A 124,453-nucleotide genomic window follows, 5' to 3' on the forward strand; every position below is an offset into this window, starting at 1 on the left:
TAGAAAAACAAGACAAAAGCATATAAAAGTGACTTTGTTAAGAGTGTGGGCTGACAAAAGGGGAAGGAAAGGCTGCTGGGGTCAGATCTGAAGTTAACTTTTCCAGAATGTGTACTTCTAGTTGCTTACACTTCTAACAAACCCCAAAAAAACTCTTGACAGAAGTTTTATTATTTTTTTTTTCCCCAGCTCAAAGGTGAGAGTGAATAAACTGAAGGAATGGAGGTGATGTGTAAGTGTTGGTCCTGAGGAGATTTTGGGCTTTAGAGCTCTGCTCTGCCCCTGATTAGAAGCAGGAACCCTTGGCTTCCACCAGCAAATGGTGAAGTTCTCAAATACTCCAGTCCAGCCCCTGCAGCTACATTAGCAGAGGCTCATTTGAGGCATGAAATGAGCTGAGTGTTACCAGATTCTGCTGGAAGCTCCTGTGAAGGAAGAGGATGAGATCAGAGTTCTGACTTTTCCTACAGCCTCTGTCTACCCCACAAGTGGTGAAGTGCTTGAAACTTGTGCCTGTGCTGTTGATGTAGTGTTAGAACTGGAGGTGTGACCTCCACCTGCAGGTTCTGGACATCACATGGGCAGGATTTTACCTGGGGATTTGTATTTATAACCTTTTTACCCCCTGCTGGTGCACAACTGATTTAAGTCTTAGTACTGTGTAGAACCCCTTGCTAGATCTGGAAATTGTGGAATGGTTTGGGTTGGAATGGACCTTAAAGATCCATTAAAGATCATCCCATTCCACCCCTATCCATGGGCAGGGACACCTTCCACTAGCCCAGGGTGCTCCAAGCCCTGTCCAACCTGGCCTTGGACACTTCCAGGGATGGGAACACTTCCAGGTTGCTTCTCTGGGCAACTTCACACCCTCACAGGGAAGGATTTGTTCCCAATATCCCACCCAACCCTTCCCTCTGGCAGTGGGAATCCACCTTCCCTTCTCCTGTCACCCTAGGTCCATGTAAATAACCTCTCTCCATCTTTCTTGGAACCCCTTCAGGTCCACAATTAGCTCACCCCAAAGCTTTATCTTCTCCAGGCTGGACAATCCCAATTCTCTCAGCCTTCCCTCACAGCAGAGGTGATCCAGCCCTCAAATCAAGTTGGTGACCAATCCAACAGGAAATCTCTGGAGCAGTTTATTCCTGGGGTGGCAGAACCATCTGCTGTCACCTGCACCATGTTCCAAAGCACAGAGGAAAATGGGATAATCCTCAGATCCAAGGTTAGACAAATGTTGGAAAAACTCTACAAACCCCACAGCTTTGGATCCCTCTCCCTCAAGCACAAGACCCAACACCCAGCTTGGTGCCAGGTGGTTGAAGGCCACCAAAGCAGCACTGGGGAGCCCAGAGGAATGGAACTGAAGCTGGATGTTTTATGGGGCAATAATCAAACACTGACTGGTGCTCTCTCACTCCCCAAATCAGAAAAAAAACTTGCTAATTCCTGCCTGCTACTGGGAAAGTGCTTCTCTGAGGCCAGGGCTGCCCAGCAGCAGGTTTGTGTTTGCAGCAATGCTGGGCAGATCCTGCTCCTTAAAACAACCTCCAGCCTCTGACTGCAAAGGGCTTTTCCAGAGCTGAATGTGACACAAAACAGATTTTGCTAAGTGGCTCTTGTGACTGCTGGAGAAAGGGTGAAATGAGGATCCACACATCCTACAGAATGTTGGACAGGGCTGGAGAAACCTGGTTTGGTGGGAGGTGTCCCTGCTGATGGCAGGGGCTTGGAAACAGATGATCTTTAAGGTGCCCTCCAACCCAAACCATTCCATGATTTTGTGCTTTATGTTGGAGCCAGTGGAGGATTTCTTGGCATCTTTGCTTTGATGTTGTCCCTTTGTCTTTCCAACTTGCTGCTCTGGCTCTGTTGCCTTCAAACCTGGATTTTGAATCTCCTCCAGTCACCAATTTCTCCTGCTGTTGCACATTTCCTTGACTTTTTTTCACTGCCTCCTGTTCATTGCCTCCTGCCTGCCCCATACCTGCTTCCAATTTTCCTCAGCAAAGCCAAAACCCTCGAGTTTTAAATCCTGAACTCTAAGGGCTGTTGAGCATATGCAATTTAGTTGCTTTTTCTCCTCCTCTCAAAAGGCTTATAATTTGCCTGGATTTTTGGCGATGACAAAAATGAAATTTGACACAAAAAGCTTGTCCCTCGCTCATTAAAGCCCTTGTTCTAAATCATGGGTCCAAGGCTTTAAGGAAAAAAAATGGAAAAAGCCACCAGAAATTGAACAAAACAATGTGTTTATTCCCATGCTGCTTTCTGAGAAGCAGTTGGATTCACATGTTCCAAGAGAACTGTGCCCCAGGCAGACCCAGCCTAGCATGCAAACTCCTACCCTGAACAGCCAGGGCTTGATGGATTTATAACCAACTGAAAGCAGAGCTGGGGAGAGTCAGGCAGCCTTGATAACCCTGCCTGGAGATGCACTCTTAAAAGGAAGGTTATCTCTTAAAAAAAAAAAAAAAAAAAATTAAAAAATAATTCAAGTCCTGCTGAGCTCCCAGGATGATGTGAAGGATGGAATTCAGGCTTGCCACTCTCCAGACCTCCCCAGACCCTACAAAATCCCATCTAAACATCCCAGTTGTTCTTGACTCCACCACAACAGCACAAAGGATGAATGGAAGTGATTCTGTGCTTTTCAGGGGTCATGGCCATGTGGCCCTGCCTCAGCTCCACAATCAGACCCCGAGAGAACATTGTCTGCTGGAGAACTTCCTCTGCCACAGCAGCTCCAGCCTCCACAGGCTGCCCCCAGCCAGCTCTGTAATTAGGACAAGAAGGAATATGTATCTCTAAAGTAGCTTGCCTCTTAATAGTCGATTTATTTTTAAGAATGGGTGTGATTCAACAACTTTTTAAAGACTTCATCTCCTACTGTCTGCATCAGAAGGAATAAGCCTGGTGTTGATCTGGTGATCCTTTAAATGGAAGGCTGGGGCTGGCTGAGCTCAGTGTTTTAAAAGGAGTTTTTTCCATGCTGGGCTCTCGAGATTTGCTCCTTGTCCTCTCTGTCACCAGCAGTCCCAGAGTGTCCCTCTGCCCCACTCCAGCCTTGCCATGGACATGTTTCCTGTGAGAGGTTAGTGGTGATTTCCAGTCTGGCAGGGGTGTGAGAGCTCTGGGACAGCCAGAACAAGTTTCTCTCCCAGTTTGGGGAGTTTGGAGTAGAAAAAGAGATGCAGAATGTTATGGGATTTTTTTTTTTTCTGCCTGGCTGCTCAGGTTATGGTCTGTTGCTTGAGGCTTCCCAGTGGGTTTGGATATTTTTGGAGGGTTCCACAAGCTGTTAGCAGCCTCCAAGAGAGCTGGGGAGAGACTTTTACAATGGCATGAAGAGACAGGACGAGGGGGAATGGTTTTAACTGAAGGAAGGTTGGGTTTGGATTGGGTATGAGGAGAAATTCTTTGCTATGAGGCCCTGGCACAGGTTGCCCTGAGGTTCCCCTTCCTTGGAAGGGTTCAAGACCAGGCTGGGCTGGTGAGAAGTGTCCCTGCCCATGGCAGGGGGCTGGAGCTGACAGTCTTGAAGGTCCCTTCCAACCCAAGCCATTCTGTGACTTATTTTTTTTTTTCATGGGTTTGGCTGTGATTTGTGGAAGGGCTGTAGAATTTTTGTAGTTTCCACAGTCCAAAGGTTCCACAAGCACTGGATCCCAGCCATACTTCATCCTGGATGGGAAAGAAGGAAAAAATAAAAACTGTGGTGCTCAACCATGGGTTCATCCTCTTCCCTTGCTGCCTTTTTAATGCCACACGTCTGATATTGGAATGTGAACCCCTGCCCAGGTTCTCTTTTCTGCCAGGGTTATTTCCCTCCTGTTTCCTCACTGAGAGTGAATAATCCTTTCTGAACAGCACCTCTGGATAACTTTTCCTGAATTATGCTGGCTGATCATAGAACCACAGAATATTCTGATCATCCAGTGACTCCTGGCCCTGCACAGGGGACATTTCATTATTTTGCCTTCCTCTACTGTCCAAATTCCTCATTCTCTGAGCCTTAACAAGCAGCTGAGTGTTTAATATTCAGCCTGGGATGAACGTGGGTGAGTTTGAGATGAACCCAGCTGACCATCAGCTTCCTCCCCCTCTTTCCACCCCACGAGTGGTCACTTCAAATTCAAGCTATGCTGGTGGCTGAAAACTCTAAATCAGATCCTGGATGGGCTGAATTATCTTTCTGAAAAGTCCTTGAAGGGTCTTGTCTGTAATAATGTTCCTCAGTGCCTGGCGTGGGTGAGCAGCTCTGAACTCCCAGCAGAGCTCCATGGTAACCAGAAATGGCATTAATAAGAAAAAAAATCGCCAGTTCTGCTCAGTCACTCAGAAAATATCCCTGCAGCTGGAGGAGCACGTGCCTGGCCCAGGTGGGACACAGGTTCAGGCTGCAGCAGCCACTTCCACCACCTTGCTCCTCCCTAAATCCCAACTTTTGGTGTTCCCTAAATCCCAGGTTTTGGTGTTCCCCAAGCCCAAGGTTTTGGTCTTCCCCAAATCCCAAATTTTTTGGTCCTCCCCAAATCCCAGGTTTTGGTCTCTAAATGCCCAGTTTTTTGGTCTTGCCCAAACTCCCAGGTTTTATGGGTTTTCCCCAAACCCCCAGGTTTTGTTTTTTCCCCAAACCCCCAGGTTTTGTTCTTTCCCCAAATCTCAGGTTTTTTGGTCTTTCCCCACACCCCCACATTTTTTGGTCCCCCCCAAATCCCAAGTTTTGGTCCCCCCAAATCCCAGGATTTTTGTTGTTCCCCCAAATCCCAGTTTTTTTGGTGTTCCCCCAAATCCCAGGATTTTTGTTGTTCCCCCAAATCCCAGGATTTTTCGTGTTCCCCAGTTTCCTGCTGAATGGGATTTCCTCTGCAGAGCTTCCAGAGTGATTTTGTAAATCCACAAAGAAAGGGCAGGAATGAGCACATCCATGCCATGGCTGCTCCAGGTATCCCTCACGTTTTTGGGACTGGAATTTTTTAAAAAAAAAACAACAAAACCCACTCTTTAATTTGGATTTCATCATGACCACCTCTCAAGGGGCTGCTGTTTGTGTGGGATGGAGGAGCCAGCAGGACAAAAGATAAGAAAATGGTATTTCCTAAAATCCACAGTATTTCCATTTGTCATTAGAGGCTGGTGATAGCTGGCAAGGGTTGGTCAGATTTATTTTTAATTTATATATTTTTTAATCTACTCTGACTTTCAAAGGCTGACAGGACATCCTGTACTCTTGAAGCTGGTTGGTTTTCCAGTTGGTTTTTTTTTGTCTTTTTTTTTTTGCTGTTACCACTAAAAACCAAGAAAAGCTTCAACTTTTGTGAGTTGAGTGTTTCCTTTAGAGACTCCACATGAAGCAGAGGAGATCAGTTCTTGTCTACTGAAAAATCTCTTCAGTGCCTAAAAACTGCCCTGGACTTCAGTTGACCACACAGTGCAAGAATTACCTTTAAATCACAGATTTCAGAGAAATTTGGAGCACTGAATTCCTGTCAGCAACAACAGAATTCAGTTGCTGATTTTTTTAATTTAATCATTTTGCTCATGCAGAGCAGGGAAGCAGTGAACCTGAACGAGGGTAACTCTGAAGCAGTAAATACTTGTTTCTGACAATTTAAGGTATTTTTTTTTTTGATTGTTTCTGGTAATGAAGATGATGTAGGCTCCCTGAAGAGCTCTGACTGTAGCTTCCCACCATATCTTATTTAAATATATGTGTGACTCCCATGTTGATAATCAGGGGATGAAAACAGCCCAGAAATGCTGGAAAATGCATTTAGAAGTGAGACTCTTCCTTTATGAAAAGCTTAAATTATTTTCCCTGCTGAATTATCTTTGATTTTATTTTTTTTTAAAACTGGCTTTTTTCCACGAGTACTTTATGATGACACTTAAATAACACTTTATATCTCAAAAGCACTAAGTGTGCATTAAATCCTGCTGTAACTATTAGGAAATAAGACTTCTGGCTACCAGCAAAAAAAAAAAAAAAAAAAAAAAAAAAAAAAGTGATGCTTTTTGGTATTTGAGTCATTTATTACCTAAAATAGTACAAGATGGAGATCTGGCAGGGAGTTCTGTGACACAGATATCCAGGAAGGAGCCCAATCCAGGAAGGTTGGCATGATGAGCACTAATTCCCCCAGGCAGGTTTCTATTAACACCACTGCTCCTTGAGTAATTTTCAGCTGCAGCTTTTGCCTCACTCATCTCTGTGTGTATATTAAATAGTACATGGTGTACCAGAGGCTGGGAGATGTTTCAGGGATGTGTGGATCCTTCCTCAGCAGATCAGAGTTTGTAGCCAGAATTATCAAGATACAAAGATAGATAGCAGTTCTGTGAGGGTGATACCAGTCTTGCTCAAATTGGTTTTAAATAAGCAAAAAAATTTATTTTTTTTTTTTTTAAAGCAAACCTGCTTTGGTAGAGGGGGACAAAGAGATTTCCTTAAATTCCATCCTCTGTGCATTTGTGGGTGCCAGCTCCTTTCTCCTGAAGGAAGGAAAGTTTGAGTATTAATTCTGTCATTGCACATCTTGTGTTTGTTTTGTCTCCACTGCCCTGCCTTTCCCCCTTTCCTCAGCTGATACTGATGTCTTGTTAGCTTGGTTAATCCCTTTCCCTCTTGGAAAAAAACTGGATTTTTCAGCTGCTCTGCCGAGCTGAGAACCAGATTTATCATTAACTCCTCGCGTGGATGCTTTGCCCATCCCAAGTGCTCCTCATTCCCACGGCTGATTTTCCTGGAGGTTCTTTATTCCTGTCAGTCCCTCTGCTTTTCCCTCCAGTTGCTATCAGCTGGAAGTGGGATTTCAGCTCTTTTCATGCTGACAGACACATCAGTAAGTTGTCACTTCCCTGCAGAGCTAAAAAATCTGCCTCTGCAGTGTGGAGCTGACTTTCAACCTGAGCTTGGTGGGCTTTAATCTTAACCTGGTGCTTTCTGCATCACCAAAACCCCCCAATCCTCCTGCTCAGCTGGATTCAGCCATGAATTTCCCATATTTTGCTCCCTAAGAGATCCTTTTGCCCTCTCCAGTTTCCACCTTGTAGGGGATGGATTGTTTATTTATCTAGATTTATTTATCCAGATTTTTGGTTTTTTTTTTTAAGATACAAGCTTCTCTTTATGGTGTCTTCTTCTGGCAATACAAACACCTCACCTGAGAGGCTTTTTAATGGTTATGTTCCTGATGTAATCCAGCTGCTTTAGGAGCTGGGATAGTGTTTATCAGGAATTCCTGCCCCTGGAAACAGAGCAGGTGAAAGCTCTGAGGTTTCCTGAGGCTCTTAGGAAAACCCATTTGCTTAGAAATAGAAGTAGCTTTGCTTTCACCTGAAAAAAAGGCAATGGGTGAGGGCTCTTCAAATCCATCAGTCTGTGCATAGAGCAGCAAGAAACCAAATGCCTCAATCTCATCACAGAATCATGGAATGGTTTGGGTTGGAAAGGACCTTAAAAATCTCCCAGTCCCACCCCCTGCTGTGGTCAGGGACACCTTCCACCATACCAGGGTGCTCCAATCCCTGTCTAACCTGTCCTTGGACATTTCCAGGGATCCAGGGGCAGCCACAGCTTCTCTGGGCACCCTGTGCCAGGGCTCACCCTTGTCGCAGGGAAGAATTTATTCCTAATATCCGATCCAAACCTTTCTTCCTTCAGTACAAGGCCATTCCTCCTTGTCCTACCATTCCAAGCCCTTGTCCCCAGTCCCTCTCCAGCTCTCCTGGATCCCCTCTGGGCTCTGGAAGTTCTCCCTGGAGCCTCTCCCAGCTCTGTGCTCGTCACCCCATGCCCCGTGAGCAGCCTGGTGGACTCTGCTGTGTTGATGCTGGAGCTCTGCCTCCTGTCAGGGATGGGGCAAGGTGTGGTGCAGGCACTGCCCGGAGCAGAGCAGGGCTTCTTGGAGGAGGAGAGGTCTGTGAGTGCAGCCCTGAGCTTGACTCCGAGTTGCCAGGCAGATAAAAACGAGCTGGGCAGCGTTCAGATGTCACCAGCACGCCAGGGTCACCGGGGCTCTCCAGCTCTGCAGATGAGGGAATGTGCCAGTGACATGTTTCTGGAGGAGTCTGAAAGGACAGATATTGAAATCTGCATCCAGGGTTGTGTGTCTTGGAGGGGAATGTGAGTTTGTTTGCTTGGATGAGTGCTGGGCCATCACTTGCAGCATGAAATGTGAATTTGGAGAGCAGCTCTCACTAGGGCTCCAGTGGCTGCAGGCAGATGTGGGGTGGGGCTGGTGCTTATTGAATGAGCTCGGAGTTGAAATGTTCAATACAGGAGCCCAGCTCTGCCTGCACAACCCCTGTGACCCTCCCAGGCCCCCTGGCAAATGAGCTCCCATTTCATTATTTCATGATTTAATTTTAATTGCAGCTTTTGCTTGTACTCACAAGGTCGGTGTGAAAGAACTGAAGGGAATCTTGAAAAAAATTGTCCTGGAGAGCAGCGCTGAGAGTTTGGTCTTGCTTTTCACTTCTGAGGGGTTTGGGGGGATTTTGAAGCACGAGCTGCTTCTTGAGTGAATAAAACCCAAGATTATTGGTTTTTGTTTTGCCTTCACAGTGTGAGAAGGAACAACCTTGTACAAGTCACCTCCTGAGGGGACAGGGTCTGACACAAGGCTGGACAGGGCAGCTCCAAATACATCTGCAACAGGATTTAAGATAAAAAATTCTACATACATGTGATTTTTAGCTGTCCAAACAAGAGCCAATCTGGCACTGATAGCATCAAAATTAATCAGTGTTTTTTTTGGGTTTTTTTTTTTTGGTGTGTGTGTGCTTACTATGAATAAATATAAACAGTCTTCTCCATCCAAGTGTTAGCAAAAGCAGAGCAGTGGATTAAAACAAGTTAACACCCACCCTATTTTGCCTGAAAACCTCTTAAAAAATAAACAGTGCTGCATGATAGACTGAACTATTTACAAGTCTGCTTTCACTGCTGATGAGAGTGCATGGGAAGAAAAAAACCATGTTTAAACCTCTGGTGTCTTGGTGACTTCTGCACAAACTGTGGAGAACCTGGAGAACTCGGGTGCAGGTCCATGGCTACCTGTAAAATTAAAATATTGATGTCTACCAGATTTTCTGTCTGCCTAAAACGAGTTCTGTGAGTCCCTGGTGGTGTCTCCAATCTCTCCATAAAGTTGGGTTTAGGAGTGTGAATGTCAAATCATTGCTGTGGTCCCTCATTTCTGAGGAAATGCTTCCAAAATCAGGAATTAAGTCTCCTCCAGTCCTGAGGTTGAATTATTAGGGAACAGTGCAAGGCTTGTGTTAAATGATCACAACAATTCACTACCTGCTTATGTTACCAGGCATTACCTTGATACAGCCACACTGGTATCATCTGAGCACTTAAAATTAAATTTTACTGAACGACCCCCTCAGGGTAAGGCTGTATCTCCATTTCACAGCCCTCAAAATAACCTCTGAAATTCCCTCTGGGGAGCTGAGATTCTGCAGCAAGAATCTGCTGACCAGAACCAGGCTTCAATGACACTGGGGGAAGGTCCCATGTGATATTTGAGGTTTTCCTCTTGGATATTATAATGGATTTTTGACAGGAGAGAGGAGCCAGGTGAGGGTCAGGCTCTCTCCTCCCAGGGAACAAGGGGCAGGATGAGAGGAAATGGCCTCAAGTTGTGCCAGGGGAGGTTCAGGTTGGATTTTAGGGAAAATTTTCCTCACTGTAAGGGTTGTTCAGAAGAGTGTTGGGGTCACCAGTCCCAGAGGGATTTAAAAGATGTAAGAATTTTCCCTAGCAGGGCATCCCCTTCATGGGTTTAACAGGGATAAGGTGTCTGTGGTTGCCACATCTTGCTGGGCCTTCAGTTAATTAATTAATTAATTGATTAATGCCCCTGGATGCTCTGGCCTCAGACATTCCTTCCATCTTCTCTGGCCCTGGTGCTTCTTTCCAACCAAAATGAACTTGGAGCTGAAATGCAAAACAACTCTTTGAAATGAAAGCTTCTGAAGTTTAAAGCCCTGCAAAATCCACGCTGGATTGCAAGGCAGGTCTGTGTCTGCAATCCCCCTCCAAGAAGGCTCCCATGGGAGGAATTTCTGCCAATTAAAAATCTAAAATTAACCCCTGGGATAACACCCTGTGTTACAGCTGGAGAACAAACTCATCTCTTTTGAGGCACTGAGTGTTTTAATCCCTGTGGACTCTTCTCCCTTGTGACACATCTTGGCAATTTAAGATTTAGCAGATAATATAGCAGAATGGAGTTTTTTAAGCTTGGGCTCAGGCAGCTCTTTCTGGCTAAAAGTCCATTTTCACATCTGACAGACTTTTAACTGGGGATGTGAGAAAACAATCTCAGACTTTTCCAGGCAGGCAGGAGGTCAGGACCACTTTTATCCCAGGGATCCTGGCTGGGGCTTTGGTGGCCAAGTGAGACTGAGGTGGTGCAGGGGGTTGTGACAATGATGTGTGAGCCTGGGGAGGTTGCAAGGGCTTAAACTGAGTGTCTCACTTCACAGGAGGCTTTGCTGGGAAACAAAAGATGTCAGGGCAAGGCCAAGGGCAGCGCTGGCAGAGCCAAGAGGAGCCAAACCACACGAACCACACGGTTTGAGGTTGCACTTGGTGGTGTGGGAGGTGTTTTTTCCACAGTAAATGATTCTCTGTTCCTGTTCTGGAGGTTTGTTTTTGATGGTCTGGGGGTGGTGTGGTGGTCGAGGTCTCTCCTTCCATGGCTGCACCTCCAGAAATGCCTCTGGAATGCAGAGCTGCCCATGCTGGGAGAGATGTCTGCTCTCCAGAAAGTTCCTTCAGGAGGAAAAGCAGAACCCCAGAGCCCAGTGAGGCTGGAGATGTGCAGAACAGGAGTCCCGTGGTGAGGGACAAAGCAGGTCCTGCTGTGCTGGGTGTCCTGCTGGGGCTCCCTTTCTTGTGCTGTGCCCCTCCTGGGGCTCCCTCCTTTGTGTGGAAGAGTTAATTTTGCAGCACAAACCCAATCTGGCTGAGCAGAACGAGTGCCTTCAGTGCACCATAAAAGCCATCTGCTAAGTGGTGGCTTTCTCAGTGGTTTCACAGAGTGCCCCTCCCTGTAGAGAAACTCTGATCCCTCCCTGGGGGTCCCTTTGATGGAGCAAAGCCCGTTCTGACAAATTCAAGATGTTTGAATTGGATGGTTTGACCTTGCTGTGAAGTGCAGCTTCCTCCTGAAAGGACCTTGGCCACTGTCTTGGTGTTGGGTCTGTGTGCCAGCATGGGCTGGGCAGGGGGATGTGAAACGTGTGCCCCTCGTCCCCTCAGGCCACCTCTGCCTCTGTGCCCTCTGATGGGCACCAGTGGATTTTGGGGTTCCTCAGGACTCCTGGGGGGATCCCAGGGGTCCCCCATGCCCAGGGTTCCTGTCCCCTTGCAGGCCAGCTCTGCCTGAGGGTCCCAGGAGGTCCCACATGTCCAGTGTCCTGATCCCCTCTCAGGCCAGAACAGAGGATTTAAAACAAGTTAACACCCACCCTATTTTGCCTGAAAACCTCTTAGAAAATAAACAGTGCTGCATGATAGACTGAACTATTTACAAGTCTGCTTTCACTGCTGATGAGAGTGCATGGGAAGGAAAAAACCATATTTAATGCCTCTGGTGTCTTGATGACTTCTGCACAAACTGTGGAGAATCTGGAGAACTCAGGTGCAGGTCCATTGCTACCCTTAAAATTAAAATATTGATGTCTACCAGCTCTTCTGTCTGCCTAAAACGAGTTCTGGGAGTCCCTGGTGGTCTCTCCAGTCTCTCCATAAAGTTGGGTTTAGGAGTGTGAATGTCAAATCATTGCTGTGGTCCCTCATTTCTGAGGAAATGCTTCCAAAATCAGGAATTAAGTCTGCTCCAGTCCTGAGGTTGAATTATTAGGGAGCAGTGGGGTTAGCAAGGCCCCCTGTGGGTCCCCAGGGAGGTTCCAGTGCTCCCACCTGCCCAGGGTCTCTGTGCCCTTATTCCAGCTGTGCCTGGGGGTCAGGCTCACAGGATAACAGACATTGTCACTAATAAAGTGAGAGAGCAAAGCAGGATGAGAGTTGGTTCCTGCCACTACAAAAAAACACCCTCGGCTTGCCCAGGAGCCTTCTGGCTCCCCTTGGAAGGCCACACCAAGAGGAAAATACCTTATTTTGGTATTATGGCTCCATCTGGAGAAGTGAAATGCCAGGGCAGGTGGGTGAGGACCCTCCCAGGGGTGGTGGCCTCTTTAAGAGAAGAGGGAAAACCCACACTGGGGTTGGGTGGTGGGGTTGGGATAGCTGAGGGCTACAGGGGGGGCTTCCATGAGAAGCTGCTGGAATTTTCCCTGTGTCCCATGGAACCAATGCCAGCTGGCTCCAAGGTGGACCCAGCTGAGCCCAGGAAGAAGGGAGGGGTGTGGGGAAGGTGTTTCTAAGATTTGGCTTTACTTCTCCTTGCCCTGCTCTGATTTGGTTGGCAATAAATAAAACCAACTGCCCTGAACTGAGGCTGGATTTCCCTTGATTGAAGCAGTGAGGGATCTCTGCCTGCCCTGGTCTCGACCTTGAGCCTTTTGTTGTGTTTTCTCTGCCTTGTCCAGCTGGGGAGGGACAGATCTGCTTTGGCACCCAGTCAGGGTCAGCCCCACCACAAGCCCAGATAGCTCCTCCAAGGCCTGCTCAGTGCTGGGATCTGGGGCTAAAGGCTGCAGGAATTGGGGGAAATGTGGAGAGGGATTTTTAACTGAAGATGAATTAGCTGCAGAGTGCTTCATTCTGTCTACACCTGCTTAGATTTCTTTGGATCTGGGAAATGCTTGGGGAAAAAAATGCCCAGATTGCTTTTTTTAGGCACCTTAAAGTCTATTATGGATAGAGAGTCTTTCTCTAGAGCAGCTTTAGAACAGGAATTTGTAAAAGAATTATTGACTGTGATGGTGTGGCACAGGGTGCCCAGAGAAGCTGTGGCTGCCCCTGGATCCCTGGAAGTGTCCAAGGCCAGGCTGGACAGGGCTTGGAGCAACCTGGGACAGTGGAAGGTGGCACTGGATGATCTCTAAGGTCCCTTCCAACCCAATAAATTCCATGATTCTTTAATACCCACGTTTAAAAGCAGCAGATACAGATTTATTTTGTGCCTGGGGCTCACCTCAGCCCAAAGCCTCGAGAGCAGGCTGTGAGGACCTGCTGCCTGCTCCCCCTGCCAGTTACTTGATTATATCCAAGAATTCCACGTGAGCAGAATGTGTTTGTGTTGGGAATATTGTGGCACTCCAAACTGGAGTGATCCCTTAATTGAGATCTGCCTTATGGACAAACTTGCTTTCTAATAAATGACAGCATTTCTTGTGCACCATTCTGAATTTCTTTTTATTTTTATTGTTCTTCTTTCCCCCTCCATTCTCATGAGGAAGATCAATGGGAATTTGCTGTGCTCAGCTCTAGGTTTCTTCCCTGATGCTCCTGGTGGGGAATAGCCCCTGTCCCCCATCTGTGAGCAAAAAAAAAGAATGGGATTGGGGGTTTTGGGTTTATCCAAGCAAGAAAAGAGCCACAGGCCATTGGGAAGAGGTGGAAGAATTATCCAAATGCATTGCTGGGGGTGCAGAGAATTAAGTTTTGCTCCTGTTGTTCTATTCCCCTCTAGAACTTGGCTTTACCTTTGTCTTATTCTCCTCCAACCCTTTTTCCTTCGATGCTCAGGAGCTGAGGAAGCCCTGGGGTGTCTCCTCAGGAGATGCTGAAAGGATGAGCTGTTTTTGGGGTGCTCCCAGGTGCCCTTGTAGCTTTGTGTCCACACACGGCCCTGGGGCTGTCCTGGGATGTGGGGAATTGCCACAGGCTGGGATGAAGAGCAAGGCTGTCCTCAGCACAAACACCAGCCCAGGAAGCTGCTGAGTTCCCCTTGGAGCCCCTTCCAGAGGCTGGGGACCTTCCTGCACAGGGATGGTGGCCTTTTCCTGGATATTTTTGGAGGATGTGTGTCCCACAGCCCTGTAGAATTCCTGTAGATCAGTCCAGCCTTGGGCCAGTGTGGTGGAGATTTAAAAAAAAAAACACTTCTGGATTAGGATAAGGTGGTGGAGAAGTAAAAAAACATTTCTGGATTAAGATAAGGCCAAGGTGGAGAAGGAAAAAAAAAACACTTCTGGGTGAGGCTAAGGTGGTGGAGAAGGAAAAAAAAAAACACTTCTGGATGAGGACAAGGTGGGGGAATGTCCCATGGCCATGGTCAGGCTCGCCCAGGGGACGTGGTGATGGCAGGACTGGTAACAAGCACTGATTTGGGGTGGTGAGAAAATGGGAAATCTGCTCAGCTTGTCCTTTTCTGCTTTCCCTTGGGATGAGAGAGCCTATGGAGAAGAAGGAAGGCTTGTCCCAGCGTGGGCTGGCTCTTGGTGCCTTGAAAAGCCCCAGTTGGTGTGATGGGGATACACCTCATCTTCTGGTTTTGGGGTGATGGGGATACACCTCATTTTCTTTTTTTGGGGTGATGGGGATACACCTATTTTTCTGTTTTGTCAGAGTGGTGAGTGCCCTGTGGCTCAGATGTGGGAGGTGCAGCTGAGGTTTCTGCTCCAGGGTGGCTGAAGGAGGAGGTGGAGGGATTTTGGGATGCTCTGGATAGCTCCAGAGCTCACTGGTCCTGCAGCATCCTCCAGGTTCAGGTACACAGGCAGCAGCCCAAGCTGGCCATGCCTGGGATCCCCAACCCTCAGAAGTTTCATGAATCTGTTCATGAAAAGTTCTTAGAACCCACCCAAAAATTGCTGGTCTTGAATTTACAGAGAATTTACAGCCCTGAGGGATGCAGGCAGGATGCAGGAGGTTTGCTTTGCCCTTTTCCTGTGCCAACAAACCACGTTCCAGGATTGGAACCTTGTTAAGAGGGGGGTTCTGGCAGCTTTGGGGGTCTCTTGGATCTTGGGGGGCTGCCTGGTCACCCCAGCTGTGGTGTCCCCATCCCATTCCCAGGACTCCCATCCCATACTGGGAAGGGAAATGCCACTGTGAGGGCTCTGTCTGCTCAGGGCACGTGGAAATCCTGGCTGGAAAATGTAGGAATTGTCCAGCCTGGAGGGGATTTTTGCTTTTCCTGCCCTGATCCCACCCCACATCAGCCTGTTCTCGGGGATGATTTATTGGGATTATCTCTCCCTCTGACAGGGAACCCCTCAGCTGCTTCCCCCAGAGCTCCCTGCTCTGTTCTTCTGGGCTGCTCTGCTTTGTGCCTCCTAAAAAAAAACTCTTCCAGATGGTTGAAATCATTGCAAATCACCTCTCTTTGGAGCAGAGGTGCTGTTGCTTCATCAAGCACCAAACTTTGGGCTTTATTTTTTAATTTTTTATTTTTTTTTTGTGCGTGTTAGCCACAAGTATTCTGTTGGGATAATGACTGGATAATTATTTAACCTCTTTTGAGTTTTGTGGTGCTAATCAACCCTGTCTTCTTTAATCTGAGCTCCAGTGTCGTGACTGGGGCATGATTTACAGGGAGGAGAGGGGCATAAACTTGTATTATTGAGCCAAATTTGCTTAACCTCCCTGAAATAGCCTGTGAAGGTTGTGTTGCTCCAGGCCACAGCTGATCCTGTTTGTGCTGCTGGAGATCTGAAGGGCTCTGTATGATCTGATCTCCCTTTGATTTAGGGTTCTCTTGGTTACTGGGAGTTGCAGGGAGAAGTTTCTGCCTTACCCAGGCAAATCACGGCTTCTGGAAAAGGAATAATAAAAAAAAAAAATCTCCAGCCTGCACAGGAGAGGAGACTGAAGAGTGTGGTCAAAGGTGGGAAAAAAGAAATATTATGGAGACTTTTTTTGCTCAAAAATCTAACAAATGGTAACTGTTCTTGTGAGACAATGCAGAGCTGTAGGTGTCCCTGCTGCAGGATTTTTGGAGATGCTGAAATGACCTCAGAGGATGAGTGAGGCCTCCTGTGAGGGGCACATGTGCTGTAGGGACCTTAAACTCGAGATCCTTGGAATCCAGACTTGGAGCACACCTTGGGGAGCCTCTCCATAGGCTGGGAAGCTGCAAAAGCTCTTGAATGGATATTATTTATTGGTAGTTTTTATCCAATCCAGGATTCTGGGCTGGAGCAGATTTAGGATGAGTGGAAGGAGCTGTTTTTAGGCTTTTGAGATGCCCTTTCTCCCCTCCATGCCCATCACCAGTAACTGCCACGGTGTTCAAAGGCTGGCAGCAACACTGCTCCAGGCTTTTGCTTTCTCTGCAGAACCAAAACCTTAATGGGATGTTTGTTTGGGAATTGTGGCCAGGAACACTCACCCTGGGTAGATGTTGCAAGGAGAGGGGCTGAGCCTTTGGCTGTCTGCATCCTGCTCCTTATGGTTTTCACAGGGCTTGCTCAACCCTTCCCTCACAGTTTCTATTTCTTGGTGGTGATCACGACGGAGGAAATGTGCCAGGTGAGCCTTTCAGTCTTTCAGAAAGTCAGACAATGACCTTGAACCCAGCCAGAACGGTGCTGTCAGCACCTCAGGGTGTTTTGTGTGATGGGGACACTGCCACTCAGTGATTTCAACCTTTTTAATGAGTGAGGCTGGATGCAGCCTGGTCCCAGCCCGCACCAGATCCAGGCAGGGATGAGCTGGATATGGGCTGGAATCAACCACAAATTGGGCCAGACTTTCCTGAGCTGCAGGAGGTTCCTTGGGCAAGAAGGGATAAGACTTTGGATTTTTCTAGAGCTGGCAGATCTCACCTTGCTCGGGGTAGAATTTAAATCATTGAATTGCAGAATATTCTGAGTTGGAAGGGGCCCACAAGGATCATGAAAGTCCAGCTCCTCGTCCAAGAATCTCACCCTGTGCCTGAGAGCATTGCCCAAACACTTCTGGAACTGTCTCAGGATGTGCCTGAATTGGTTTTGGTATTGGGACAGAACCACCTGTCTGTGATAGGACAGAATTCCCTTTCCCTTCATCCTGCTGAGGAAAAGAAACCAGGGATGTGATGTCTGGGGATTGTTGCTTGTGGTGAAATCCCACAAAGCTGGGTCACAAACTCAGCTCAAACCCTCGGTGAGGATTTCTTGCTAAAACTACCACGAGCCCCTGATTTATCAGTGTGGAGCAGGATGGAATATCCCCAGGATATTGGGAATATCCCCATCCCAATCCACTGGGCACTGAATGCCTCGAGGTGAGAGAAGCCCTGGGGGGATTTGCATCACTCACCCAATAGGACCACAATGAACTTTTGGTACTCAGTGGTGTGTGAGCATCGTTTTGGAGTGCAGGGAACATTGTGACTGTGAGAATTCAGGTGTAGCAAGCATGAAAACAGCCAGGAGGGGGGTCCTGGAGCCAGAAGGTGGCTGGCAATGACCTGCTGTGCTGTTTCAGTCTATAATCAATAAATACTGGTAATGGCAGGCAAACTCTCTATTAAAAAGCTTTGAGAGTGCCTGCTTTGTGTCTCCAGGCTGAAAACATCCATGCCAGGGCAGCAGCCTCCTTGATTTGCTCCTTCCAAACGCTGCCTTTGTTTGCTCCCCCGTTTCTGGCAGCAGCTCAGGGGGATCCTCAGTGTGATGGGCAGAGGAGGAGCTGAAGGGATGGAGTTCATGTCCCCCATGAGCTGGGGAAGGAGGGGTCCTCAAGCAGCCTGAAGTGATCTGCATGGACAAGGAGATGAAGAAGATGTGAATGCAGCTTCTCACCCAAACGTTTTGATGTTTTATTAGGGAAGAAACTTGTAGCTGCTGAATGAGGGCTTGGCATGGTTGTGTATAAAGACAAAAATATCAAAGAGTTCCAGGCTGGGCTGGATGGGAATTGGAGCAATTTGGGATAATGGGAGGTGTCTCTGCCCATGGCAGGGGGTGGGAATGAGATGAGCTTTATCATCCCTTCCAACCCAAAGCACAATTCCCTGATAGCTGTAGGAGTTTTTGGAAAGGTGGATCAGTGTGTTTGGTCCCTGGGAGGGGATGAAGGTCAGTTTGGGCTGCTCTGGAAAAGGCACCACTGAACATTTCCTTCCCAAAGCTCTCAGAGCTGCGTGGGGTGACACTGAACTCAATCACTTAAGGATCCTCCTCTGACCAGCATCGTGCATTAGTTGGTGGAATAACATCAACTCTGACCCTAATTCTGGCTGCTTATCTGGTTCCCAGCAGGCTTCAGTGCTCAGAGACAAAATCATCTGAGGCTGGTGCTGTATTTGGGGGAAGCACGTGCTGCAAACAGAGGAGCTGTTTCTTGCTCTGGAACTAAAACATTTCTGAAATCAAACTGCTGCTGCCCAGCTTATCAGGGTGTAAACACGTTCTCCTGTGGGAACAGGAATTGCAGACCAGCCTGAGCTGAATCTTGTTGCCTTTCTTCATATCAGTCTGCTGGAGTTTCTCAGGCACTGGAGGTCTGCAGAGGGTTTGAAATGAATTATTTGTCTCATCTCTTTTCTTCATGGGGGGAGGCAGCAAAGACCTTGGACTACCAAGAATGTTTGGTTTCATTCAGAGCTGCTCTGTGGTGGATGTTAGAGCAGAGCAAGGGAATGAACAGCTTTTATTCCCTTTCTCAGAAAACCCCTTGTTTTGGTGGTTCTGGTGCTGAAAGCTCAGAAATTACACTGAGGCTCCTTCCACAAACCCATCCTTGGGGATATTCCAGAGTGGTTGAACTCTTGGGGGTGTGGACCATCCCCCCCCAAAAAAAAGGAAGGACAGAATGTTGTGATAAAGGAATTGTGCTCCTGACGTGTTTTATTCTGTCCTTGGGTGTAATCTCTTGCCACATCCTGGGACTTGAGGCTGGGGAAAGGGCAGGGCATGTGGGAGCTCCCCAGAGAAGGAAATGACTCTCAAGTTACTCTCTGCTTTAATTTCAGTCATTTCTACCTATTTTCTCAGGATTTCCAGCCAGGAGCCAGCCTGTCTGTGAGAGAAGGATCTGAATGGATGAGAAGGTGCCAGCACTGTTGTAGGTGGCTCTTTGAAGTCTGCTCATTCTCTTCAGTCAGGACACCCCAAAATACAGCCTGGAAGAGAAGGACAGGGAGCAGGAGCTGTAATTGCAGCTGAATTCTGCAGAAACAGGAGCTGCAGCCCAGCAGACACCAGCCTGTCCTGGTGGACAGCTCTGGACTGCAGCTCTAAAAGTGGCAAATAATGGTTGGGTTTGGTCATTTTGGGTAAAAGTTGTTTCTGCTCCCTGGGATAAGAGGCAATAAAAGCATTAAAAGACATTTCCTAAAGTTCTGCAGCCTCAGGTGGAGAATGAGGAAAGGGGAGGATGGATGGGCTGTCTACAAAATAAATACAATATAAATATTATGGAGTCTTGCATCTCTTTGCCTGTAGAGATCTTTCCTGTAGCAAGGAAATAATTTTATATTCTGGCACAGGACTGATAGCGAAACACTGAATTCAGAGATAACAATCACTTGTTTTTCTTCCAACTCTCCTCTATTAAAAAGGAGCAAAACTCATCAAACCCCCCTTGTTTTGTACATGACAACCTTTGGGGTTTTCTGGTTTGTGCAGGAAGAATAATCTCCTAGGAGATGATGACCAGACTGGTGTTTAACTGGCTTAATGTTGGAAAACTTCCCTGCCAGTGAGTCAAAATTACCTTGCACTGGTCCTTTCCTGTTCCTGTGCCTCATGGCAGTAAAACACGGTAAAAACTTGTGGTCTACTTTGAATTTTTTTCATGGAATGGTTTTCTTTGTAAACTTGCAGGTGATTTCAGGCTTCTTACTTTGGGTATCAAATGTTTAAAAGTTTCCTTTTCTGCCTCGTAAAGACTCAAAAGGAAGCCACAAACCTTCAGATCCCTCTGGGACTGTTTTCCCTGTCCAGAAAGGGTTGCAGAAGGCAGATCTGATCTCTCAGCTAGGCTGGATGATCATTGTAGGTCCCTTTTGGCTGGAATTTCTCTACCTCAGGAATGGCTTGCCCAGCTGGTTATTCTTTCTTCCCTCTCATGGTAAAGGGAGGTGTTTGGCTGGAGGAAAAATCTTTCAGACTCTTTCCTTTGCCACTGATCAGTGGGAGTCACTAAATCCCTGCTGGCATCAATAACCTGTGGCATTTAATGCAAAAATATCATTATAAAGATACTGAGCTGCTTCCTAAAGGCATTGAGGGCTTTATTTATCCCCTTTTCCAGGTGATGGGAATGCTGCTGATGCAAATTAATTGGAAGAACGTGTGCTGGGCTATCAGCATTAAAAGAGCTCAGTTTTAGTTAATGTGGCAGTAGGGAAAGGGACTCAGCCCCACTGCTGGGTTGTGCTGTTGCTTTGGTTTTTCATTAATTGTCACTTTACTCATTTCAGAGTAAAAAATGCCTTTAAATTGCTGTTGGTTTGAAGGGATGGGCTCTCAAACTCTGGGTCTGTGGGGACTCTTGGTGAATCCTCCTTCTCCACAAGGACCTGGCATTTCTCCCACCCAGCCCTTTGCTGATACCTGTGCTTGACACGTCCCCTGAAATGCCTTTTCTGCCTCATCCTCTCACCAAATATCCCATCCTGGTGCAGGCTGTTGTGTGGGATCTCGAGGTGTGAAGCTGTAATGGATTTATTGGGGTGCTCTGTGCATCTCTGTCCCATTGCTGGGGGAGGGTGAAACCTCAAGGAGGGAGAACCAGGAGGGTTTTTCCTGCAGCCCAACTTGAGTTCCAGGAGCACAATGAACTCTGAATCCACTCTAGCAGCGAGGAACACCCTGTTGGGCTTTGAAGCTGCTTGTGGAACTTGAGGGGCCTTATTTTTTTTTTTTTTTTTTTTTTTTTTTTTTTGTGTTCTTATGAGTTTGCTGCCAGTAATTGTATGTGCTCAGTGAGATGAAAGTCACCATGCCCAAGTGTGAAGAATCTTCACAACCACATCCCAGAATCCCATCCATTTTTGTGTTAAAAGTGGGAGTTTTAGCTTGTCTGGAAGCCGTTCCAGTTGCTCACAACTTCTCTGTGCTGCAAGTCCTCATGAACCTGCTGCTGAGTCAGTTAAAAATCTGCTTTTCTTGCCTGGAAAATGGTCTTCATTAGGCTTGTTTTTGTTTCTGCTGCTTCCCCTGTGTTTTTGCCTGGTGTGAAGCTGCACCGCTGCCTGGCGCCCTCCTCTTCCTCGCCGTGAAGGCTTCAGGTAAACATTTATGCCTGTGGACATGTGTGATTTAACTGGATGAATTAGTCAAGGGGCTCTGCATAGCCGGGATTTAAGGTTATTCCTCATTACATCTTGAGAAGCTGCTGATTGTCCCTGTTTTTTATCTGCTGCTTTCCGTTGTGTAATTCTTTATTGCGCCGTTGCATGACATCATCTGGGATCTGCTGCTCTGTGCTTTCAGAACATGTTCAGCTGAGTCTTGGGCAAGGAGGAGAATTTATTACTAAATCCATTAGAGTTCTGAAAATAAATAAACACCATGCTGAATTCCTTATCACCAGCACGTTGCCTCCAGCAGCAGTGAAAATATTCACATTGAGTCTCGCTGACTGCCCGACAGGGGCTGGGCTTGCCAGTGCCTGGAGTGACTGAGGGCTTTTTCCTTCAAATTGGGCTCTTGCACAAAAAAAAAAAAAAAAAAAAAAAAAAAAGAAAGAAAAAAAAAAAAGGTTGGCAAGTGTGTTCTCTACTGGAATCAACAATCTCTTAATGCTCTGAGGCTAAACTAAGGCTGAAGTCAGCTATTCAGCTGTGGCTCTGTGCAAATCTATTGTGTTTATCTCTGCCCGAGACGGACTCATTAGGCAGCAGGGCTCTTTGTGTAGCTGGAACATCATTTCAAGGGTAGGATTTTCCCAAGATTTTCCCCACAAAGAAACCAGAGCAGTGGAAAACCATCTTCTGCTGAATGTCCCCTCTTCTTCAGTGGCACTCTGAGCAATCCCGCTGGGCTGCAGAGGAGGGGCAGCTCTGATCTCTGCTCTGGGACAGTGACAGGACCTGAGGGAATGGCTGGAGCTGGGTCAGGGGAGGTTTAGGTTGGAAATCAGGGAGAGGTTCCTTATCCAGAGGGTGCTGGGCACTGCTCAGGCTCCCCAGGGAATGGGCACAGCCCCGAGGCTGCCAGAGCTCCAGGAGGGCTTGAACAACAATCTCAGGGTGGGATTGTTGTGGTGTCTGTGCAGGGACAGGAGCTGCACTGGACGATCCTGATGGGTCCTTTCCAACTCGGGATACTCCAAAGCAGTTTTTGCTGTGTCCTGGAAGGATGTGTTGTGTTTCTGGCAGCAGGGAGATGCAGCTTGGGCTCTCCTGCAGGGTCCATGTGTGTGACAGCCCCTGTGTGACACAGAGACCCCGAGTCCTGCTGTTAACCTGCCATGAAATGGGGATGTGCCCTGACAAGCTCCATGGAGAGATCTCCGATTGCTACAGGAGGGAAAACTGACAGCCAGGTACTGAAGGGCCAGAGTGGAGCTTTAGCTGCTGCTTGGGAGATGGATTTCAATCCCACACTCCCTAGGAAATAACTTTTTCCTTTAGACCAAAATTGACCACAATCATTGTTGTTCAAATTCTGCCCTGGGATGGACTGGCTGTGCTCAGGAGCCTGAGGACAGACTGTGGCTCTAAGAGCAACCCTGTGCTCCCTGTGCTGCTGCTCCTCTGCTCCCCAGCATCAGGAGGACGTGGAGGTGCTGGAGAGAGTCCAGAGGAGTCCAGGAGATGCTCCAAGGGCTGGAGCCAGGCTGGGAAAGCTGGGGGTGCTCACCTGGAGAAGGGAAGGCTCCAGGGAGAGCTCAGAGCCCCTTCCAGAGCCTAAAGGGGCTCCAAGAGAGCTGGAGAGGGACTGGGAACGAGGGATGGAGGGACAGGACACAGGGAATGGCTCCCACTGCCAGAGGGCAGGGATGGGTGGGATATTGGGAAGGAATTGTTCCCTGTGAGGGTGGAGAGGCCCTGGCAAAGAGAAGCTGTGGCTGTCCCTGGATCCCTGGAAGTGACCAAGGCCAGGCTGGATGGGGCTTGGAGCAACCTGGGACAATGGAAGGTGTCCCTGCCCATGGCAGGGGGTGGCACTGGATGGGCTTTAAGGGCCTTTCCAACCCCAACTATTCCATGATCCTCTCCAAGCTGCTCTTCCATCCTGTGGCTCCTTTCCAGAGAGGCAACAGCCAGGTGGGAGTTGTTTCCTTTTTCATCTCCTTTAACCCCTCCTGGAGGTGGGAGACCTTGACAAAGAAATGAATCCTATTTTAGGGCATGAGAAGGGGCTGTGTTCAGGGCAGAGCTGTGCAGTGACCACAGTGGTGATGTCTGAGCTCTCAGTCCTGCTCTCATCCCCCCGTTCTAGCTGGGGTAGCACGAGTTGGCTGCAGGGTCTGGCTAATGAGATCTGCATGTTGGCATGGCTTTGGCCAGGCAGTTTGTGCCTCCAGCTCTGGCAGAGCCTGCTGGAGACTGGCTGGCTGCCTTCCCCAGCTCCTGCCACTGCCAGGAGGAAATCACCATCTGGGTGCAATCTGCAGCTCAAGGAGTTTGACCTTCCCAGCAGCTTCAGCACCAGCCCTGGCCCTCACTGGGCTCTTTTCCTTGCTAGGGAAAAAGATTGTACAGGAGGGAGACAAAGGAATGGGTGTTTATGCACATTTTAATCAAATATAGCTGATTTCTTCTTTTGTGGGAGAAGATTCTCAACTTCTGAATATTGCCTTTACCTTAAAGCTTCAGATTTCTGGGTCTGCTCCTTGTGCAGCTGTCCCCTAAACTCTCCTAATCTCCCTGTGATAAAAGAACTGTTGTGCCTTTTCCTGGAGTTGTTTTGTGAATTTCATGGTCTTCTCTCTTATTTGGATGAGTTTTCAGGTGGGGGTAACCTTAAAATATTCGACTCTTAAAGGAGGACTTGATCTGCTCCCTTTCACCTGGGTGAGCTGATGCTGTTCAGTCTAATGTTTATTTGTGCCTTTGTGAGCTGAAAAGGCACCAAAAAGAAGATGGCAGTTGCTAAACTCACCTCAAAGTCTCAAAACCTGCTCAAACTGCAGGTCACTGGCTCTCTTGGCCTCTAAACTTAATTTCTTTGATTCCTGAAAGCAAACCTGGTGCCTCAAACCAGCCTGGGTGTCCTCAGAGCAGCCTGAAATGTGTGTCCCGAAATGAGATCCCCAGAGCTGCTCTTGAGGGATCCAGCTCCAGGGATGAGCTCTGAAGCAAACAGTGGTGGCATAAACACTTAAAACCCATCCCAAATGACAGGAACTCCAAGGCAGGAGCGACCTGGGAGCTCCCAGCAGGTCGCTGCTCCCTCTGCTGTGCTTTTTATTGGCAGTGTCCTGCAGGTGATGGCACGAACAGGATGTGCAGCAGGAGCTGGGAAGAGAACTCAGGTTTCCCTTGAGCTGCAGTCAAAGCTGCAGGAGGTGGGGTGGGATTTAAGGAGCTCATGATTCAAACAGAATAAAACAACCCAGGCTGCAGGTATGGTAGTACTTCAATTTTATTTTTTTTTATTTGGATCCCCCAAGCAACTGCTTTGCTTTTGTTTCAAGTCTTGGCTGTGTCACAGCTTGGGAATCCCAGTGCTGCTTCATGAGGATGGGATAAGGGTTTCTCTGCAATGCTTGGGTCCACCTAGTGTTACTTTCTGTGTCCAGGCTCTTGCAGCCTCCAATGTGAGGCCACCAGAAAGGAAAAAAAAAAAAAATCAATCAAGAGTCTTGGAAAAGCATCCTGCTAAAAAGCAAATACACCTGGCATCTGTCCCTGGCTTGGAGGGAACCCAAGAATCTTCTGCTGGGATACTCAGCTGATCCTGCTGGACCAGGCAAGCAGGTCCTGTATGATCTGGTTGTGAAGCAAAAATCCACTTCCCGCTGGTTTCCAGCCACAAACCAGCCCGGCTACAAAGAGCTGCTCAATGCCAGCCAGTCAATGAGAGAGGAAAATGAACTTCTGCCTGGGAGGGAGGTTGGCTTTGTGCATAAAGTTAAGAACCTGCTGGAGGGGAATGTTGGGATGAGGCTCCTCAGAGGCTGATGGGGAAGGGTGGAACTCCTGCTCCTTGCATGCAGCTGCCCCTGGGTGACTGTGCTTGGCTGTGGCAGTGGAGAATGTCTGCAAAAATCAGGTCTGGAGACGCTGGGGCAGAGCAGAGAGAGCCAGACACTGAAGTATCTGATGTCCCCTCTGGTGCCTGGCATCCTGTCAGATAAGCTGATACCCCTCAGAAAATGATGGTGGAGGGCTAAGGTTTCTAGCATGGGACAGGCACTGCTATAATGAGAATTTATCATCATGGGGAAATAGGGTTTGGTGCATTAAAAAGGGAGTTAATATGAGACCAAGTTTTCTACCATGAACTGAGAGGATGTAGGACTGGAAAGGATCTCAAAACTCCTGGAAGAGACTTCCTGGCCCTGTGAAGTTGTCCCTGCATGCTCTCATGCCTGGCTGTTCTCTTCCAGGAGGAGCTGCCAAGGTGGCCACTGGGGACACTGGGTCCCACTCACCTGGAGCAGCTGCCACGTGCTCAGTGTGTGCACAGAATTAAATGCTGTACTCAACATGTACACTTTAAGCCATTCAAACAAGGATTGATTTCCACAATAAATGCATCTTCAAAGCCAACATAACTGGATTAAAGCCAAATCCCTCCATTTTTTTTTCACTTTTTGGGTGATGTCCTTGTTTTGGCTGGGATAGAGTTAATTTTTTTTCTTCCTCAGGAGCTGGTAAAGTGCTGTGTTTTGGATTTAGTATGAGAATAATGTTGGAGTAATAGCTTTAACCTTCAACTTTTAACAGGGAGTTTCCCACCTCAGTTCAAATGATATCAAATGCTTTCCTGGGTGGTTGGGTTTTTCTCCCTGGATGTGGTTTGTTGATTTTGGGGAAGGTTCACTCAGGATATGCTGCCTCTACACCAAGGTCTGTAGCAATCAAAAGCCAAGATGTCAACAAGATTTCTTTCAACCTTCCTCACCCCTTATTTCCAAATATCCAAATTTTGTGGCTGCCCCTGGATCCCTGGAAGTGTCCAAGGCCAGGCTGGATGGGGCTTGGAGCACCCTGGGATGGTGGAAGGGATGACACTGGATGGTCTTTAAGGACCCTTCCAACCCAAAACATTCCAGGATTCCCAACCTGCTGTAGCTGGATCAGCTGAGACCCTTCTGGAGGAAAAAAAAATCATGAAATGGAGAAACAAAACGGTCCCAGTCCAATTTTTATGGTATAAGAACTTAAATTTGCCTGTTTTTTCCTAAAGCACAGGCTGCAGGTTTCTTTTTTTCTGCACTTGCTTTTCAAACTTTGTTGTTGCTGCTTGGTAAAGAACCTCCAGCTCCCTCACTGTGCTATGCCCCAAGGATTTATTTTCACCCCCAGCTGGTTGGTTTTGACTCAAAAGTGCCTGTGCCATGTTATTTCAGAGGAATTTGAAGCGGCAAAGCAAACCAAGTCTGGATGATGGGACCCCACGGTGTCCATGAACACACCTGATGGTAAAACCAAGATTTGTCAGTGCTGTGCTTTCCCCCTGCTCTGAATTAATGAACATTTATCTGCTAATGCTTCCAGCAGCCTGCAGCCCTGGAAAAGCGAGTACAGATTTAATTTTTCATCAATCCTCAATCCAGGGCCTGTTGTGCAGGATGGTTTTAACCTGAAGGATATATGTCTATATAGATATGAATTACTATTAGGAAGAATTTTTTCAATAAGAAAGAGAGTGGGGAGTCCCTGGAAGCTGCCATTTAAAGATTTCTTGAAACCTTTCCAAATATCCAAATTTTGTGGCTGCCCCTGGACCCCTGGAAATGTCCCAGGCCAGGCTGGACGTGGCTCGGAGCAGCCTGGGATGGTGGAAGGTGTCCCTGCATGGGGCAGGGGTGGGATGGGACGATCTTTGCGATCTTTTTCACCACAATATATCACATAAAAACCCCCCCATACCCCCCAGGAGGGTGTGCGGGGAAGGAAGGAGCCGCCTCGGCCGTGTCGCTGTCCCCGCCGGGCCGCGGTCGGGCTTTAGGACCCGGCGGTGACACCGCCTGTCCCTTCCCCTTCCAGCCGCGCTCCTCGCTCGGGACTTTCTCCACGTTATTTATTTATTTATTTATTTTTTAAAAATTACTATCTTTTTTTTTTTTTTTTTTTTTTTTTTTTTTTTTTTTAAATCGGCGCGTGTACGGCGCGGCCGGCGGGGGGGGGAGGTTGAAAACCGAGTTGTGTCTCTTTTTTATTTTTTTTTTTCCCCTCCCTTAATTATTTATTTATTTTCGGCGGCGGGGGGGGGGGGGGTGGAAAGAAATAAATAAAGAACCCCCCCCCCACACGCCCCACGAAGGCGCGGCAGCGATGGTGCGGACGGGGTGAAGGCAGCGGCCATGGCAGCCCGGCGGCTCTTCCACCTCCAGCCCTGCGGTGAGGGACACGGATTTTGGGGGGGGATTTTAGGAGGTTTTAGTGGGGCTCAGAGGGGACGGGAGTATCGCTTTGTCACCCCGCTTGTCACCCCGGTTTGTGCTCGTTGCGCCAGCGCAGGGGTCGCGGCGGGATGCGGTGGGCTTGGGGAAAGGGGGGGGATGTATCCTGATTTTCCCTTTTTTTTGTGGATTGAAGGGGGGGGAAAAATCGCTTTGCATCGCTGCTAGAGGTTTTTATTATTATTTTTTTTTTTTCCCGCCCTGTTATTTGGAGATCAACACCCCCAAAGTTGAGCTGCTTGTGCAGAGCGGGATGTTCCAGCCCCGGGGATGCGGTGGGACAGGAGGAAGGGTGGGAAAAAGGAGCGATGGAAAATTGGGGTCTGGCACTTCTCGGGGTGTTTCATGCCCCACTTTTACTTGTTTGCAGCCAGCGTGGGGCGGAGAGCGAGCCGTGGTGCTCAGCTCCGCTCTGCTGCTTGCGGATGAGGTTGCCTGACTTCGCTTTGGTGTAAAAACCGCAATAAAAACGAGGTGGGGGGGGGGGAGAGAAAAATAAAACTAGAAAAAGCGAAACTTCAACGTGAAGACTTTCCCAGATGTACACCCTGGGAAAGACCCTCCAGCAAGGAGCTGATTTGAAACGCGGTGGGGAGGAGGGGTTTAAACACCTTTGGGAGTTGGCTTTGTGATTTTGGGGTGAGCTTTTGGGAGTTCTTTTATTTTTTTGGCGGTGCCGTGCAGAGGAAGCGCTTCCTTGAGCGGCATGGCCGCGGCAGCGCTGGGTGACACCGGGACAGGGACAGGGACCGGGGCTGCTGCACGGGATTTCTGTGCTGGACCACAAGTGACTGTAGGTGGCACAGCAGCTTTGTCACCCGTGCTGTCCCCGGGTCAGTGCTCCGGGAGGGTTTGTGCCTCCGGAGCGCTCCGGTTTAATGGGAAAAGTTTTTACTCGGAGCTGATGTTTTCTGCCTTAAGAGTTTTGCTCTGCCGCTTTTTCGTGTCCCGCGCTGTCGTTCTGGAGAAGGCAATAGAAAACCATGGAATGGTTTGGGTTGGAGAGACCTTAAAGATCATTTAATTCATTTAATTCCACCCCTGCCATAGACAGGGACACTTTCCATTATCCCAGGTCACTCCAAGCCCTGTCCAACCTGGCCTTGGACGCTTCCAGGGACCCAGGGGCAGCCACAGCTTCTCTGTGCGGATTTGCACGTGGAGAATCCACAGAGAATTTCTCCTTTTCCCCCGAGTTGTTCCAGCATTTGCAGGATTTCTCCTGGATCGTCTCTAGGTGCGAGCACAGCCTTGTCCCACCTCTGCCAAATTCCTGCCCCTGGAGTCCTCCAGCACGGGATAAACCCCTTGACCTTGAGTAAATCCAGCTGTGCCTCACCTGGGTTACTATTATTTGGTTTGTTGTTGCTTTTTTGGCTTTTTTTTTTTTTTTTTTTAGGAGGCTGGAACAGCCAGGCAACACTTTTGAGTCCTGTCTGCACAGCGACCTCAGTCATTGCTACCCCCGCCGCTTCCCGGCTATAATCGGGATTTGTTGGCTAATCCATCTCAGCCAGAGCCCTCCAGTTTTGAAATATCTGTGGCTTTTGTGCAGTTGGTGCTCCGTAAGAATGATGGACCGCAGAGGAAGTTCCCCTCCGGCTCTCCTGTTGTTCCTTGGCAATTTGAATGCTTCAGCTTGTTTAAATAAATGCAGATAAAAAGAAAGGGTTGGGGGGTTTTAAGTGGAACCCTCTCTTGACCTACCCGGTGGCATAAGATATCTGTGTGTAAGCTCAGAGTGGCTCGACTTCTAGTAAAGCTGTAGTAAATCATTTGAGGCTGTAAACATTTATTAAAACAAGCTTTATTTTTGTGTTGAGTCAGTGTGAAAACAAAGATGTCTTGGGTTTCAAAGGGAAAGGATCCACAAGGGAAGTTTTCTGCTTTGGCTTAAAGGAAAGTGTCAGTGAGAAGTTGGATGTTTCAGCAGAAGGGAGCTGAGGTAAGAGTTAGGGTCAGATTTTTTGCTTCAGAGTTGGAATTTAATCCAGAATTATCAGACTTAGCCTGGTGCTGTTCAATTTGCCTGTTTGTTGTTTGGTTTGATCTTTCTTGCAGGAGGCAGCTGAGGTAGGAGTTAGGCTCAAGGTCAGACTTTAGTCCGGATTTTAGTCCGGAATTACCCAGCTTAGCCCTGGTGCTGTTTGATTTGCCTGTATAAGACTAAAACCTCCAATTCTGTCCTGACAGAACTACACCGATGCTCTGTACAGGTATTTTATGCCTAAGGACACGTGTTAAATCACATTATCTGGGGAAAGCTGCTTGTTTGGGTTTTTTATTTTGTAATTTTAATACAGTGCTGTGATTCAGGTGTCTGGGAGCCCTGTGGCTTCCCAGAACCTTTCTGTTGTATAGGCTGGGTGGCACTTGAGTTTCTTCCTCCTAACATGAACCCACATCTGGAAAAGTCCTGGTTCCTTGTGTAGGATTGCCCTGGGAGTAAACAAAGCTCTTCAGTACAATTTAATAACTCATCATCATGGTGGAGCTGTTACCTACCCTCTAAATATACAAATCCTTGCCAAGATATCCAGCACAGGTTAAATCTCAGCTGCCTTTGCTGTAGCCATCCAGGCTGGGTGGGGAGTCTGTTGGGAAGGATGCAGAGGGGTTAAAAGCTGGGAATGCCGAGGCAATTCCTCAAAGTTCATCTTTGCTCGAGTCCGAGCAGCGTTGTGTGATTGTGAAGTTTGCAGAGCAGCTCCTTCGGGAGTTTGTGCTGGGACCTGGCCATGCTGAAAATCTCGATTTTTTTTTTTTTTTTTAATTTTTTTTTTTACCTCTTTTTTAGTGGAAATCCAACTTCCAAACTGTGATCTGGGCTGAGGTCCCCACAAAGGCTCTCTGCAGAGCACGGTGACACGCTGGCCCAGAGCACTGCAGGCTCCTGCATCTGTCAGTGCTGGCTGTGATATCAAAGGGCTCTGCTGTCACTCATAACTCCATGGGTTTTTCTACTCCCTCGTTCTAAATTCATCCCTGGCTCTGACTCCCAATTAAAACCAGCAGGACTGAGGGTTTCACTCTGCCTCTGCTGCTCAAGGAGGTTCTGTGAGCTCTGATGAGCCAGTGGGGCTGTGATTTGGGAACAGAGGCAAGAGTAGTGTCAACCCTCAGAGATTTGCTGAGAAAGTGCGAGAACATGGGGAGAAAAACATGACAACCAAGGCAGCGGAGTGGGTCACACTTCGTGCTGGTGTTGAGTGAGGACTTTTCTTCCCCACGTGTCCTTTGGGGTTTGAAGGACCTGATGGAAGTGGCAGGAGCAAGGCTGGTGGCAGCTGTGCCACGGTGGGATGGATGCCAGCAGTGCTGATGGGGGCTGTGCTGGGGAAAACGAAGATTTGGAGCTGGTGGAGAGATCTCAGCTGGTCAGTGCTCAGAGCTGGGCAGCTTTGGTCTCAAGGTGTTCAGCTGTGGAGGTGGAGCGAGTTGTTGCTGGGTGTTCCCCACTGAGAGGGGCTCAGGAGTGGAAATCAGGAGGACAGGGCAATTTGGGAGGAGGATGAGGTGACCTTCCTCCCCTCCTGGTGTTGGGGCACCCTGCACTGACCACCTGGGACAAGCCACCCCAGGGGACACGGTGTGAGGCACCAGGTTTATTCTCCTTTTCCTCTCACCCTCTGCCATCTCCTTTTCCAGGAGTTAAACGCCTCTTCCCTTTGCTCCGAGCCTAATTGCGTCCCCAGGGTTTAACACGCGTGTGTTTGTTTTATTCAACGTGTTGGCTGTTCCCACCGGAACACGCTGATTTTTCTTTTTTTCTTTTTTTTTTTAAGGATCGGACTCTTTTTTTTTTTTTTTTTTTTTTTTGCTTATTGTGCACAACAAGCTCCTGCACAAGATATTCGTTGTGGGAGGAGGTGGAGGGTGGGGGGGGGGAGGAACTGTAGTAATGCCAATACTTCTTGAATATTATAAACCTGGCTTATCAGCCCGACGCAGAGCTGGAATTTGTCTCTTCCTGTGCTGCATCTCTGCTTTCTGAGAGGGGCGTTTAAATACAGGCTGGAGACGCTGCCTTTGCCAGTGTGCTCTGCTGGGCTCTGACAGCAGCAGCGGGGCTGCTCCGGCGTCTTTGGGCTTTCTTTTATTCCTCTTTATTATTACTATTTTTTTTATTTTTTTTTTTTGCACTAAATCCTTTGGGGGCCAAAAGAACTTCTCTGGGAGAAGGCTCTGAGACTGCATGTCCCAAGAGTACGCTCTGCAGGAGGCGAAGGGAGACGCGGTTTGCTTCGTACCTGGCTCTCCTCTCTTCTCCGTGCTGATGGAGCCAGCATCCTTCTGCTACCCCCGGCTCACCTTCCTGCGCTCGCCCTACGGCCAGTTCGGGGCCAGCGCTGGCTCTTCCCAGGATTTGGCCCCGTGGCCGCAGCGTTTGGTGCCGCAGAGGTGGAGCAGGCCAGTGGATGGTGCGTGACCGGGGCTTGGAAGGGTTGGGACAGGGCAGCAGAGAAGCCCAGTGGGGTTTGGAGGAGGTTTTGGAGGTGGTTGGTAAAGAGGGAGGCAGCGCAGGTGGGACTTGGGTTGGTTGTGGTGATGCTCTGGGATCTCTCCTGCTCCCACAGCTTGGCCTCTGGCATCTCCGTCCAGGAGCTCTGGTCCCTGCTGCACCCAGGGAAAGCTGATAAACAACCTCAGCGTGGAAAAAAATTAAAAATAGAAACTGATCTGAGCCAGTCTTTTGTTTCCTGAGCTTGTTCACTTGCTGAAATGAATCCGGCACGGCGTGAAACCTGAAATACCTGCTGGAGCTCGGTTCACCTTTAGGGTTGTGATGCTGTCAGGTGTCCTCTAAACTGTTAGTGGAGGTATCAGGTGTGGGGTAGAGGAAGGTTTGGAGATATTCTAATGCAGGTTTGTCTCACTGTGAGGAATTACCTTAAAAATTCCAGCTCGGTTCAAATCTTGCTTTAATGTACTGTGGGGAGCTTGGTGAATCCTGCTGGTTTAGGAGCTGAGCTCTGGAAGTGCTGATCCTAAGGATGGGAGTCTCAAGTTCTTATAAAACTTTTTTTGGGGGGAAGATGTCTTGTTCGGTGAGGTGTTGTCCTGATTTCTCTTTAAAGGTGGAGCAGGGAGTGGGACTGGAGACCTCCAGGGGTCTCAAACACTTCCTGAACCACTCTCTACCTCCTCAGCATCTTACTGCCAGTCTGTGATGTGCCTTACCTGGAAAAGCACGTCAGGTGGCATGGCAAGGGAAAAAAAAAAAATAAAAAAAAATGGAGGAGACTGGCTGAGCAATCTCAGCAGAGAAAACGCGTGGGAGGTGTTTAAAAACACGAATTGCCTGTGGTTCTGTGCAGGGGAACGAGCCTGTGGCAGGGCCTGGGCATGGGGACTTGATGCCCCTTCCCCAGCTGGGTGCTGCCTCCCCTTGCCTTGCTCTGGGAAATGTTTGCTGCCTCCTGCTAAATAGCATCACTGGGAATTTTTTTTTACTGAAGTCACAGCGATTGTCAGAGTTTCTGTAGTAGGGGAGTGACCCAGCCTTGCCAGCGTTTGGGTAATTCGCTGTTTATTTGTGTCTTATTCTTTTAGGGTTCTGCCTTTTCTAAGGCTGAGTTGATGTTGCTTTGGGGAGTTTGTTTTTGTTTTTTTTATTTTTCCCCCCCCTTTTTGTTTTGTTTTGTTTGTTTGGCCAGCTTAGACCATTCCTCTGGGCTTTAAATATCCAGCTGGGGGAGACTTGGCTTATTGTGCTGAAAATCTGGAATTGCAAGGAAAGTGAAGCAGTGTAGAATAGGCTGGAGCAGGAGGAGGGGATGTGGCATCTTCTCCTCCAGAGCTTTTTGGGCACCTCCTGGTCCAGCGCTGGGCTTTAAATCCCCTCGGATGAGGTGAGGTCTTTCAGCTCTAAATTCTGCAACTTGCTGCTGGAGCACGGACTTGCTGCCCTGTTTCTCATTCCGCTGCATGCATGCATTAACCCTTGCAGTGCCGCTGCCGTGCAGCTGAGCTGCATGAAACACCAGAGCCCGGCAGGCACGGCAGCTGTATCTTTAAGGAATTTGCTCTATCTCCCTCTCAGCAGCAGGTTTTTTCCCCCCTCCTCCTTTTTTTTCATCCTCTGGTTTTCCCTGTACTTCTGTCTGTAAGGTACAGCATCTTCTCACTTTAGCTCTGGCTGGCAGAGAGCTTTTTTTTTCTTTTTTAAGGAGGCGCAGGAGCTTTCTCCATCCTGCATCCAGCAAAACTCTCCGGCTCCGGAGCGCTGGGTCACTTTAACCGCTCTGTTTTTGCTCTTAGAGGCAAAGAGCTCCGAGAGGCTGCGGGGTCTGGGTGGCTGCAGGAGGACACAGCCCAAATCCTCGGCTGGGGCAGTGGTGGCATGTGCAGAGGTGCTGGCCAGGTGTGGGGCTGGCAGGGCTGGGCTGGAGGTGTCCATCTGGGAGCTAATGGGTCGCGCTCTCACTCCACCCATCCGCCGCTCGCCAATTGGAAGTGAGGGACAAAGATGCTCTGGATGGATTAATATTGGAGCCAGTGAAAAAGCAGGAGCCGGCTCTGCCTCGGCCACCTGAGCGAGTGGCCTTTGGGGACAAGTGCTGGTGGCTCTGGGGGAGCAGCCCTGAGCAGAGAGCACAGGCATCTCTCTGTTGAAGAAGTAGTGCAGGTAAGTTGTGGTCTTAAACCCTCCCCTCCCAAAACTGAAGCGCTGCTGTTGCTGGGTGATGCATTTGGTCAGGAAATCTGAAAAAGCAGCTCTGCCAGCTCTTGAATTATTTAATTCACTAAAGTAAGGCAGTGCTTGATGTATTTTCTATGGGCTTTGCTCTGCTTAGTGATGATATCTATTGCCTGTGCTGGATGTCTCTGTGTTTAAGGATGGAGAATGCCTTTTGAATTCCATTTAAATTAACCAAGAGCGCTGGCTGTCGGGGTTTGAATTTAGTTTCAAGGTATGCATGGGGAGATGAGCACTAAAGAGCTTCTCTGTTCTGGTTTTTCTCTTAATTAATGGCAAAACATCCTCCCAGCCTGTCAGTGAGCTTTCCGTAGAGCTGTTTCACTTGGGGGAAGTGCAGTGCTGAGTGGAGACAAAATCATGCATGTAGTGTGTCTAAAATGCTCCCTGGTGCTGTAGCTGTGGAAGCCTTGTAGATGAACCATAAACAACATCCTAATGAATAACATTATCTCACAGCATGTCAGTCTGCAGTTATTTCATCACTGGACTGGGGCATTTTAATTTTGGATTGGTGATGGACAGGAAAATGGGATCTGGTGCTGCTGCCTCTCCCCCCCTACCTGTGGTGTTGTTGTTGTTGTCACTGATGTTGTTTTTTGGCTCCTGAACATGGGGAAGTGCATGGGGTGGTTTGTGTTGTCCTGCTGAGCCTGGTGGGAATTGCAGACCCTGTTTGTGGGGGGATGGATGTGCAGCTCTGTGGCCATTTGGGGATCCTTTGGGCTGTTCTTGCTTTTCGTGGCAGAGGGAGGATTTTCTTTCTGAGTCTTGATGAGAAGCACAACTGAGAACGTGTTTGGTGATCAGGTGGCTGGGTTCAGTGCTCTGCTTCTGTTTCCAGTACAGACCTTGGGTTTGGGATAATTCCTGGTTTTCTGTGGGTTAGATCTGTTCCACCCAGTGCTTTTTGGGAGATGCTGGTGGGAAGGGGGTGCAGGAGCAACTTTGCTGTAAAAGCTTGGCTCAGCCCCTGCTGCCTTTTCAGCAGCTGTTTTCATTTCTGGTGGTGATAAGATAGCGGGGGGGGAAAAAAACTTTCTAGAAATTCACTTTGTTCCAAAACATGACCCTGGTACCCTGGAGGAGGGAGGGATGTTCCAGAGTGAGACTGGTGCTGCTGCAGCATCTCTTCTACTTAACCCCCAAGAAAGGCTTATTCCCACCAGTTTACTCCTCCCTGCTGGTTAATTTTTACAGTATTTACACATTTAAACCCCTGCAGGGAGCAGCTCCTGCCCTCTGAATAGCCCCAAGTCAGTGAAATGTTGTCACACTGTCTCTTAACCATTTTTACATGGTTCACACAGTGCCACTGCAGATAAGTGGCAGGTGGTGGCCTCTGGAAGACCTGCCTGTACAAAGAAGGCATTTCAACAGAGAAAAATATCTCGGGCATCTTTTAAAATCCATCTTCAACCCTGACCAAGGTTTGGGGCTGTTGCAGTATTTCTTTTTCTTTTGGAATAAGAGTGATGAGGCTTCTGATAGGGCCCTGCAAGGGAACGAGCTGCCTGAGAAGCTGTCAGTAAGAGTTAATGCTTTCTAAATTATTTAAATGCTTCAGGAAAAGTCTACTGAAGAGCCTCAACTGGCCTGATCTTGGGCCTTTGCCAGCTTGTGGGATCTCTGGAGGTATTTACTGTTTCTCTTCTCCATGTAGTGCTTAAGCAAGAAATCCTTGCAAGTCTTAAATCAATTTTTAGAGGGTCCAACAAAAAAAAAAACAACCCAAACTTCTCCTTCAACCTGTATAAAAAAAAAAAAAGGAGGGGGATGGGGAGAATAGCCAAACTAGCCCAACAGCCAAAGTGTTGGTCCAGACAATCCCAAAGTGTTGTTGGTGCCTTGCTGCTGAAATTGCCCTGCTCACCTGTGAAATTGTGGCCAAGGAATCCAGTGGGTGAGGAGTGCACATCCCGTTGGGAGAGCAGCTGGAGGACTCTGGATGTGCAGGGTGGCTTCCTCTTGCAGCTCACCTCTGGGAGGCAGCCTCGGATATTAATTGTTTGGGTGGGCTAAATTGTGATGAGTCAACCTGGTGCTCCTGCTAAATCCAAACAGCTTTTTTTTTTTTTTTTTTTTTTTTTTTTTTCTCGTGGGGGGGGGAGGAAGGTCTCTGGGAGCTCTCACTGCTGCACCCAGTGACTCTGTATTAGCTGGTTTTATTGCAATGGGTGAGCTGGAGGAAGCTGAGGAGGGGAATTGTTCAATGCAGTGAGGAAAAAGGCTTTGAAAGCAGCCACGTCTGATCCCTGAGCCTGTGTGTGGGTGTGTGTTTGCCTGGCAGGGAGCAGGCAGGAGGATGCTTCCTGCTTTATCCCTTCAATATGATGCTTTATTTTCCCAGCCAGCCACTGTGAAAATAAGTTCTGGGGTTTCATTTACCACGGTGACCCGTGGCATAACATAAAACCACCCCACACCATTTCCATCCTCAGAGGAGTATCCAGCTCCTTGCATGTAATCCATGTTTGGAGCCTCAAAGCCATAGAGTTGTTTTCTGCCTGGACCAGGACTGGGGTGTCATCCCACTCTGATGGAGGACACTCTTTAGATAGATCCATGGAGCAAAACTTTATATCCAAGTGACTCAGGATAGCCCTGGAAATGTCAGAGGACTGGTTTGTGTTCTCCAAAAATGACAGAAATGGGACATTTCAAAGGGGTGTGATGCTTATTTTGGATAATCCAGACCTCTGAGTCCTAAAAGCAGGGATCTGGGGGAATGAAACCCTTCTGGGAGGCAAAGAATTGGTGAAAATCCTTTGGGGTAGGGGAATAAGCAACACATCAATGCAATCCTGTGGCAAGAGGAACGTGTTAAACATAAAGGGAGTTTTAAAGAATTATTTAACAAAAACATTCTCTCCTGTAAGGTTTGCTAGAGAACATGTTTATACATCAGGAGGGCAAAGCCTGTGCCCCTGCAGGTCTGAGTCTCTGGGCTGGAGCAATAATTTGCCATCAAATTGAGCTACTTAAAAGCACCTTCCTCCTCAGTGTCTGCTCTGAGCAGCACTTCATCTTCCAAAAGTTTACTGGGGTGAAGAGCTTTGGAGTAGATTTAAATCTTTCTGGGGCATGGCTATCTCCTGAACTGCTTTCAGGACCTCCTAAGTTGATTTCTTGTAGGTATTTGCATGCAGACAATGTTTTAATCAACCCATTTAGGTAAAAGTCTGCAGTAAATATCCCTTGTTAAATATCCCTGTCGTGTTGCCCAGTGATGCTGGGGCACCCTTCTGCTGTTAAATCTCCAGGTGTGCTGTGCTTTTTTTCTCTTCAGGGGCTGTTTTTCCTCCCAGCTTCACGAGGAGGAGGAGGATGAGCTGAGGAAGGTGATGGGCAGCAGATGCAGGCAGAGGGAAGCTGGGCATTGCCCACTCCTTGCTCTTCTCCTGGTGCTGTGGGGAGCTGTTTTGGGCAGATATTTTGGCATCTGTGATGGGTGGAACAGGGTCCCAGCTGTGTGTGGAGCTGGGTCTCTCCTTGCAGAGCCCTTCCCTGCAGCCCTGGCTCTGAGCTGGGGAGGGACAGGGCTCTGCTGTGCCTTGGGAAGGGAGGATTATCCTCCTCAGCCTCTGCTGGGGATGGATGTGTGTCTGCACTCACAAAGGAGAGCCAGGCTGTAAAGCTGTGCCCAAAAAGAGTCCTTTAGTTGATCTTGACTGAGCCCTTGAAGAAAAAAAACTCCCTGGGACTCCCAGTGCGGATGTTCCCCATTTAATGACTCACAAAAGGTCTTTTGGCTCCTCTTGAATTTTGTCTTTGATGTTTTCCTTTGCCTTTATCGGTGCTTTGGAGGGAAACCTCTGTGTTTCACAGACACCATTTACCAGGCACTTTCCTGCCCAAGTATTACCAAGCATCCTTTACTGATCTTACACTTCCTTGAATTACAGTGATCAGTTTGGAAACTTTGACTTCTGAGATTTTTTTTTTCCTTTTTCTTTTTTTTTTTTTTTTTTTTTTTTGATCACACCTCTCTAGGCATGGAGGAAAAAAAAAAAATCAAATCTCCAGCTCTTGTCCTGTCTGCCAGTTGTGATTGCCCAGACCAGCAGCACAGGGGCATGTTCCAATCTCAGTGCCAGCAGGAGCTTTGCTTTCACCAGGCTTTTCCAGCTGAATTCGGTGGAGCTGTGGGAAGGAATCAGCTGCTGAAGGTGTAGATGGAAATGAGAAGTGGCAACTTGAGGCAGAATAGCTTTTTGCTTGCTGCTGTCCATTAATTCTTGCTGACTTGGATGGTTTGAAATGATTTGCAGGGAATGTCTCCACCAAGAGCCTGTGCTGCTTGGTTCTTCTTGAAAACTCCCAGAATCTCTTGTTTTAAGAGCACAAGAGAGGCTCTGTTGGAGAAAAACTTTAATATGAACATATTTGGAGCTGATCATCTTGGCTGTGATCAGATTTGCTGCCTGTCAAGCTCCTGTCCTGTTCAGCTGTGATGCAGTTGTGTTATCAGAGGAGTTTGAGGCTTCCTTGTCCTCCTCCAGTTGAGCTCTTGCTGCACACTGAGATTTTAAAACTCCATTTCAGTCAATGCTCCACATAATTAAAAAAATTCCTCCTCTCCTGCAGGTTTCCCCTGAGGTATTATTTCCTGTGTGTGTGATTTTTCTCTTAAGTTTGTGTTTCTGCTGACTTCGGGTGGAGAAGGGGAGCAGCACCATTTGTGTTTTGGGTATTTAAAGCACATAAATTGTAACTTTCCTCTTGCTCCAAATTGCAGGAACCTGAATTCAGCTTCCAGATCCCTTGTGCAGGAATCCCTTGTCCTGGGATGTTAATTCACGTTGGGGTGGAGAGAGCAAAGAAGAAGAATTTAATAAGAGTTTAATGTTGAACACAGGGACTGGGGAGCTCTGGATGGGGGAAGCTGCATCATCTTCCTCCGGGTTGAAGCCTTGGATGAGACCATAAATTTGTCCAAACTGGACCAGTTTGAGGGGGTGCAGCTTAACTGTACCATTCCTCATTTTGCATCCAGTGGTGCTGGTGGATATTGACTGATAAACTCCTGGAGTCAGCTGGAAGTGGCCAAAACCTTGCTGCAAATCTGAAGTCCTGCATGTCTTCTGGGAAGTGGATTTCTTTCCAGTTACCCATCCCATTTCTGCCCAGTTATCTGACTGGGCAGTTCAGTATGATGCAATAATTGGTAATTCTTCTTAGGAGGAAATGGGCAAAGTCTAAAGGCTTTTTCAGCACAAACAAGTGATTTTTTTTGTGGTAACTTCTCACTCACAGTCTGATGTGTTTTGCTTTTTCAGCTTTGAGGCAGGACATTGCATGTGCTGATGGGTCTGAGAAATGTCCTCAGAGCTCCAGCAAAAAATGCTGGAAATTGAGGTTGTTGAAGAATTTGTTGCTGTCCCATACCTGGAAGTGTCCAAGGCCAGGTTGGATGGGGTTGGAAGAGCCTGGTCTGGTGGAAAATGTTGGAATATGGGGTTGGAACTAGATGGTCTTTAAGGACCCTTCTGGCCCAAACCATTCTGTGAAATCAGGATATTGGAGCTAAAGTAAAAGATAATGAAGATACATGATGTTTTCTGATCACACCTTTTGGGGTAACTAAATTTTCCAGATGCACCAGCTGCCCAGATTCAGAGACAACCCAAGAGCTGCCAGTATTAAAGGGTCTATAAATAAAAAATTTCTTCCCCAGTACCTCTTTCAACCTGCTGTTGTCTCAAAATAAACTCCAGTTAACTATCAAGGCGCTAGAATTGTTTGAGATTTACCAGAGAGAAATCATAAAAGCCAAAGGCTGTGGCAGGACTTGTAGAAAGCTTTTTTAGAGCTGTATTTCACTTCAGTATAAGGCTTGTGCTGCAGAGGGCTGTTTACTTGGAAGATGTCAGCACCAGAACATTGTAATTGAGTTACCCAAGTATCCCGAGAATGTGTTTTTATTCATAATCCTCCAGTATTGCAAGGCTCAAGAGAACTTATTGCTAACTTTAAAACAAGAGAGTCAAAATGGGTTATTAGATTGGAGACACAGTGCCCACAGGAATTTAATAATGGAGGATGGCATGGCAGGGGTTTGTTGTTAAATGTAAATGTAAAAATGGTAAGAATGTAAGAAATCAGGAAATAAACTCACTTCTTGTCTGGTGCTTCCCATGGTGGATCAGCTGTTCCATCCCTAAAACCAAGCACCTTAAACAGCAGCAGCAAAGTTAAAAATGAAATGTCATATCTAGGTCTGGTGGAAGGTGTCCTTGCCCATGGCACAGTGTTGGATGGTCTTTTAGCTCCCAGCTCAAGCCATTCTGTGATTCTCTGATATTCCTCTGCCTTGGTAGCTCTTGGGGTCTCTGCTGTTGTCTCAGCTCAAAGAGTGATGGCTTAGCCCTGAAATCTTCACCTGTATCCTTGAGTCTAGAAAAAGCAGCTGTGTTTCCTCTTTGGCAGCACTTCAGCTCTTCACCTCTGAATTCAACATTCAGAAAGCTCAGAAATTTTCCTTTTGAGAAAAGAAAGAAGTGGTAACATCGTGTGCCTCTCCACTTTAGTCTCATTTAACAGATATCCCTGCAGGGAATAAGGTTGGGGTGGCAGTATGAAGTTATATTCTGGAGTAAATTAACATTTAGAAAAGAAGAGCATTGCTTAAATTATCAAAAGAGGGCTGCACCATGTGCTTTTGGGCAGACAGTGGAAGGTGGCCCCTTGTTGTGCCTTTGGATAGGGAGAGCAGTTGGAGAGTCTGGTTGTCCTTGGAGGTGATGGGTGAGGAAGAGTCTGGAGGGAGGCAGGACCTCTCTGAGAGATACCAGAGGCACAGGAATGAGTTGTTGTGCTGAGCACCTTTGCTCCTTGGGGTTGTTCTTTCCAGCTTTCTCTGTAGAAGCCTTTGTCTTGCTGAAATTTCTTTGCTTGGATTTTTTTTTTTTTCCCCTTAAATTGTTTCAGCCTTTGAAAGAAAACCTGGCTGAAAGAACGGGCGGTGTGAGATTGGTGAATCTGAGGGTGTGGAGAGGGGGAACCCCTGAGCCCCTCTGCACTTTGCAGGCTGGAGGAAGATTTATCCTTCATGGAAACACTTGTGCAACTTCAGGCAAACCGTGGAGCATTATCATGTTGACACCTAATGAATTTGGAGACTTGTACTCCTGCCCGGGCTTCCCTAAGCCCGGCAATTGCATCGATCACCGCCGTGTTTCATAACTGGCCCTTGCTTGAACTCTTTTTAATTTCAGGAGTGGAGATGAGGTGGGGAGAGGAAATGCAAGGTTGGTGTGTGCGTCAGCTGGAGCAGAAGGGGCTCAGCTTTGCTGTCACAACCCAAACCCGGCCAAGGAGCCGAGAGCTTGGAGGTGAAATCCCGTAAGCGCCGGGAGAGGGGAGCAGGTGGAGCCTGCTGATGTGTTTGTCTTGCTGGCTGCTCCTGAGCCTGCACTTCAGCACCAGCCAGCTGGCCTTGTCCTTAGGTAGCATCCCTCAGCATAAGGAATGCTTGCTCCTGGATGGGGAGTATGGGGAGAAAGGGACTGGGGGGTAAGGAGGAAAGAGATTAATGAATTGGGCTCCCCCTGAGATCTCCCTGGTTTGTTCTGCTCAGTTCAAATCTTGGGGTTGTTCAAGCTGGAGAAGAGGTGTCCTCTATTAGAGGGCATTTCAAGGTGCTTCCTCCTAATTTATCCAAAACTGGAACAAGATGTCCTAGGGTGAACTTACTGTGACATTTTAGTGCATAAAGGGGGCCTTTCAGAAAGGTGGGGACAGACTTTTTAGAAATGCTTGTTGGGATAAGACAAGGGGTGATGGTTTTAAACGAAAAGAGGTTTAGATTAGACATAAGGAATAATTTTTTTGCAATGATGGTGATGAAATGCCAGGTTGCCCAGAGATGTGGTGGATGCCCCACCGTAGGAAATGTTCGAGATCAGGCTGGGTGGTGTGCTGAGCAGCCTGATTTAGTCACAGATATCCCTTTCCATGGCAGGGAGGTGGAGTAGACCTTTAGAAATCCCTTCCAACCCAAATTATTGTGTGAAAAAGTCAGGTGAACGTTGAATTCTGTAGTGCATCAGAGGTGCAGATGCTGTAGCCCCCAATTTACCCTTCCAGCCTGCACTTGTGCTAATCCCTGACCTTTCAGCTGCTCCCGTGGCTCCCTGCCTGTGTCTGGGCTTGTATAAACACCCATCACCTTTTACCTCCTGGGCACACCACACACACCAGGTTCCTGATGTTAATGTGCCCCTTCCGTGGGGGATGTAACAGCTTCTCCAAAGGCGCCAACAAGGCTGTTTGGAAGTCTGAATTGGGTTGGTGCTGTGGGACAGCATTATGTTGGGAGAAGACAAATCACCAGGGCTGGGTTTTTGCCAGGACATAGTAGGGTGAACGCCTGACTTTTTTTTTTTTTTTTTCTTTCCCCCCCCCCCCCCCCAAACGTGCCATTGCATCTTTAATTACAAGGTTAAGACCTCTCTTTTATGACTCATCTGAAAAAAAAACCAGCACCTCCACCATAATTACCTGAGCATGTTGCCGGGGGGACTGTGGCTCATTAGTGACTCAGAGGAACCAGTGGCACCTAATGAAATGGCACTGCCTGCTATAACACCCCAGCCTTGCCCTTTTCATGCCTGGTCCAAGCAGGGACCAAACCAGTCTCCAGTGAAGTTGTGATGCCAACCCAGGTGATGCTGCAGTTGGGAGGAATTTCTGAGGAAGAAACCAACCAATTCCTGCTTGTTAGACAGCATCAACCTGCAGAAATAGCTGTGCTCAGTTGAAGGAAAAGCAGAGTGTCTTGTTTTGCCCAGTGGAGGATGAACACGTTGCTTCAGGCTCCCTCAGAAGCCATAAGAGGAGTGAGAAATGGGAAAACCATCCTGGTGGGAATGTGGGTTCCTTGGGTAATCTGCCCGCCGAGGCGTATTTTGTTTGTTTCCCTGAAATACGTAAATGCAATCATTGCACAATGAGAGCCTCTTTAAAAACTTTCCTTTGATCATTAACATACTAATCAGTCTGGATGGATCTTCTCCTTCCCTTCCAGGTGGAGGGAAACAATTGACTCGTGTAATGGGTGCCCCTTGGCCACAGTTCGGTGCCGTTTGTTCCTCCAGCCCATTGTTCTGGGATGAACTTTGGAACATTGTGTTTCTCCCTTGCACCAGACACTTGAATTGCCCTCTGGTTTATGTGCTGGCTCTTTTTTTTTTTTTTTTTTCCTCTTTTTCACAGCCGTCAGGGTATCCCTTCAGGAACCTGTTGGCACTGGGAGGTCAGAGTGGTGACAAGTGACAGGGCTGGGAGGTGCTGCCGTCAGTGCCGTGACTTTGCATCCGTCATGTGCACCAAGGCTCCCGGGGGACCAGCAGGAATTGTGAGACCTCAAAACGTGGCACACTGTACAAGGGAATAAAGAGCCTGCAACCTGGGAGCCAAGAGTTATGGGGCAGAGAAAGGGTCTTTGGGAAACAGTGTCACACCTCAAAGGAAAAGCAGGAAGCCTAATCTGTAGAACAATGAGGCAGGCGAAACCTCTTTCCTAGTTGGCCCAAATTCATCCCAGGCTTGCGTAGGTAATGTTTGATTAGCCTAATGAAGTGGGGAAAGACAGAGCAAACCTATTCCTCTTTCTGATTGCTTTTTGGCTGGGAAGAAGTGTGTGAAGAGGCAGCATCGAGCCCCAGGTTTCCAAGGGGCTGCTTGGGTGACTCTTGCTCAGGGCTGGAAATCAAGAGCTCTGTTACTCACTGTGAAATGGGCCATGCACCTGTCCAGGGGAGCTGCTGCCCGTGCCCACAGGCTGAGCTGTCACCTTTTGTCAGCGTTCAGAGCAGCCAGGCTGGGTTTGGGCACCAGGCTTTGATCACACCTGAGAGCAGGTGCCCCTGTGCTCTGTTACCACTCCAAGAAATGTTCAATACCTGCTTTGCCAGCAGTGAATTGCAGAACTGACTCAGTGCCCCTATTCCCTAATAAATGATGGGGACACATCCCTGCTGCTGCTGTGTTTGTGGATTTGCTCTTGCTCAGCATCATTTCCCATTTGTGGCTTCCTCACCAGCCCCTGTTGGTGCAGATGGTGTTGGCTGCAGGACCCCAGCTCAGGAAGTGGGCCAAGGAGGGCTGGAGGGTTCTGGGGCTTATCTTCAAGTGCCAAGCACTGTTGGGGGATATCCCAATGATTAGGAGCAGCAGGATGGGAAGTGAATTCTCATTTTCATCGAAATTGAGTTGTTTTTTCTCAATTAAACTGGTTCTTTTTATCTGAGCACAAAGTACAACCTAGGTTTCATTATGGTATTTTTATAAAAACCTTTCAGATGTTTAGTTTGTATTATTGCTGACATACTTGTTCAGGTTTGGTAAATCCCTGAGAAGATCAGACTCGTCCTGATCTTTAGCCTTGCTCTTCTGTGGTCCCAGCCCAGGATGTCTGAGACGTTTTTTCAAGTACTGCCTGTGGCTGTAAAGGAAAGTTCTGGTAAATACTATAACATCAATAAGCAAAAAGTTACATTTACCACATTCAAAAAAAATCTGCTGCCTGCAGTATTTTGAGACTGGCTTTGTGCTGTAAAGTGAAGACATTCAGCATTTTGATGATTCTCATGTTTCATTTTTTTTTCTGTCTTTTCCAGAGTCTCCACCAGCAGCGATGTCAAGAAATGGATACTTCTTTGAAGAGAGTGGCAAGTATTATTTGGCTTTTTTGCACACCCACCTTATTGGAAGGAGAGCTGCACTTCAGGGGTAGCTGCAAACCTGACATGGGTGATACAGAATCCATTTAGCTGAAGTGTGATGTGAAACAGTCTGGTGTGGTGGTTGTGTAATCTTGTACTGGGAGCAGGCTCCATGTTTTTAAATCCTGTAGATGTTTGAGATAGTCAGGCAGTAAATAATCAACTCCACATTGTCATCAGTGACTGTTCTGGGTGGCTCCTTGTTTTTCAAGTTCTTTTGTGATGTTTTCCTGTCCTACAGCCTGGCAGGTGTATCTGCTTGTCTTTTTCTGGAGTGGGAATCATGCGTGGGTGTTGGATCCCTTTGGAGACATCCTGCCAAAGAGCATCAAGCAAATGTTGGATTGCTCTGGCAGACACATCTTTTACTGCAAAGATTTATTTATTATTTTTCTTTGAAGCGAGATTAAATGGTGGCATTTGAAAACTTGGATCATCTGCCTCGAAGATGAGTGAGATCTTGGAGATACTGTACTGACAAAGGAACAGTTGAAGTGCAGTGAAGTCCCATCTCCTCTGCTGATTTTGGAGAAATAGGATCATGGACTAATTTTGGCTGGAAAAGACGTTAAAGATAATCTTGTTCCAACTCCCTGCCCTGTGTTTTCCCCCAAAAATGTGTGTAGGGTACTAGGGAGAGATCTTCTGGAGAGTTCCAGCCTCTTCAGGAAGTAATCCCTGAGGCCTTGGAGCTTCCTGCCCTTGGAAGTGCTGGAAATATTCAGGACTTCCAAATGGTGAGAGGAAAAGACCAAAATTCTCTGGTTATTTAGGCCTTTAGATGCTTGGCTCATCTTTCTTGTTGCAGGGGGCCAGGCCTTAGGTTAACATCTGGAAGGGGAAGCTGAATGTCTGCCAGATGTCAGCTGATCCAGCACCACTGGTGACAGCATTTCCTTTGGCACTGGCTCTTCCCTTCTCCTGAGGCTGGGTTGAGTTGCAGAAGGGCAGAAAATCATGCCTGACCTCGGGGAGGTTTTCTGAGGGGTGTGAGGTCTGGGTAGCTCTGCTCCTTCCCTCCTTCCCACCTCGCCTGTGGGCTCTTGGGATGTGCTTGGTGCTGTCCTGAGGATTGGGAATGTGAGAGGATGACCCAGTTTGGGACGTGGAGAGATGGCTGAGCCCCCAACATCTGCCTGAGGGCGGTGTAAGGTTTGGGGACAAACGCTGCTGGTTTTTGGACACCTACTTCTTCCCAAACCCTTCTGCTGCAGGCAACACAAGCCCAGCTATCTGTCCTAGCATTTTATGTGGTTCTGCATGTCTTCCAGGACTCAGGCTTCCTCAAACTATCCCCACAAACAACAACAAAAAACCCCGAATGCAGATCTCTGAATGTTTTTTTATAGTTGTGGCATCCTCTGTGCAAATCTCTGAGAGCGGCTTCTTCTTTTGTCGATCGGTGCCACGGCAATGGGCATTTCTGCCCTATAATTGTGTTATTACTCATCTTCCTCCTTTGTCTTAAGGAGACAGCACCTCGGAGCTGCCTCTGAGGGCTTTGAGAAGCTGTGTGGTGCTTTCCTGTTGTGTTTCTCTGTGGTTTTGGAGAAGGAGGGGACGTTGCTCGCGAGTTCCTCTGTCGGCGCGCAGCGCCGAGCGTCGCGCTGTTATTGGAAATGCAGCGGATTTCTTGGTTATTTCACTCTCAAGGCTGCTGTCACCCTTTCTCCTCATGACAAACTGACCTTTTGGAGGAGTTCAGCTGCTGTGGAGTGATGAGTCACCTTCTGCTGCTCGGCTGAGCCGAGGCCTTGGTGGGGACGGACAGCACATCTCGGGGCGCGCCGGCGTGAGCGCTCCCGCCCCGCCGAGCTGCTCTGGTGATCTCTCTGCAGGAGTTTTGTGCTCTCACGTTCTCAAAGCCTTCACCCCCAAACGTCATCGAGGCTGGAGGAAACCACAGATGAAGATGTTACCTTTTCACAGGGTTTCAAAACAGCTTGTTTTGAAACGGAGCTACGAAATCACCGAGCTGCTTTGTGGGCATCTGCCAGGCAAGAGATGCTCTTGTCCCACCTCTGAGAGAATAAAAATCCCCAATCCCTTAATGCTGTGTTGGGAGAGGGCAAACAAAACAAAAAAAAACCAAAAAAACCAACCTCTTTAATTCTGTTTTTTGGGCAATTTCCTCCCTTTTCTCAGCAGAGCAACATCTTTTGATACTCTTGCTCTGCATAGAGTGGAGCTTTTTTCCTTATCTCCTCCTGGGATCTTGCATATACATATGGTTTTCTGTATTCTTAGTAATTAGGATGTTTTTGTTTCTGAGCAGATCTGAGGCTCTGTTCGGAGCCTGAGTCTGTCTTTTGCCAGCTGACTTTTCTTTATCCTTCTTGTGTTCTCAGCAATGTTAAAATCTAAAAGTTGAAATCTCATTTTCAGTTGAAAGGGCTGTAGCGAGGGTGATCTTGGCTGCAGCACCAAAGCAGAGCTTTGGAAGAGCCTCCTGGATGTTTACATCCATAAAAACTTCAAGTGTTTAGTAATTTGTAGCTCTGTTAATTACTGAGGAGCTGGGGAAAGCCCTGGAAGGATTTTCTAGTGAATTAATCTGTGACCATTTGGGAAGAAGTTCAGAAGTTGTTACAGTCCCATCTCCCAACCTAACTAGCTAAAAATCTGGAAAGTTTATCAAGGAGACCACGTCTTCAGCTTTGAGTTCAAGTTTTCCCTTATTTCTTGAAGAACTTGAAAACCACTTTTGTGGCTTTTAGTGCCTTGCATGAGGTAAATGCTTACAATGTAGCTGGGGAAAAAATCTGGTGAGTAGTTTGTTCTGTACTGACAATATTAAGAGGGGAAAAAAAAGGAAATAAATTTGTGCCTGCCCAGCTGGACAGTTTTGATTGAGGGTGGTGGCAGCAGATTTGATGACATCTGATGGCTCAACCCATGAGTATTTTCAGTTTTAATCATTGTCCTCTGCCACCTTGATGATGAAAATCCATGTTTTTACTAATTTTTTTGAATCTCTGGAACAAGCCCCTTGCACAAACAAACCTGGCAGGGCCTGGAGGTAATTGGTGTCCCCCTCCCTGCGTGTCAAAGTCACTTAAATCTTCTGTAAGGTTGTTTTGACAAATGAATTTTCTTTCTGGTGAATTTAAGTGAGTAATGAGATGAGTGTGTGGCACCAATGCAAACCTGGGGATAATTGGAGTCCTGATGAAAGGCAGCTCAGCAATCAGGGCTCAGGATTAACTCATCAAGCCCCCCATTGTCTCTTGTGAGAATCCTGCACCCTCCCCGTGGAGGTGAATGAGCTCTGAGGCCCTGGAATTTACCTGCAAGTGATTAAATTCTGCCAAAATTACGATGGGGTTTTTAACTGAGCCAAGAACTTTCCCTGATAAGTCACAAACCCAGAAGTTTTCTGGTTCCTCTTGCAAAATCTAAGGGAAGGAATCCCAGTGCAGTGCTGGGGATATCTGAATTGTTGCATTGTTTTAAAGCTGGCTCAACAGATCCTGCAGCATAAATTTATTTTTTTTTTTCCTGGTCTTCCAGAGCAAATCCCTCACTGCTTGGTCTCCTCTGACTTATTAATTGGTTTTGCTGGCACAATAAATCACAGTTGTGTTGAAGGGCCCCAAGGCCCCAGTCTGGCTTGGGATGTTTGGATATATTTTATCTGCTTGTTTTTGTTTTTCAGTTTGCAGTTCAGCTTGGTATGTGTGCTGGGGGGGTTTTCTCTTTCTTCGTTTTCTTTTTTTTTTTTTTTTTTTTTGTATTTGACTTTATCTGTCTTGGAATTGTTTGCTTAAGTAGGAAATTATTCTGAATGTTTTTGTGAAACAAATCCTTTCCCAGTGGATGCCCATTTTGCCAGCAGGAGATGAACTGCTGCTACCTGTGGGAGAGCACGAGGGGATGGCCCACAGGTCTCTTGCACATTTTTATTTCTGGAATTAGAGGAGGCCTGTAATAAAAAAATAAAAGGAGCAGGAGCACCCCTGATTTCTGAGGGTTCTACTGCAAAACTGACACTCCACGTGCTCCTGTGTTCTGTAAAAACAAAACAAAAAAAAGCCCCAACAACACTCCACTGAATTAGTTGGATTATTCACAACATTTCCTAGAAATCTGGCTGCAAAATACAATACTGGAATTAATTCAAAAGTGCCTGGGTGTTGTTTGTTTTGTTTTTTTGTTTTGTTTTGGAGGGTTATTTTATTTTATTTTATTTTTTTTTTTGCTGCAGCAGATCAGCTCTTGGAGTTCTGTTATGAATTATCACTGGAGTGGCAGGGGAAGCTTGATGTTTTCATCTGGCTCCTCGTGACAAAAGGCTGGAGTTGGGTTGGGAAGATGCAGCTGAGGTTATGGTCAGCCACTGGTGCAGGGATCTGGGAGAGCTCTGCTCTTGGTGACTCACCTGCTCTGCACTTTCTCCCTCTGGTTTGGATTTTTTTTTTTTATTTTTTTATTCCCAAGAGGAGGTTGTGGTTTAATCTTTGCTCTTGAGCTTAGGTAATGGATTGACATCATCGTGGCAGGTGGTCATTGCTCCAGAAAATCTGTATCTGATGGGCTCCCAGGGAGTGCTTGAGAGCCAAGAACCATCACCCACCACTTCCCTGGCTCCTCAGGTACCTGTGGAAGGTCTGGCACTGGGGGACACTTCTCTAAATCCCATCTCCGTGATCTGAACATCTGGGCCAACCCAAATTATTTGGCTTAAACCTAGAGTGATTTATTTGATTTGGGGCCCTAAAGAACATCTCTTCCACCCCTGCCATGGATAGGGACACTTCCCACTTCCAACCTGGCCTTGGACCCTTCCAGGGATGAGGCAACGACAACTTCTCTGTGAATCTTAATGAAGGAGTTTTTCTAACTGTCCTGGTTTAGGACAAATTTGGGAGGAAACCTTAGAGTGAGGTCCTTTTGGAAAAAAAAAGAAAAAAAATTGGAGGGAAGTGGAAAAAAAAAAAGAAAACTGTTTATTTAACAGGCAACACAAGACACTAAGCAAGGTATTGAAGATAAGCTGTGGGTCCTCCTGGCTAATTAATTTTCAGCAGCAATCCCTCAGCAGTGCATCCATGAGGTCTGGGGACACCCCCAGTTGTCTCCTGGGCTGGCACAGTGTCCCTGTGGCTGCCAGGGGTAAATCTCCTGTGAGCCTTGCCAGGGACTCTCTCAGCTGTGAACCAAAGGAAAAACTGAAAATCCTAGCAAGCATCCAGCTTTATTTAATCACTGTGAATTACAGTTTTAGTTGGGTGGGAGACAGCTTTGGGTGCTGCTGGCTGGCTGCAGCCTCACAGTTGTTCTTGTCTCTGAAATGCAAGAATTTGTTAGGAAGGAAAGGGCTTTTCGTGACTCTTGTCATGCAAAACAAACCCCAAACTTCGCAGTTTAACCTCAGCAGGGATGTGTAAAATTTAGGTGTGTATTTACCTAAAAAAAATTATGGTTATATCTATGTAATTGCTCTCATTTTATCTGGGAAAAAAAAAATAGAATTATTTTGGTAAGTAGGTGATTATGCTGGAATCTGCCTGTGACATGTGCCCAAAGACTTTGGTTCATGTGGGAGTAGGATGCTGTTTAAACCCTTTTTTTTCTGGAATGCTCTGGAGATTGGAGAACTAATAGCACTTGTACAAAATTCTTCCAGGTCTCTCCTGAACCCTCCAGTTGCCCTCTCCCTGCTAGAGTTACACTCCCTAGACTGGAAGGTTACCTGACCTTATGGAGGCACCAGGAATCTGTGTTTTGTGTGCAGAGTGTGAAGGTCAGGATGGAGGTGGATGCTCCATTATTTGAGTTTCCTTTTGCACCCCAAGTTGGGGATTTGGGTGTTTTCCAAGTGATGCAGTGGAGTCTGCAGGGAACAAAGCAAACCCTCTGAGAGCTGAGATTAATTAAAACTTCATACCTTTCTTGAAAATTAGTGTCTTTCCTTGGCTAGAGCAAGTTAAGAATCCACAAGGAGAAAAATTAGGTGAAGATGACTTTTTTTAACTTAATACCAGTATCATCACCAGTTTTTAGGTAGATACAAGGCTTAAATCTCTTTTGAGTTCCTTAATATTTTCTTACATCTGAGCACTGGGATTCTCAAAAAACCAGGCTGGATTTAAGGGTAATGCCCATGTCCCAGTTGATGCTCCTTTACCTTTAAAAGCTATTGAATATACATTATTATCATTGATTCCTTTGACTTTCTGTACTTGACCTGCAATTTCTCTGAGAAAATGGATGCAAAAATGATTCTCGGGCTCTTCCAAAACAATTTGCTGCCTTCTGTGCCTAAAAACTCACTTAAAAAATCTGAAATGGCTTTTAATGTGACAAGCTGATAGTGTTGGATTGCCAATCATAGCTCAAAAAGCCTCTTTTAAATGTAGGTTGAGATTCCTGACTTTCTGAAGAGGGTTTTTTGGAGGGCTAACTACCATTTGAGAACAGGAGATGTAATTCCATGATTCTGGAAGGCTGGGCTTGGATTTGACAGAGGGAATAGGCACTGCTATAAATGAGAACAGTTTTCCAGGCCTTGGAAATTGAGGTTAAAAATCCAGTTGCTTCCAGAAAACTGCTCTGAGTCAGTGGCTGGTGCCTGCAGATGTTGGTTAAAGCTCCACAATTGGCTTTGTCACCTGAGACACCCTGAGATGTTGTGCAGGAACTGTGGCTGGAATAATTCCCATCACCTGGGGTGTGAGAGGATGTTTTTAGTAATAAAGCTGCTTTTCTCCCAGGAAATTGAGCTTGATTGAGGTTTTTTGGCTTTCCTGGAGCAGCCTGCAGCTCTTGGGCTGGGAGTGCTGCTCCCACTTGAGCTTTTCCAGGGAATATTATCTGATGTGGCTGAGGCTGAGCTTCCTGCTCACCACGACTCTGCTGATTTTATTGCCCCAGGTGCAGCTGCCAGGTGCCACCAGAGCAGCAGTGGGACACTCGGTGCCACCTCTGATGGCAGCAGGTGCAGTCACTGCTGCTCCCCTGCAGAGCCCTGGGCACTAAAACTCAGCTCCAAAACAAAATAGCTGCAGGGCAGGCACCTTGTCAGAGCTGGGAGATGGAGCTGAGAATGTGAGGGGAGGAAAGAGAGAAGGCTGGGCATGGAATCATGGAATCCTGGAATGGTGTGGGTTGGAAGGAGCCTTAAAGATCATCCAGTTTCACCCTCTTGCTATGGATAGGAGCAGCTTCCATTAGACCAGGTTGCTCCAAGCCCCATCCAGCCTGGTCTTGGGTGGATATTGAGATATTAGAGCATGGCAGGTCTGGGCCAGGGATGAATTACAGAGGAAGGAGTGATTCTTTGGAGGGGAATTGCCAGAGAAATCATAATTATTTCTTCTTCTTCTTTTTTTTTTTTTTTCTTCCCAGCACCTACATAAAATTGGGTTTATTTTCTGGTTATTCTGGCTTATTTTCATTTTGCATAGTACAGGCTGAGGGAAGCCCTTAAGGTAAAAGAGGATTTAAGGTGAAAGCATCTGCTGCTTCTGCCTGCAGAGGGTGAGGAGGGAGTTTTGGTCCTGCAGCACTGAAAGATGCTGCTTGCTCTCCTTGTTCTCGTGCACTTCCCAGATTTTTCCATTTCTTTGCCATGAGATGAGTCCTGCAGAGGGTGGACTGAGGGGATTATCCTGACCACAGTGTGTTCTCCATGGTGCAGGAGGGCTGCACTGATCTGAGCCAGCTTTAACTGTATTCCAGCTCCTCCTCAGCCAAAGCTCTTTTCTCCAGTGCTTTTAGACCAGATTTTGGGCTGAAGTGGCACTTTCTGTGCTCAGAGCTCTGACTGGCACTGTCACATAGCTCGTGGCACTTCAGCCAGCTCTGCCTTCCTCTGAAGGTGCCAACTTGCAATGATAAAGATGAGGGGAACGCCAATTTGGAGATCTTAAACTCTCCCCCAGGAAATCTGATGCCTATGAAAAGGTGTGTCAGTGTTTTGCTTCTTTTTTTCTTTTGTATTACTGTACTTTTATTTTAATTTTTCCTAGTAAAAAACTGTTGTTCCTATTCTCATATCTGTCCCTGAGAGCCCCTTAATTTGGAAATTATAATTTGAGGGGAGGGGATTTACATTTTTCATTTCAAGAGAGGCTCCCTCCTTTCTTGGCAGACACCTATCTCTTTCAAACCAAGACAAGGTGTTTAACTCTGCCCTCTCTCTCTGAAGCAACTGCTCCTGGCAAAGATTTTGAGGTGTTATTGGGACTTTTGTATGGAAACTTGATCGGCACAAATTCTGCCACAGCCACATCAGATCCTGCTCGGAACTTCTGCAAAACACCCATCAGACTTGCAGAGGAGCTGAACAGCTTCTGCTGTCGCTTGTGGCATCTGCTGCCCTTCAAGCACTCGGTGAACATCAGGGAATGGGAAGGGAAAAGTCTGCCAGGGCTGGAGGCAGGGCTGCAGCTCACAGGGAAGGTGCATCTGCCACCACAGAGCCTGTGTCACCTCGAGGTCACCCTGCATTTGACAGGCGTGAATTGCTCCTGGTTTCAGACTCCTGGCAGAGGAGATAGGCTGAAGGATTCCAAAGAGGAGTGCTCTGAAAGCCTGGAGGTGGTTCAGTGACAGAGCAGACACCTGTCTGGCAGTGCAGTTCCTGTCCAGCCCAGGTTGGGGATTATTTGCAAGCCCAGTGTTTTGTCCGTCCCTTGCCCAAGGGACACGAGGCTCGGCTGCCTTTTGTTCTGCTCTTTCCTCCCCTAAAGAGGGAGGAACCGAGGATGCTTCCCTTGCCAGAGTCCTCGCTGACCTCTGCCCAACCCTCTGATCCTACTCCACCCTTGCCCTTCTTCCAGCTCCTGGGCTGCTTCTCTCCTGTCTCCAGCCCTCCCTGTTTTCAGAGACCACCACTGCCACCCTCTTATCAAACCAGTTTCATTGGTTGAGGAGGGGAATAAATAGTTTTCCCTGCTTGGCTTTTCCCTATCTACCCATCTAATTCCATCAGGACAGGGAGGAAAAGCTCAGCCCTGTTCTCAGAGCTCAAACCATCCTTGTTTGTCTCCCATCTGACCCAGTGAGTGGGAAGGTTGGAGATGAAGCTCAAAACTTCCCTGAGGCTGCAATTCTGGATGTGGTTGAGGTGCAAAAATCCTTCCCCGGGCTGATTTTTTTTTCTTTGCAGGGCTGGCCAGACTCTCCTGGCGCTGAGGGGAATGTCAGCACTGTGGGTGCTCATCTTTGAGGAGAGGTTATGGTGTCCATCATGCATTTTGGAGGAACCAAACCCCAGCTTTGGGACTTAGTTTGGGATTGAGATGCTTGTGTGGGACTTCTGATGGCAGCACACACCTTATCTGGCTGTTGTCCATCCCTCCAGGACATCCCTGCCCCATCTGCCAGCAGACATTTCATATCTGGTGGTGCCCACAGCGTTCAGGTGTTTCCTGTACTTTCCTCACCTCACTTTTTTTCTGTCTGGACAAGATTCCATCGTGCAGGGATGCAAACACCCCGAGCTCTGCCAGCAGCACAGGGTGATATCCTCGCTGTGCTTTGCTGGATGGGGACAGCAGCACCCTGGATGCTTTTTGAAGCTTTCAGAACATTTCAGACAAGGCTTTTTCACATTTATTCCTGTCAAGCTGTAAGGTGAAGGAAGCAGAGATCAAAAGGGGGGTTAATCTGAGGGGCTTTATCAGGTTTCCCACACCTTTGATAAGCAGTTTAGGAATCATCTGGGGGCTTGAAGCTCCTGCAGCCCCTTTGCACCCTCTGAGCCCTCTGGAGGGATGCTGAGCTCCATTAGCTCGTGGCAGGAAATGCTGCAGCTCCTGTCCTGTGTCACCGAGTTTCTGTTTGTGGCCTCACTCCTCTGGGTTTGTGTTTTGTGGTGGAGAACTGTCGGCTCAATCCCTCAGAGGCAGCATGTGCTGCTTTCAGCTGCTGCCTCCACGTTTGCTTATACGAGGCTTTAAAAAAAGCCATCAATATTTTAGTTTCCGTTCAAGCCTCTGCCTTGAAGCTTCCCCTTTTCATTTCACTGTAGTGCCTAGAGCCAGCTAATGAAATATCTCCCTCCTGCTTCAAATTAGGCATAAAAGACTTGTCAGAAGATGTGGAGAAGCTGCTGAATAATCCTGGTAATGTAAAAATCGGCATTCTATAATGTCCCTAATTCTCCTAATTAAACATGATGCATGAGTGTGCTACAAGAGTCCTCCAGCTGCTCTGTAATGAGATGTTACAGGGACCAGTTTGCTGTTGGATGAGGCTGGGTTAAACTCTAATTAAAGCCTCGCAAAAGGCTAAGGAGTTGTCTGGTGTAATTAAGAAACTTGTCTCACATTCTCAGTGCTGCCACCCCCAGTGACCTACTCCTCTGCCCCGTGGGAACTCTGGGTCTCTCTGTCCTTATCAGGTGTCTCCTTAGAAACTTACTTTATTTTTTTTAAAGTTTTTTTTTTTTTAATTTTCCCACCTGTAGTTTGAAATTGCCGCGTTGCAGCGGCGCGGCCTTGGCTCGGTGAAGGTGCTGGGTTCAGGGTGTGTAACAGTGGTGGGAATTTGCACTGTTTAATTAGTGGTTTGTTTCAGTTTCTTTTGCTTTTATTCAGAGTTAGGATTAAAGAATACACGAAGGAAACGAATTTTTTCGTGATTGGGCTTGGTTGTTTATTAAATTTTATTAAAAAGTACAGAGAGTTTAACAGCACTTCTAGTTACTTGTTAGAAGCGAGGAAAATGGAGAAAGATCCAGCTGCTACAAGGTTTCTTAAAGCTAAATAGTTTAATAGTTAACGCTTATGTTATTTATTTTTTTAACCTAATAACGAAATTCTCTTAGTGTGACACTGGCTGACTAACTAGAAACTACTGCCTGTAACTCATGAATAATAAGGAAGATGATCACTAGAAGAGATACTACAAAAATCCTCCATCTTGTCCAATACGTATTTCTATAGTATAAAAACGTTAAATTTAAACCTTTTACCATGTGAAATCACACTTCTATTTAACTACACACCCATGACTTTAACTCCATCACTCAAATTTGGAAGCCTTCTCCAAGGCCTCAGGTCAAAAGCAGAGTTCTCCAGGGGGTCAGTGTCAGAAAGCACAAAAAACTCAAAAAACCCAAGATTTTATGATCCAACCTTGGTGTGCTGGGGCACAGCTCTTGCTTTTGGCAGTGTTATTTTATGCAGCATTTCCCTCCCCGTGGTGTTTTTTTACCTGAGGGCAGCGAGGCGTCAGGGCTGGGCCTCGCTGCCCTCGCCGTTGGCCTCACAGAGGGCAGAGCCGCCGTGGCCACCCCAAAACACACCAGGGGCCATTCCCTGAGGGCCCTGGGCCCAGCGGGGCCTCGCAGCCGTCCCCTCACGAGGCCCCGGCGGCGGCAGAGCCTCGGCAGCCATGGACTCGAGCTCGGACTCGGACTCGGACCTCGACACGGACACGTCCTCCACGCCGACGCCGCCGACGCCGGTGCACAAGGACAGCCTGCGGCCCTCTCATGGCACCCCCATCTCGTTGTCAGGGTACCTCAAGTGCGACACGGACGATGTGAAGGAGGAAGGGGCGGGCGAGGAGCTCTTCGACGGCGTCAACTCCACCATCGTGTCCGGGGACAGCATCCGCTTCTTCGTCAACGTCAACCTCGAGGGCCCTCCCAGCGCCACCGGTGAGTGGCCCCAAAAAACACGCAGGGATGGGAGGAGGGGTTGTTCCTGGTGGTGGGATCACGATGGGTTGGGTTGGAAAGGACCTTAAATGTCATTTCTTGAAGGGTAGGGACACCTTCCACTAGGCCGGGTTGCGCCCTGTCCAGCCCATCCTTGAACCTTTGCTTGTGGCACAGTGTTTTAATATCCTCAGTATTGCCTGTGATAAATGGGGGAGGAAGATGGCCAAGCCCTTCACCAAAAACTTCTTTGTTCATTTCGTAGGTGATTTTGAACTTCTTTTCTCCTGCACAAAATCAAACAAAATCCTGTTCACTTGATTTCCCATAAAAACCAGTGCTGATGTTTAGTGAATCCTTTGAAAAGTAAAGCTGGAAGAGGTAGGGAATACAGATCTAAACTGAGATCCCACATAGTGCCAAGCCAGGTCTGAGAGACAGAGGTTTTAGGAGAGGATAGAAATCAAGTCATACAGCTAAAGAGTTTTTTTTTTTTTGTGGCTGGTGGCTGTGACAATCTTGTTTAGCTGTAGCAACCATTTTATTTTTCTAGAACATGTTTTCAATTACACTAAGATAAGTAGTTCTGAAGTTAGACAAAACTTAACCTTCTTTACTCCCTGGAAGTGTTCAAGGCCAGTTTTGGATGGGGCTTGGACAACCTGGTCTGGTGGAAGATGTCCCTGCCCACGAAAAGGGGTGGAATTGGATTATCTTTAAGGTCCTTTCTCACCCATTTTGTGATGGCTGGATTTTGTGGGATGTGCCTGGGAAAACACAGCTCTCAGACTCTGCAGGAGTCTGGGTTTGTCCCAGCAGCTGGAGCCTTGGCTATTTTAGAGGTTAAATGCACAGACTCTGGATTATTCTTGGTGTCACAGCGTCAGAGAGTCCTTTAAGTTTGTTAAAAGTTATTTTTAGGTTACATGCAAACCCCAATTGATCTGCAGTGAGTAATTACTGGGAATGGTAATGCAGATTAGGCACGGCCTGGATCCCTGTTTGACTGTCTTGTAGTCTGCTTTTTGACTCTAAGTGATGGCTTGAACTTAGGAATAATATCCAGCAATTTCCAAGCCTGCAATTTTACAAATGCCATCTTAATTGAAAGATTTAAGGGAGCTGTGCTCTGCTATGACAAGTCTGGACTTAATGCCGTGGGGTGCATTGTTTGGGGATGAGGAATGCAAGTGCTGTGGATTCTTCTGCATCTGAAGAAGTTCACTTTCCTTGTGTGTCCTCCTGGGCTTTTTTTGTTTTCCCTTCCATTCAAAACAGGACAAAAAAGGCTTCTTTATTTCCCTGAAGCACTGCTGTTAGTGGTGCTGCTATTAGTTGTATCCTTTTTTTTTTTTTTTCAGCCAAGATGTTTAGGATTTTTAAGGAAAAATGTGTTTCTGCTGTGCTGGGGTCCTGTTTTGGATGGAAGGCTGGGGATTTTTAAAATGAACTTCAGGCAGAACAAAAGCCCAGACTTTCAATAATGTGAAAAAAGAGGATTTTTGGGGTTTTTTTTTCTCCCCATTACAGCATCAAAGGGATCCAGGTAGCCTAAATCCAGCTTTTTCACTGTTAGGCAAAGAATTCATCAAAGTCCAGATGTTGGAGTCATCTGGGCTATCAGTTCCTTTACAGAGATGGTTTTACTGGAATTTCTTCCAGGTTGGATTTTACACACACCAAATCAGTCTGTGGCTGCACAGGGCACAGCTGATCCTCCTGGAGGGGTGACTTTTTGAGTGGCTGAGATGAGCCCCTTAAGCTCTTCCAAGAAAAATACCCTGAACTTCTGGAAAAATACCCAATTCCCAAACTGAGGTTTAATTATGCCAGAGCCAAGGTGTGTCTGGGAGTGAATTGTTCAGAAATTCCCTTCCATTGCTGCCACTCTTTGGAAGATTTGGGAGGGTTTTTTTTTTTTGTACTCAGGCTTTGATTTCCTAGAACAAAGCTGGAGCTGAACTTTTGCATAGATTGTCCAGAGTGAGACAAGCTGGAAAGGAGGGGGAAATAAAAGTAGAGTTTCTCCAGGTGATGCCAGAGGCCTCAAACATTTCTTATCCCTGGGAAGCTGGTGCACCAGGATCCTACAAAATCCTCTGCTGCTCCGAGAGCACAGAGGAAAACCAAGCATGGGAATGGAATCTTTGCATCCTCATCTCATTTTCCTGTGTTCTCCAAGCTGGGTGAAATGCGTGAGTCCAAATGTGCTCTCTTGGCTGAATGTGGTGCCCAAACTCTCTCCTGCTGGAGATTTTTTTGGGTCAGCTGCTGTGAGGTTGCTGCCCACCTTAATATAGGGCTAAAAGATCCAAAATTCCCATTTAGGGATCCAGGTGCTGGCAGGCAGTGAAGGTGGAATTACAGAGGCAGTGACAGCTCTGCATCATCCTGTTGAGCTGTTCTCTCTGTGTGATGTGTGTGTGCAGCTCTCCATGAGCATAATTGGATGCTCTCCACTCTAATTCTGTTTTTAAAAGATCACTGTGTGGGATTAAGCTTTGAGCTAACAAAACGCAGCACGACCCATAAAATTCCAACAATTGACCATTGACATGAAATATTGGGCTTTGTGTGTAAAACAGGATGGCTTGAAGAAATCTGGGGTTCAAGGTCTGGCCTGTTTTATTTTTAATTAATACTGGTTGCCTTTGCAGGGAATGCTGAGCCCAAAGCAGTTCAGATGCCTGAGCACTAAAATGCTGCTCAGAAGTGACATTTGGGTCATTTCTCCTGGGTGTTTCAGTGCTCCCTTGTGTTAACTGATGAAAAGATTTTTTTTTTTAATTCTCTTCTGCTTTTCATCCTTGTAAACTTGGATTTTGGTGGTAGCATTTGTTTTCAGCAAATGTTGGTAGCTCTAACAGGAAGGTGGGTGTTTATCTGAACCTGGAGGCTTTTGGACCTGGGATCTGCATTTTTGGGGGAAGATCAGGGTGGTTTTTAGGCTGAGTCTTTTTCTGAAGTCACAATAAATCCTTGCAAGTAAAATCACAGAATTGTTTGGGTGGGAAGTGACCTTTAAAGGTCATCTAGTCCAACTCCCCTGCAGAAAGCAGGAATGTTTTCCACTACACCAGTTTGCTCCAAGTCTCATCCAACCTGGCCTTGAACACTTCCAGGGATCCAGGGGCAGCCACAGCTTCTCTGTGCAACTTGGGCCTCACCACCCTCATTGTAAAAAAATTTCTTTTTCAGCTCTAATCTAAATGTCCTCTCTGCCAGTGGGAAGCCATTCCCCTTTGTCCTGGCACTGCAGGCTTTTGTCCAGGAAAGCTTTATCTGCAGCACACCTGGAATTAAATCCCTGCACATAAATACAGCAGTTTGGTTTAGGCTGGGCCTTAAATTTAATGGTTAGGTGATGCAAGCGAGTTTTTGCAATATGTGGAGACACATCCTTGCCCTCAGTCACAGCATTCTTATCTCCTTGGCAGCTCCCTTAGTTCAGCCAGGCACACATTTTCGTCATTTGGATGTTGGGTTTTTTTCGGTTTTACATTTTAAAACAATTATTTGGATCTTGGTCGTCTTTCAGTTTTAGGTTTTAAAACAATTATTTGGATCTTGTTCTTGTAATTTGGGGTTTTAAAACAGTTTTTTGGATGTTGTTTTTGTAGTTTGAGGTTCTGAAACAATTCGCCTTCTCCTCACCCACATTGCAAGAGGGGTTTGCACAGTATTTTCTTAAATTTAGGCACAATTTATCAAGGATTTGTGGAGCTGCAGCTGCCTAACTTTCCCCCCTTGCAGCTGAAGCTCGGACTGGTGATTTTCGAGCAGTTTTGGGGAGAACAAGACCAACTCCTGAGGGCAACAAGAAGCCAATTGGCGAGCAGGATGTGGCTCTGCCGGGGTGTGTGTGTGTGTGGGGAGGGGGAAGCAGCGGAACACGAATTACGCTTCAGGAGAAATTAAAAGCTGTTCCACCCTGCGGACAATTGATCATTCCTAGATACAGAGAATCAACAGTTTCCTGTATCCCGCTCCAGAGGCACACACGTGCACGCCCGCCTGCCGCTGCTCCCGGCAAAACACAGCATCCAAATGTTGGCCCGGCCCCTGCCCAGATGACTTTTTTTTTTTCTTCAAGGGGACGAGGAGAAAAGCTGGATGCTGGCGCCAAGGATATTCCAGGGAGAGTAGCGTCCAGAGACAAGTGGTCTGGGCTTGAATGGGTATCACTCTGCACACAATAGTCACATTTCCTCACATTAATACCAAGGTCCTTTTTATGTCTCGAGGCACAATGCTGACCCACGCGTTCCATCTGATAACTCCTGTTTTAGCAGTTTGATGTCAGAGTGGGATGTTGGGCTCCCGAGGCTTCCTACCCTCTAATGGAAAGTGGATATACCGATTGTGTGCCGGGGAGGGGACGGCCTCCCTCCGAATTTCCTGACGAGGGTGTTTTCAAAGTGCTGCTTAGGAAGCCGAGGGAGGTGTGGGGGGAGCACGGGTGGTTCTGCACGGAGACAGCGGCCTCACTTCGCTGTGCTTCACCTTGGTGCTCTGGAGCAGCTTCCCGTGGGATTTAGGGTGCGTGAAAAAAAATGCACATTTTCCCCCTGCCCCAAATGGGTTGACAGAACCTACCGCAGGTGGGATTTTTTCATGAAATACTCGGCTTTTACGGCACATGGGTGTGACAAGTGACACCTCGTCCTTTATCAGTCTCTTTGCTGTCCCCTCTCTTCCCAGTTCCCCACCCAGGAGTGTGAGGGATGGTTCTTCACCTGCCCTGCTGTTTTTGCTGCTCCAGAATCCTTATTCCCACCTGCCTTTAACCTGGGGATTTGTGGGATGAACCCAGTTGACTTCAGGCTCTTTGCCTTACCTGTTGTGGGAATATGGGATAATGAATGCACAGTTATTTATCTAACAATATTTAACCAAAATTACTCAAATCTGATGGTGATTAGTCCAGGCTTAGGGACAGCAAAGCAAAGAATCCCCCTGATATCCTGTTTGTACAATCTCCTACTGCCAGTGGTGTGTTAGATGTGTCACCATTGCTCCTGGCAAACTCCTGCCATGCCATGTGGTGATGGGGTTTTATTTAAATGTTTTTAAGGCAGATTTGAAAAGCAGAACATTTTTTTCTGCTCACGGTGGGATTTGATACAAGTGGCTGAGTCTTAGGTTTGGGCAGACCCCTGATAAAAAAATAAAGATAAAATAGATTTTTTTTTTTTTTTTAAATAAGCCTTCCAAACCTTAAATGCTTCCACTCACACCAGATCCTTAATATTTTTCAAGGGAAAACATGGAAGTGCTAATACAGTATTCTGCTCTGATTTATTTTACTGTGCTTATATATATTTACCGTGAAGATGCACCAGGGAGTGTTTGTAGATCTGAAGAAATGTGCACAGCCAAAAAGCTCTTTTTCTTTAATTTCCACTCCTTTTATCCCAAAATAAAATACTGTCTTAAGCTGCTGCAGGCATCCAGTGGTGGCTTTGCTCTAAAGGCTTTTGGATCTTCTCAGGTGTTCAGGGACTGGGCCTGGGATGGAAAGAGATCCTGGGTGAAAGAAGATCTGTTAAGGCAAAAGGTGAAAAGACTTAAACTTTGATATTTGACTTTTAGGGTTTGTTTTCAGGCTTGCATGGCAGATGTTGTTACCTAAGCAGGGGGTGGAGGGGAAACAAGAAGGATTTTATTTCTCTGGGTTGCTCTCGGGGGTGTTATTAGGGCAGCTGGGATGCAACTGAGCAAATAAACTTCCAAGCATTAAATCTCCTCGTGCGTGTTGAAGTTGGATGGGGCCTGTTTGGAGAATGGCGAGAAATAAAAAGGAGAGGCAGGGCCCTGAGCTTGCCACGAGTTGTGGTGTTGACAATTCCTCGGTGTTGTGAGAACCGAGCTCCCTGGGAGTCGCTCGTGGCATTCCCGGGATGGCTCCGTGCCTGCGTGCACGCATCGCAGAAATTCGGGATGCGCGTGGTGCCTTGATGTGCCTGCCAGGGGATGTCGGGGATGCGTCGCTGACTTTTTGGCTTTTCCCTTGGGCAGGACCTGGAGCTGAGCCCAACAGATAAGCTCGGCCACCCCTGGCAGCTCTCCCTCAGCTCTGTGTGAGGACACACAATAATGCCCCTCGCTCGCTCGCTTGCCTAAAATAGGCTTTTGCTGCCTGCTCTGTCCAGCAAGGAGGGCCACAAAAATAGACATGAGCATTTCACGTGGTCCCAACCTCCTCAGACAGTTTCATTGTGCTTAATTGTGATGTTCAGGTGTGAAATCTCAAATTGCTGAGATTTTCAAGTTACTGCTCTTGGTAATAAGACTTGGCTGAGGAGATTGATGAATCCAGGGTGAATCCAGGGTTTTCTGTATCCATATCATCCCCGTGAAGGGCTTCTCTATAGAGGTACAAGGCCAAGGGTGTTGACTCATTTTACCCCCTCCTTGGCTGGAGGGAGGCAGGGATGATGCTGTGGAAGAGGAGAAACTGAGTGGCAGGCTGGTGGTGGTTGGACTTGAGCTTTGGATGTGTCATGGGCAACCTCCTGCAGGGTTTAATCCACATTACCTGGCAGGAAATAAAAGGATATTTAATGTGAGCCAGGCAGAAGAGAAGTCTCTGTGTATTTTTCCCTTCCTTTTGTCATGTTCCAGTGGATTTGCTGCTATCCCTGAGTGATGTTGTAGCACTCCAGTGAGCATTTAAGATACCAGCCCAGAACTGGGATGGCCATATCCATCCATCTCCCTGCCTGGATTAAATCCGAGCCGTGTGTTGTTGGGATGAATGATGAATGAGGCTCTGGGCTTTCCAAAGCGCCACCTCCATACCCAGAACAGCTTTTTTGAGAAGTTTGAAAGATCCTGCTCCAACAGATGTAATGAGATGTTTTTGCTTGTGTTGATAAAGCAACACTTGGTGCTCCTCCAGCTGGGTACGTGAGAGAGCTGTCAGCAAAGATTGATACACCTTGAAAATGATTAGAGGAACCAAGAGCTGCTGCCTGATAAAAGCACAGGGAGAATTTCTGTTCCATTTCCATGTATCCATGAGGACAGGCTGCAGCTCTCTCTTCAGCATGTGCCTGTTATTGTTCAGGGTTGTGGGTGGTTTTTTTTGTCTCTCCTGAACTATTTCTTGCAAAAGCAGATAAACCAAAACATGTTTTCTCCTCGATGAATATTTATGGGCTTCCAAATCTCCCCACATATTTCTGCATGTGTAATTAGGCTGGAAGTTGGGTAAGCGAGCGTTGGAGAACTACAAATGTGAGAGCATGGGGAAAATGCTTGATGTTTCTGGTTTATTTGGGTGCTTGCTTTTTAATAATAAATTGCACTTTTTAGATGAAACAGCTTGTGTTTTCCAAAAGGCGTGTCAAAAGCAGGAATAATTGGGGCTGTTGCAGCAGCAGACTTGTCTGGTTAAGTGATGCTTTTAATCACATGTGCAGCATCCAAGTGAAATCTGGGAGAAGCTGGGTGATGTAACCAAAGCTTCTGAACCACCTCGTTTTGTTTAGGGGGAGATGAAGTGAATCCTTTTCCTCTCTTCTACAGCTCTGCTCCCACTTTGAGTTGGAGCCTTTGAGCCTTATTGAGGGCAAGACTCAAATTTCTCTTTGATAAGCGATGATTTTGTTTAAAGCAGTTTTCTGCATGCAGGAGGTAATTATTTTTTTCTGGAGTTTAACATGAATTGCACCCTCATTTTATTTTTCAGAGAGTAGCAGGGCTTGGCTTGGAGGTGCGTGGCCAAGTCATGGGATTGCAGCAGCTCTTATAGGTTAGGATTTGGAAGTAGAGATCTGGAAAGGAAGCAAAACCCTCATCTGAATAACTGTAAATCCGTGTTACATCTCTGTAGTTTTCCACAGCTTGGCCTCTGGAAAAGTTTTGGTCTTCAGTGGGTTTTTTCCATGCTGCTGTTGCGCTCATTCGAATTAAAGCTGTTCATGTGTTTCATTTTGGTAGCAGCTCAGGCTTAAGGGGTTTTTTTTTGGAGAATTTAAGGAGAAGGATGCCAGGCTGGAAGTGTCCAAGGCCAGGTTGGATGGAACTTGGAGCAGCCTGGTCAAGTGGAAGGTGACCTCGATGGTCTTTAAGGTCCCTTCCAACCCAAACCATGCCGTGATTCTCTGCACAGAAAGTACCTGTGAGACAAATAATGCCACAGAGAAGGCTGCCTCAGCTGCAAGGAGTGGGATTTTGGCAGATACAGCTTGATTTTGTTTTGTTTTATAGCTGATACCCAAAAAATGCCTCGTAGATACTCTAAGAAAATGTTATTGTTGGCGCTTGGAAGTTTGAAGTGGGAATTTCCCGGGTTCCCCCATCCTGAGTATTCAATGACATTTACTAGTCCCTAAACAGCAGTTTTCTTTCCCAAGAGCTGTGTTGCTTTCTCCTCAGATTTATGGAGGCAGCGTGGTGAGTTGACAGAACATTAATGTGCTCATCTTGGAGTCGCTGCCTGCAATCCCTTGGAACTGCCTGGCTGTTATTGTTGACTCCTTAACGAGGACAAGGAGGGTTTCCAAACGAGGGTGACTCATGAAATCGTAGCCTCAATCTATCAAACAACGATGCATTGGATTAAATGATTACTTCAAGGATTAGGAGTTAGATTTTTTTGGGGGGGAGGTGGAGAGGGAGGGAGTGAAGGGAAGAGTAAAAATACATCAGAGTTACAAAAACCCGGCCAAAAAAAGCAGCAAGACACAATCCCTTAGTGATCAGATAATGCCAATCCTGTGCTTGGTTCACGCTTCCAAAATGGGAGATGTTGTAAAAATTGAATCTCTGCTTTTCTCTAGAGATCATCCCCTGCCAAGAGAGTGATGCTTCACCTCTTCCTGAGCCTCCTGCTCGGCTCCTGCTGCCTGTCAGGTACCTCTGATAGTAACACTCTTCTGATGTGCTTTTTTCTTTTTCCCCCTCTTTCCAGCTGAAAGTGAAGGTGCTGGCTGCGTGTTACTGCACACATCAAGGAAGGTGAGTAGAGGTGCTGTGTGACCAATTTGGTTTTTTCATCATCCAGAAGTACAGAAAAAACTCATGAAACACACTGGGGGACTGCTTGTCCCTGGCCTAAGCAAATGGCATTCAAATGCTTCTTCTCCTGAATTCTTCTCCCTTTCTTTAAACCTAAAAAGCTACGTGCTGCTCATTCTCCAAACAATTTCTCTGTAATTCTGATTGTTCCACTGCTTTTTGTCCCAGACAATTCCTTGACATGTTAATTCATCACTTTCTCTCCTGCAGCTGCCTCCACAGGGATCCAAGTGCTGTAGAGATCCTGGCTGCTGAGCTCCTCTGGAGCTGGAAGCAGAGACACCCAGCAGACATGGCTGGGATTTGGTTCCTTTATTCCAGCTAATCAGTCGTCCTTCACGAGGTTCAGCAGGAGTGAAATTCCTGGAAACAAGCAGGCTAGGAGGAGGATTAGGAGCCCACACGTAGTTTACACTTGCTCCTGAGACTGTAACTCACTAATGATAAGGTGGAAGTGCACAATAACTTGCACAGGCTTTGTTATTCCAAACCTTCAGCTATGGAAGGGCACAGAAAGTACTCAGGGAGGAATTGGGTTGGTATTTTGATAATTTCCCTGTGAGGGTCGGCAGGCCTTGGCACAGGGTGACCAGAGAAGCTGTGGCTGCCCCTGGATCCCTGGAAGTGTCCAAGGCCAAGGGATGACACTGGGTGATCTTGGAATTTCCTTCCTACCCAACCCATTCTTTAATTCTCTGATTCTGTATTTAGTACAATGTAAAGTTCTGTCTCTAGGGTTGTGAGGCTCATGATGCATTAAGTTGTCTTGACTTCCTGAGGGCTGGAAGGAGTTGCTGTTGTCATGGGAGCTTGTATCATCACTGATCCAGAATCATTTAGGTTGGAAAAACCCTGTAAGGTCATCAAATCCAACCATTTCCCCAGCACAGCCAAGGCCACCACTGACATATCCCCAAGTGCCACATCCACACAGCTTTTAAATCCCTCCAGGGATGGGGACTCCAGCACAGCCCTGGGCAGCTGGGCCAGTGCCTGAGATGTTTTCAGACTTTCAGATTTCAGGCTTTGTTGCAGGTTGTAACTCGAGGTTTTAGTTTGTGTAACCTCGTAAGCTTTGGGGGCTTTTTAGGGAATCCCAGAGAGCTCTTTAATTCTTCTTTGCTTTAGGCCTCTAAGACAGCTCAAATCCTGAAAAGATATTTCAGAAAGCTGAATTAGTAGTGGGAGGAAAATGCGTGATAGCTTTAGAAACCTTTTCCCCAAGTTAACAAAAAATCCCCCAAGCAAATAAATACCAAAGAGAACTCTACCCAAAACAAAGCTGCCACCACCAAAAAAATTTAAACATTGTTTGATATAGAATCATGGAAAGTTAAAATAAGCAATTGCATGCTCAGGAATGAAAATGTCTTTATCCCTAATTTGTCTTGTCTAATCCCAGTGCCAAGGTTCTCAGTCATACACACTTGACTGAAAGTAACCTGAGAACTTAATCACTTAAAAGTGCAAATTCTAAGCCCAAATGCAGGATCTGCCTCTGATAAGAAATAGTTGGAAACTGCTAACTCATAAGTGTCTCTTCTATTTTGTTTTTCCTTTTCAGAGCTGTAGGATTCTTGATTTTTCTGGCCTACAGTTCATGTTTGAGCATTTTAGTGTGCTGTGGAGCCACAAATACCAGAGAGCTTTAGCAGGGCTTGAGAAAAAAGATACTTTTGCCAGTTTTTCCCTCCAGGGAGGATGAGTGGAAATTTTGTGCTTCAGATGCAAAGAAAATTGGGACCTGACTCATGGAGGAGATAGCTCCAAGTGTCTGGGAAAGGGGAATCACCAGCAGAGAAGTGAGAAGCTTTGTCTGGAGGAGTTTCCCTGTAGGTTGTCCCTGTCTCTGGTGGTTCTAGAAGGGCAGTTTGTGTCTCAGCAAAGTTGCTATCTAGCAGAGCACTTGGTGGGCAGGAATAAAAATCTCCACACAGATTGAGCTGTTCAGTCACCATCACAGAGTGGTTCTGAGGGAATTGGCCCAAAGCACCAGCAGCCCAGGCAGAGCTCTGCTCAGGAGAATGGGATTTTTTGGACACCACAAAAAATTTGCTGGTGGCTCTAAGTAGAGGTGTCTCTTGAGCAGCCAGCCAGGATAGAGCTTGCATTTTGAGCCTTACTGATGAGTTAAAATGTGTGATTTTGGCCTGCCTGAAGTCAGGGGAGCTGTTTCAGTGTTTTCCCTTTTTTTGGCACAACAGCCTCTGCTCCTGTCACGGTTCAACGTGGAGCTTTGCAATCAAGGATGCCCAGAGCTGTTCAAATGGTTCTTGGGTAGCTGGCTTGAGTTTCTTCCTAAGCAGTTTCCAGCATCGAGTTTCCAGCATCAAGTTTCCTGGTGTGACTTGACTATCCAGCTAAAAATATTAGTGAGGCAGCATTCATTAATCTCCCCTGAACCCAGCAGGGGTCCTGGCTGGAACAGTTGTGCCTAAGCTGTCGCTGAGGCTTTGCTGTGCCAGTGGTCCCAGTAATTTGATTTTGGTGGGTCTCAGGGAGTGATGGATTTCTCTCCTTTCATGGTGGCTGCTTGCCTTGTGATGTTTAATGTGCATAAATCCTCTTTAAGCTCAGAGAGTAGATTTAGATTGGGTGTTAGAGATGCTCCCTTATGAAGATGCTGAGGCCCTGGCAGAGGCAGCCCAGAGAAGCTGTGGCTGGCCCTGGATCCCTGGAAATGTCCAAGGACAGGCTGGACAGGGTTTGGAACAACTTGGGATAGTGCAGGGTGTCCCTGCCCATGGCAGGGGTTGGAACAGGACGAGCTTTGAGTTCCCTTCCAGCCTTAACCATTCCATGACTCTGTAATGCCTTCCCTAATATTAGGAAATGATAATAATGATAAATGGGTGAGAAATAAGAATCTTCCCTCTATTTCCTATAAAGGACCAAGAGCAGGGAAATGAAACAGCAGCAAGGCATGGAAAGTTATTTTCCCAAGGCACTGCTTGAAGCCTGTGGCTCAGCTGGAGCTGAATCCTCCTGCCTTGCAGGGAGCTGCTGCTGGTGCTGTCAACACAGCTCACTGCAGGATCAGTCTTTATTGAGATGAACTGGGGCCTTCCAGTACCCAAAGGGAGCTACAAGAAAGACGGGGAGAAAGTATTTTTACAATAGTCTGGAGTGACAGGACAAGGGGAAATGGCTTCAGACTGAAAGAGAATAGGTTTGGAGTGGATATTAGGAAAACATTCTTTATCATGAAGATGGTGAGGCCCTGGTACAGCTTGCTCAGAGAAGCTGTGTCTGCCCCATCCTGGAGGTGTCCAAGGCCAGGTTGGATGGTGCTCTGAGCAGCCTGGGCTGGTGGAAGGTGCCCCTGCCCATGGCAGGAGATTAGAACAGGATAACCTTTAAGGTTGCTTCAACTCAAACCATTCCATGATTCTGTGGCCTGGGCAGATAACTCACATGAATGCCTTTGATTAATTTTTGGCTGTCTCTCAACTTACTCCTTCTGCTGTTCTGCTTGTGGTTGTTTCTTTCATGCACAAGTTGGTGACACAAAGCCACCTTTGCTATTTTGAAAACTCTCGTTACAGGTGTGTGTTAATCTGCTCTCAATTTGAGACAGACTCACTGCCTGCACTTCTGAGGTGGAGTTGTAGCTGTGTCACCGTCTCCTCTCCTACGAGCAGATGGTTCCAAACCTTGGGGGTGGGAGCTGAAAGGCTTCAGAGAATCCTCCCTCTCAAGGATGCTGTGGAAAGAGTGATTGATGCAAAGTAAAACAGTGCTAATTGCAATGGATGTGTACTGACAACTTGATAGTTGCTGTGATAATTACAGTAATTAGGGAGATGTTAGCATTTTTTTTGCCAGTGTCTATAAATGGAAAAGGTAAGAGAGAGTGTGCATGGAAGGAGAGGACCCATGAGTCAGGCTCTGGGATAGCCCTGTACCCTGGGGAGAAAGTGGCATGGTCCTGGCTGTGGAGGCAGCTGGGGATCAGATTTGTAAAACAATTCAGAGCCTGCTTCTTCCTGAGCTTGAGGGGACCTGAGGGTTTCGATGTCTCTTGACATTCTGGTTCTCAGCATCACGAATTCAGCCTGGCAGCTTTCCCATGGGAAGGAAGATCCACAGAACAGCTCAGTTCCCCTTTCCTCACTCAGTTTTAGGCTGTTGAAGGAGAGGGCCAGGACTGCCAGCCCTCCTTGTCCAGTGCTCTGTGTGTGGATTTCCAAGGACTGTGCAGTGGGAACGAGACATTTGTAGTTTGATCACTCAATAATCACCTTCACAGCTGACAGAAAGGAGCTGAGGTTCTGGAACACACTGGGGCTTTCTCTTCCATCTCAAGGCCAGTAAGTCTGGGACAGCAGAAGGAACCTGCAGAGAGCTGGGATAGTTTCAGCCTCTGCTGTCTTTTTCTCATGAATGCTTTAAAGGTAAATCCACAAAAGAAGAAAACTTCCATGGAAGTGGAAAGGAGAGAAATTTAGCAAATGTCAGAAAAGCTGATAGGCTGCATGGCATTCCCCACCTCCCACATCAGACTGCCTAACTGGGAGCACTGGGGACAGATGGTTCCCAGTTGGAGGACAACTGGGTTGACTTGGCACTGAGATTCATACTGCTAATTTTCCGTGCTGCTGAGCTCAGTGTCCATTTCTCCCAAATAACTTTCCCACATTTTTTCAGACTTCCTGAATTACTTGAACCTAAAGAAGATTTTAAATGCTACTTTAAGTATTTTTGCTTTTAGACCAACTTACCCTACTTTTTTCTAGGCTAAAAAAAAACCAACAAAAAAACCACAAAAAAGCCTTTTTTAAAAAAATTATTCTGCTTTCTATGTCAGAGTATAAATGGTGCCTGGGCATTCACCTGTGACCACACTGTTAGGATAAGCCTTGAAAATGCAAACCTTCAAATGCATTAATGCATAAAATGCTTTTTCTCCTGTGATCTGAATGACCAATAGAATCTTTGGTTGGGTGGTAACCTCAGCAAAACCGCTGTGAAGGTCCCGGATCCTACTTTGCTGATATTGTGTATGACTGTCTCATGCTCTGATTTTTTTTCTCAACACAGTACCTGAAATTAAAGAATTTTGAGGAGGAGGTCAGAGCCCAGCGAGACCTGGATGGTTTCTTGGCCAGAGCCAGCATCATCCTGGATGAAACAGCCACGTCCTTGGACGATGTTCTCCGGGAGATGCTGAAACACTTCGCCGAGGATCCTGAGAACATGGAGCCCAGCTGCAACTTCGAAAAAATCATGAACACTTTATTCACAGATTCAGGGACCCCACGGGAAGGGAATGGTAATCAGCTCTTGGTTTGCTTTGGCTGGTGGGCTGCTGATCATTTGCCACCCTTGCCATGGTGGGGTGCTGGACACTCACTGTGTGGTCCCCAGGCTTGCACGTTGCATGTGACACCCTGGGTTGATTTTATTTTATTTTTTTCTCCCCATGTCACTCAGACTGAAGGGCCTCATTTCTCCAGGGTTTTTGTGTTTTGGTGGAGTCTTGCCCCTGCTTCATTAAAATCACCCCTTGTGGTGCTCTCTGGGGTGAGGAGTCAGCAGCACTGGGGTGTCTTGTCTGCGTGGACCCTTTTGGTTTGCTTGTCGTCAGACAATGCTGTTCAGCTAAGAGACTCTTGCTGGTGTCTTGTCAGCAATGGCCGTATGATTGCCTTGGGATTCTCCACCTGAATTCACACAGGCTGGGTAATTCTGCCTGCTTTGGATTAGTAAGTGGGGAGGGTTAATTCTTTGTGTCACTCCCAGCCCACCGGAGGAGATGGGAGACACTTGATTTTCCTCCAGAAGCTCAACCGAGGCAGCCCTAGCCAAGGTTGTTGGCTCTGGTGTCACCTTAAGCTAACAACAAATGTTGTAGTGTAGTCTAAAACCACTGCCTTGTAGCCCAAGATGTGAAGAAGCTTAACTGAGCATTGTTTCTCTGTAGGCACCCCTGATGTTTCAGAGTCAACAGGAATGAATGTACAAACATGTCCATCGCACCTCAAATGTAACTGTCACAGCCTGAGTGAATTTGTTTAACAGATATGTCAAGTCCTGAGCATGTAGTAAGCATGTTCATGCTTTGGTTACTTCTTGCTACCTGTCTTAGAGCTTCGCATTTGTAATCCCTTTAATTTAGGCTTTCTGCCAATAAAGAGCAAAAAGTAAGTAGTGCTGTAAAATAGTGTGAGAGCAGTAGCTGGGAAGAGGGGGAGAGAGGGCAGGGGATTGGGAAGGTGACACCCCTCCCAATCCTGTCTGTGTGTGTGTGGTGGATAATGCTAATCTAATAACCCAGTACTGCAGTAGGATGATGTTGGGAGGAGAAAGCAGCTGCCTTTCTAAGCTGTGAATAGTTTAAGGACGCAGTTCAAAAGCAGCAGGACAAATGTTTCCATCTCTCTCTCTGTCAGCCCCCACCCCTGCATCAGTCCACTGGGCAGATAGGAATGCTTGGGATTAGTAGTCAGCTTCCATTTAGAAGGAAATGTTATTTACAGCTGCAGAATAAATGAGGACAGCTTGTGATGTTTCCATCTCTTCTCTTCCCAGTTCACCTCTTATCAGACACAATTCAAGGGGTCACAGCCACAGTCACGGGGGTGCAGTATCAGCAGTCCTGGCTCTGTATCATGTAAGTACTGGGCTGGATGAGCAAAATCACTCAAATCCAAACCTTTTCCTGCTGCTGGGAGGAACAGAGGTTCAGAATGTGCCCTTCTGGGTTAAGATGGTCCTGCTTATTCCATCCTGTGGGATCTGTCTCTCTCTGGGCTGCTCCTCATTGCAAACACATGCAGTAGGTGACCACAGCCCCTCCAGGGCATTCAGCTCTTGGATGTTATAGAAATCTGCTGTTAACAAGCTAAGAATGCTGAAAAAATGAGCCAGAAAATGCTAATTACTGTGAAATGCTAATAAAGGAACTTCTCAAAGGGACAAGCAAACTGGTTCATGAGCTGCTTTGGCTGCCAAAGTCTGGGAGCCTGGACCAAAAGATTTCTTAGGTCCTTTGATGGAACCATCCAAACTTTGTAGCTGAAAATTGAAGTCAGACATTCCACGCTATTTAGACACTGATTACTTTGTCTTACAATTAATTTGGACACTGATTAATTGTCAACACTGTTAAACATTGGAGGAGCAGGCCCTTAAGACACTAAGATCTCTGTCACCTGGGATTTATGAGATGTGGTGGCTTCACCCCAGCCTGCACTTGACCAGAAGTGAGGTTTGAAGTTATTGTCTCCAAGTCAGTCCTGTGGGGTGAGCCAGGCTGTCCCTTCACAGGGGACAGGCCAGAACCTGAGTCCCTGAGCCAACCAAAGCAGTGCCTTTTTGACTCTGTTGTTTTATTTGCCTTTTTGACTCTGTTGCTTTATTCCTGTGCAGTCTTGAAGTCGAGTTGTCAAGAAATATGTTAATTCCCAGAGAAATGACTGGGATATGTGGGATAGGTGCCTAAAGGCATGCACATATTTCAGCCTTCACAGCCAGTTTGCTGGGACAACTGTCACAATAGTTTTCCTTCTGCTTGCACTTCTGCTCCTGCCCTCTGCTTATGGCTGGGGAAAATGGAGAGAAATAAAGGATTTTTTAAAAATAAAATATCAAAAAGGAGACAACACCATCAACAAACAAGGAAAAATCTCACAGTTGTTTTTAATCTCTAATGAAAGAGAAGGATGTGAAGAAGAAATGATTACATGTCAGGGCTGTGTCCTGAGAAAGAAGAGCTGGATGATATTTTGTGCTTTGTGTGCTACTTTTTTTACACCTGGCACATACAAAGCAGGACCACAAAGAAGAAAATGAGTTTTTAAAGTAAAATGGTGTCAACCAAGAGGACTTTTGGGCAGTTTTGTCCACCTTGGATGCCATAGGAAGGGTAACAGCAGTAAGGATATGTAGGTGCTGCTGATGCAGAGGATGGAAGTTCCTCCTGTGGGGTGAGACAGCTCTGTGGAGACTTTTGGGGAGTGTTGCCTTAACACCAAAGCATTTAAAGGTCATGATACAAATGCTGTGATTACATACATGAGACTGAAAAGGGTGGGTTCAGCCTGTTAGGAAAGTGAGCCAGAGCTTTAAATGCATCCATGTGAGTAATCCTGGCTTCCATGACAAGAGATGATTTGAAAAATAAGCTCACAGCCTGAAGGTGTCTTGTGCAAAACTTTCCTTGTTTCTTCCTTTTGTTGCTCTGAAAAGGGAGAAGAAAGTGGTGGGAAAGCAATGATGAGTTATTAACTATAATTATCTAATTATTGCACTGTATTTTTGCTGGATTTATTGTGCAACAGATTGGGAACCATATTTTTAGATCTTACATTTTTCTTGAAGTCAGATTGCAAAACAGCTTCCAAACCTCTGAAGTAAAAGGAATTTGTTGATGAAAAAATTTTCCGTATGAGTGGGAAGAACCTTTAAGATATCTGCTATTCTTTGTCCTTGCATTTGGTCTATACACTTTGCTAAATTTTAATTTAGCGCTGCTGGGCTGGTGCACCTTAAGGAACTTTTAATTTCTGGTGGATGAGATAGAATTGAGTATCATGATAAGATTGTATTAATGAGGAAGAACAGCTCAGAGATAAGGTTTTGGTAGTGTTGCTTCAGCATAGATGATGAGGGGAAATATTAACAACTGAAATTAGTTTGGGTGAGAAAGGAAGGAGTTTTGTAGGATATTCACTGAGTTGTGCAGAGGCTGGCTGCAGAAGAACATTCCTAATGGAGACAAAAATGTATTTCCCTCTCTTTTGTGCTGGAAGGAAGGCTCTTATTTCTTATCTGATTTATCCTCAGTGAGTGGAGCAGTGGGGAGAAGCTGAGGTTGAAATAGATGTTCTGCTTCTGTTGGATTTGGTGCTTTCCTGATGTTTTCAGGTCTAGGGAAGCTGCAGCAAGGTCAGACATTCCATATGGGCCTGGGCTTCAGTCACAGGGCAGAACAAACCCTTGAGGAAATGAAGATCTCAAGGTTTCAATGTTCCAGTGAAGTCCAGGAAAACAACGGAATTCTGAGTCACTGCAGGCTTTAGGGCTGGTTTTGTCAGGAATGACCAAAACCTGATCTTGCTGAGGCCATACCAGGATACATGGAAAACTTGGGATTCTTCTGTTCAAATGAGAGCTGAGAGTATCAAAGCCTTTCATGCCCCAGTGACCAGCAGGTCCAGCTCTGGAAGAATAAAAGTTTTTATTTGTGTACACGGTCATTTCCTAACTAGAAAGCAAATCCTGGGAGTTCTAGATGAGCTTCACCAGCGCAGGACAAGATCTCACACCTTTGATACCATGGCCACAACTCTTTTTTCCTCCTACAGGAAGACCCAGACTGGCACAGAGATCTCCTGCTGCTTCCCTGGGAAGCTGCTGCTGGTTGTTTCCTTGGAGAACCTGGGATGAGGGATATTCCTGTCCCACAATGGGGAGTGCTGGACTATTTTCATCAGTTATTCAAGTGGGGAAGCTCAGCTGCTGGTAGGAGCTGCAGCATGGAATGACTGAAGCAGGCAGAGGTGCTGCCAGGAGGGTGCTTGGAGCTTCCCCTGAGCCACCCAGAGCTGCCATGAGCCCAGCACAGAGGGGTAAACTGGGTGTTTTCCATGTCTGGACTGGGAAAAATGGGCAAGAAGCTCCAGTGGGAGCTGCTGGTTTTGGTGTTGCAGTTTTGTGATTCAGAAAGGCCAAGGAACCTCTCCTTATCCCATGAAGAAGTGACTGTCCCAAGCCAAGTCCTATCACACCCCATTCCTTCTTTCACTGCCTGACAAATGAAGATTAAAATCCCTGATTTTTAATTGTTTCCTCTCAGAGTGAAGGCTATATGATTTTAAAACAGCTTAACTGGGTGCTGGTGGATTTTCCTCCCTCATGCCCTGCTAGGAGAAACATCAGCTCGATGGGTTATGGAACAAATGTCCCTGAGCTGATGGAGCTCCCCAGGCATCCCAGCTTCCAGGCTGTGTTCTCCTTGCCAGCAGATTGATACAGCAGCTGATTTCCAGAGCTGAATCCTTAGAAAAACAAGAAATCAAGCTGCTCCATAGTCTGGATGGAGTAATTGTAGAGCCATTTCTTCTGGGTTGCTAAGGCACATGGACTGGGCATTAAACTGATTTCCTAAAGCTGTTTTAACAGGCAGAGCAGAGAGAAAAAAAAGCCTCTCTGCAAGCAAAGAGTGGTTCAGTGGCTTATGTGCTCTGTGTTGTTACAGAATTTCTGCCTTTGATTGTAGCCTGTCATGGCAGTGACTCCTGTGGAGGAGTTTAACTCAGAAAAACCCAAGTGGCATCTCACTAATAGGTATTGTGAGATGATATTGGATAACCAGCAAGGCTGCTGTTGAGATAATCAAAATTTGAGGAGGAAGATCCCAAATCTAATGTATTATTGTGTGAAAGATGGGACTGGTGTCACTCTCACCAGAAGTGATGCAAGTCCATTTCATGTGTTTAAGGATTTTTCCAGACCCAGAGGTCTGTGGGTTTCTAGAAAAGTCACACTATCTCTGATTTAATTGTTGAATAGACTTCAAATAGAGATGCTTTAGTTGCTGTCTCTTCCTCAGAGTAGGAAAATTAGAACAGTTGGACTGCTTAAAACAAATATTTTCATTTAGCAGAATGATTACACGATTTGGAGCCTTGAAAGCAAGAGCCTCTTCTCCAGAATTTACAACCATCATCTCTCAAGTGTTCTTTGGGCTCAGACAACCATATAATTTTTTTAAGGGCTTCTCCACCCTTTTTGGGTTTTCTCAGATGATGCTGGAGAGCTGAAGCTCTTGCAGGTGCTGTTTTATGAAGAGAAAACCTCAGATTCGAACTCTGCATGCAGGAATTTGCATCCTGAAGAACAAAGCTTGTTTTGCTACCTGCAGGGCCTGTACAGGGATGGGATGTCTCCTGAGAGGATCATGAAGGTTGGAAAAGTCCAACCATTAATGCAGCACCGTTGTGTTCACCTCTAAACCATATCCCAAGTGCCACGGCCAAAATCTGGCAAGTGTGCTTTAAATTCACAGAACCAATTAATTTTCTTTTAAGACCCTCTCCCCTTTGTGCTGGGCCATCCCAGGTGGTGCTGGAGAGCTCCTGCAGGTGCTGTGTGATGTAAAGGAGTTCTCAATGTGCACTGACCTGGGGAAAATCCTTCCCCTGGAGAGGATGAGTCTTCCTGGAGCCCAGCAAGGTGCATTTCCCAGGCCAAAAGGGCTTCCAGCCTGGAGAGGGGATGTTGTGGCTGAGAGCTGCCCGTGCCAAGCTCTGGGTGAGCTGCCTGGCCTGGCCACAGCTCCATTCCTCACTTGCAGGTCCTGGTTTCTCAAAGCTGGTGCCTGGAGCTGCTCAGCAAAGGAAGATTTATTGGCAGTGGTGGAGAACAAGAAGTGTCATTGTTGTTCTGTGTGGGGACAGGAAAAGGCTGGCTGGCTGATTACCTCTGCTGGGCACTTTTTCATACTGCAAGGGATAATTTGTTTCTGAATTAACTTCCTTTTTTGCCCTTTTAAAAGAGGGTTTCTGTTTCTCTTAGGTCTCCATAATTTGACCCTTTTTATGATTTGGTTGAGCAATGTGCTATTACTCTGATAACATCTTGGGTGTGGGGCAGACCTGGGGCACGTGGGGCTTGGTGGATCTGGGATTTTGGTGGAGCACTGCCAATTCTCACCATCCCAGTGCCACCCTCAGCACCACCAGAGGCAGACAGGAGCACAGGGAAGCAGAATTTGTGCTGGAATTTCAATGCCCTTCTTACGAGCTCAATTATTGGGGGATCAAGATAAAACTGCTGAGAACACAACCTGGCATCTCATTAAATCATAGTCCAGCATTTCCTGGGGTGACTAATACTGAGTGAAAATAGATTTTTCAGCTTTCTAGCCAAACCAAGGGAGAATCAAATGTAGCTCAACTCAAACCAAAAAAGGAACTTGGAGGCTTTAACCAAACCAGACTTGATTTAGAGTCAGCTGAAAATGTCTTGCTAGTTCTCAGTTTTTTGGGGCTTTGGCTATTTACCTTCCAGCTTTTTTGCTTTTTTTCTTAGTGAGAATCTGTTCAAGTGCTACTTTAAAAAAACAAAGTTGTTTCATTTTGAAAGTGACTTTCTTCTTGGCCTGAGCCGTGTTGACTTTTACCTGGGGTCTTGCTTGACTTGAGATTTCTCCATGTGAAGCAAAGAACTCTTTCTTGGTGTCTTTTACAAATATTTGCAGAAGTCTAGTTGGGACTGCAGTTTCGGTTTCTATTGTATTTGTATCTGGATTCTGGAATTAAAACAAAAGTGGGAGCTGTAAGTGCTACACCAGGGAATAGGATTTGAGTCAGCTAAATAATGGCTTAAATTTGAAGAAAAGTGTGAGCTGCTGAATGATGCATGGGCAGGAGTGACTTGGCCTGGCACTGGAAGTATTGAAACATCATTTTTTCCCCAAATAAATGGATATAACAGAGGGAGAGCAGACTCAGATGAGGCTGCAGTCTGCCCTGCTTCTCCCCTCCATGCAGTCAGGCTCAGGTACATCCCATCTTCTCTGTGGCACCTGTTTAAATCAGGTTTTAATCAGGTTTGTCCTCACTAAATCAACTCCAGCCTGATTTGTGAAGGTGTTATTGATCTAAATTATTTGTCCATTGACCTAAGTGTTGGAAATTCCTAATTTTACTGGTGTGATATTGGGATTTAGATCCATGTGTCAGTGTCTATAGAGTTCTTTACAGAGGAACTGGAGGAGACTTTCAGAAGTGTGAGAAACATCAAACTCCAGCACTCTGGATAAAACTGTTTCAGATTAAAAGGGTTGATAATGACAGTGAATTTCTTGGTGTCTTGTAAATGTTCTCCGTGTGAAATCTTTCTGTACTGTGGGATTCTCTTCTTGCCCAGTCCCTCAGTTTAAGGAAACAGTGAACTCCTGACTAAGACAAAGAAAAATTTCTGGTGGCTGCCAGAAAAATGATCTTGTATGTGAGAGAGACCCAATAGCAAAGCTCAGTTTTTTCAAGTCCAGTTTTCCCCTCTGTACCCAAGAAGCTCTTGAGCTGAAGTGGGATTGTGGCACTGCTGGCAGGATTCCTGTCTCTGGAAAACACAGCCCTGGAGACAATTCATGGAGCTGAAACATAACCCTGTCACTCCAGGGAGAAAGAAAACTCCAGAACATGTGGTTTGCTTCATTACTGCACTTTACAATAGGCTTTTCCAAATTGCTTTGTGCTTCAGTGGTTTCTTGCTTGGTCAGGTCGTGCCTGGTGCACGTGGTAGGGAAGGGATGATGTCTGGGAAGTGTTGGTACAGCTCTGTGAGCTGCAGGGAGCTGATAGCTGCTTCTGGCCATGTCTGGGATAGAAGTCATGTCCAAAATACCCAGCAAACCTTCCTTTTCAAAACAGATTACTCCATGAGCTCAGCAGCTGAGGTATGGAAATGCTGAGAACTGAGCTCACAATTAATGCTAATGGTGCAATAATCATTCACTGCTGGTGAGCAGGTGGGTGAAGGTGAGAGAACTGAAGGTGTTGAGCCACTTGAAGGTTCTCCAGTTGGTCCAAATCCCAGAGTTCATGTCCCCTCTGGTTTGTTGAGCTGTAACACAAGGAGACTTGTCTGCTGTCCAGCCACAGCTGGATTGCAAGCAGGGGCTTGGCTTTGCTTGTGAAAACAAGTGTAGCTTGCACTGTATTTTCAGTTACTTCAAAAGATTTTTTATTCCTCACTTTTAGACCTGCCTTGATCTTTCTCTCTTCCAAAGCTGATTCAAGTACAAAAAGAACAAGAGGCTGTGGTGAAGGAAGTTAGGAAATTAATGAAACAGTGTCATCTTTCTCATGCCCTGTATTGTTCTAATTAAGCTGTTTGGTTGCCCTCAGACAAGTGCCTCTTTGAGATTAATTTATAGAAGCAGGCTGCTTTCAGTCTGAGATCAGGAAGTCAAACTCAATAAGAAAATACTTCATGGTGTGATTTTTAATTTTTTTTTTTAATGCAAATATTGAAGAACTTGATAGAAAATACAACGTGGTGCTGACTAGGACATCTCCAGCCAAAGATCCTGTTAATGGAGCAGCCCTCAGGGTGCATGGGAGTGAGAATACATCTTAAAAGGAAAGAAATAAAATGGGATTATGGAAAAGAAATTAGAGAAATAAATCCTTCTGTTGGAGGACTATGATAGGTTCTTGTTAGATGAACAAAAGAGGGCAAGCAGCTGAAATAATTTAAAACCAGATAAAAGGAGGGGGAAATCACTGTGAGGTAGGAAAGTACTTCCATACCTCTTCCAGGTGTTTGTAGGCAAGCCCTGTGTGCATTTTTCACCAGTGGTTTTATAGAGAGGTTGGGAAGTGGTTGGTGGCTTTAAAGGGAACAGGAGAGCTGCATGCCAGGCTGGCATTACCCATCTGCTGCCCCTGCACCGAGCCCCAAAAGTTTCCCAGCAGGAAAAGTGGCAGCTAAGCAGGACCCAGCTCTGTTTAAATATCCTGGGGTGGAGACAGAGCTGGTCTTTCACAGCCTCTGGAGATGATCCTTGTGTTTATCCCACACTGCTTTTCTTGCTAGTCTTGGTTCTGGGAGTCAAACATCCATCCCATCCGCTGGATCCCAGCCAAGGATTTCCCTCCAAGCTCTAATCCTGCCTCTGGATCTTGATCAGGGAGGTCAGCCTGGTTTCTTTAACACTTGTGAGCCTGAAAGGGGAAAACAACAGCTGAGAGCAAATGGGGAAAGCCTGAGGCAGAAATGGGAATATATTGGCTTGGCATTTTGCCTTAGTATTTCCAGAAGCGCTTTGGGAGATCAGGTGAAATGAAGTCTAATCTGCTCTCCAATAATGGAGGTGTTTTTTAATAAGAGGCTTTTTTTGTGTGTATAGAAGCTTCTGCAGCTCTGCAAGTCCTTGGTGTGTTGTACTGTCTGTCATTTGTTAAAAAGCAGCTGGAGGAAAAGGCAGAATACACCTTGAAATCTTGAAAGGTATTTCCCATAAAAACACAAGGTGTCATATTGTACAAAAGGGAGCAGAATTGGGATAATAATAACTAAAAGTCACTGTTTAAGACACTTCAGCAGTCTTAAACCACCAACTTAATGTGTTTCTCAAAGCTGAAATGTGGTTTTATACCTTGTGCACCAGAGGAGATCATGCCTGGTGTTGTGGGGCTCAGTCTAACAATCCCATTTTCCCTGGCAGTTGCACTATAAAGTCCCTTCAGCGCCGTCACGTTTGCATCAGCCGCCTGGAGAGGCCTCAGAACTGGGGTGAGAACTCCTGTGAAGTCAGATTTGTCATCCTGGTCCTGGCTCCTCCCAAGATGGTGAGTCTTGTCTTCTTGCTCCACAGCTTTGGGGTGTTCTCCTGAGTTTGCTTTTCCTTGGTCTCCTCCAAGGGTTAATAAATGTTTGTTTTAAAACACAAAAGGATGTGAAAAGGCCTGAGGTCTTCTCAGCAGCTGCCAAGATGATTTATCCTGTTGGTTAGGGGTAGATTAGTGGGCTGTGTCCTTGTCTCATGGCCTGTATCCTGATGGAGAGCACAACACTGTGTAGCCCCCATACACACCTGGGATGCCTTTAACACTCCATGGATTTCCCTCTCCAGCTGTAGCTGCTATTTTTAGAAGTAAGAAATGCAGTTCCTTTTTAAAGCCAAGCTTTTGAAAGGTCCTTGTGAGCCTACAGCTGGTGCTCCACTGCAAAGGTCTGGGTTGCTTCCCCACAAACTTCCCTGATGGGGCTGACATTTACCCTGCACGTGTGGCTGCAGCAGCTGCAGGTGATGTAGCCAAGAGGAAGATGATTCTTTTTTGAGCTCTGTTGCAGTCAGGGTGAGACTTTCTGGGAGCTGTGGTGCTTCTAAGGTCAGCCTGATGTGTTTTCAGAGCTTTTAGCACTTGAAACAGCAAGGTTAAAGCTTGCTCAAGTTCTGGTTCTTTAGTGTAGACAAGAATGGCACAGTAGAACACATTTACTGCACTCAGAATATCCTGAGTTGGAAGGGACCCACAAGGGTCATCCAAATCTGACTCCCATATCGTGGGGTGCATCAAGGTTAATTGAGGATCACCATCCTGTCTTCCTAGAAAGCTGTGGCCTGACCAAGGTAGTTCTTCAGCTGATGGCTGAGTGGTTCAAAGCTCAAGACCTTTTCACACTCCAGCTGGCTGTTTACACCTTGGAGCTGCTGGATCTGTGCTCCTGGGAGGTGCTGGAGAGGCTGGGGACCTTTTCTGGGACAGGATATGTCCTGATTCAATTTCCTGCTCTTCAATTCTATCTGTGTGACCTTGAGACCTGCTGGTCTGGCCTGTCCCCTCCCACCCTTCACCACCAGCCTCGTTGAAATGGGAATACTGGTGTTTCCTTCTTTCCCAGCATTTCTGGCAGGTCTTTCCCAACCGAGCCGCTCGATGCTTTTGGCATCGACCTCGAAGCCAACAGGCTGAAAACATATTGATGTTCCTTGTGCAAAGCAGGAGGGAGAGCAGCTGGAGCTGTGTGCAGTTCCATGGATCTCTCCCTCATTGTTATCTCGGGCCAGCTACGTGCAAAGCACCCGGCGAGCGGCTCCGCATCCGCTCCGATCCCCACAGTTTGCAATTCCAATGGTCAGCATCAAATTAAGGGAAGGGAGTGGAGGCCAGCAGAGCTCACACTTGCCAATCTGCTTTTTCATTTTAAATGGGTTGGTGGAGCCAGCCCCAAGTGCGCATTTCTGGTGCAGCAGTTAAAATAATTAACCTGCTGACAGCGACACATTCAAACGGGCCTTGCTGGGGGAGGAGGGGGGGTGGAAAATCCACAAAATGGGCATTTGTTGTGCTGAGAATCCAGATCCTTGGCCTTGCTAACATGGAGGAAGGAAAAAAAAAATGGAGTTTTCCTGCAAATATGTATCCTCTCTAAGCTGTTCATCTCCTCAGTTAAAGAAGAACGGGAAGAGCATTGGGAATGTTGAAGCAATCCTTGCAGCATCCAGCCCAAGGATTGCTGCTGCTTTGAGGTGAAAGGTGGAGCCTCTTCTGTGATGGCAAATCCAGGCTGGTTCTAAAAACAAGTCCCAGGGAAAATCCTTCACTTAAATCCACACCTCTCCCCTAGATATTTAAATTTAATGTGCCCTAGTGAGTGTTTGAAGGGACATTGCTGGTGATGGAATCCCAGCATGGTTTGGGTTTGGAGGGACATTTAAGGCAATCTCATTCCAACTCTCTGCCATGTGCAGGGGACACCTTCCCCTATCCCAGATTGCTGCAAGCCCCATCCAACCTGGTCTTGAGCACTTCAGGGATGGGGCAGCCACAATTTTTTCGAGCAAATGGGAGAGGAGGGTGATGCAAGTGATGGAGGAAGGGCAGTGTTAACAGTGACTCTGGGACCAGCTCAGTGCCACCCACACCTGCCCCTCTGCGTCACCCCCTCTGAATTATTTGGTTGTGTTCATGGAGAAATTGTTCATCTGTTCAGTTGCGAATCATGAGAAGCAATCGGGATCAATCACAGATGCTCACTCTTCTTTTCACAGCAGTGAGAGGAGCTTGGAGGTTCTCCAGGGCTGGGGAATGTTTGGGTGTCTCTGGTAGCTGCTGTGTGATGAGTGTGGAGTGTAGAGGAGGTGGGTGGGTTAAAACTTGGCATCAGAAGGGGCTGTGGTTTTAATGAGCTGTGATTCTGTGTAATTTGGCCTTGGCAAGTATCTTACCTGTCCTGGCCACAGTAGGAGCAGGTGAGCAGGTCGGGATTGAGAGCTTGGATTTGCTGGGTTTGTGCAGGGATGAGGAGCCTCCTTTTCTCTTCCCTTTGCATTTAATTTCCTGCAGTAGGAAGGCAGCTTGGATTCTGTTGGAAACAGGACCCCCAAAATTGAAGCCTGTGTCTCATAGAAATATTAAATCCTAAAAAGAAGCACATTTTTAATGGCTGCAAGACTCCTGTCCCTTCTGAACCCTTAGTGCAGACAGACAGGAGCTCCCTGTGTGTGTGCTCAGCTGTTTTTTCCCATCCTTTCCTCTGTGCCAATGGTTACTTGAGCTGAGAGCTCTCAATCTCCACTTGTGCTGCCAGAATTGCCCCAGAATGGCCAAATGAATTGAGTTTTTATGCCCAGAAAATAGGAATCAGATGAGCACAATAATCTCAGTCTTGCAGATAAGACATCAGTACCTGCAGAAACCTTGACTGCAGCACCTTTCCACCCCAGGAGCAGCAATGCTGAGGTGCTGTGAAATAACAAAGATTTTTGTTTGTCTAGTCTTGAAAGGAAACCAGGGATAAAATGCATGCTCAGCATGATTCAGCTTTGGATTGGTTTCTGGGAATTTGATCAAGTAAAGATCAGTCAGGGTTCAGATCAGGACCTGTGTTGGTGCCTCCGTAGGATTCTGTTGGGGATGTGTGTTCATCTGCAACAGCTTCCACATGTGCCCTCCTCCCTCAGGTCTCTCTGGGATCCTGGGAGCTGGGAAATTCCTTTTCAGAGGGATAAATTATGGGGTTTACCGTTCAGAAGTGAAATTAAATGGTTTTACAAGCACTTTTTCTTTCTTTTTTTTTTTTCTTCCCCCTGCTTAGAAAAGCACCAAAACAGCCACAGAAGTGGGCAGGACCTTTGCCACGATGTTTTCTGACATAACCTTCAGGCAGAAGCTCCTGGAAACCAAAACTGAGGAGGAGTTCAAGGAGGCCTTGGTGCACCAACGCCACTTGCTGACAGTGGCAAATCAGAGACCCTCAGGGATGAAGGATGGGCACAAGTCACAGGGTAACAAACCACTCAAGGTAAGGCTTGGCCAGCACCTCTGCCATGGCCCTGCTTCCCTGCTGTCCAAATCCATCAGTCCAAGGGGATTTGGGGTGAGGAGGTGAACACTTGAGGCCAGTGGATGCAGCAGCATTCCCAGCAAGCTCCCAGCACTGAGGCTTCCCCAAACTTCTGCTGTGTGTGCATCCACCTTGCTCACATTCTGCTGGAAATCTCCAAAAAGCCACTTGAAAGAGGCAGGTGCTGAAGGGATGCAGAGCACTTGGGAGTTGAAATGGTTACAGGACTTGGATTCCAGATGCTTATGGAGGGTGGGATTAATGGATCCCTGCTCCTTGTCAGTCCATGGTACTTAATCCTCACAATCAGAAGGCTCTGAAGGAAGCTGCTGCTTGTCTTTCCTGCAGCCAAAAGGCTTCTTGGCCATCTCTGCACGGTAATTTCACTTAAAAGTTGCCTGTCAGTATTTGGCTTGAATTCTCCCTGTTTGATCTGTAGCTCTGTAAAACATTACTTGCTTTGTACTTTAAAGTTCGAGGGAAGTGCTGTAACTCAGCTTTCTTTGCTGGAATTTCCTGTGTGTTGGTCATTGCTTTGTTTTTCCGTTCACAAATCCATTCTTTAAGCAGACAGCATACCTGAAAAACAAACTGTGCCATCTCCAGCATGCTGCTTCTGTCCCTGCATTACAGAGAACCCCAAAGCTTTGGGTTGCTTATAGTGCAGGAGCTGCATCACTTAGCACTTTTTTTTTTTTTTTTTCCCTCTTGGAATAGATTTAAGGGGTTTGATCTGCACATCTGGAAATGAGCAAAGCTCATGTTTTTCCTGTGGAATCCCCTTGCTTATAGGTAGTGCTTTGAACTTTCCTAAACCCCATACCTGCTCTTAACTTTGCAGAACAAGTCCTGAAACCCTCTTCAAGCCTGGGTTGTGCGAGGCAGGGATATTTGGAGTAGTAATTTACCTAAAGTAGGTTTAACCCTTTACACCTGGCCTTTCAAAGAGGATTTTGTTAGAGCAGTTGAAGTGTCTGGCTTTGTCTTTTGCTAAAAATAGCAAAAAAATATCTCCAGAGTTTTCTGCTCTATCATTTGGTGAGGAGGGCAGGATAACACACTGAGCTTGTAGATTTTGGCCCTGAGACTGGTGATTCCTGCTGGCCTGTTTGGAAAAACAGCCTTGGCCAGGCAGAATCCTGATTTCTCCAAGCCAGTGCTGTAGAGAGTGACACTTCTTCCTTCAGCTCAGGCTTTTGGCATCCAGTTGTGGGCCTGGATTTGCTGAACTGTTGTTTTTTTAAAGCCATTTTATCCTTCAGCTCTTGGGAGATGCAGCCTCTGTATCCCCACCTTGCCCTGCCAGCACAAAGAGCTGGGAAAGGAGATTTCCTGGCAAGCCAAGGTTTGCCTGCAGAAGTGAGGTTGATTTGAGCCCCTAGGCTGGATTCCTGAGCTCCTGAGAGCCATCTCCAGCATCTTCCCACCTTGTGGAGAGGAAGCATTTAATGGGAGCACAAACCCATGTGAGACCGACCAGGAGTGGAATTTCAATCAGTCAGCCACCCCCAGAGAAATAAATACCCTCAGTGGAGCCCCTGGACTGAGACAAGTGAGCTCTCAGGAAGGTGTAAAAACTCTGGGTGACATGAAAATCTGCCCTTCTGGATCCTGCAGTGATGGGAGAGGAAGCAGGCCTTAAATTGTGTGTGTGAGTGGGATTTTTGCAAGTGCTTGTTTCTACCATTGCTGAAATACTGAGGGGGATGTGACAGTCACATTCCCTGCTGTGCCTACAGCACCGTCACTTTGCCTTGCCTCATCTCAGAGGATTATTTAGGCAAGGCTATGTACTCAATCATAATTAAGTCAGCCTGAAATCCTCTTGTTTACTGAGGCATCTAATTGTGATTTTGTTCATGGTGGAGCCCCTAACAGCTGTGATGTTTTTCTGGCTGTGATTTTGTGTCCTGTGTGGATTTGCTGAGGGGGCTGTGTGTGCTCAGCATCAGCAAGAGGGAGGATACAGAGGATGTAGGATTTCTGCACAGACTCGTGTCCCTGATCTCTGTAAAATACTCCTGCAGCCCCCCAGCACTTTTGGGGAGGGCTGAGGAAGAGTCAGAGTTGTTGGAGCAGATGCTAAGTACTGGCTTAGTCTCTTCCTCTAACCCAAATAATGGCAAGAAGCTGGGAGGGATTTGTAGAATGGAAAGTGGAAAAATTCATCAACTTCATCTATTTGGATAGGTTGGAGGATAAAAGTGAAACCAAAAAGGTCTGTAACTTTGGAGGGCAGTAAACTTAGTCTTTCACGTTTTGTATTTTTTTTTTTTATCTTTTGTAACTCAGTTTTTTAGCAGCCTTCTGCTGGAAGGAGGACTGGAGAGGAACTGGAGAGGGACCTCTTGCAAGGGCATGGAGTGACAGGAGAAGGGGGAATGGTTCTTAATAGTTTAATGGTTTCTTTAATGGTTTCTTAAGCTGAAAGAGGTAGATTTAGATGGGATATTGAGAAGAAATCCTTCCCTGTGAGGGTGGTGAGGCCCTGGCACAGAGTGCCCAGAGAAGCTGTGGCTGCCCCTGGATCCCTGGAAGTGTCCAAGGCCAGGCTGGACAGGGCTTGGAGCAAACTGGGACAGTGGAAGGTGTCCCTGCCCATGGCAGGGGTGGAACTGGGTGGGCTTTGAGATCCCTCCCAGCCCAAACCATTCTGTGATTCTGTGATATCTCTGGTGCAACCCAGGTTGAGTCTGAGGGTAGGAGAGCAGAGAGGAAATCTCACAGGAGGATCAACCCAACAGAAGGAACAGCTTTTCCTACTGGTGAGGTTCCACTGACACCCCTACCCTCATTTCACACTCACACACAAAATAAAAGAGTGCATGAAAGAATCAGAGGGGGTCTTAAACATAACCCTCGTGCCTTGTGGGATGAGTTAGGCAGTGCTTTCCTCCTCTGCACACTCCCAGCTGCCTGGAACAGGTTTTGTGCTTCAGAGCCCCCTCCCTGCTGCCCCAGGCCAGGAGCAGCCACGCTCCTCCTTCCCTGGAAGATGAGACACCCTGAGCATCCTTTTCCCCGTGCTCACTGCAGCATGATAAGTAAACATCCCAGTCTGAGGCCATTGTGATTCTCTGGCTGACTCATGCCTTCAGGAATCTCTTTCTGGGGGGAAAAATTAAATTGCTTTTCGAGTGCATCTGGCTTTGATGTCCAACTCTGCCACCAAATATGGTTGAAGCTCAGAGATTTTTCGGAAATGCTTAAAATGCAGATGTTTTGCTGGTGTCTGCTGGCAAAACATCTGTCTGCTCACCCTGGTTAGTCAGGTTAGAGTTGAAACTGTCCTAAAGTTCACAAAGTCCTACAGATGTATTGGCAAATTGCAGCAGGATTGACTTAAATAGCTGAAATCTGAGATGATACAGTCACTGGTAATGGAGCTGGTCCTCTTTTGCACCCCAAACCCAGTGATTGCTGTGCCCAGTGCATTCCTTCTAAAGGAAAAGTTTCCCTTCTTTATTTTGTTTGTGGTTCTGATTTTCCAAGTGATGCAAACAGGTGAGTCCCAGGAGAGAAGGCGAAGCTGTGTGTAGTCCATTAAATAAGTAGTGTCAAATCCTTCCTAAAGCAATCATTTTTATCAGTTTCCACATGAATCAGCCAAAGGAAGAGCTCCCTGCTGCTTTGAGATGATCTGTGGGTGTAAATTTTGTGTCTGTGATTTTTATTTCCCCCCTTACACTCCCTAGCAGAGGTTATAAGTCTTCTGTGCCTGGTTCTGCAACAAATACATGAAATGTTTTAGCTGAGGCAGCTGGGGTTGTTATCACTGCATAAAGGTGCATTTGATTTTCAGAGTGGTTTGTGTGCTCTGAGAAGAACAGGAAAAAAATCTGACAGGTGCCTCATTTGTAAGTGTTGCCTACCCTGATGCTTTCCATGTGCTTTCCATAAGGAAGGAGTTGTGAGGATTGGGAGGCTGAGAGTCAATAGCAGCTGTCACATATTCCTGACAAGCTCCTCATTGCCTGTGGTGAGCAGCAGATCCTATCAGCAATCCCACTGCACCTTGCAGGCCCCCAAACCAGGAATAAAAGGGAACATGTTGGATTTTTGGAATCTTTTCCCGGTGTTTTTATTGTGTTTTAATGGGCAAAAATTAGGGCTTGGTTGTGTGGATTTATTCAAGCTTTTCCCCGTTGATGGAATTTGAGGTGCAGACAGCCTGAATTCCCTCACATCTCTTTGAGGTCTCCCTTTGCCATGGCAATGCCAAGGGAGAAGCACTTGCTGGGGATCCTCTTTCAGAGGTCTCACATGGATTCAGGGGAATTTTTGTGCTGGCATCTAAAGGAAAAGTCGTGTGGAGGGATGGGGAAGACACCTCAGACATGTTTAACCCCAAGGAACCCAAGGTCTGATCCTTCCAGTGGATCTTCAGCTCCCTCACCTGCAAAGCAGAGATGCAGATAGGAATGGGAGGGGGGAAATAGGGAAGGAAGGGAGGAAAATAAAGTGGTCTGGGGGATTTTCTCTTTTACAATGCTATGAGGATATAAATTGAACGCTGGCAAGTTTATTTTTATTATCATGACAAGATGAGATTTGAATGCCCTATTCAAAACGAGCCCTCTCGCTCCTATCAGGGTTGAATAAGGAGCTTAATCTCTTTAACAATGCATGAGCCTTTACACTGACACAGCACTTCCTTCCTTTCTTCAGCTGCACGACTTTCTCAATATTGGCAAGGGGATTTCTGATGACATTGCACGAAGATTCCCAGTGTACGCGCTGGACTTCACCGATGGTACGTTGGCCAATGTTTATGGAAGCGCTGCCCCGATTGGGGATTTTTTTTTTTTTGTGATGTGATGTCCTGTTTACAGTGTGCATTCAATGTGTGCTTTGATATGTGTAACAGCTCTCCTGGCCCTTGTTTAAAAAGGGTGTTTTGGCAAAAGCCTGTGAATGGGCAGCGTGGAGCACTAGAGATGAGGCTCCTGCAGCGTTTCCTTAATGAAGGTGCTGGCCGCGCGCAGATGAGGATTTTAATTTTTATTAAGCAGTGATTAAATGGATCGATTACCGCCGTGTGTAGACTCAGATCAACTCCTTGCAATCTAATTACTCAGCACTGGCCTGATAGGCCCTTTCTGCTGCCTCTACAAGCCTGCTCCACACTAATTATAGTGATGCTGTGGGAGTTGAGAATGCTTAAACAAAATGTGAGCTGCAGTAACTTCAGCCCGGTGTTGTGACAAACAGGATACAGCTCGTCCGCTGCCGCCAGATCACAGGAGCAGCACACGGTGTTCATAGTGAGCCTCAGCTTTAGGGCTTCATGCAGCTCCCATAGTGGCCCTCGGGGTTTTTAAGAGTTGTTTTCTTCATTTTCACTCTCAGGATTTCGCTTTTTGAAAGGTGGGATGAATCTTCAGGGCGAAGTTGGGTTACAGAGCCCCAGCCTGAGAGCAAAATGTGTTTTGCTTGTTGGGGAGCTGGTTAATATATTCAATATCATACCCAGAAACTTCAGATAAAACAGAGAATTAAAGTGTAGGAAGGGAGAACCTTGAAGATTTATCAGATAAATCAAGAATTTATCCCTTCCTGCTGTTAAATCCACCTTAGCTCAAGTCTGTGTCCCTGCCTTCCTCAGTGCTGTGAAGGCTCATGAGATGAAAGTGATCTTCCTTGGATTAGGCATAAAAAAACCAAGATGCCCACCCAAACCCCAATTTTCAGAGTCTTCTCTTGCAAAGCCACCTTCCACAGGCAGGTTAACCTTCAGGGAAGCCTGGCCAAGGCTGTGGATTTGTGTCCTCACTCCTTCCCAACCAGCAGAGGAACGAGAATGAGGTGCTGGCTTAGCACAGGGGTCGAGTGCTGGGTGCTTTTGCCAGGTGCTTTGGCACTGCTGGGATGAAACTATTTTCAGGAGACTCAGTGTGATGGGAGGGCTAATGCTGATTTCTCTGGGGATTTGAGGGTGTTTGGAGGAGGACAGAGGATATAAAATGATTTTCAGGGGAGCAGCAAGGATTCGGATAAAACATTAATTTTTGAATTGTGCATCACTGGCATCACGTCTGGCAGGGGACTTCAACTCCTAATCTGGACACTTCATCCCTTTGTCTGTTGCTTTCTAGAGCTGTCAAAGGCTCATTTTTCTTTATAAAGTGATATTGAAGCACTTGAGAAGGGAACTACAACAGAAGCACCTTGTGAGGGACCCATGCTCGCCTCAAGACAGAGCAGTGTCTGCTGTGCCTGTCTGAGCACAGCAGGCACAAAACCAGCAGATTTTGGTCCTGCAGCCAATTCTGGCTGTCAGCAGACTTGGAAATGCCCTTCAGGGTCCATATTGTGGTTCTGACTGTATCCATATGTCCCTGTGGGTGCTGCCTCAGCTCTGGGCTCTTGGCTGTAAGCTCTGCAAGCTTTGCATACATTGATGTACAGAATGGGCATAAAATTGGGATAAAATGCAACCACGAGTTAAAAAGTGTCAGTGTTTTGTTATATAACTTCTGGAGAGTGGGAAAGAGCCCAGTGAAACTCCAGATCTACTTCAGCTCAAATGGGAGGTTCTCACCTTAGGAGCAGTTTTGCTCTTTCAATAGGAAGTGGGGAAAAGGGGATTTTCTAAAACACATTGTATATTAGTATGGACATTTCTTCCCAGAAATCAGAAATTAGGACGAATTCTTTAAGGAACTGCTTGAAATGAAAAGCAGATGGAGCATGAAGCATCTGCCATAAACCACTGAGACTGAAGGTGATCAGGAATGTGGAATTCCTGGAGCATCTCAAAGCAGTGGTGCATCAGAACATGAGGGATTTGAACTATCTGAGTATCTGCACTTCAGACAGCCACATGTGCACCATCAAAGAGCTCTGAATTACAAAGATGCTGGGTTTTGAATGGTTGGAGTCTCTAAATCCTCAATCTGAGAAGCATCCCAGGGTTTGGGGTTAGACAGATAAATCTATCAGGGGCAGGTGATAAATAATGAGGCTTTTGGAGGACCAGCAAATCTTTGACCAGTTGGAGTTTTGTGGGATTGGTCCTCTTCACACACTGCACAAATTATCCTTAAAGGAAAAGTCTTTCTTTTTTTTTCTTTTTTTTTTTTTTTTTTTCCCCTCTTTTGCTCCAGATTAGGAACTCATCAAATTTGTTTTGTGGCAAAGCCTTGTGCAGTTTACTGAATGGGTCAAAGGATCAAGGAAGAGTTTTCTAAACTTTTGCTCCAGGATTTTGGTGATAAAGATGGCTTGTAATAGATGTCTTCCAGCAGGAGCATCTGAAAAGGAACACTTGGGTTAAGCTGAGCCTGAGAACTCCTGTAGTTTTCCTTTCAATTGGAATTTACTCCATTTGGCATGTGCCTGTGACCTTTGTGTGTAGGATTCTGTGTTAAAATACAGTGTGACTGAACTTCATCCTGATCCTGTCAAATTGGCTCAAAGCACTTGGGTATCAATTTTATTGCTCTTTAAGCCTCAAACTGTAGGAGCTTCCAGAAATTTCTTTATATTGAGGCTGGTTTGAGTGAAAGGGGATTCTGCCTGGACTCAGATACAAGATTTCTGAAACTCCTGAAAGCTGCTGTCCTCATTCTTCAGTGTTATTTTCTGGTGCAACACAGAGGAACAAACACAATTGCAGTGCCTGAAGTGCCCAGTGGGAAATTTGAGGTGCCTGAGATTTTTTTGTGGTGAGCTTTGATGCTGTGTTCTTACATATCCATATCCCTTCACCTCCTGGGGAGTGGAAATGAAGGAAAAAGAGGAGAACTGAGGTTTATTCTCTTTCTCCTGATTTTTCTGGGCCTGTGTCTTTGATACCTGGCTATGGTGGATGGAGAGTTCTGCTGGAAGTGTGGATTTCTCCCTGTCCTTGGTCCTGCAGAGGGTCCCTGACCAGCTCCTGAGATCTGCTGGCAGCATCCTTGGGATTTGCTGAGGTGTTTTGCAGGAGGGAGATCTCCAAAACTCCCTGAGGTGTGGGCATGTTTAGATGGAAGGCTTGAAAACATTGGAAAAATGGGATTTGAAAGAGAACTTCTGTTTTGCTGCAGTCTAAAGTAGCTCAGAGCTTAAACCTTGATCTGAGCCCAGAACTGAAATGTTGCCCATGCACTGGCTTTGACATGTGCTAAATCCTCATCAGCTTTCCTGTCTGGCTGCCTTGGCCACCTTGTCTGTCAGGATTCCCTTCCTGAGGAAGGAGGGGAAATAAAGGGATTGCAGAGAGGCTTTTGTTCTTCCCATCCATTCCTCTCCTGCCCTGGATCAGATATGAGGGAGCTCCTGCAGCCCTTCATCCCTAAATATCACCTGGGTACCAAAATTTAACATCCTGAGCTTGGCATCATTCCCCAAAACATCCAGCCTGGGTTGCTTTGGGGTCTCTTTGTGTCAGTGGTGGATGGAAAGTTCTGAAGATGCATAAAAGCATCGTGTTTTGTCTGTGGATATTTCCTTGCTAGAGACCCAGGATTTCCTGGGAAATGGGCTGAAGGAAGTGAGCTAGAAAGGGAAAGGTCTGAGCCTTGATCTGATTTTTCCTGCCTCTCTGCTCTCAGCTTGGCTTCTGCTCCAAACTCCCTGAGTGGATTTCCTTTTCCAGTTGAGTTCTTAGTCCCACTTGTGTGATTTACTTTTCACAGGACTTCAGGGAAGATTCATCTTCACAACATTGGGCAGAGTCCAGCAGCCATCACATAAATGAAAGCCCAGCTTGAGGGCATTGGAAGAAATTTGTAATTCTGAGTTTTACATTTTTAATATTAAAAAGTGATTTTTTTTTTTAATTAGGGCTTTAATAAACACATCCTTGCTGCTATGCTGCAGGTCAGTGTAATTAACCTTTCATTGCATGGGATATTTTAGAGAATTAGGAAGAAACATTAACAGGCAGTTCAGAGAATGACCATCAGTTGTGATTTTGATTTAGTAAATGTACAATTAATAGACTTCAGGAGTTGTAAAACCCAGTTTTTAGGGCTGCTGGTCACTTGCTGCTGTGGAATCCCAAGCAAAGGGAGGCCAGAATTGCTGCAGTTTCCTCTGAAACTGCAACCTTGTCTCTACAAAATGTGACATTTCAGAAATCCAGGCAGGTAAAATGGAGCTGTCACAGTGATGAACAGAATTTCTCCCCATTCCAGTGTGTAGCTATACCTTAATTTCAGTGGAATGCTCCTGTAATAATCAGCTACTCAAATTCCACAGCTGGACCAAGAGTTGATTTTTTTTCTGCTATAAATTTCCGTGGTGCAGGTGGAGTGACACATTTTTTCAGTGGCTTTATGAGCCTGTCACAGATGAAATGCCATCATAATGCAGCTCACCTTCTTCTGAATGAAGCCATGGCAGTCCATGGGGCTGCAGAACATCCTGAAAATGTTTCACCAGATGTTGGCTTTTTGAAAAGGCAGAAAGGTAAATTGTGCTTTAATGCTGGATTTCAGTGCCTGTGGCAGCTGGGTCTGTACAAGGAGAGGTGATGTTTGGTCGTGACTGCAATTGAAGAGTGATCCATCAGTTTTTGGGAAGGAGTGTGTTAATCTGGTGTAATTATTGTCTCCATTACAAAGTGAATTTTGCTTCCCACCAGAAGGATTCTTGATCCTAGAATTTTATTTGGCCGATTATGGATTAAAGAAAGTGCTGGAAATCTTGGACCCAGCCAAGATGAGTCACAGAAGTTGGAAAAAACCCTCTAATATTGAGTCCAAGCTGTGCCAAATCCCCACCTTGTCACCAGCCCAGAGCACTGAGTGCCACCTCCAGTCCTTCCTTGGACAGCTCCAGGGATGGGCACTCACTGCCTCCCTGGACAGCCCATTCCAGTGTTTAACAACCCTTTCCATCAGGAAATTCCTCCTGATGTCCCACTGAACCTCCCTTGGTGCAGCTTGAGGCCATGTCCTTATGCATAAGGACCTCCATGACCAGCAAGGGCTCCTCTGCTGGGATTGAAGCTGAAAATGAGCTTTTGTGATACTCTTCAAGGTTTCTTCCTTCTGCCCTCTCTTAGTACAGTTTAACTACCTGAACCTTTTTTTGAAAAGATATTATTTGTTTCTCTGGACTGGTTGTCCTATCAGAAATTATTTCAAAACTTCCAGGCATTGTTGCCCCTGACCTTTCATATTGGAAAAACTTCCTTGTCCAAAAAGCAGTATTTTGGAGTGACAGAGAAGCCTCTGAACCAGGGTGTGACCGTGTCTACTCATGGAACCACCCCTCAGTCCAGTTTGTTTTGCCAAATCCTTCCTTTTGTCTTTGCTTTTCTCAAGCAGTTTGGAGTGTGAGGTAGGAGCCTGCAGCTGTTGGACTCAGGAGCACGGGAAGTCTCCATCTGTGAGAATTAAATTCCAGGCCCTTTGGGTTTCCAGGAGTGGTCAGGAATGTGACCTGTGGTTTCTGGATCTTCCCAATAAATGGAAAGGAATTTGCCTGGGAACAGCTGGTCCGATGACTCCCGAAAGGTCAAGCTCATATTTGCATGTTTGAGGTGTCTCTTATCAGGTTTTAGCCTGGAGTTTGAGGATGCTGAGCATCAGAAATGCTGATTGTGTCTGTTCCTCTCCTGCCTGCAAGCAGGCACCTCACAAGGTGTCCTTTATTCATGTGCCTGCCTGCTCATTACACGTCACGTATGAATTTTGGGTTTTTACATCCTGCTCCCATCCTTATCTCTGCCCTGCAAATGGTGCAGAAGGCAGATGTTAGATAAGATCCAAACGTCATTGGGAGATTTGTTCTTTTCATTCCAGTGATAAAGATTTTCAGTGTGGCACCAATAACCTCTAAAGCCAAGCCCTCTTTTATCTGATCCAACTCATTGGATTTTACTTTTCTCAGCAAGGGACTGATGCTACAAAAGCTTAGGTGGGCATTTGGGAGCTCAGGGGAGATTCCTGTGTGGGAATTCTCTGCTCTGGAGCCTTCCAGAAAGGGGAATTGGGCACTCCAAGCTCTTCCAGCTGTCTCAGAGGAAGAGTCCCATCAAGGATGGTGGCACTGGCAGGCTGGAGGCTGAGGAGACTTTGTCCAGTGCATCCTCTCTGCTCTGTGGAAAAACTTGTGTTCTCCTGGAGCAAGATCAGCTGCTGTCATCTCATCCTTTCTCCTGTGCATCCCCAGTGAGCTCATATCAACATCAGCCTGAAAACAGGAAGGGGAAGGGAAGCTACTTCAGAGGCTCTTAAATTCATATTCTGACACTTAAATTCTCTTTCTGGCTGCTTTGTGTTTTGGCCTGGTGTGTTTTTTCCGATGGAGATGAGAGGGGTGAGTGGATGGAAAAGAGAGAGGCTGTTCTTTCAGCAGGGCCTGTTCAAGCAAATCTCAGTGTAGCCATTCCTGACCTCTGGGGCTGTTTGGTTTTGTGTCCTGCTGTCACTTTTTTGGCTCAGAGTAGCATATTATTGATTCAAACCTTCAGCCTTAGACTTTTATCTAGGGAAAAATGAATTGCTTCATGTTTTCCTGGCCAAGACAAGAATAGAGAAGACAAGAGATGGTCATGAAGCTCATGAGGGACACAGTCCAGAATGCCTGAAAAGTTCATGTTAAAAAGGAAAGGGTGGGGGTTTATGAACCCTAAACTTAGAGTTTCTACTTGATCCTTTTCCTTTAGAGACTGGCAAAACTGAGCAAAAGGCTTCTCGTATTTCCTGTTTTGATGATGTCGAAAACGCCTGGTGGCAATTTTGGTGCTACTTCTGGTCCCAGATGAACAGAAGAGTGTGGGTTGTGCAGAGCCACATATTAGCAATTTAGATACATGTTTAAAGTGTGGACTGAATTTCTGCTTCTGGAGATGAACTAACAGTGCCTATGGATGATGTGAGAAAGTTTTCAGTGCTTTACCAATATGATTTTTGTTGTGGTTTGCCCCAGGTATTATTGGGAACAACAAAGCTATTGGGAAATACATCACCACCATGATCTTTCTGTACTTTGCTTGCCTCCTTCCATCCATTGCCTTTGGGTCCCTCAATGATGAAAATACCCGAGGAGCTATTGGTGAGTTCATCAGTTTTGTGCTTCTTAAATTTGTCAGTTTTGTGCATTTGATTCCATGTATTCAAAATGTCATTCTGGTCACAGAAAGTTCTGATAGCTTTTATTTACAGGGAGAAAACAAACCCAAAACCACAACTAAAGGATTTTTTCCTAATTAAGTTAATGACTTTTGTAGAAAACCAGAAAAATTGAACACTGCTTTGGGTGTTATCATCTGACTTGGACTGATACACATGTATGCTACTGTATTTTTGAATTATGCTGACTTAATGTAATTATTTGCATATTTTTATTGGTACAAGCTCCTGTGCTTTTGATCTGGATTTAATTGCCAGTATTGAAATCCCTGGGACAGAGCTGAACATCATCCTTTATTCCAGTTGCAGAAGCAGTTCATACTGCAGTCACAGTTCAAACAAGCACTGCTTATGTCTTATAGGTGTTAAAATAAAATAAATATATTTAAAATGTATATATAAATATAATAATACACAGAAAAAAATCCCAGAGTCCACCAATTAGCTGAACACCTGGAACCCTAAACTGAGTAAATCTGGGTATGAATAAATTATGGGTACAAACAAAAGGTCGCTTTTTGATTCATGAGTGTGTTACCTCTGCACCCTTTAAACATTTCTCCTACTGGTTAGTAGTTGGTTTCTCTGCCCTGTGAATGCTGCTGGATGTGGGAGGGATTGACCCAAATCCTTTTTTTTTGTTTCCATCCTCCCCCATTCCAGATGTGCGGAAGACAATTTTCGGGCAGTGCATTGGAGGGCTGCTCTACGCCCTCTTCTCGGGGCAGCCCCTGGTTGTGCTGCTGACCACGGCTCCCCTGGCCCTCTACATCAATGGTGAGTCTGCTCCACGTCTGCACCTGAGGCTTGGAACTTTGGGTGAGAGCTCCATAGAGCTGGAGTCGTGTTTGTTTGATAAATTGATATTTTTCATGGCTGCTATCAGGGAAAGGTTCTCCCCCAGAGGATGGTGGTGGTGGGGCACAGGAACAAACTCCTCTGGCAAGTTCCAGGGCACAAAGTCAAGGAATGATTGGACAAGGCTCTGAGGCACATCATGGAATTTTTGGGGTGTCCTGTGTTGGATTGATGATCCTAGGGGGGGTCCGTTCCAGCTCAAAATACTCTGGGATTCTGCAAAACCTGAATGAAATTCCTCCCCTTTCCATCACCATCAGAATATCCTAAGTTGGAAGGGACCCACAGGGATCATCGAGACCAACTCCTGGTTTAGTGCAAGTTGATTTTCTCTTTAAAGAAATCATTTTGCAGAGAAAAAACTTAATGAAACTAGGCTTCAGTGAGGAAATCTGTTTCAGCAATGGTTTTCTCATGTGGCTGTGTTTAACCAGCTCGAGACAAAGTTTTTTGGGTTTGTTGAATTTAAGGGTTTTTTAATTGATGTTTTAAAGTATGATCAGCAGCTTTCCAGGTACTGCAAGCTGATCTCAATGAACCAGAGATCAACCAAAGGGACAAGCTCAGTATTTGTGGGGATAATCAGAGGATGGGCTGTGACCAGCTGGAAAGAGCTGCAGTGAAACCCCTTGCTCAATAGCATCCCAAAATGTCAGAGAGAGCAAATTCCAACTGCTTTTGTGGCCTCAATCCCTAGGAAAAAATACTTTGAGCTATTGAGGGGGGATATTTTCCCAAGTGTCTCTCCCCATTTCTCGTGATGGAAAGGGAGAACAGTTTGTGTTGATCCAGTGTCCCTCTGGAAGTGCAGGAATATGAATTTAATGGTGTCTGTAATAAATGCATTGGGGTGAAGTCTCGAAATTGGTTCTTTTTGGCCTGGAGCAGATGGGAATCACTGGGTGGCAGTGACAGGAGTTGATTGTGACACAAGAATGCTTCACTTTTGCAGTCATCCGAGGAATCTGTGACGATTATCACTTGGATTTCAGCGCTTTCTATGCCTGGATTGGACTCTGGAACAGCTTTTTCCTTGTGATCTATTCCCTCTTTAATTTCAGCCTCCTGATGAAGCTCTTTAAAAGGTAGCTATTTTCAAGAAGTCATATTTTGATCAGATTATTCTTCAAATGGAAAAATTACACATTCCACAAGCTCCTTAATTACGAACTTGCTGCAAAATGTATTTTGTGAGATGAGGAAAGTATCATTTTGGTTTATTGTTCCAGCTTGAAAGAAGTTCTCTGATTTACTGGGTTTTGTTTCTAAGTTGGAGCCTAACTCAAATTGGTATATTTTCATGTAAATTGATGAATGTGCTGATTTTTCTTTGAACAGAGTTGAATGCAGCTCTATTAATTCCTGGGCTTTTTCCACAGGTCAACAGAAGAAATAATTGCACTTTTTATATCCATCACATTTGTGCTTGATGCCATCAAAGGCATTGTTAAAGGTAAGTCTTGCAACAGTGTTTTTCAGAGCAGATCTCTGTTTTGCTGCCTTGTCAAAAGCAAGCACAAGGCTGCAAAAAACGTGTCCTGTTTGCTTGTTCTGTATTCATTCAAAGTCTTCAGGGAAAAAAAGAAAATCAGTGTGTGTGAGATAGAAGCAGCCCTTTTGTCAGCAGTTTACCTGGGTGTGCAGAATTTTTAGCAGCTCTAATTTCAGCTGGTTGAGACTGAATTGGTTTTTCTAAACTTTCACCAAATGGAGAAACCATGATGTTATTGATGTGAGAGCCTTCTCCTGATTCCAGTTTGATTGTGAATGGTTCTGGCAAAAAAAAAAAAAAAGGTCCCATTTAAATGCAATGTCTGGAGTCTTTTTTTTTCTTGACACACTATTCAAACTCTGTGGAGGGGAGTTGAAAGATGAGTTGAGATTTCCTGGGTTTCCCTGAGCTGTGAGACCCTTCTTTAATGGCAGCACAAGGACTGCAGTGCCTCCAGCACGTTCCTAAAGCTCCTCTGCCCTTCCCAGCCACTTGGTTTTCCCATTTCTGGGTTAAATTCTGAATCTCCTTGGAGAGCTTTAGGGTTTAACAGATTCCTGTGACACTCCTCTCCCTCCCCACGGGGATTGGCAGGAGGTATTTGAGAATCACAGTAGCAGAAATACCTTCTGTTCATCGCAGTGAGGACTTGGACAGGGCCTCGTTCCTTGATTTTTATGACTTGTTGTCCAACATCCCAAAGTTTGGGCTATCCTTTGAAATCCTTCAGGATACACCCAAGCACATTCCTTGTTTTTAAGACACCCAGGCTTGCAAGGGAATGCTTTCCAAGAGATCTGACACTGCAGAGCAATTTGAAACGAGATACTCTCTCGCTTCACTGGGAATCCTTAATTTGCCTTGTGTGCTTTGATTGTGCAATCAGAGGGGTGTTTTTCTCTGCACAACACCTGCATCTTTTAAATATCCTGCTTAGAGGTGGTGAGGGAGAGATTTTTCTAGGGTGGTTGTTGACTCTGTGAGCTTTGCTGAGTGTGTGCTGTCTGTGCCCTGTCTTGGAGGCATGGGACAGTCTGCAAGTGGTCCTCAACAGAACATTCAGCTGCTCTGGAAAAATTAGCCAATATTCACAAGGTTTCTGTAGCCCAGAGCTGATATCCCATAGCAGAGGTGTGGGCTGCAGGTTAAAAGTGCAGGAAGCATCCACTGGTTTTGTCTGCCAGACTTCCAGGAATATTCAAGTAAATCCTTGGAGTATTTCAGTGGGAACAGGAGAAGATCCTGTAAGACAAGGAGCAGTGGCCTTACTGAGAGAAACCAGGTTTAGATTGGATATTAGGGAGAAATTCTTCCCTGTGAGGGTGGGCAGGCCCTGGCACAGGGTGCCCAGAGAAGCTGTGGCTGCCCCTGGATCCTTGGAAGTGTCCAAGGCCAGGTTGGACATTGGGGCTTGGTGCAGCCTGGGCTGGTGGAAGGTGTCCCTGCCCATGGCAGGAGGTGGAACAAGATGATCTTAAAGGTCCTTTCTAACCCAACATATTCTGTGATTTTATGTTTTATTAGTGAACCAGTTGAATTCTCTTTGTACTTGTGAAGGGATGAATTTATAGGAATGATGGTAATAAAGTCACACCAACACTCCTTTGCCAGCTCACGATGGCTTCAGCTGCAGCTGGGAGTGTTCAGGGCATCCACATGTGGGACCTCCTGTTTCCAGACACAGGAGGACACCAGTGCTGGCAGGCACAGACTTTGTCCTTAACCCTCTTAGAGCCCATATTTAAAAACATGACACCAGTGCAGCTCATGGCCACAGGCTCATCTTTGTTCTTCCCCTCCTGTTTTCGAGGAGGTGATGGTTCACTGCTGCCACCTCCTCCTCCCACTCAAAATTTTGGTTGAGCAGTTCAGTAGGAAGTGAAAGCTGGCATTTTCCCCATACCGTTTAAACGTGTCCTGGTAGTGCCTTATCCAGCTGGCATCAACTCTGGGCTTCCTGAGTGCTAGGGGACAATGCCACCTCTTTCTAGATGTTTTCCCAGCCCCTTCATAACCTTGATTTTTTTGCAAGGTACACATGCAGGAAAGGAGGGGAGGGCCCTGCCCTGCAGAGGAACCAAAGCCCTGAGCGTTCTCGCGGTCCCGGTGACACTTTGTTTGTGCTGCCTGGCCCAGCCACCGACGCTGTGTTTGTTTGATCTTGACATCTGCACTGGGCAGGAAATGGTGGTGAGCAGGCAGAGGAAAACAAAGCCAGCTCATGTTGTTGGAGCCTGGAGAAGGGTTTGGCTTCGGCCAGGGCACCCCCGGCTCCGCTGCTCTCTCTGGATGTTGGCAACGAGGTTCACTGAGCTCTGGTGTGAAAACAAACTAAAAATCTTCAGGAATCAAATCCTTCCCAGCAAGGCGGTATGGGACAAAGGCCTCCACTCTCTATCTTGGCATGTTCTTCTTGTTTTAATTAAAATACAAGAGTAAAGCAAGTTTTTTTTCCTCTATCCAGAAGGGACTGGAGCAATCCTGCCTGAATTGGTGCATTTAAATTGAATTGCAACCTCAGAGATGGAGCATGGAGTGATGTAGTCAAGCTGAGCACAAGGCACCAAAGATCAGCCCCAAATATATTATTGCAATATAGCCATCTGTGGGAGCTGGAGAAAATCTACAAGACCCAAAACAAAGTCACTTGTTTGTGACTCATTCCAGTCCAAATCTTAATCCTGAGGAATGCAAATACATTCTCTGTAGTTCCTGTGTTGTTTGTGCTGCTGGTTTCTCTGATGCTCGGATGTGTCTCTAGAACTGAGTAGCACTCAGGGTGACCAGGCTTTTCTCCCTGCCAGCTGTGAATTCCCAGGAAATGCTGCCAGAATCATTTTTGTCAGGACAAAAGCGTCCTTTGGCGTTCAGAACCGGAAAGTGCAAATCTTCTAACAACCCATTCTGTGCCAGGCTGTGGGTCATGGCAGTGCCCTGGGCCCCAGTTTTACCTGTTTGCAGGGCAGGTGTGTGTGTGTGTCCTGCCAGGGCTGAGGCAGCTGGAGCACAGAGGGAGGAAATAAAGGAGAGCAGAGCCTCTTCCGTTGCACGCGATGGGGAACGCGCAGCGCTGACGGGGTCGGGATGGGATTGCTCCTTCCTGGGGGAACCTTTGTGGACCCTTAAGGTGATCTCCTCACTCCTGGCTGCTCTTGGTGAAGTTTGAGAGGTTAAATTTTGAACTGCAAACCTTCTGTGATGTTTAAATTTATGTACACATGTATTGGATGTGAGGCAGTCTTGTCTCTTCATGGCCCACGTGCTGCGCTGACCTCATCCGCTTGTGGAATGCCCAGACTCCTTTTAAAACACCTTTAAATCCTTCTAAAGATGGTACAAGGAAGATCCTTACTGCATTTCAAATGGCTTCTTGGCTGAACTCGGGGCATTTTACACTGGAGTGAGCTCCAAATCAGCAGTAACACAACCTGGGCTTCAGCCAGACTCAAGGTGGTTGCGAATATCGGTTGTGCTGCACAAGAACTTTCAAAGTTTTTTTGCAAATATTCAGAATTAGTTTGTCTTCTCTGCTTTCCCTGTGGATGCTGCAGATGGAAAAGCTGAAATGTTTGGGGCTTTCAGAACCTGAATTATTATTCGAGGGTGAGGGAAATGTTAGGAGGTGCATTTTAGCCTAAGCTTCAGGTGGTTGTGTTTTTGCCTAGAGAGGATGGTCTTGCCCTGAAGTTCTCGATGCAAAGTTTGAAGGGGTATTTTGACTGAAATGAAGAAAGGTAGTGGGACTGCAAAGCTCTGGCGTGGTGGTTTCCATGCTCCTGTATTTCCCATGGGCACAGGGAAGTGTGGATTGCTGCATGTTGCCATTTGAGCAGATATTGTGGGAACACTGAGGCTGCAAGGCCCAATTCCCATCTTCTGGTTTTGCTTGCTCCTTCAAGCTATTCCTCCCTGAAGAGGAAGACCTGATCATTTAACCCTGAGGTTAAATGATCCCAAACCATATTTATACACTTGGAGCCATCCAGTGACATAGAAATGGGAACACAGTGAATGCTCAAGAGCAAGAGGCTCTTTACTGTCCATTCCTTATATAAATGCCTTTGAGCTGATCTGAAACATTTATGGACAGTTCCAGGGGCTTCACTGGGCGTTCTGTTTGTGCAGGTTTACTTCAGGTGCCCTGTAACTCTAACCTGCATCGTAAATGTAAATGTTCTGCCAGGTTTTGCATATCATCAGCACTTATCTCTAAAACCTGGACTAGCCTTGGAAGAAAAGTAATTACTGTACACTGTGTAATCCACTTAAGGATCTATGCAGCCTGGCTGCTCTTGGTGTTTCCAGAGAATCTTGATGGGATTTGTTTGCCAGGCTGCTGCAAGCAGGTGTCTAGATAGAAATATTTCTATGTATATCTAACAACAGTACTTCCAGTTTGGGAAAAAACCCACATAATTAGCAGTGGAAGTCCTTACAGTGTTGCTTTATAGATCAATGTAACTCTTACCTGTTAAAATAAGTGAAAAAATCAATTTGTGAAGCGCTGGCTTCCTAAGAGCAAAAGCTCTGATTCCTTTCTGCTTGAGAGGCAGAGCTGATGAAACATAACATGAATACTTCATGATCAAGCAAGAAACTCCCTTTATTTTACTTGCTTTGATGGTCACACTCCTCTCCTAACACTCACCTGTTGGTCGTTTGTGCAGTTTTTAAGAAATACTACTACCACGGGCACACAGGAGGTGTAAAATCACGGGCTGATGCTATCCCAGGGCTGGGCATCAACACCACCTTCTTGATGAACTCCTCAGTGAGTGAGAACCAGACCTGCACTCACGATGGGCACTACGGGCGTGAGACCGCCGTGCTCAGCCTCATGTTGATGTTGGGAACACTTTGGCTCGGCCACACGCTCTACCAGTTCAAGAAAAGGTGAGTTATTTAGAGCTCAGGCTGCTGATTATTTCATGTTCTCTCTGAGGGAGTAATTTACAGATGGTAGATCTTAATTCTGCAACCCAGGAAAATCAGGTGGAAGCCAAAGGCAGAGATGAACTTGGCAGGGCCACTTGGAAAATATTCCCAGCGGAACAAAATGTTCCCTCAGTGAACGATGCCCTCCTGTCTTCGGTTTGGCCTCACAAATGACTTTCTAAAAAAGCTTTGGGTTCCCAATTCATGTTGAGATCCCTGTATCTCCCTCCAAACAGGCATTGAACCATTTTGCTGAGCAAAAATTCCTGATGGTGCAGGAAGGTCTACTGGGAATGTACCTTCAGTGTGCTCTTGGGAGTCAAACACCAGCTCTAATTTGGGGTTTGCTCCTATTGCTCTTAGAACTCTTCATTTGAAATGCAGGAAGCAATTAAAGTGGAAATGAGACACAAATTGGTGCTTGAAGGCCTTTTTTTCCCTAGCTTGCATCTTATTTTCTTGATTCTTTGTGTTTTGCTTCTGCATTCATCAACCTTCAAAGGCTGTAAGTTCCAGAAGATTTAGGGCTGAGCGAAAGACTAATTCCTCACTCCAAATATCTCTTCAAAATTGCAAGATGGGACTGAATTCTCACTTCTAAAGCATTAAATGTTGTCTGGATTGAGTGATTGTCCTGGCAGTGGGGTGTTGATGGGAATTCTTTGTCTCTTTTGCAGCCCATATTTGCACGCGAGGGTACGTGAAATTCTGTCCGACTGTGCCTTACCCATTTCAGTCCTGACCTTCTCTGTTGTGGGTTCCTATATCTTCAAGGAAATTGAAAGTAAGTTCTGGTTTTGTTCTCTGGAATACTGAGGTTTATGAAAGAGAGAAGTCAAATCCTGGAAAAGTTTTGCTAAAAAATAAAGTTCTTCCATGTAATTTCACAAATAGCGTGTGTACATCCCACCAAGAGCTCAGATTTCCTCACTATTAGATTTATGTCATTCAAAACCCCAATTAAATGAGGCTGGGACAAGAAAAATTATCCAGATGTGTCTTTTCAATGAGTTTGAGGTGTGTGTCACAATAAGGGAGATGAACAATTTCTGGCAAAGAACAAAAGGCAGAGTAATCAGCAGGCAGGAAGGGTTGTTGCCAGTCGTATCAACATGGAGTTGGTCATCCCAGTTTGTCCTCTTAGTCTCCAGTTTGTTTTCCTCATTTAGGTGAAATGGTGCAGAGCATCTGGGCAGCTCTAAGTTACACAAGGAAATCTAAAAATGAGACACCATTCATTGGCCAGATAGATCAACTTTTCCATATCAGGAAGTGATAATGGGGACAGGAATTGCATTGTCCTGCAGTGACGTGAGTGGGTGATGTGAGGAAATGTATGGAAACAAATAAGAAATGGCTTTTTGTTTTTTATTGTGATGGCCATTCCATCCAGTTGGATTGCACAATGATGCGTGGCCATGTGTGATTTATCCCTTGCCATGGATTGCTTCCAATGGCAGCAGAGTTTTGATTTAAATTTTATACTGAAATGCCTTGCACAGCTTGTTGGAGATGAGGAAGTTTCCAAATGCCTCTGTGGGTTGATGAGCTGAGCATTATGGTGCTGGTTGGAAATAAGGCTTTCTCATCTAAAAACACCTTGCAGCATCTGTGGAGGACAAGTTTCCCTCTTTTGTTTTGCTCCAATATCTGTAATGCCTTGCTAGGACTAGCAGTGGTCTGTCCCATCAGGATGGCAGCCAAGTCCTAAGTGGATGGAGGAAAAAAATAAACCAAACCAGCCAGATGGACCCATCTTCCACGGCCTCCAGGCTCCCACGTGCCAGAGCATCACGCCTGCTTTCCTGCTTGCTTCCCACTACTTTGTGCTGTGGGTAAAACGTTGATGGTTGGACAAGAAGGTGCCTCCTAACATCCTTCCTCTCCTCTTTGCAGTGTCCAAATTCAACTACAACGCCTCTGACAGCTTGTTTGTGCTGGCCCCTGTGCAGTCCCTGTCCATTGGGTCGGTGATGAGTGCCATGGGGCTGGGATTTCTCCTCTCCATGCTCTTCTTCATCGAACAGAACATCGTCGCGTCCCTCACCAACGCCCCGGAGAACAGGTAACACCCTTGGTGCTGCTTTTCCCTCTGTGGGGGGACATCCCTGGCTCTGTCACCACCACTGCTTGCCCAAAGCTTGTCTGAGCAGCAGAAAATATATTCAGGATGTGTTGTTAAGAATTCCTGTTGTCACAGGTGGAGGTAACTCTGCTTCTTAACTCCTCACCATCCCCAAAGCCCAGTGTTGTGGCAGAGAGCCAAAACCACAAACCCTCAACAAGCTCATCACCTCAACCTGTTTCTTCTTTTCTCTCTGCTCAACACCACTGTTTGTCCCCTAAAACTAAAAGTCTTGGGAGCCAAGAGGTGGCATAGTGAATGTGAAGTGGATGTTTTGTACAGTTTGAGGTTCTTTGGATGCACCTCAAGATATTTCGGGAGTGTCTGGCACATGTGGACACTTGCACTACAAAGAATTTGTTGAAAATGAGAAGTCAATGACCTACATAAATGTTGTAGCACAACGTGCTGCAGCTGAGCATCAAGAGAGTTTGGAGCTGGTAAATTCCAACTAAAAAAAGGTGAAAGTGCAATAAAACAATATGTCCAATGTCTGATAAGTCTCACTTATGTGCAAACTTGAGATGTTACATTATTAAAATATTCCCTCTGATGTTTTTGTGCCAACTGCAATCAGATGTGATGTCAAGAATGAACGTGGATGACTTTTTTCCAGGGAAACTACCACGTCTCCGAGGATTTTTTGCTAATGTGATGCGTGGGAGGGTTCTCTCCTTGCATAATATCCATTAGCATTCTCCATGTTTTAGCTGGAGTGACACAGTATTAGGAGAGAGGAGACAAGCTCAAATTCTGCTACACTAATTTAGTTTCCTTTGACCACCTCTTATCTCTATTATATCCCTTTAAGTGTTGAATAAATCTGTATGTAAGTGGGTCATCTCTTGGCTAATATGAATTTCTTCTAAACTTTCGGTATTTTCCACTAGAATATCTTGAAGGAATGTAAAATGTTCTTTGGAGTTTTTCAGAGTGCAGGGCTGGGCTGATGCTGATCAGGTGTTGGGGCAGGGATTTTTAGAGATGGAAAAACTAGGACTTGACACCATCTGTTTGTGGTGCCATCACATTCACCTTGCACTATCCCACGGTGCTCCAAGCCCCATCCAGCCTGGCCTTGGACACTTCCAGGGATCCAGGGACAGCCACAGCTTCTCTGGGCACCCTGTGCCAGGGCCTCACCATCCATACAGGGAAGGAATATTTTCTAATATCTCATTTAAACCCACTCTTTGTCCATTTGAGTCCATTCCCCCTTATCCTGTCACTCCAGGCCCTTTTAGATTCTCTCCCCATCATTCTTGTAGATCCCTTCAGGTCCTGGAAGGCTGCAATTAGGTGACCCCAAAGTCGTTTCTTCTCCAGGATGAGCAATCCCGATGCCTCAGCCTTTCCTCATGGCAGAGGGGCTTCATCCCTCTCATAATCTTGGTGGCTTCCTCTGGATTCATTCCAACAGGTTGATGTCCTTAAAGCCTTCTGAAAAGAACGGGGAGGACAAGAAACAATAACCCTGAGGGTGCTGAAGGTGCCTTTGCTCAGAGAAAGCAGCACGTGAGCAAGGGCTGTGTTTCCAAAGCGTGAGCCAACGCAGGAAACGTGTTTGCAATCCCACCCTTCCTGCCAGCACCTTCCAGAGGCTTTGCAGGGTAGACACCTACCTGACCCACTCACCCCACGGCCTCCTCAGTCACTGGAAGGGGACACTCCCAGTGGGACCAGGCTTTTGTCCCAAAACTGAGCCCCACCCAAGATTTCTGCTGCCCAAACAATGGCTTTGATCTTCATGTGCTGGGTCAGCTCTACCAGCTCCACGTGCCTCGTGTCCAGGAGTATCTTGGATGGCTCCAAGTCTGTGCTGAGGTGTCAGTGGAGCCTGTTTGGGTGGCATTGACACATTTAAGTGGGAGTGCCCAGAGAGAATTGAGCTGATCCCTCACATTGTGTGAGGATGTCAAGTGCTCCAGTGGCAGAGATAGAGCCTTAGACCTTTCAGTGAGGGTTTAAAGCCTGAGAGCTGAATCGTTCCCCAACCTTTTTTTCTAACCTTTACTCATAATAGCTCAGCAGTTGGTACAAGATAGGAATGTTTAGGAAAAGGGCAGACCTTGGAAAAAAATAGCAAGGTTAAAGTAGATAGATGGGAGTTCTTGGTGCTGCTTTCTGCACAGTCCTGGCAAAGTGGGTGTGCTCGGTTTCCTCAGTGAAGGCTGTCAGATTCCCTATCCCCTAAAAATCAAAACAGGGAAGCTCTGCAGCATTTGATGAACATAGGAGCAAATCTCCTTGGCTGGCTACCAACCTTTTGGAATGTGTTGCCCAGAGAAGCTGTGGCTGTCCCATCTCTGGAAGTGTCCAGGGACAGGTATAATGGGATCTGGAGTAACCTGGGCTAGTGAAAGGTATCCCTGCCCATGGCAGGGGGTTGGAAGTGGATGATCTTTAAAGGTTCCTTCCAACCCAAACCATTGTGTGATCCATTCCATGATTCTGTGACTACCAAGGAGGAGCTGAAGTTTAATGAATTCCTGTCCCATTTTCTTATCATGCAGTAGCAATTACATAATTAGAGGATTACTGCAGCATACCAAGCACGTGTTCTGCTCGTGGGGAAGGAGAGAGATCAGGGTTACAAACAAGAAACTTTAGTGTCAGTGCTTTGACAACAAATGCTCAGGATTTTATCCACTTTCTGTGTAGACTCTGCAAGCAAACACACGTGTAGGATTTTGTGTAGACTCTGTGATAAATGTAGGAGGAAAATGCTGATGAAATGTTACTTTAGTGGGCTGCCTTTCTGCTCAGAGTTCATCCTTCCAGATAACAACAGCTTTGAGAGCAAACCATCACATTTCACCACCTTTAATGTTCACCCCGTGCCGACGGTAAATCCAGAGGTGTGAAATCTGTGCATGAGAACGCTTGAGTGTTCAACAGAGGCAGCGTGCAGGGTTTGCACCAGCTGTAACTGCTGTCCCCAACCCTCATTGCAGGCTGGTGAAGGGCACAGCCTATCACTGGGACCTGCTGCTCGTGGCACTGATCAACACGGGGCTGTCGGTCTTCGGGCTGCCCTGGATCCACGCAGCCTTCCCGCATTCCCCCATGCACGTCCGGGCCCTGGCCTACGTGGAGGAGAGGGTGGAGAGTGGCCACATCTACGAGACGTGAGTAGATCCCTCTGGATTCATTTGTGGCTTCCCAATGCTTTGGGAACTGTGGGTTGCATGGTTGGGGTGTTGGCTGTTGTATTCTAGATGAAAGTGATGCAAAGATGCACCCAAAGAGCCTTGATTTGGCTTCATCCCCTGCACTCCAGCACTCACATTCATGCTCTGGCCACTGGCAGCATCCTACAGGGATCCCACCCATTCCATTGCAAATTCTCCTCTGGAAAAGTCAGCCAAGGCCATTTTCAGTTTCTGCCTTGTGGGAAGCTGAGGAGATGCTTTGGCTGGATCTCTCTGGATGCTTTCCCCAGAAAGAATCCAAAGCTGATTCACTGCCTGAAACCTGTCTGGTGGTTATTACGAAGGGGAGGAAAAATGCACCATTAATTCAGAGCTCCCATAATATCTCCCACCACAATTTGGGAGGGAGATGCTTAAATTCTCTGGGTTTGAAACCAAAACAATGTGAAGCCATGGCTGGGTCATGGGTTTCTATTTAAGACCAATTCTTCTGCTGCTCTGAGTTGAGCAACACATTCTTATCACAGATCTATTTAAAAAAAATTAAAAACCTTTTTCTCATGAAACAATCTCTACTCTGGAGCAGGTCTGGCCCATTTGATCTCAGTCTGTTGCAGTTGAGTGCTTTTACCACACAAGTGGTAATTTCCACTCACATACCATTAGTTTTAATTATCCTGCCTGGGTTTCCATTTTCTGAGTTGCCACTTACCAAAAGTGAGGCTAAGTGATCATTGACTTTGGGGAATGGAATGGGTCTGTCTTAATCTCAGTCTTGCCTTCAGGCTTGTTTTGGTGCCAAATGGCCCAGCCCAGCCAGGCACAGCTGATTTTTGGGTCAGGGATGGGCAGATTTCACCTTCCACATCTGGAAATTGCTGAGTTCTGCTGCTCCCTGTAACTCTTCTATGGATCTTTTCCTAGCAGATCAGTCCCTTGGGTTTGTATTCCCATTAGGACATGCTGCTATCACTTTTTTTCCACAGCTATATCTCTCTTGAATAAATGCTAAACACCAATTTAAAGAAAAAATCAACTTTGAAATTGGAGTTCTATAGGGTTTTAATCCATGCCCTTGCTTCATGATGTACTCTGGGATATCTCCACTCTCTGTTTCTTTGAGACATGCAGAACTCATACTTTGAAACCCATGTGCCAAACCTCCCTCCTGTGTCTCCTGTTGTCACTTTTCATATCCAAGTGCCTCTTTTTCCTGTTTTTCCACTGTCATGATTCTGTATTCTGGCTTTGCCTTGACAAAGTCAAGTCCCCTGCCTGAACTAAGGATTAATTCTTGCACTTGTCCTCTCATCTTTCACCCAGCTGCCCCCCACCCCCCATAAAAAAAAAGCACCAGAGAGGCCATTTTGGCCACTCTGACCTAGATACAGCTCCAGTGAATATCCTGGAAGGGTTGGGGGCTGCCCTGATCCCCCTGAGTGTGTTCCCTCATGGCACAGCTCTGCTCTGCTGGAGGCAAATCAGTGCTGGGAACTGGATATTGGGAGTGAAAAAGGGAATGAGGGTTTTCTAGAGCTTTGAACTCCCTTTGAGACCAAAGCTTTTTGTTCTCTGCAGAGCACTGAGGCTAGAACAGGAGGCTCCAAGCAATGTAGTCATCCTTTTTTTTTTTTTCTTTTCTTTTTTTTTTCCCCCCTCTTAGCCAGCTCTGCTGAAAAAGAAATGAAGCTCAATTAGAAAATCAGCTCTGTCTCCCTTGGCAGGCTCCTTCCCTGCACTCAAATCAAAGCTCCCACAGGATGATGATATAAACAAGGATAAAGATCTGTCACAGTGAAAGCAAAATTTTCTTCTCCCCTGTAGAGAAAGGATTGAAGTTTCCTGTGGCAATCTGCAAACAGGCTCTTGTTGCTTACTTGGAGAAATTCAGGAATGGCTAATCCCATGCTAGCCATATTTAGAGGATTTTGGGGAAATGAGCCTGGATTATGCTCTTTAATCTCCATTAATTACTTGATTTCCATCACAGCACAGATTTTCTGGAGCTGTTTCCTCAAGGGCCAAACCAGATTCTGAACACACGGAAATCAAAGATTCCTCTGTTGACTTAATGTGACTGTGATGTTCTTATTCTGGAAATGAGGTGCTGGAATTAGCAGAAGACCAATCTAAATCTGGGAACATCAGTTTTAAAAATACCATGTTTGGCCAATTATGAGCAATTTTAGCTGTGTTCTGATAAAATATTTCAAACTAATAAGTGGCGTTTGCAGGAGCTGGCAGCAATTGTAGTACATCTTGTCTGTGATCAAACACAGTGCTGTGATTGCTGCATCCCTAAGAGATGGCTGTAGAAAATTCCATGAACTTCAGAAATCTCTTACCGAAGGGGGCTGTCACTCTGAGCTTGTACTTGCAGCCTTGCAGCTGATGGAAATGTGATTTTGAAAATTTAATTGAAATTTGTGGGTTTGTTTCCCGAGCTCTTCCATTTGCATGACTTCCCTTGCAGACTTGTGTGTGCTTGCAGGGCAGGAGCCTCCCCAGCAGGAGGGGAGATTTGTGTCTGAAAGAGCAGAAATTCCTCCTCTGTGGCTGACCTGGTGCTGGAGGAACTCTTGCTGTGCCTGGATGAGGTTAAATCTTTAAACCCCTGCTTCTCTGAGCCACCACAGAGGCTCATCATGGTTCTGGCAGCTCTGGAGTGGCCACATTCTGGAATTACTCTGGTCCAGCACTTCCAGTTGCACTTTAAGCTGCTTGGCTCTGTTCATCTCCAGGATTTCTGTGGTGATCCGGACCTGGGGCAGTGGGAAAGATGCCAAACCCATTTAGGTGATGTCCCAGTTCTACCAGGGCTAGCAAGAGTGAAGAGCTCTGCCCTCCCTCAGCTTCTCTAGGCACTGGCAGGGACCCCTTGGATGTAGGAGACTTGCAAGAGGATCCAACAAAATCTCTTTGGAAGGAGCAAAGCTGTGGTTTAAACCTGTTGGAAGGTTACTTAAAGGTTTTAACACCTCTGTGCATCCTGTCCTGGTAATCCTGGATGATTTCAGGACTTTGTGTGCTGTTTGTGGTACCTGTTATTCCTTAGGTCTCATGATTGCTGGTGTTAATTCTGCCTTGTTGGCCAAATTCTCAGAGCAAGCTTTGGGCTGTCACCCTTTCCCTCCCTCTCCAAATACGGGTGTGAAAGGACCTTCATCCCCCTCAGCTTCATTCTGCTCCTTGGGGGTATAAACAGATTTGAAATTCATCCTGACTTCTAAGCAAAACTCTCCAACTTAATATTGCAATAATTCAATCATCTTTAGGACAGAAGGAATTAGGAAGTCCTAGCAGTGCATGTGCAAAGGAGGGAACTGTGCTTTGATAGATCTCTGATGATAATCCTCAGAGAAATTTGTGTACAGGGTTAATTCAGAATTTGAGGGGTCTCATACAAGGAATGAGGTCACTAAATGACACCAAGACAGCCTGTGGACAAAAGTTTTCCCTCATAATTAGGGGGATGTATTCACTGGCTTATAAAAAAACTGGCTTGTAAAAAAAATAAATTTAGGAATCCTCTTTTTCTCTACATGTAAGTAGTCTTGACAGATGTGGGTTGTCTTTCCTCCTGTTGTTTCTGGTGATTTTTTTCAGACTGGGAGGAGATGCTCACAGATTTAGCTGCAGTGCAAAGAAAACACAGCAGCCTCCCCTCAAGTAGGTTGCTAAAGCTGCTGCCTGTTTTCCTGTCAATCTTCCCCTTAAAAAAGCTCAATTTGTGGCCTGTCAGCTCTGGAAAATTTGCATTAATTAATGACATGTTTTGCATGGTAATAGGCAATTGCCCACAGCAGGATTGAATCCCTGTGTGGTGCTCTCAGCATTCCCTTCCATGTAAACAGGGAGATCCTCGTATCCATCAGAAATGCTGACTCGCTCTCAGGAGACTGCTGACTTTCTGTTGTGTTTTTTTTTTGTTTTTTTTTTTTCTCCAAGAGGTTCCTTAGTTCCTGGAGAAGTCAATGAGTTTTCTTTGGGACAGAAGCCAGTTGCATGTGCCCAGGGTAAATCAAGGAAAGGATTACTGCCCAGAAAGAGGATTCTTGCCTGGTTTGTTTTTTTTTTTTTGTTGTCGTTGTTGTTGTTGGTTTTTTTTTTTTTTCTAGCATAGTGTTAAACAGAATCAGTGTTGAGGGCAATTTAGTTGAGGATAGGATCTGTAGAGTTTTGCAGGAGGGGAATTTTGGCACTTTTCCAGCTGCTCTGTTTGAGCTGTGGATGGAGTGCCTGGCCTGGCTCCAGCCAGGCTGTGCCTCCTCGCTGTCAGCACGGGGCCAGCAGTGCTGACTGCAGAGCGCTGGGGATGAGTTTCCCTTGCCTTGTCCTGCTCCTCCATGGAGCAGCCACTGGGATAAATTATGGATTTTACCCCATCTACTAACTCCTCTTTCCCTGCTTCCAGGATTGTGAGCGTGAAGGAGACGCGGCTGACGAGTCTGATGGCAAATTTCTTGGTGGGGCTGTCACTGCTGCTCCTGCCCTTCCCCCTGCAGTGGATCCCAAAGCCGGTGCTCTTCGGCCTCTTCCTCTACATCGCCCTCACCTCCATTGATGGCAACCAGCTCTTTGAAAGGGTGGCTCTGCTGCTCAAGGAGCAGGTATTGCAGTTGTGTTTGCACCCCGAGCACACAGCTCTTCAAACTCTTGCTCTCTCAGTGTGGGATTTTTTTTGTGAGATTTTTTTTTTCTTTTTTGGGGAGTTTTAAACCCCCCTGTGCTGTCGTGTCATTTGCAGAGTACATGCATTTAAAAAAGTAATAATATAAAAATATAAAAAGCACAACATCAGGAAATGATGATCTTTGATTTCCCCAACAAAGCTTCAGGCAGGTAATTATTTTTTGGTGCTGTTTTACACTTTCATTTCGTGTGAAATACCACAAGATGGGATTTTGAACTCAAAATGAAATTACTTGTGTTATTGAGACCTCTGTGATGTGGGCTGAAAACAAACCTGGGAGATGTTTTTTCAAATCTGTCTCTGTTAGAGGTGTTAAAAAGGTGTTGTTTGGCAGCGTAGGTGGTACCTGGAGCAATCTCCAGCTCACCTTCTCTTATGTAACAAGGGTTTAATAAGCCCAGCGTTTGACTCTGCATCTCTGCTAATCTGTCTTGATCTCCAGTATTACATCCCAGAGGTTAAAACTGAAATTTGGGTAAAGATTACATTTGTCATGTCAATTTTTGAGTGAGGGTTGAAGAGCTGCTGATCTATGTGACTTATTACTTCTGGTTTTAGTAGGAATTACGTATGGAATTTTCCAGGTTTTGGTGTGGAAAATTAAGAAGTATTCTCAAATATGGAAAACTCCCTTTTGTGGAAACCTCTTAATGAGTCATGGCACAATCTGAAAGCCACTGAGGCTGTGCTGGTGCCAGCAGACAGTCGCTCATCCTCTTCATTGATGTATAGACAGTGAGTCAAAGCCTGTGCTCAGACATGAGCAAGGAACTGTCAAAAGAAACCACCATATTTAGCCTATTAATATCATTTTTTCCCCCTTTACTTCTCAAAAATGGGTGGCTTATAGGAGCTGAGAAAATCCCTGCATTCTGAGCACAGCCTCTTGCTGCACTTCCCTCATCTCTGGTCTTCCCATGATGGGGTTCAGCCAAGAGATGGGAGCACCAGGGGCAAGCCTGGAGCCTTGGAAGGCTCGAAAATAATGAGGAGCTGGGTGTCAGGTGGAGGAAACATCGACAGGAACAAGAGCTGGATTCATCTGCTCTCCTTCCCCCTGCACACCCCCACGGGCACCTCTGGCTGTGGAGCCCTGGCTGTCCCAATCCTCCTCAGGGAATCTCATTACTGCACTGCCCAGGATATTCCATTGCATTCCAGATGTTCCCAGATGTCCCCAGAGGCAGTCCTGGCCCTGAGGGGTGTCCTGTCCTCTCTCCAGGCTCTCAGTGCCCAGTCATCCTCTGGGTCTCACTGCCAATGCTGTGGTTTCAGGCACTGGAATTAACCCTACAAATCCCGTGTTCAGCTGCCGAACCTTTTAAGGACCCTGATGTTGATGCATTGCCTGTACAAATTGATGACTTCCCTCAAACCCTGGTGTCCCAAAGCCCCATTCTGCTGTCACAAGTCCAGGTCCCTGCATGTCTGACTGTGGTTCTTCTCTTCCCAGACTGCTTATCCTCCGACCCATTACATCCGCAGAGTTCCCCAGAGGAAGATCCACTATTTCACAGGCCTGCAGGTCCTGCAGCTCCTCATCCTCTGTGGCTTTGGAATGTCACCCCTGCCTTACATGAAGATGATCTTCCCCCTCATCATGATAGGGATGATCCCCATCAGGTAGGAAGCTTGGCTGTCTTTTTTTCCCTGTCTCCCATGCCTTGGTTTTTGTTTGTTTTTTTAATCCAATCTGTCAGTCTTGGATTACTGGAAATTTGAGGAGAGGAGAAACTGGGAGCTGGGTTTGTTTAATCTGAAGAACAGTGAGAGGGGATCTCACCAATCCATATAAATATCTCCAGGATGGTGCCAGGCTCTTTCCAGTGGTGCCCAGTGACAGGACAAGGACTAAAGGCCACCAGCTAAAACACAAAAAGTTTCACCTCAACATGAGGAAGAATTTCTTTATGTTGAGGGTGGCAGAACACTGGAACAGCTGCCCAGGGAGGCCATGGAGTCTCCCTCTCTGGGGACATTCCTGTGTCACCTGCTCCAGGGGCCTTGGACTGGGTGATCTCCAGAGGTCCCTTCCAATCCCAATATAAAGAGTGAGTGGTTCAGGAGGCTTTTCTGCATTTTCCAGACTAACCAGCTTCTGGAAGTGGGTAATGAGGAGGAGTTTTTTACCAGCTGCTCAGGCCTGAGGAGGAATCAGGATTTCACTGCTGCTGGGAGTTGTGCAGAGGGTTCTGGGCTGGCTGGAAGTGCTATGCTTCCAGCTTCCCAGGAGATGAAAACTCTGCTTTTTAGTCCCTGTGAGGTGTCTGACCTTCCTGGGAAGCCATAGTCCAAACCTCTAGGTAGTATTTGATAATGTTCCTTATCACTTTGTAATTTGATTTCCTCAGGCCAGTGCTCACAGCAGAGCTGGAAACTTTTCCTCAGAGGAATCTTTATTTCTTACCCAGTGCTGTGGTGATCTCACAGACCTCCTGCACTGCTGGGTGCCCCTGTCAGTGATCAGTTGAGTGAAACTGGTCACATTTAGATTTAAGATAAATGTTTAAAGCTGGGAAGACCCCACAATACCCTACAGTGTTGAGAGAGAATCATTAAGAAATTCAACTAATTTCTTCCTTGGGGTTCATTAGCAGCCACTACCCATCATTCTCCAGTTAAATAATTCATGCTCTCAGTCTTTTGGATATAATGAGAGGCCATAATAAGATCTTGGAATGAACAAATCAAGTTTCCAGTCCACTTCATTATTTTTAGGCCATCATGGTACCAGTGATATCTGCTTGACTTTGAGCTTGCAGTCCCAGAGCTTTTCCCTGTGATCCCAAAGTTCAGGACTGCCAATTTGCTAATCTGCATCACCTGCTGTGCTGTTTTCCTTGGCTGATAAAAGATGGGTCCAGTCCTTCCTGAAACAAAAGCAAATGTCACAGCTACCGTGGCTTTCAACAGGCTCCTGTCAGAGCCATTTGGGCTGGATTTTAAAAGATAAACAGGCTTGGAAAACACAGAAATTCTTGTTCTTGTGGCAGTAATGCCTCACCTGCCCTTCACACTTGGGCTGTCTGGATGAGTGGCTGGTAAATATTCCAACTGTGAGCAGTGCTGCATGAGTGGCTCTTGCAGGAATCCCAGCTTTGCACCCAGGGCAGCTCAGTGCAGAACAGAAAACGTGGGGCACACTCAGCCAAATTCAGGTGTTGGACATGATACAAAAAATTAGTGTGGAGAGAATGCAGTCAAAAAACCTGATCTTGTACTAAAAGCTGGATACTAATATGCAAATATATCTTCTTTTCAGTAAATAAGGTGCTGTCACTTTATACCTTCTGTGTTGCTCACTCGTTTTTCTTTCCAGGGCAGTTTTTTCCCAGCAGCTGGATAATCAGCTCTGCTGCCAAGGGGAAGATGCTGCTGCCTGGCACAGCATGGAAATTTGCCCTTGGCTTTCCTTCCTCTGATTTCTTTTGCCTTCATGTAGTTTCTGTGGCCTCCAGCCAAGAAGGCAGCACCATGATCCATGAGCCCTGTAGTTAATGACTTTTACCCAAAGATTTGGCACTCTAAATAGATGAGGCAGTTGAAGAAATTTAATATATTTTCTCCCCCACCTTTTTTTTTTTTTTTTTTTCAAGAAGTAAAGGGAGAAAGAAGAGATGGGACAGTAGCCAGGGGGCAAAATCAAGAATCAAACACAAATAAGTGAGGCATGGCTTGGTGTCCCATCCAGAACACCAGCCACGTCCCAAAGCCACATTTCCATCCATCCAACAGCTTTGGAAACATGATTTGTGTTGTCATTAGTGAGGGATCACTGCTGTGGTCTTAGACAGATACTGAGAAGCCACTGAAATCCATTACTGCAGTGGAAAGCAGCCTGCTGGAAGAAAACTTGATCTCTTTGGGTATTCCCAGTTCCTGGCTTGGATTCAGAACTTTGGGATGATGAGTTTTTGGTTGCCCACAGAAGAATCTTCTCTCCAAGCTGTCTCTTATCTGGGCTCTCAAGCATTTTCTTCTATGCTGGGTCTATTTAAGGAGATCCTGATATTTCTCATTAATAAGTGGTGTTTGGAATCTCAGCTGTTGAAACCTGAAACTGATTTTTTGGTCCTTTATGAGTTATTTTAGCAGCTGAAGGGTCACTTCCTTGTTAAACAAGGGAAAATGCCACATAAATGTGCACTGAGATTTAGAAGAGCAACTTCACAGCGCCTTTCTAACTCAAATACATTAATTTGTGAGGATGTTCTTGCAAAAAATCAAATTAAAAAAAAATGTTAAAAGTAAGGGAATCTCTGTCTCCACGTGGAGAAGCCAGACACCAGGTCGGGATGGTCTTGTTTAGAGTCATGGCTCTTCACCTTTGTATTTTTGTCACCCTGAGGACTTGGTGACAGAGCTTTAGGAAAGTGATGTTCCTCCTGTGAGACTGAGGACGTTCTCTCTCCTTTCCAGCTGAAAGAAAACTCTTCCAGAGGGAGCCAGGCACTGCTGTTCCTATAAATAATCACTGTGTTTGCTTGCAGGATTGGTTGGTTTTGCTGTCCCTCACTTTTGTGTCCCCCTCAGCTTGGCCAGACTCACCTGGGAGCTTTGGGGCAGAGAGAAAAACGCAGCATAAACCAGGACTGACCCCTCCTCTCTGCTCTGCCTTAGGTACAACCTGCTCCCGAGGATCATCGAGGCCAAGTACCTGGATGCCATGGATGCAGAGTACTGAAGGCAGCAGGGACAGCTCCTCTGGGGCCACAAAAGGCGTGGGACCATCCCCTGCAGTTTTCTTTCACCACTTTCCTCGTGCTCTGACGTTGGCAATGCACTCCTGGCACAGCTCCACGGGGTCTGTGCCAGACCAAGGGAGCCTTGGACTTGAGAGGACGATGCTCTCTGGAGCTGTGAGGCGAACAAGCTTTATGGAAAATGCTCCTTTCCACAACCCCAACCCCACAAACCCCAAAGATCAGCCTGGCTGCACGGTTGGAGCATCCAGAGTTGTCCTGGGTTCCCTTGTTTGAGGGTGGGGGGGGCTTTTGTAATGCACCACATCCTTCTCTTCCCCAACACTAAGAACAGCAACTGACCCTTGTTTTCTAGAATGACAGCCCTGTCCTGGCCTTTGAATCCAATTCCCTGTGCACCCAGTATTCCCAAATTGGTGTTCTGGGTGGGATGGCCTCGTGCTAAACCAGTGATGTCAGGAGAGATGGTGGCTGTTGTCTCAGATTAATGGGTTTGGAAACAGTTGCAATGTGTACTGCTACAACCCACAGCTTTGGATGGATTTTTAATTCATGCACATGAGCTGGGAACATTCAGAGGCTGGGCTCACAGAGCCCTGTGGATGAAACCCCTTCTGGGTTTGAGCTGTTTGGGCATTAGTTTGGATCTTCCTCCCATTTCTCCTGGGTAATCAAACACAGAATTGTAGGTTTTGCACAACTGCAGCATTTTTTGCTTGCACCCAGAGGGCAGTTGTGTCGAGGTTACATATACATATGTACAGTAGTGCCTATGTGTACATATATACATATGGAGTTGTGTATATATTTTGCATAGATATACAAATAGGCCTGGTTCTTTCCAAATTCACAGGTGTTTTGTGCAGTCAGTGTTACCCACCATGTCCTGACCATATACCTGTTCTCTGCTTCAGTGCTGCTTTTTCTCATTTGAGATATTGGTCACTTTTATTCCTTTGGAAGCTGCTCAGTTACTGGTTTTGTTCATGTGTTGCTTTATTCAAGGTGTTTTCTTTGCTTTCTCCTTCCTGTGGCTTGAGACCTTCATCATTCTGTCTCGAGGCTCCAACATGTGAATTTTTCATTTAATTTTGATGTACAGAATGCAATGAAAGTTTCCCTCTTTTCGCCTAATCAACACTTGTTGGTCATTTCATTGTTTCTGTTGTGTAGCTGATTTCCAGTTTCCCCCCCTCCCCAACTCCCAGACGTTATATTATATTTCTGGATGAATCTTAACTTCTGCTGTCTTTTATATTTCAGTTTATTTAATTTTGCTTGTACTATGGTCAGTTTTCTTATTTGGAGTACTGTGAAACAAGCTGCCCTTTAGTTCAGTGCTTGGCACGTCACAGGTCACAGCTAAAAATGTTCAGAAAATTGTGGACCTCGGTGATGAACTTTCAAAAGAGTAGAAATGAGGGAAGAAGAGGAATGTAAAATATGAATTTATCAGCACAGAGAAGTGTTTCTTACCAGTTGCTTGCCCAGTAAATGGTGCAGAGTTTTTTCCTCCCACCCCAGCCGTGAGGGAGGAAGGCTCTGGGTGCAAAGCTCCTGTGCTGATGCTAAGCCAGGCTCAAGCCACTGCAGATTTGGTGTATTTGCACTAAAGATCAGAAGGTATTTAATCTTTATGGAGCTGCCCATGGCTCTTGAACACGTGTGCAGAACTAAGTTTTTAATTTTCTTAAAAACCCTTTGTATTGAGACTCGAGGGAGGAGAGCAGCCACAGTTCCTGTATCCCTGGTTTTCCATCCCTGAGGGGATTGTAGGGGAAACCCCTCAGCTTAGCAGGCAAAACAATGTCCCAGATACCAAAACCACGACCTTCCTGTGGCACCAAGCTGCTCTGAGAAGGGTCAGGGTCACCCCCCCAGGGCATCCAGGCAGGGAATTTGGTTTTCAGCAGCCTTGGGTGCAGCCACGTCTGACAAGAACAGCTACAAACCTGAGCGTGGTTTCTGACCACTCTGCCCAACATTCCCTGGCTTTTGAGTCGTTGCTGTGCCAGGATCACTCAGAGCTGTTAGCCAGGGCTGCGTGTAGGAACAGGGGCAGGATTTCAGAGGTGGCACAACTCTGTCTGATCTTCAGTCAACAGCAAAAGGGCAGGTGACAGGCAGCAGTTCAGGACCTGCTGGAAGCCAGGGAGTGCACAGGGCTGCTGAGGCTGAAATAACATGATTTTCCCACACATGTCAAAAGATTTAAGCAAAGCTGCAATCAGAGGTGTCATCCTCTGGTTGAGTAAAGCTGTAACACACACACGTGTCCTGTGGGTGAACCCCTGGCGTCTCCAGAGGAAAAAGTCACCTTGTGGCGTAGTTTAAGTGACATTTTGGGTGCTGTGGCTGGAGGAAGGACAGGATGTGCCCGAGGGAATGTGGCTCTGGTCCTCTTCGAGGCTCTGGGTGGGATTTCCTCGGGCACAGAGCCATGGTGGGGTGGACTGGCCTGCAGGTCTTACCAGACCAAATAGTTTTGAGATGCACCCTCCACCCCCCACTTAGAAGGGCCAAAAATGTCCCCATTTAAAACCTTTTTGAAAGATCAGTTTCAGATAGTGTCCAGTGTTGCAGAGAGAATTTTAAAAATCCAGGCAGCAGGGAGGGTTAAATATTCCACCACAACTCTTGTTTGTATCTTTTATTTTCTTTCACCGGTGTCACTTCAGTGTTTGTATTTTCTTTGTAGCATCAGTAGGATTCTGTTCTGCGGGGTTTTTGTTCTTACAGGGGCCACAGAATAAACTGATGGGAAATCAGCACAGCTTGATGGGGGGGAAAAAAAAAGGCTGTGCTGGCTTGGACTGGTTGAGCATTTGGACCTATGTCTCAATATTTGGGTAGGAGGGAGATGTGAGACTCGAGGCCTCTTGTCTCAAAAGAGGTTTTCATGATCCTGCAGAGGATTTATTTTATTTTTCCATGCCTTTTCTCTTCTTGTTTGCTTCTGGTTTTGCTGACTTAAGTGCAGGCGTTTCCAGGAAGTAGCTGACTAGGGAAGGAGGGTTTGTTCAGAGTTGATTGAGCACTTTAATACTTCTGTGAAGGTTTAAGACAATTAGAATGTAAAAGAAGTTTTATTATAAGCTCTTTATATACGCACAATGCTCTGTATAACTGTTGCCAAAGAATTGAGTCTGAAAGGTGTCAAGAGCTGTTGGGAGAGTCCGTGGGGTTCACCTGGCACTGCAAGGTAGGGGGAAGCTTCTGAAATGAGTGGATTTTGGAAGTTGCTGTTTGACAGCTGCCACAACGATCAGAAACTGGGGATAGAATAAAATTCTACTCTCACACTTGTAGTTTTTGATCCTTGCGTTGAATGTAGGAGCTAGAAGTGAGCTTGACAATTAAAATTGGATTTGTACCTGACTGGTTTTGTTGGTCTGAGACTTTATTTTGTTGCTTTTGAAGACATTCTTGGTATATTTTGTGTGGGATTTGATGTGTTTGTCCATGTAAATGAAGGGAAGTTGGTGAAAAGTTGCTGAACAAGCAATGCAGCACTTTTGGGATTGCTTAGGAAGTGCAGCTGAGAACTGCACTGCAACAACCCCAAACTCCCTGGCACCAACATTTGAAGTTATTTATTTAATAAATGCCAAGCTCCTCTTGGATGTGCAACAGTGCTGCCAAAGGATGGGGATGCAGTAAAGGGGTTCAGCTGCTTTGGCTCAGAGCTGCTGCTGGTGAAGTGGTCCAAGATGAGCCCCAGGACTGTGGGACACAACACGAGCTTCCTGATGATCCAGGGAGCTGGGAACGCTCTGGAAAGAAACTGGGTAGATGGCCACACTTATCTTCCCCAAAATTCCACATCCCCAGCTGCACCCAGAGACTGAGACTTTGCAAATTTCTGCTCGTGAATTTTGGCTGCTTTAGGAGCTGCTGCTGGACTGTGCTCTGTGGACACTCCTGGGAGGAGCAGGAAGTTCCCCCAAAGTTGGAGAGAGCTGGAAAATGTTTGGAGGTGGGAGGGAAGGGGTTGGTTTGGGGAAGTTTTTGTGGAGTTCTCAGCAACAAGAAAATGACCTGAGATGTCACATCAGCAAAAGCAGCTCCTGTTTTCCAGTGTGTCCCACCAGGCATCCACACCATCATTGTCACACGTTCATTACTCCTTCCCAACCTTTTTTGTTCGTTGCATTCTGAATCTGCCCTTTGCAGGGTTTTGACCTGCCTAGAACATGGATGGGCAGAGCCAGGGGATGGCTCAAACACTTCTGTTGTGTCTGTTCCCCCTAAACTCAGTGCAAGCTGCTTGCTGTCATCTCCTGACCCAGCTCTCTGTTTCCCCAGCCCTTTCTAGAAGCTGGCTCTGGAATTTCCACGGTGGGAATGCTGCCCAGGTGCTGATAGGGAATTTTTTTTTTTTTTGAGAACCTGAGCCTGTGTCTGGCAGTGGCTGCTCCTTGGGGCTCCTTTGCCACATAAGCAATGATGAAGGATTTGTTACTGTCCAGCACTTGGACTTCCCCATCCCTTCAGAAATCTCCTTTATGGCCCCTGCTGTAGTTGGGATGTCTCCCTTTCATCTGCCAAGCTTCCAAAACAATCTAAATAGACATAATGGAAGTTGGGTTGTTTTCTGTATTGAGCCTGTGAATGTTAGAAGAGAATCATCCCTAATTGTTTTCCTGTCTAATTAAAGCCTGGAAGGACCAAACCCTGGCCCTGCCACTCGTGGCTGCAGCGCTGCTTGCAAAGAGCAAACCCTGAACGTCGTGGGCACAGCAGAGGGGAGGGAGTTGTTGCAGTACAAGCTTTAGAATCACAAATTAGCACTTTCCTCTTTGGCTTTTGGGTGTTTTCCTTTCACACTTCCCTGGCTGTGTCTTTCTTTGCCTTGTACAAAACGCTGCATGAGCTGGGATTGCTTGGCTCTGCTCTGATGTCACATTAAATATTGAAGAGCCTGTCCTTGGGGAGCTGCTGCCTTCTGCTCCCCATCTGCCTCTCCTGCAAAGAGCTGCTCACTTGGAGAGTCTGCTCTTCATCCATGAGACAAATTCCTGCTGCTGCACCAGCAGTGCCCCTCACTCAGCCACAGAAGGGGAGCAGAATGCAAAGAGTTGGGGCAAACGGCTTGAAAATAAAGTCTCTCCCTCCTGATCTGAGTGATGCTGGCACTTCTTAGCACGTGGGGAGAACCAGGAGCTCTGCAGCAGTGAGGTGTTTGTGGTGTGGTCAGGGGCTGCAGGAAATCCTATCAAATTCAACACTGGGGGATTGGTTTCAGTGCTGGGGAGGCTTCTGGGAGAGCTGGGAGCAGTTCTCATCTGCCCAGCAGCAACAATTGGTGTTTTGGAGGGCTTGTTTGAGGTAAGTTTTCCATGGCTGGATGAGCTGGGTGGTTCTGCAGTGTCTGGGAGTGAGATCAGAGGTGGCTGGAGCAGAAGGTGCAGCCCTGGGTGCTCTGAGCATCCCCAGTGCTGGGGCTGAGCTCTCTGGTGGCAGTGACAGAGCTCGGGCTCTGTCCCCTCCTGGCTGGAGCTGCTTCCCCTGGGAGCTCTGCTGGCACCTCTGCTGTTCAAAGCATCACTTTTCTCCAATTTGGGACCAGTGCCACTGATTTCAAACAGCACCTCCAGGGGAGCACTGCTCTGCTTGAGCAGGATTTTATGGGATTCAGGAATGGGTTGGGTTGGAAGGGACCCTAAAGCTCATCTCATTCCACCCCTTCAGGGCAGGGACACCTTCCACCATCCTAGGCTGCTCCAAACCCCATCCAACCTGGCCTTGGACACTTCCAGGGATCCAGGGGCAGCCACAGCTTCTCTGGGCACCCTGTGCCAGGGCCTGCCACCCTCCCAGGGAACAATTCCTTCCCACTATCCCATCCATCCCTGCCCTCTGGCAGTTTATCCATTCCCTGTGTCCTGTCCCTCCATCCCCTTCACTGCAGAGCTTCCCTTGCCTGCCCAGCTGTTGGCAGCTCCCTCCCATCTCCACCATTTCTGATATTAAAGGGTAATTATAATCTGGAAGCTGCAGCCCCTGGCATGTGTTGGATGTGTCCATTTGGAGCTGGGCTGTGCCCTGAGGTGCCCAGCAGGTCCAGTGGATCCATTGCCATGGGAGAAGGAATATCCAGCTGCAAAGCACAGCAGCCACTGGGGAGGGAGGGAGGGAGGGAGGGAGGGAGGGAGGGAGGAGCTGCTGACTGA

The 124,453-nt window shown here is 46.5% G+C and overlaps 1 protein-coding gene across 3 annotated transcripts; it reads left to right on the plus strand.

Moving 5' to 3' along the window:
- The first annotated feature begins 27,264 nt into the window (after window positions 1–27,264).
- Window positions 27,265–121,658, plus strand: SLC4A11 (solute carrier family 4 member 11). Of its 3 annotated transcripts, none has more exons than XM_088162958.1 (20): window positions 27,265–27,323; window positions 44,708–44,758; window positions 56,280–56,423; window positions 65,341–65,387; window positions 70,488–70,719; window positions 71,979–72,060; window positions 80,629–80,752; window positions 84,006–84,212; window positions 88,923–89,007; window positions 96,120–96,245; window positions 96,986–97,099; window positions 98,133–98,265; window positions 98,560–98,633; window positions 103,340–103,565; window positions 104,285–104,391; window positions 105,504–105,672; window positions 108,687–108,860; window positions 113,299–113,494; window positions 115,031–115,200; window positions 118,198–121,658. In XM_088162958.1, the coding sequence occupies exons 1-20, from the start codon at window positions 27,287–27,289 to the stop codon at window positions 118,259–118,261; spliced, it is 2,562 nt and encodes an 853-aa protein (XP_088019084.1). In that variant the 5' UTR covers window positions 27,265–27,286; the 3' UTR covers window positions 118,262–121,658. The 3 variants fall into 3 exon arrangements, with proteins under 3 accessions (XP_088019084.1, XP_014731682.1, XP_088019085.1); XM_014876196.2 differs by lacking the exon at window positions 27,265–27,323 and adding an exon at window positions 31,343–31,806; XM_088162959.1 differs by lacking the exon at window positions 27,265–27,323 and adding an exon at window positions 33,538–34,013.
- Window positions 121,659–124,453: the final 2,795 nt, after the last annotated feature.

The sequence above is a fragment of the Sturnus vulgaris genome, chromosome 4 (assembly GCF_052056855.1).
Source record: "Sturnus vulgaris isolate bStuVul1 chromosome 4, bStuVul1.hap1, whole genome shotgun sequence".
NCBI lineage: Eukaryota > Metazoa > Chordata > Aves > Passeriformes > Sturnidae > Sturnus > Sturnus vulgaris.

Bases quoted from the DNA above. Each gene is read 5' to 3' on its own strand.
- SLC4A11 (XM_014876196.2), top strand. From the start codon at position 31,581: ATGTCCCAAGAGTACGCTCTGCAGGAGGCGAAGGGAGACGCGGTTTGC. The intron at 80,753-84,005 runs GTGAGTCTTGTC...CCCCCTGCTTAG, and splicing joins TCCTGGCTCCTCCCAAGATG to AAAAGCACCAAAACAGCCAC. The intron at 115,201-118,197 runs GTAGGAAGCTTG...GCTCTGCCTTAG, and splicing joins ATAGGGATGATCCCCATCAG to GTACAACCTGCTCCCGAGGA.